Source organism: Pimephales promelas, chromosome 4, assembly GCF_988280905.1.
Source record: "Pimephales promelas chromosome 4, fPimPro1.hap1.1, whole genome shotgun sequence".
In the NCBI taxonomy this organism is placed as follows: domain Eukaryota; kingdom Metazoa; phylum Chordata; class Actinopteri; order Cypriniformes; family Leuciscidae; genus Pimephales; species Pimephales promelas.
This window is the reverse complement of record NC_142772.1, coordinates 4,797,898-4,942,076: the sequence shown is the minus strand read 5'-3', so window position 1 is coordinate 4,942,076 and position 144,179 is coordinate 4,797,898. Positions and strand designations below refer to the sequence as shown.

At 36.7% G+C, this 144,179-nt stretch overlaps 5 protein-coding genes across 9 annotated transcripts; all 5 read right to left on the bottom strand.

Annotated features, from left to right (window-relative positions):
• Positions 1-39,113: 39,113 nt before the first annotated feature.
• On the bottom strand, positions 39,114-51,903 carry mn1b (MN1 proto-oncogene, transcriptional regulator b). Its single transcript, XM_039662273.2, has 2 exons — positions 48,257-51,903; positions 39,114-39,519 (listed from the first exon to the last, which is right to left on the bottom strand). Exons 1-2 carry the CDS (start codon positions 51,756-51,758, stop codon positions 39,311-39,313), a joined length of 3,711 nt encoding a protein of 1,236 aa, XP_039518207.2. The 5' UTR covers positions 51,759-51,903; the 3' UTR covers positions 39,114-39,310.
• An 8,472-nt stretch (positions 51,904-60,375) lies between these two features.
• Positions 60,376-86,657, bottom strand: LOC120471734 (phosphatidylinositol transfer protein beta isoform). The gene is made up of 11 exons (XM_039661632.2): positions 86,555-86,657; positions 85,993-86,023; positions 83,770-83,915; positions 83,545-83,636; positions 82,798-82,805; positions 81,750-81,824; positions 81,090-81,173; positions 76,965-77,042; positions 74,339-74,449; positions 73,508-73,630; positions 60,376-61,624 (listed from the first exon to the last, which is right to left on the bottom strand). Exons 1-11 carry the CDS (start codon positions 86,578-86,580, stop codon positions 61,577-61,579), a joined length of 822 nt encoding a protein of 273 aa, XP_039517566.2. The 5' UTR covers positions 86,581-86,657; the 3' UTR covers positions 60,376-61,576.
• Positions 86,658-88,343: 1,686 nt separating this feature from the next.
• Positions 88,344-102,375, bottom strand: kat5b (K(lysine) acetyltransferase 5b). Of its 2 annotated transcripts, XM_039662408.2 has the most exons (15): positions 102,309-102,375; positions 102,136-102,202; positions 101,507-101,575; positions 101,224-101,360; positions 100,999-101,067; positions 97,175-97,348; positions 96,409-96,480; positions 96,087-96,149; positions 95,530-95,778; positions 94,249-94,338; positions 92,747-92,887; positions 92,548-92,641; positions 92,244-92,403; positions 89,806-89,887; positions 88,344-89,698 (listed from the first exon to the last, which is right to left on the bottom strand). In XM_039662408.2, the coding sequence occupies exons 1-15, from the start codon at positions 102,321-102,323 to the stop codon at positions 89,564-89,566; spliced, it is 1,617 nt and encodes a 538-aa protein (XP_039518342.1). In that variant the 5' UTR covers positions 102,324-102,375; the 3' UTR covers positions 88,344-89,563. The 2 variants fall into 2 exon arrangements, with proteins under 2 accessions (XP_039518342.1, XP_039518343.1); XM_039662409.2 differs by lacking the exon at positions 100,999-101,067.
• Positions 102,376-108,321: 5,946 nt separating this feature from the next.
• On the bottom strand, positions 108,322-126,074 carry fermt3a (FERM domain containing kindlin 3a). Of its 4 annotated transcripts, none has more exons than XM_089129867.1 (16): positions 125,817-126,008; positions 125,566-125,607; positions 124,670-124,798; positions 122,362-122,595; positions 120,203-120,319; positions 118,883-119,051; positions 117,259-117,361; positions 116,649-116,756; positions 116,240-116,368; positions 115,203-115,249; positions 114,983-115,107; positions 114,799-114,905; positions 111,096-111,311; positions 110,854-110,978; positions 109,621-109,762; positions 108,322-108,740 (listed from the first exon to the last, which is right to left on the bottom strand). In XM_089129867.1, the coding sequence occupies exons 3-16, from the start codon at positions 124,791-124,793 to the stop codon at positions 108,561-108,563; spliced, it is 1,926 nt and encodes a 641-aa protein (XP_088985993.1). In that variant the 5' UTR covers positions 124,794-124,798; positions 125,566-125,607; positions 125,817-126,008; the 3' UTR covers positions 108,322-108,560. The 4 variants fall into 4 exon arrangements, with proteins under 4 accessions (XP_088985993.1, XP_088985994.1, XP_039518381.2 ...); XM_089129868.1 differs by having other exon boundaries at positions 124,670-124,794; XM_039662447.2 differs by lacking the exon at positions 125,566-125,607 and having other exon boundaries at positions 125,817-126,074.
• Positions 126,075-127,881: 1,807 nt separating this feature from the next.
• Positions 127,882-140,110, bottom strand: stip1 (stress-induced phosphoprotein 1). The gene is made up of 14 exons (XM_039662277.2): positions 139,800-140,110; positions 137,317-137,526; positions 136,599-136,740; positions 135,236-135,377; positions 134,167-134,332; positions 133,938-134,064; positions 132,525-132,627; positions 131,649-131,769; positions 131,443-131,539; positions 131,188-131,312; positions 130,414-130,450; positions 130,221-130,324; positions 129,956-130,128; positions 127,882-128,737 (listed from the first exon to the last, which is right to left on the bottom strand). The coding sequence occupies exons 1-14, from the start codon at positions 139,815-139,817 to the stop codon at positions 128,665-128,667; spliced, it is 1,638 nt and encodes a 545-aa protein (XP_039518211.1). The 5' UTR covers positions 139,818-140,110; the 3' UTR covers positions 127,882-128,664.
• Between the last annotated feature and the right edge of the window lie 4,069 nt (positions 140,111-144,179).

The window sequence follows — 144,179 nt, the reverse complement described above, 5'->3', positions numbered from 1 at the left end:
CACAAATCTGTCTAAATCTGTGTTAGTGAGCACTTCTCCTTTGCCGATAATAATATAAGGTGGATAATCCATCCACCTTACAGGTGTGGCATATCAAGATGCTGATTAGACAGCATGATTATTGCACAGGCTGGCCACAATAAAAGGCTTGACTCTTATAGTTACATCGTGCACTAAGACAGACGGAAAATGTAAAGTTGAGATTTTCTAGGCTGATCTGACTAGGAACTACTGTATACTCTCATTCCTGCGTAATAATCAGGAAACGTCACTGTCGTACTATGAGTGGAGCAGGCGTAATGATATGACGCAGCGCCTGAAAATAGTCCCCAGCTTCTAACGTGACCGGGACTAAGTTTGTGTAATCATCGCGCCTGCTACACTCATGGTACGGCAGTAAAGTGTCTTGATTATTACACAGGAATGAGAGTATAGTTCCCTGCATATCAGCCTAGAAAATCACAACTTTACATTTTCCGTCTGTCTAAGTGCACGATGTAACTATAGAAGAGTCAAGTTCGAAAATATCGAAACACTTTGGTAATTTTTTTTTGGAGAAAATTCGTGAGCTTAGAATTATAAGGTTCTATCTCCGTTTAGGGTAGTTCTGAGATATTGAGCATCAAAGTTTTTACATCCCACCTGGCAAAACTGTAATGTAGTAAAATTTTCTATTATAGCTTTATCTATTAATCTTTTTTTACAAAAATAACACCACACAGGCATTAATAAACACCTAATGGATCAGATTATGTCAAAAACTCAATTTCGACCAAAAGTGGAGATAGAACCTTATAATTCTAAGCTCACGAAATGCTAATGGTCTTGTGCACGTCAATGATGTATGCTAAGCTATGCTAAAAGTGGTGCCGCCAGAACCGGAGATCGGCTGAATGGATTCAAAAAAGGTAAAACTCAACAGTTTAACTCTGGGGGAGTTGTAAAATGAGCGTATTTCCAAAAAAAGTGGAGTATCCCTTTAAGGTAATGCACACATCTACTGTAGTGTGAATGCTATTTATTGGAGAATTCACATACTAAAAATAAATAGCCCATAAAACATCCACACACCCATAACCAAAGAGATTTTGATGGGGTAAATAATTGTATGTGGCCCATAGCATTTATAGATTTTTGCTCTTGGAGTTGTAGTCTCCAGATACCTGCAATGAAACAGGTTAATTAGTTTACAATCGTTACCTCTACTACAGTCAATGCATTTGAGTCACAAGTTGAGACACAAGCTGTCAGCTGTACATTTTGCAGTAAAATACAAACATGGGGTAGAACAATTTTAATATTGAAATCGCATTCTGACACAAATGGCATAGGAAACCATTTGAAGACAGTAAAAAGCCTAATCAGCCTTAATTAATATCTTTATTGATGGCACATCACATTCTTGATATATCTCAAATTCTCTAAACCAAACTTAATCTTCTTATATTTATGTCTAGCAGTTTTTCATATAATTATCATAAGGAATTATTTGCTTTGCAACCACCATAAATTATTTACAAAATTATTTTGATTGCTATGGCAGTTCTTACATGTATCTAATGCTAGAGTGGACTGCCCATCACATGCAAACACACATCCTTTGTTGCTTCCCCAGCTCTTACCCTTCTCCGACAGCCAAAAACACACAGATTTGTGTGTTGAGACGGCACATGTTGGGTCTGGTTTGTATGTGCTATAGCCAGCAGGCAAGCCCAGTATGCAGACAGGAGGTGACGTGTGTGTTCGAGAGCTGTGGGTCACTGTATCAATCAGCGACATACATTCTGACAGACATCCTGCAGTGGCCCTGGGGACACAGACCTTAGCACAAGTACAGACAATTGTATTTGTATGTCTGATTTATTGTGTGTCTAGTCAAAAGTTTGACCTATATCTTTACCTATATGAATGCATTTGCATATATTTACTGAACAAAACATACTTGCCAAACAAGCTGTAACACTGTTTGTGCTACAGACATGATGCCTCAACATTTGTGGGGAGAGGTGTGCTAATACTTTTCAAAGTGACCAGGTTTATGATTATTGGATGATGGATGATAAAACAAATTCCCACACACTCACAATCTTTGAGATACTTGAGTCCTATTTAGTATCATTGATACATCTACATTTGAAAACGCATCTTTTTCTCTATACGTTTGGCCTTCAGTCCACACTGAGACAATGCCTGTCCTGCGAAAAACGAAACTTTTTGAAGGCGATCTCCCAAGTGGATAAATTAGAAAATGCATTGAATGTACCCATAGGGTACATTCCCAACGGGTAATAACCCAATTACACTAATAAAATGATTGTGCCAGAAAAATAGCATGAGGGGTAAAAAAAAAAATATGAAGATTTTATGACGTTTTATAAATGTAAAGTAAGATGATTTAACCATTTTCCAATGTTTCAGTGTTGACGAGCAACTTTTGGAAAACGCTAGTGTGGACAGAGAAGATTTTGAAATGAAAACACCTTTTTTCAAATGTATCCACATTAATGTAGACATAGCCATTGGGTCTTAAGGTGGTTTCTTTAAACTTGAGCCAGTAAGCAACCACCCTAGAAACTGGATAGAGGCTGAAACCTTTTTTAGTTTTTCAGTTGTGTTTGAAGTAGAGCTGTAATTCTTGAAATATGATTTTGTTGTTGTTTCTTTCCTTTCCTATCTCCTTCTCTCTGTCTCTCTCGGTTTCTGTCAGTTCATGAACTGCTCATGCAGTCTTCCTGCCAAGACAAGCTGGCACATAAGAAATATTCTAGTCATACTGGTGGAAGTATTTTTATCTATATTTAACTAAACTTCAGATGGTATTGTGGTGTCTCTTTTTCTCACATCTCATGTGTCCTTGTCTTCCTTTGAGGGAAAAACAATGAGCTAAGAAAAGAGTCAGCCAAACCACTAAGGTTCCTTTATTTTACAGTACTTTGTAGAAAGTACAGAATGGGTTAAGTTTGGGTTTAGGTTCAGTTATTGTAATTAACAGTAACAAGACTGTAAAATAACTGTTACTGTTGTGGTACCAGTGGTGTTTTGAGTAATACCATGGTGCATTACTAAACGATTAACATAGTCAAATACCATTTTATTTCCAAGGTACTTCCAAGAATACCAGGATACATGTTCAAAAACATCTTACATGTCCACAAAACATGCTGTTTCGATGTCTTGAAATATGACATTTCAAGGACTAACAACTTCCGGTCTGTTCCTCACACAAAACTATCATATGACTTTAAAAGATTTGGAATAATAGTTCACGCTAAAATGAAATTTATATCACTATTTACCAACTTTTGACATTTTATGCCCATTATAACATCCCAAGTCGTCATATAACTGACGTCTTGGGACGTCTTTTGACCATACGTCAACATCCGCCTTTTTAGGGTACCCTTAAAAGTCGGTTGATTGACGATCCCGGGCCGTCATACAACTGACACTTTACCTTTAACGTCGGTTAGGTGACGGGGTAGGTTTAGGTCTGGGGTAGGGTTAGGATCCAATAACGTCATCTAACCGACGTTTAAGGGTACCCTAAAAAGGCGGATGTTGACGTATGGTCAAAAGACGTCCCAAGACGTCAGTTATATGACATCTTGGGATGAGAATGCGCATATGAGAGCTCAAAATATGTTCTCATTGAATTAAAAAAAAAAAGCAGCTTCAAAATATCTAAACATCTTATTTTGTTTTCCACTATTTTGAGTGTAGGACAATTTGAGGATTTGTTTTACACTATTCCTTTAGCAGTCCATTGCAAAATACGAGTCAATTTGATTTAAATAGCACATATAAAATAATGACTGTAAAAAAGAATTATTTTCCAAAACTTTTAAAAAAGTCTAAAAATATCTAAACACCTATGAGACACACAAAAAACAAATTAGCTCAAACCTGAATAGATATCAAACTTCTACACTATAAAAAAATTATTTTCATGATTAGTAATCAATACATTTTTTTCTTTTGTCAAATCAACTTAAATAATTTATTTAGTTCAGATAACATATAATTTTGAGTTTCTGATGATTAAATCATTCTCCTTCATTGAATTAACTCACTTTTTCCATTTCAATGAACTTAAAATTTTAAGGCAACCAGGTTACTTTACTTTTTAGACAATTTCCTCATTTTTTTATTACGTTCTAGCTACCATGTCTTCAGTGATGAAATTATAATTCTACCAGTATCGTGCAACATGTTTTCTTGGTCTGATTTGATCCTTTCTGTCTCAGATTCCACATCTCTTTCCTTCAGTGGAATGCAGTAGTTCTGCTCTGCTCTCTCTCTCTCTCTCTCTCTCTCTCTCTCTCCCGGGCTCGTCCCCAGTGGGCTTTGTGACGGGTGACCGGGGTCTCAACGCCTGACAGTAGACTCAGCAGGATCTCAACGGCCCTGATGGAAGACACAGATGGTCCATTCCCTTACAAGCGCACACACACACACACACACGCGCACATGTCGAGAGTTTAACACACATATATTTTCAGCACTTTGACAGTAGCTCAGCTGTTTAAAAAAAAAAAAGCCTGGCTTTCAAAGTTACAAGTTACTTGCATTACATGGCTATTGTTATGTGTTCCTGGAGCTCCCTCTGTGGCATTTTATGGCTTCTTTTTGTAACAATATTTAGTTAAATACTGCTTGTATTTTAATTCAGTTATAGAAACGGTTATTTTCTATTTAGTTTTATTACATTAATATTTATTTGCACTCAAACTGAGTTATCCTCTCTAGTTAGGGTGAGATAATATGATAAATACTTCTTCTGGTAGTTCTGTTACTGTAACTTCCCCAAAACATCTAGACATTTATAGCAGCAAGCATATTTGATATAAATCTGCTTGCACGTTTGAACTTGCATGCACTCACGAATGTGCGCGCACACACATCGTAATGCAATGAGAAGCGTTTCCCTCTGACTCCCTACAGTTTCACACAATCTGAAGGGGTCAGAAGCCGGGTCTCCTGATGAAGCTTGTGTTGTGACAGAAAACAAAGGCAAACAGTCCCTCTCTCCACCCTCCTTCTCTCCTTCTTTCCCTCCCTTGTCAGAAAGAGCCAGACATGAACAGACAGAGGCTGGACTGAGGATTTGGGGGGCCCTAGCACAAGGTGGATTGTGAATCAGGGGCAGCGAGGGCTCACAAAGTGGAGGATGGGCTGAAGAGAAATGCTGGAATACATAAGGGCAGAGGGGAAAAGTCACGAAAAGCTAGAGCTTTGTGTGGGGTTTTGCTGTGTGTCTCTGTGTGTGCGTATGTGCATGTGTATACCATCGAAAAAATAGTCAATCTCGACAATGATAAATAAATAGATACAAAATCAACATTACACTGCGATGCTGGTTCTGCATTCTGTTGCATAATCAATTAAAACATGGTAATGTTACTGACAGTATTGTGGGAAGTTACTTTCAAAAGTAGTTACAATTGCGTTACTCCCTACCCTATCTCACGACCAATTCGTACGAATTCGTACGAGTGATTCAAAAGTGGCTAATTCGTACTAATTCATACGACCTCACTCGTATAAATTTGTACGATTTGTCTAAACCCACGTGACGGTTATGTTTAGGGGCGGGGTCAGGGGTGGGTCATTCGTACGAATTCATACGAATTGGCTAATTCGTAAAATATGTACGATTTAGCTAAATCGTACTAATTCGTACGAGTGAGGTCGTACAAATTGTTACGAATTAGCCACCTCGTAAAATTCGTACGAATTCCCGTGAGATCGGGTTGGAAAAAAAAGTAACTATTCGAAAGTAATTACGTTTTCTCATCTTTTTCATGTTTTTGACATGTAAAGTCCCTTTCGCAACAAACACAATGCGAAGAGCAAAACGAATTGCAGATGTATGGTCCTTTCACATCAAAAATGTAATATGCGTCAGGCTGAAGGAAATGCAAATTCACGCATACAGTAGAGGACGTAACACGAATGAACACAAGTGACATTTAGCTAGAGGAAAGTCATGTTTGGTTGAACTGGATACCCAAGTAGCAAAGACCTTGGTTATTAAAGCGAGATTAAATAGGTATTTAACTAATCATTGCATATTAGTGAAATATTTGTATTTTACTGTATTTTTACTCATTTTTTTGTTTTTGTTTTTTTACAACTGAGGTGAGTTATGAAGATTATTCTTGCCGAAATCATCTGCCTTGTGTGTAATTTAAAGAAGGCCTGCAACGAATATTCTGATATGTTTACTCTTTCATCATGAAGAGGGAAGAGCTCTCGTCTGCCTTTGATATGGCCAATATTACTAACAATGCATGCAAAGAGTGCCATATTAAGCTGAACTTGAGGATTGCACATCAAATTCTATGTGCCCTCTTGGATTTTGAGAGGAATTAGTGAAATAAAGTTAGTAGATGAAACCATACAAATATGAGTAGCCTAAATTTGTTGGTTGAAATATCTCCGTTGTAAAAGCTTTACAAAGCATAAAAAGTCCTCACTTTGATGAGCTCACAAAAAAAGTTAAATGGCTACTAAATGTTTTATAACTATCATGAATTACAGTAGAAATACACGTTAATAAAGCAGTTATTAACACACCGAGTAACTCTTATATGTCCAAATAATATGTATAAATGTACATTTAATCATTTACTTAAACTTTGTAAATGATGTAATGAACCACTGATAACTCCTAAGTAATTGGTTTGTAAATAACATAAGAATTTACAGATGATAAATTAATAATTAATAAAGTATGAAAATACAAATATTAAACACATTACAAATATGCTTATAAATCAATAACAAAGCATTTTTAGCTGCTTATTAATGTCTATTCATTCTTTATAAATTATTAACTATTTGCTAATGCTTAAGTTATGATTCATAGAATGCAGTTATTATAAAGTGTTGCCTAGCAACAACTTCTCTTTTAAATTACACATTACACACATCATTAGTTAATGCAGAGGAGGGTATGTTTTTTTAAAGTCTTTTTTGTTTTGTATTCAGAGAGACTAAAATTTAGAAATTTGGCATGTCAGTAGAGACTTTTTTTTATCTCAGTACTCACTCCATATATCGCTGAAATGAAACTGTCTCCAGGAAGAGGGCTGAAATGTGCTTGAATCCATTGTGTATTCAATTATAATTGATACTACCTCTACATTTATTGAGTGTTACGCTGTGAGCGCCTTACATACAAATAGCTAAAAGTCATGGCTGTTACTTTATAATCGTTCATTTTAAATTGTACATGATCTATGATATCTTGAACATTATATAATGTTTGTTAATGACTTGTTATTATAAAGTGTTACTGAAGTGTTACCTTATTGATGCAGTATTAAATGATTTGAGCATTATCCTGAAATCTCATCAAAGTTGCATCTAATTATACGTGATTGTTCCTTTTTACCATACCCTGTGTTAATAAGGTGTGTGTGTAACAGACTGTGTGTGTGCGCCCCTGGCTATCCAGTAAATTAAAAGGCTGATGATGTGTTACCCTCCTGCCAGTTGAATTAACAAATGAAATGAGAGAAGGAGAGGTGCTAATAAAGACACACACACACACACACACACACCTCTTTTTCTCTCTCTCTTTCTTTCTTTCTTTTTCAATTAATTTTTCAGATGACACATCCAGAAGAGACTCTATAATCCATGCATATATAAATCTGGTGTCATGAAAACAATGTATATCCGAATGAAATTGTATCTAGAATAAAGGTAAAATAATTGATTTCATCCTCAGGAATTTGTGTATGAAGTTGCCAGTTTGCAGTCGGTTGTGGAGGAAATGATGGGTGCTTCTAAAACAGAAGACTGCATCCTAGTGAGGCTGTGTCCAACATTAAATGCTAGAATGAGACGATCTAGTGCGCATGTTTATGTCGCATGTGTTCCCAGCCACAATGTTCAGCATTCTTTAAAAATTGTCAATTTTGATTTCATGGTGAAACTTTAATATTAATGTTATAGCCTATGCATATTAAAATAATCCTCTTTTAATTTATTGAACATTTCATATTTTCATAAATTGAACTTGTTAAATAAAATAAATTGTTAAAATAATCAGAATGTAAAGGTGCAGTAAGGTTTTTGGTAAATTACCTTCTCTTAACCCAGTTTATTGTTAATTGACCACTATTAGTATGCCATTTATGGGCTTATAAAACTGTAAACATTGAGCCTCACTGGTACCATCAAAACCACAGACATAATAAATACATAAATGCACTATTGGCCATACGGAGCACGTCAATAGTGATTTGGTTTATTTTATTGACTAAACTATATATTATTACTTCCCACTTTATCTTATATTTATATTTGCATTTTCCACAATAAGAAAACTTTATTTAATTTAATGTAAAAATTAAATGATATGTTCACAATTCTTATCCAAAAAAAAAGCCAGATAGCCTACATGACAAGCCTGAGCTGTGATATAAATAATTCCTTATTAAAAAAAAAAAGTTTTATAATTCTGAGATTTTAAATAACTAGATATGGAACTTTTTGTACACCACGTACAAACCACTGAAATCAGTTGATAAATGTTGTTTGTTTTTTGGGGGGTTTTTTTGTATCCAGAAAAAACGCAGCTCATAATTCATCTCAGCCTGTTCTCATCCCAAGGCGTCATCTAACTGACGCTTTTGACCATGCGTCATCTAACTGACGCTTTAGGCATCCTTTAGCGTCAGTTAGATGATGCTTTCCTAGTGATCTAACCCAACCCTACCCCATCAGTCATCTAACTGATGCTAAAGTTAAAATGACGCCCTCCACAAAATGGTGGACACGTTGACGTATTGCAGCAATGTTCCAAAGTGGCCATTAAGGCATCTATTTATTTATAATGTCTATGATCAAAACACCTGGTTGTCTCATCTGTTTCCAGCTCAACCAATAGTGTGAGTTTGGGGCGTGGCTACTGTAGTAGGCGGAGTCATAGGGTGTTTATCAGACTCAAACCGGTGCGCACCGGTTTGCTACGGGTTGAACGACATGTTTCCTGGAAATGGTGTGCAACAGGGTTTGAGATACATTTCGATGGGTGTGTCAAAAAAAAGTCAGCCCAATCAGCAGCAACATGTATATAAACCACGTGGCTTTAAAGAGACAGCTCGCACAATGGGTCCAAGTAAAGTCGTTACAAATGTGTCTGCTGCACCTCGGTATATGCAACAATTGAAGATATTAGAAGACATGTTTTATTGTAAAAATACAGCATAGGGCCTATCCACAGTGATCGGCAATATTGTTAAGCCTAATATTCATTATACAAATAATATGGTCATGTATGAGATCATATCTCAGTTGATTATCCTTCACCTGAAATGTTTGTCTTTTCATCCTGAAATGCGAGGCAAATGTTGGATCGCAATAATTAGGAACCAGTTTCCACAAATCCCTTCACTCGATTGGAAAGTTCTCTTTTATTCTGGACGGCAAGGGCAGTCGAACGTATTGTGCAGTCTTAAACACGTATTTATTCCGATTTCACCAGGCCCTGAAAATTCGTCAAAAACAACACAAAGAATGGCCTTCTCAGCTGCCATAGTTGCAACTATCATCAGAACAGGGTGTTCAGGTGTTCAACGCACCACCGTTTGCAAATTTCTGGCATGTTACATGGGAAAATCTTAGAGAATTGCAAGTCAAAATTCACTGCATTTAGATCCACATGTCAAAGCAAATGGGGCATTGCGATGCAACGCACTGAATGTTTTAATATCTTCATCATCCATCCTTTTAGTAAGACAAATGTACCAGTTTATAATGTTTATTTGTATGTGTAGACAGCCTTAAACAGCTGTAATGCAGCATGTAAAAAAGAAATGCCTACAGTGGATGGGTTTAGTGTGTGTTAGCAAAGTTGTTTAAAAAGATGCTTTATTTTTATAACTCTGCAAGGTGCCACTAGTGGCACTACATGCTTTGAGTAGTACTTCAAACAGTAACTTTTTATTTTACTGTGACCAGGAAAATATATATTTATATTTTGTCAAATAACCTATATTAACATGATTGCACTGAATATTTAGTGGACAAGTCAATTGCAATATTACATGTAATATTACATTCTGCTACATCTTTTCATTCTTACAGCTGACGTGATTAATTATACAAATTTCCCTTTAAGCTAATCGCTACAAACTTCTTTAATTTTAGTTCTTTAATCGACATTTTACCCTTATAAATATTTTCCATTGTTATTTTAAAAAAGTAATTTGAACATTTCTCCCTCACTTCCTCTTAAGGTACTCCCCCCTCCAATCTATCTATAATTCCACTCCTCCTCACCCCCGGCTCCATCCCATCCCTTCAAATTACAGGCATCCCACTGCCTTTGAATACGCTCAGGGCAGACGGGAGGAGTCACAGAGGTCAGGCCACAGATGGAGAAGAGGTGGGAGAGAGAGAGAGAGATTAGATTGTGATATCTAAAAAAGCATTATAGTGTAAAAACAAAAGACCACGGGTCTCCAATTGGCTCATGGAGGGTCATTGTCCTGCAGAGTTTGGTTGTAACCCCAATTAATTCCACCTGAACCAGGTGTGTTGGAGCTAAACTCAGGAAGGTAGCCACACGGGAGCAGAATTGGCCACACCTGACATAGATATTCTAATAAAACATCTGTTCCAACAATAAAGAAGAAAAAAAAACTGCACATAATGCATTTAAAAGGTGACAAGAAAAACGAAAAATAGATATAGATAGTTTGAGACTCAAAAAGGGGTGAAAAAATTGACAGGCTGTCAGTGCAGGTTGAAACAAACATGAAAATAAAAAAGCTGGATCTATTTGCAAGCAGTATATACATTTTAATCAGAATAAACTCATAATGACATTTCCTCAAGAAATCTAGGAACAAAAACACAGGAAACAAGCAATCTCATTATAGACGAGATCAGACAAAAAATAACTGAAAGTCAGGACTATATGCAAACTACAGTACATCTACTATGATCTCATCTATAATGTGGTTATACTCTATATATAGTAAATGGACTGCATATAGCACTTTCACAGACCCAATGGGCTCCAAAGAGCTTTACATTTTGCCTCACATTCACCCATTCATACACTCATTCATACACCAACGGCGGTGTCAGCCATACAAGGTGCCAACCAGCTCATGGACACCTCAACACTTGGTCAGGTGGAACCAGGATTGAACCACCAACCTTCCGGTTTGTAGACAACCTACACGAACCACTGAGCCACTGCCACCCCATATATTAAAAAAATAAATAAAAAAAATCCCATTTTGTTCAATTGCAAAATCGTATGAATTCGTACGAATGACCTACCCCTGACCCCGCCCCTAAACCTACCCATCACATGGGTTTAGACAATTCGTAAGAATTCGGTTTTTTTCTATAGGATTCAGGTATGGGCTCTCACTCTAAAACAATGATGTTTTTTTGGGGGGGTTCTTAAGATCATTCTTTTGTTGATTTAGATGTGCGTCTTAGATTGTCATGCTAAAAGTTGAAAGTTATCTTCATTTTTGTCTTTCTAGCAGATGCCAGAATGTTTGGTGCCAAAATCGACTGGTAACTATTCATGATTCCCTCCACCTTTACTAAAGCCCCAGTTCCAGCTGAAGGAAAGCAGCCCTGAAGCATGATGCTGCCACCTCCATGCTTAAAAAAAAAGGAACAGAACGGAACGGAAAATTCTCTACTACATAAAGGGGTTAATACCTTGAAGTCACAGAGAAGCAGATTCGCGACCAAATAAGAGGGCCCATTGCAAGAGAGGGCCCATTGCATGCTCACATGTCCGAGGTAAGTTTGTGGTGTGATGGATGACATAGGGCGCTAGGCACTATATGACTAGTAAGTCAAATTTCAAGCACCAATTACAGTTATGATGGCCTGTGATCAAACCACTTAAATGACACTGTGGAATGCAGTATGTAGTCCATTCCGTAGACTGCGTCTGTTCCCTGAATAGCGTGAATAAATAATAACATTACTACAGGTAAAATCTCGTTGTGATTAAATCGGATAGTGCAATTATCAATCAAAAGCAACTTTTTAAAGTTATCACTGTACAAACCTCAAACATGTCCCTACACTCTTAGAAGAAATGGTTTTATTTAGAACCAGAAATGGTTCCATCCCCCACTTCATATTTGGAACTCCAAAATGGTTCTACATAGAACCAATTTTGTTGGTAAAAGGTGCGGTTGGCCAAGTACGGAACCCCAGGGTTCTATATAGAACCCAGAACCCTTTTTTAAAGAGTGTATAGAACCTTTTAGGGGTTCCAAATACGTAGCGCTGATAGAACCTTTTAAGGTTCTATATAGAACCTTTTCTAGAGTGTATTGCTCTGACTGCACTGCTGACACTCCACTTCCCCAGAAGACTCAAATCCCCATGTGTGTGTATGTGCGTACACTACACTGTGCGTGTTGAGCCAGTAAAGACTTGCAAAGTGAAACATGAGCTGTTGATTCAGATGTAGACTGAATGATTTAACAGTCTTCCATGGGGCTAACAGAGAAATGCACATTACAGAGAACATACACTCTTAGAAGAAAAGGTTCTATATGGAACCTTAAAAGGTTCTATCAGCGTTACGTATTTGGAACCCTTAAAAGGTTCTATACACTCTTAAAAAAGGGTTCCTCTGGGTTCTAAATAGAACCCTGGGCTTCCATACTTGGCCAATAGAACCTTTTACCAAAAAAATGGTTCTATATATTCCATTTATGAAGCGGGGGATGGAACCATTTCTTCTAAGAGTGTACAAAACACATACATAACCCTGCTCTCGACATTCATAAATAGTAGCATGCATTCTGTGAATATGTGAGGCCAAGTTGTGCATGTGTGTTTGTCACAGTGAAGTGCGTAGAGCTTCTGTGGGTGTGTGATGATGTTGGGAGATGCAGTTTTGTCCAATTATAATAATTATAGGAGTGAGTGGGATAAGATGAGCCCGTTTTTTCAAAAGGAGCGGAGTAGAATTAACATGCATAACTATAATTCTGTCACCTTTGAACTGAAATGATAAGACATTTAAAAACAAATTGCACAGAATGTGATTACTCAAAAACAGGTGGTACAACAAGTTCAATGGTTACACATAGAACTCGAGTCTCATGAGCCCGGTTTTGGAGATTATCCAGAAAGACGCCTGACTTTCTATTATGCATAGAAATGTTGGAGAGAAAAAGTGACAATCCATAAATAGTTAATTTAGCTAAGCCAGAGCAGTTGTTGTGGGGGTCTTTAGTGACTGGCAAGTATACTGTTCTTCTTCATCATAGAGAATGAAGAGATCATCCTCCCACCTTTTTGGAACTACTGCAAAAAATATGAGAGGAAGAAGAGTCATCATCAGAATTGATTTACATGCCAGCACAGAAATCTTCTGAGAGTTAAAGGAAAATGTCCACATTCTAGAAATCTGAACATTATCTGGTTACCTAGATTGGTCAAGTGACCAGCAACCTTGTCATAAAATTGACTGGAAATTCACCCATTCATACACTCATTCATACACCAATGGCGTCAGCCATACAAGGATCCAACCAGCTCATAGACACCTCAACACTTGGTCAGGTGGAACCAGGATTGAACCACCAACATTCTGGTTTTGTAGACAACCTACACGAACCACTGCCGCCCCATATATTTAAAAAAAAAAAAAAAAACTTTCCCGATTTGTTCAATTGCAAGGGCATCTTTTTTTTTTTTTGCTAATTCGTACGTATTTTACGAGTTACCAAAATCGTATGAATTCGTACGAGTGACCTACCCCTGACCCCGCCCATAAACCTACCCATCACGTGGGTTTAGACAATTCGTACGAATTCGAGTGAGGTCGTAAGAATTTGTACGAATCAGGCGCCTTTTAATCACCCTGCCCTGCCACACTGCAAAATTTGTTCAGGAATGGTTTAAGGAATATGACAGAGTTCAAGATGTTGCCCAGTCCTCCAAATTCCCCAAATCCCAGTCCGATTGAGCATCTATGGGATGTGTTGGACCAACAAATCAGATTCATGGAAGCCCCACCTTACAACTTGCAGGACTTAACCTGCAGCTGATGTCTTGCTGCCGGATACCACAGAACATGTTCAGAGGTCTTGTGTAGCCCAACACCTCGAGTGCATCTCTTTCGATTGACAGAGACCGAATTTTAAAGATTTTCAGAAAATCAGTGTTGAATCTGTGAAATCAAACATCTGGACCTGCTCATGGGGCATGAGCCATATTGCAAGAAGGGGATGAAACCCCAGTATCAAGGTCCCGTACATCTTCATCCACAATTCTTATCTGTAGTTTCGGTTAGAGACAAGAGCATTGCTTATGACAGTTGAATAGGGGCTGTACCTCCCTCTCACCCTCCCTCCCTCTCTTCAAATCTCCCTGATCTTTACATGCTTCACAGTTTTCACATGCTTCCTCATGTTCACTAGCGGCAGAGAGCAGTCACTCTGATCTGCCTCTTTTTATGTTGGCTACCATTCAAAGAACAGTTGCTGCTGGGGTAAAACGTGTGAGGCCAATGCCCTTCGACGGGGTGGGGGATAGGGGTGTGCTTGACATTGCTTTGGGGGATTTGAGGAGACTGGGGGGGGGTGGGGGGTGTTGGGAATGGAGTGGTGGTGGGCAGGGTACTGGCCTTTCAAATTCATATTTCCTAACATAAAAGCTTTCTCACTTGAAGGAGGAGGATTCCTGGTTGTGGGATGGAAAGGTAACAGTTTACCACAGGCTCATGTGTTGCTAGGAGACTCAGGGAGCTACTCCTGAAACTGGTAATTCATCAAATATAAACCTCGCCATTAGCAAATGGTTTTCCTGGGATCTGAAAGATAGGGCTAGAAAACGTGATACCTACCACATGATCAAATCTTGAACAAATATATTCTCAGAATGTGAAGGTATCGTGAGGATTGAGCACAAAATAACGACATAATTCTTTTAATAATAAAAAAAGGTTTCTGTAGCAAGTTTCAGGGAAGAAGGAGGCAGGAACCGGAGAACAATCAAATAAAACTTTATTTAAATGAAATAAACAAACAAATACCTGCCAGCAGCCCCTCATGGACGACCGCTGGCGACCAATATAAAATATATTAAAATACAAACAAAAGTAGGCCTGTTCCTCGCTCGATCATCTACGTCGTCACTCCCCCTTTATGCTTCCGCTCCTCCGTTACCCATTTTCCACCAAAAAAAGAACTGGTTCGGAACTGGTGCTGGTTCAAAGTTGGTTCGGAGTTGGTTCAACTTGCGAACCGCTTCAGAACCTATTTGTTTTTCCACTGACTAGAGCGCCCAGGGAACGACGTCGTTACGTCACTGTGTACGTCTCCATACGTCTTAGAAACGCTTGCAAATGCAACATTACTTTCGGATTATCTCTAACTCGTGTACCAAGAAAGCTCTAAAAACAATTGAAATATGTAAGTCTTTTAATATTTTCGTTTGATTTGTAATCTTTTCTGATAAGTTATGTACCCCTGTCTTGTGTCTTTTTTTCTTTCCATTTATTTGTTCTATATTGTGACTTTTCTTCTTTGCTTATAATGTCTTCAATAAAAAAAATACAAAAATAGAAACGCTTGCGTTGACTTCAAGCATAACAATTACAAAGGCGGACTCCATCGTGTTTCTGCAAATGTTTCTCTTGGCTTTGTGATTCTTTATTATGGTCAGAAAAGATGTTTAGGACACATCTAAACCCGCCGCAGCCCCCGACGTAAGCATGACATGGTAAAAGAACGGTTCTAGTCCAGCAAAGAGTTGGTGCCGCTTTGGAACCAGTCCTCCGGGCCGAGAACCGGTTCTTTGGGTGTCGAAACATGACTTTTGCGGAAATATACACGCCACTTTCAAGTCAAGTGACGTGTTACCTATACGCATTTTGAGCTATCCGCGTGTATGCATGTATGTCTACGCCATTAAATGACCGAGTGATTACGCGTGTATACTCTAAAAATGCTGGGTTGTTTTAACCCAACTTTGGGTCAAATATGGACAAACCCAAACGTTGGGTTAAAAACGGAATTAAAAAATGTAACCCAATGGCTGGGTTTGTCCATATTTGACCCAAAGTTGGGTTAAAACAACCCAGCAATTTTTAGAGTGTATGTACTAGGGCTGGGTAATAAATATCGATTTCTCGATATTAATCGATTCTCATTTTTACGAACCGATATCGATTCTTAAATCTCAAGAATCGATTAGTCATCCTGTTTCATTCGAATGAATGTATCAGTGTATCGCGGCTGCGCGCATCCAAAAAAAAAATCGTAATAATCTTTGTCCTTTGTTACTATTGATATGAAACAAAGTCTCAGTTTTCAAATTACGTCCACTTTCTTTAGAAATTCAAAAACATAAATAGCGTTTTGGCGCTGTGGCGTGAGATCGCTCTGGAGAAGCAGCAGCGCTGATCTCTCTTCCGGGTTAATAATACCAGTTACAGCGCCAAATAAACATGAATGAGCATCTGAAAGTGTGTTAAAGATAGAGTACAACTTATCGAAATCCGGATCATGTCACATTGATTCGCTCAATCAGCGTTTCAACCGTGGAAAGACGTCAGTTAAACAGCTTGTAATCAATGTCATGTATCGTCATATTTACCTCAGAAAACCCACATAAACTCGTTAGTCCACACTCGTTAGTGTTCTTCAATATTTAATGCATATTTGAATAAATCTGGCAAGTTTTTATGACAGCCACCATTTAAATGTTTATCATATAATCTTCTCATTATAAAAATAAATAAAAGTGTAATTTAAGTGTTTGTATAGCTACAAAACAGTTCTACCTTCATATTAGGTTAATGAAGCCTAGTAGGCTACAACTAGACTCCCATAGTTTAAGAGATTTGATTCCCTTGAGAAAAATTGCCATATATTGTAACTGATATCCAAAATAATCGATATTGAATCGAATTGAAACATAATCGAAATTGAATCGAATTGCAAGCTTGTGAATCGAAATCGAATTGAATTGTGAAATTTGTCTCAATACCCAGCCCTAGTATGTACACGCCGTTAAATGTCCGAGCGAAACGAAGCAAAATGTAGATCAACATCTGGGGAGCGATATTTTTTTTCCTAGGATGGTAGGGGAAGACTCATAACTGCTATTAACCCCAGTGACGGGTAGGTTCAGGGACGGGGTTGGGGTAGGTCATATATTTATATATACAGTAATGTAACGTTAAGTCAACGGCGTTCATGTAAATGCTGAAAAGTGATTATCCGTGTTGATAGCGCACCAAAAATGGAAATACGAATTGGCGTGTCATACATACGCCATTTCATGAGATCAGTCTGGAAGTAATGAATGTTAAAAATCTGTCTTTTAACAACATATGAAAATAGCAAACATTTCAAAAAGTTATAATCATTTTAAATAATACTGACTGTATTTGAACGCAATTGAATATTTGATTTTGAAACTCAATTGAATGCTACAGTGGAGAAAAAGCAGCAATTTATTTCATGCAAATGCCTTTGTTTTCCAGACTTTTAAAAGGTAAAATATGTAACAGGCATGTAATTAAATCAATTTATATGTCTTGGGCACAATTTAAACAACTTTAATTTTACTTCCTCTTTTCTAAAATAAATCATTCACAATAGCCATAATGAGGTAATGCACAGTGACTGTGGATTAACATCTTTGTTATTAACCTTTCATTTTCCTCTGATTTTAGGGGTAACTTATGGGTGGGGTTAGTTTTAGGGATATTACATTTTTGGACAGGAATGCTGTTCTAGGATCAACAAAATATGTTGATCCAGAAATGTGTCTAACTCATCAAAATCAGAGCGTGTGTCTGCTAAGGGCTTGCAATTACTATTTTAACTAAATTACAGCCCAAATGGCCTTGTGTAACACAGTGGCTGGTATACTGATGCGCTCGATGAAGGAGATGATTAGAAATACACCGTCTTTAGCAAACTCAGGAGAATAACAACCACATTAAACACAAACAATAACACTGAACGGGGAGTATATATGTGCAGGGGATCAGGAACTGAATAAGATACAGTGGATGATAATCACATAAACAAACAGGAGGGAGAAAACATGAAATAAAGGGACCAGAACAGAATATAAAAATAAGAGCCCATAACCATGACGTATTTCAAGTGGGCAATCTTTTATGTTTGTATATCCATGTCTATTTTTTAAGATAATTGAACTATGAATGAATATCAGGGGCCTCTTTTCTACCTCTCAGACTTGTTTCTACTCTCTCATTCTCTGCTTGTGCTCTAGAAGATGGCAAACGACAGTTGAGGTCATTAACAGAAGAGGGATGAAGGTAAACTTGACTGCAGTTTCCCCTTATCTTAATTCTTTACACTCACGCTTTTGTTTCAAGGGCTTTGTTTACACCCGAGCCATTAATCAACTACTGGGTCCTATCTGTTTCTCTGCAGGCAACAATAAGGACAGACCAAACACCCCCCTTAAGCACTTTAAGGCAACCTATTTATGTTAAAACAATAATGCAGAAAAACTGCAGTGTAACTCTTTCCTTTGTTAGCTTTTGTTATATGACAGACAGTGGGGGGGTATTCAATGGGTCTTCTATTCATTGGATCTTGCTAGTCAAAGAAATACAGTAATTTTCAGTACTTTTGTTGCGGTTGTTGTTAGTAGTAGTATGGATACATACAACATGGAAACCTTTGCAAAGTACTCAGGTCACTGTTATTTAGTATGTGACGGAAAATCATTTGAAGTACTTTGAGAAGTTGGCAAAAGCTTGATTTTTAATTAGCTGCTGGCAGTTTTTCGTTTAGGTCTGGTGCAGCATTGAAAATGAACTGAATGATCTGTCAGGCAGAACAAAGAGTTGTGCTGTGAGTTTGTGTGCAATTTATCTCTACAGAACAGCAGTGGGTCTGGAATGTGTGTGTATGCGTGCCTCACAGTATTAAAGGAATAGTTTGGCCAAAAAAATCAAATTTTTTAAATGATTTACTCACCTTAAAAAAAAAATAAGAGTCCAAAAGCACCACAACAGTGTTATAAAGAAATCCATAGAAGTCATTCTGTACATTCCATGTTTTCTAAAGCCGTAAAATAGAAGAACAGGCCAATATTTGAGACATTAATCTGTATGATGTCTCAATACCACACATTGATTATCATTATGAATATGACATACAATCTATCATTATGTTCTTCAACATAAACAAGATTTGATTGGCTAAGCACTATTAGAATGTGAGAATGACATGTGAATAACATCGAGCTGCGTCGAAACGCTGTGGGAATGCCTCTGCGTGATTGCATCATGAAGTATGTATGAAAGCATGACGGAACGTCATGTGACTTCATCGACCAGAAAAACTATAAAGTACACCTGAACCAAACAGCGTCAGCTTCTGTGTCTTCAGCAAGCGCTCTATGTGAATCCACATTTTAATAGTGTGTCCATCTCTACCCAATCTAAATCCATCTCTACCTTCACCTGCCAGGTCCAGTGTATGATCTCAGGGTTCAGAAACACGTTTTGCGGTTACATCCACCCCAAATGAGACACCGATACTGCAATTGTCCAGTTCTGAGGAGCGAAATGTTGTAGTTAGCGAAACAGACTCTCCACTTCATGTGAAGCAAACAGCCTTTTAAATTGTGTCCCTCCCTGCCCTCACTACAGTACAAGCAGGTGGGGAGGGGGGGTGCATGCACGTCAGTATCAAGGAGGTAATCCATCAGTCGGAAGTTGAAGCTGCCTCCGGGGGCCACCATTTTAGCGGGCTATCACCTGCTGTTAGCATCGCATTGAATCCCATTCATTTTGGCGTCACTTTGACAGCAAATAACTTTACATCTGAGGCGTCCAAAGACTCCATTTATCCATTATTTATTTCTAAAGAAACACGACAATCTATTGTCGTGTTTCTTTAGATCGCTCCATTACTTTGTATGTATGTTATGGCCCCGTAGAAGCCGTTCTTGTAAAAATAGGCTAAAAATTGCGTCATAACCACTCGACTGTCCGTCGCACAGTAGAGAAGTTACCGTATAGACAGGAGGAGAAGCTTGCACAGCCTCGCAGGCAATCTTTTACTGTCTAAAGTCAGCCCATGGCATAGATAGAAGCAAAATGACAAAAAAAATTAATCAGAATACTTACCAAAAGTTGCTCCAGGTCGCACTTCGCCGTCTCTGTGCACGATTAAAATTTGTCTTGGCACAGCTACTAAAAGATTTACAACTGTCAGTCAGTTTGCTCACGTGACATCTACGTCGTCAAGCTCAGAATGAGCCTGCGCAGAACAGCACAGTCTCATCCCAAGACGTCATATAACTGACGTCTTGGGACGTCTTTTGACCATACGTAAACATCCGCCTTTTTAGGTTTACCCTTAAACATCGGTTAGATGACGTTATCGGATCCTAACGCTACCCCAGACCTAAACCTACCCCTAAACCTACAACGTCACCTAACCGACGTTAAAGGTAACGCGTCGGTTGTATGACGGCCCGGGATCGCCATATAACCGACGTTTAAGGGTACCCTAAAAAGGCGGATGTTGACGTAAGTTCAAAAGACGTCCCAAGACGTCATTTATATGACTTCTTGGGATGAGACTGTGTTACGCAGAACACTTGGCTATCAGGAAGTGAGTGCCCATGTTGAGCTTCAACTCTCTCCATTGAAATAAACAGGGTCGCTGTGTCCATTTCTTTTACTGTCTATGGTCAGTATGGGCTGACAGTTACATTCATAAAAATGTTCCCTATTTGTAGAAAAAACACACGTACTATCGTAAGTTTTAGCTGAGTCTTAACTAGCTCAGATTTTGCGCTTGCTGAGGCAATGCATAGATTACGGGTCAAAATAAAGAATCTACAGCTCGGAACGTAATTTATGGGTCCCTGAGCTCAAGGAGTTTTTACCCGAGGGTTGCTCGCACCTTCCGAGAAGGGCTCTGCACCATTCGGGCCAGTTGTTCCCTGCTGGATATACACCCCTCTGTGGGGAAGACGGTTTCCACCTCATTATATGTTGCCTGTCTCCCCTCGGTGTGCTCTCAGGGGGCCGGTCTGCCAACGCCGCCTTCATGCCGGGACGCAGAGGGTCCTAGCGAGTTTACCCAAAGCGTTTTGACACAGCTCGAGTTCTCTTGAAAGGGAACGTCTCAGTTACGTATGTAAACCTAGTTCCCTAAAAAGTGATCGAGACTCTGCGACACCCTGCCATACTCGCGGCATGCTTGTAATTGACTTGCTTCAGCCAGAAGCTGACGTTGTTTGGTTCAGGTGTGCTTTATAGTTTTCTGGTCGATGACGTCACATGAGATTCCATCACACCATTGGACTGGTTTCATATGTGCTTCGTGACGCAATCACGCAGAGGCATTCCCACAGCGTTTCAACGCAGCATCTTGTTCCCTCTTCAGGGAACTAGGGTTACATACGTAACGAGACATCATTGATCTATCTATCTATCTATCTATCTATCTATCTATCTATCTATCTATCTATCTATCTATCTATCTATCTATCTATCTATCTATCTATCTATCTATCTATCTATTAGGGACAATTAAGACAAAAACTGCCATAATCTTTTTTAGTTTACTACCATAAGTTTTTAACAACACATTGAGTACTATAACTATTTGTATCATAAATTGTATCACATGTACTTTTCATCTATACTTTCATAAACTTGTTCAACATGCTCCTTTAAGCAGTAATCAATCTTCAAACAAGACATGTCCCACAACTTTGGCGTTTGCTATTAATAAACCCAGACACACAAATAATCTCAGTCCAATATATAGCAAACATGACAGTTCACATGGGCCACAGCTGGCTTACAAAACAGTGTCTGAACAACTTGAGCCTGTGGCAAGACGGACCCCTTCAGATGACTAGACACTAAACTTTATGGGCTTTTTGAAGTTCATATTAAAAAGTTTTTGACATGCTGAAAACAACCCAATAAATTACAATAGATAAAATAAAATAATAAAAAAACTTATAAACAGAAACTAGATATGAAAAGACAGGTTTCAGTCACCATTCACTAAAGCAATGTGGTTAACAGTGAAATAAGAACAGCTAAGGGGTGTTGTTAGGCAAGATGCGGAGCAACAAAATATATATAATGATATTGATAACAAATGTATTCTTCTGCCACGCAATGTAGTTCTTCAAAAACAATTTTCAACAAAGCGGTTGCCAAGCAACAAAGATACAGTGTAAGGCATGCTTAAATATTGAGCATTTATCTGGATATCGCATTTAAATGTGCAATCGTTGAGGCATTGATCAAATAAGTTAGCACTTTTCTTTGCTGAATGAGGAGTCGTTTTAATCGTAATTGAATAATGTCAGCGTAATTGAATATGTAGCATTGCACGTACAGTAAATCTTTAGCATAGCACACGCATGTTCATGCACGCTTCGGTCCAGACATGAACTGTGATCCACTCTGTAAGTCTTGTTAAAGTCATCACAGTGTTCAGCACAGAAGACGCTCTCAGGCTCTTTCAGTGTGTACATGTTACATTTTTTCTGTCATATTTTACTTGTGTTGGTGTTTAGCCAAAATGCATGTGGTGGAATGTAAAGAACGCACTCTTACGACTATGTTTTTAATTTTTAGGTAAATGATTCCTTTAACTTTCTTCCTCCGTTTTTATCAAACCTGATAAGGGCATACGTAAAATAAAACGTTTGCCATTAATGAACCATGGTCTTTTCTGAAAGAAGTCACTCTGACTTTTCTTGTCCAAAACAAATGAAAAATGGATCACTGCATTGAGCCTGAGCATGTTAAATAGATTATAATGATTTTAAGGGAGACTTAAATTACACAAGTTACAAACAGCCCCAATAACAGATTAATTTACTTCTAACAATTTACTAATGAAAGTGTTATTACCACTGTTCATTATTGCCTAAATCCTGTTCATAGATTTTTATGGCACCACTTGTCTTTGCAAATATCATAGGAAGAAAAACACAATGAGATCTCTTATCTCAATTGTTTCTGCTTGACAGCAATGGAGAAGAAATCATCTCAGAATAGATGAAATCTGTGCTCCGATTTTCCAAGTTCTCTCTCTCTCTCTCTCTCTCACACACACACACACACACACATACAGAGTAAAAAGATTGAATACACTTTGAGTTTTGCCAAACAAGCCATTTGCACACCAATTGTTTGGGGTTTTTTTTGTTTTCTTTTCTGTGAAGGCAGAAAGACAGAAGGGATCCGCCTCATTCCCCTCCTTCTATGTCTCTCTCCCTCACCCATTCTGCATGGATCACTTCTTTACTCCTCCCACTCAAGAACATGTGAATAGGGAGTTGGAATGAATTAATGAAAGAGTGAATGGATGCGAGAATCACACATTTACATGCACACAGAGAGCTTAGGTAGATAAGCAAAAAATGTTACCACACTCTTCACTTAAGGGGAAATCTGACAAATTCAGTATACCGGTACTCACTATTTCAGTAAATTGCAGTTCAATATAAGATGTGAGTGGAGGGCAAGTGAAAAGTAAACTATTCATAGCGCTGTAAAAAAAAAAAAAAAAGGGCAAAACCATTACACTGGTCTGGTCCCGTTCTGCTTGTAATTGCCTATGTATCCTCTGTAATAAATTCCTCCACAATTTCCAAGTCCCGAAATCATCAGGCAACAGTAAAGGTAAGATGGAAAAACAAGAACAAAAATGTGGGGTGCTGGCCAAAGAAAATGCTGGCGCTGTCTTGGGATGTAGCAGGTTGACAAGAGCTTGGCTGGGCTGTTACAGTTAGTCCCCTTTTCCTCCTTGGGAGCATAGAGGAGCGTAGAAGGGTTAACACTTTACCAGCCGATGGTCTGAAATAACCAATGTACTGAAATTCTTGATGTCGTAGATAATTGGTGCATGCTTGCATGCTCAACCCTCAGTCAACATCTACTCTAGTCAGTCTTCAGATAAAGACATTGCAGAGTCCTCTACACTTACTTGCTGTTTTCCCTCATTGATCTTATTCACTGATTCTTTAACATTGATCTCCCTTGTTGTTCTCTGGTTGTGTTGTCCTACATGTTCTTCTCCTTGTCTTAAGATCTCATGCAATACAAACTGCTACTCTCAATTTAAGTTTCAACCTTTATGTACCTGATTCCATTGTAGCTTAAACTTGTGATAAATTCCTGCAATTTTTTTTGACTCATATCCAAGACGACACTACATCCTGAACTCATTGAGGACCTTGTCATCCAATTCTGATCCAATTGAGGAAATGATGGACCAGCTTCATCAGGCGCTCATTGCTCCACACAGCTCCGAAGCACATGTTTTCGGGTTCCTCCTCCACCTCTATGCTAACACCATGCACACTGGTAACCACCATCACCCATAATGCCAGCCTGTCCCATGGTGTCATCTTACACTGAGATATGCAGCCGAAGAGATGGTTCCAGCCTCTATCAGTAATTCATCAACACGTCCCATCCAAAACTAGAGTACAAAACGGATGTGCATAATGATGGTGACTGAGCTGTTCATTCATGGAAGTATCTCCAGCAGGATGACCAAATACCTCACAAAAGAGAGAGAGGGATGCATCCAAGGATTACGTGACTGAGCTGGCCTGCTCCCAGATGGTGTTAGACTGCAGTGCTCATCCCGAGAGCAGGGTGATGACCATAATCTTAATTATATCCATAGAAAACCCCTGCTGCTGCATCTCTTACATGAGTGAACATTGCAACAGGAAATCCAATGAGATATATCCAGCTGGAGACCCGCGGCACCACCAGATTCAGAACCCCAGCACCAGAACCGAAAGTGAAGGAGGGCCGGAATTATTATTATTGCATTATAGTTATTTTTGCAAGAATGTAAGGACAAAATGGGCCTGAGAGTGAGTTATTCAATTGATACATTGTAAGTTCAATGTATAAAAAAATATTTTCAAGATTTGCCATCACAACATATTTTCTTTTGTCAAATCAACTTTATAATAATTTATTTAGTTGAGATAACTTATTATTTTGAGTTTCTGATGATTAAATTAATCTCCTTCATTGTATTAACTCCCTTTTTCCAGTTCAATCAACTTAAAATTTTATGGCAACCCAGGTTACTTACTTTTTTAAGTTAAACCAACAATATTTTTTTACAGTGTAGTTATCACAACATTTTTTTTTTCTTTTGTCAAATCAACTTAAATAATTTATTTAGTTCAGATAACATATAATTTTGAGTTTCTGATGATTAAATCTTTCTCCTTCATTGTATTAACTAACATTTTCCAGTTCAATGAACTTAAAATTTTAAGGCAACCAGGTTACTTACTTTTTTAAGTTAAACCATCAATATTTTTTTTACAGTGCTAGATATGCGCGGTTGGCGGTTACAGCCGCGGACTCCGCGGATAAACCGCGGATCGGGTGTATGACGTGACTAAAAAAAATATTTTAATTAAATTTGGGCTGGTGGCGGGCGGTTGAACCAAATTATGTGCCAAAATGCGTTTTCTATTAGGCTACAATGAAAATATTGTACAGTAGCCTATCAGATAAGGTCAGTGTGAAGAGGTTCAGTGTGTGTGGAAGGAAGACGGCAGGATCGGCGTGACTGGGACTGGGAAAAGAAACGAGGCGCACAGTAGCGCATTTGCCACCAAAACACGCGATCCAACACCAGTTATATGCGGTCTCTCCACGCTAATTACTGCAATCAGACACAGGTGTTAATAGACATTTTTCACAAAAAACAGAAATACGTAATCGTTGTGGTAGCGGTGTTCCTGTCAACCGTCAACTCATAAGAAAAACATACCGGAAAGAGAAAATTGATCAGAGAGTCTTCAAAACTTCAAAACCTCAAAAAATGTAAACTTGTCATGGTCCAGTTGTTGATGACTTTGTAAAATGCTGTGGTGATGCTTGTCTGCAGCTAATGTATCTGACCAAAGATATGACTATTGATTTCAGAACTGAAGCTTATTCTTCCCAATATACTTCATTAAAGGTAAGAAGGTGGAGTGAGTGGAAAGTTATTAATATTTAGGGACTATTATTTACAATAAACTGCGTTTTGACGTGAATACCAAAAAAAAAGTCTGTCAGTTTTATTCAACAGTTATGCTCTTAGATTGTGACTTTTTTTTTTGCACTACTCTTGTTATAGAACGATCAAAGATGAAGAACAATTTATACAAATATTAATTTATCCCTTGTACACTCAGATTGTTAAATACTCAGAATGGTATTCACTGCTGATATTCTGAGAGCTTTCTAGTCTCATGGCTGTCATCAGCAGCGCCTTCGCCCAATCGGCGGATGGCGGGCGGGTGTGGTTTTGAAAATTGGTCAAAAACGTTGGTGTGGATGGATGGCGGACGGATTATGAGTTTTGTGATGCGGTTGCGGATGAAATAATAGCCCATCCGCGCATCTTTAGTGGTTACTCGGTCTAGAACGTAAGCTCTGCCCCTCATTTTCGGTCTTGGCGCTGGTGTTAGAACTTAAGCTCCGCCCATTACTTCTGGTTCTGCCGCTGGGGATCTGAAACTGGTGGTGCTGCGGGTTTGCAGCTGGATACTATTGAATTCAATGGGGCCATGGGTCTTGAACGATTCATACAAAAATTCATACGGGTTTCTCGTCACATGAAATCCTATAACCACACTGACTGGATGAACACTGGAAACTCTTTCCTTCTTGATTCTGGTGGACTCCATAGCAGACATCAATCACCCTAGGACATCCCTGGCTAGGACATACCTGGCATACATCATCCCAGGACACCCCTGAATAATCCCTGGAATTAACTGCTTCCAGGAATGTCTTCATTTACCACGCACAAGCTTCTTGGAAGCCCCACCAGGAGGACACTTCCTGCCGACATTCTGTCACAAACATCAGCACAGCTGGAGCCAATTCCTTCCCTGAGGTGAGAGTGCAAAGAGCTCCTTCCATCAACCAGACACCGTTCCAGGGTAAACTTGGTTTCCAGCTGCCCCTGTTTCCCAGGTCAGGACAGCCATTGAAAGTTCTTGAGTTTACCTCATATTCTTGAGTTTACCTCTTTTATCTCCCTTGTTGTTCTCTGGTTGTGTTCTTCTATGTTTAACTCCTTTGGAAAATATCATGTAAGACAAATTGTTACTCTCAAATTAAGTGTCCTCCTGTCTGTTGATCAGTTTGACTAATCTAATTCCATTGTATCGCAAACTTGTAATAAATTACACGTTTTTTGGACAGTTCCAGCATACAACGAAATTAAACTGAGATTGACATTGTAATCTATATGCGTATCAATTTATAGTTGCTGTGTGTTATGTTTGATATGATTACAGACATTGATTTGACAAAGGTATTGGTGATACGCTTCAAGTAAATAAGCAAACAACCATTCAATATTTAAGTTATATTAATTCTATTACCTTGGGCCTTCAAAACTGTGTCTGATAACTTTGCCTAAACGTATCTATGGTGACATAATGGAGAGAAAATGCAGCAGAAAAGGTTGTAAGGTTAGAAACAAAGAACAATACAAACTCTCATTGGGTGTAATGCGTTTGGACCACTTGAGCAGTCACCAACAGCAGAGACTGCCAAGTGATGGAAGCTTTGTTTTAAGTTCACTGCCAAAGTACTGGTAGTCAAATGAGTTGTAATGTGACTTGTTCAAATTTGTATGACCACTAGGGAACTGAGAGAAGATGTTTCCAAGGAACTGCCTTGCATTCAGGATTCAGCAATGCAACACAGACAAATACACACTGTCGACTTAGTGGCCAGACATGATAAATCATTGCCAGAGTAGTTGACGTGAAACAGTTTGTAAGCCTTAATGAGGCTCTTCCAATGGCCAGCATGCTGTCATTCACTAATTAGGTTTGTTTATGCATTTGTGTTTGAGAGGGACTCATAGAGATGGATGGAGGGAAAGTGCCGAGGGAGGGGGTTGCTTGTCTTCAGCAGCAGACTGAGATGTCGTGACTGTGCAGTGACATGCATGTCACCCAGGAGAGGGAGAAGTGAGAATAGGAGAAATAAATAATATTTTCCCAATACTATCACCTACCAGAGGCAAATAACGCACAGGAACACATTCACAATAACACATTTCTTTTTCTTTTTCTTTTAGAAAATCAACAGTAAATAGAAGTGGGTTCATTGATATTTATTTTATAGCATTTTTTCAATTGCGGGGACACATTACTTATTACTTTAAAAAAGATGGATTTTGTATATAACATGTTCAGGTTCGATTACCATGGTGAAAAAAACAAAAATTTTCTAAAGATGATGACACAAATGTTGGTAGTATTGAAAAATAGAACTAACACAATAGGCTTTAGGCTTCGAAGCACTTATTAATTGTTTTGGAGTTGTGATTTCCTGCAAAACAGTTGTGGTATACCATATTTGCTTTTGGCATTCAAACAAGAGTTGAGCAATGATTTAATTTCATCTGATTTGATATCATTTGCAGCATGGTCATTTCAGGACATTTTTAGCCTTTTCAATGAAAAATTATTCAATTTTTTATTTTATTTTTTAAATCCCCAAAATATTTTATATAGGCATACACAGACATCAAGAATTAATATACTAATCTAAGCAATGGTGACAAACAGATCACCTCTGAACATAAGATCATTACTTATTCAGGCAGCAATGCATGATAGGAGCCATGAATGAGTTTTGATTGGTGGCACCCAGAATACAGTGCAACATGCTTTATAACTGTTACCATTGTTGAGATTCACAGGCTAATTATTGATGTCTGTGTGTCTTAAAATTGAAGAGAAGTAAAAAAAATGTATAAGAAAAGGTTTTAAGAAATTATTTTGAATACATTGTAGAGATTGAGAATGTTGCACAAGGTCACTGCTGCTATAATTAATAAAGTAAACCTAACTCAGAAATTAGAATATGAATTCAGTGATTCAGGTTAAATGATTGTGAATTAATGATTATGTTAAAACAAAACCATCACCATCAGATCACCTTTTCTATTTGTTCATCTGGCTGTTATAACTCATGTACAGCAGCCAAACAAAATCTAAAGTTAAAGAATTAAGGGTCAAGAGCCCAACTAAAGCAAACACTGATCTCCATAATGGTGACTTAAAATTTCCGGTTTTCTCCTTCAGTGATTCTGCTTTTTAACATCAGGTGTCTTCAATAATGCTCAATCATCACTCAATTAACTTAATTATCTCATTAACTTTAACACTGCTTCAGTGTTCATTTAACACTCTGCTCAGAGTTTATATAATCCACACTCTCAGTGTTAATTTAACACTGGGGATTTTGCTGTGAAATCCCTTCATAATTCGAGGCGATTCAATCACCTCTGAAGACTTCGATTAAATCACTATAAAAATGTTATCCTCACACTTATAGGGATAGTTCATCCAAAAATGAAAATTCTGTCATTAATTACTCACCTTCATGTCATTCCCAACTCAATTGTTATGTGACTCATTACCTTCTCATCTATCCAATCGTGTTCTAATACTTGTGGTATAAAAGATAAATATAGATTTATATAGATAAATACAGAATTATTTTCCAGAGTCTTTCTGGTAGAATTACATATTTATAAAGAGTTATTCATTAATAATCTTCTCCTCTATCATTGCTCTCAAATCTATGGAAGGCTGTTAAAAAAGATATGATATGAAAAGATAGGCAATATGACTTTGGTTACAATGTGACTTAATACTGTATGTCACATCTTACTCACAATCAATATAAAACAGTTGGAAAATGCTTGTAATTTGCAACTATATAAAATTGTGAATTTACATCTTGCAATGTGACAATGTGACGATGGGTTCTGGCACTTGTGCAATATACACAATGACATACATCCGAGGGAACGAGATGGAGGGTACTAGTTAGCAAGGGAAGGGCATAAAAACAGTGGACTTAAACGCAGCCCTTGATGACACCTGTAGGATCCTGCTTAAAGGGGCATAGTAGCATATAATGACTTTTTTACCCAGTTTTAAACACATGGTATGTTGATGCCTTGTTAATTTATTGACCTCTTTTTTTGCCAATTACACTAAACTCATTTAGAATGGTGGCACATATGCCGGTCAAAGGAATTATACTTCTGTTGGGTGAAAATGAAGAAAATAATGATATTTATCAGAAAGCGTGTTGGCTGGTACAGATGGTGACCAATGAATTAAAATGGTTCTGAAAGCGTCACATAAATCCGTCTCAGACATCCCAGACAAACACACATAGAAACCCAGGGGGCGGCCAGTCATCTTTGCTCAGTCAGATGGGGATGGCAACATGCCATGGGGTAGAAAGAGCACAAACCACCCCCATCCCACCCTGAGCACTATTTTACAACCTGGGGCTCCTTCCTGAATTAGCCCCCCACAGGGTAGAGAGATTTAGACACACATTCAAGAACACCACACACACTCTATGTTTATTGAATGTCCCCATGCGTGTGTGCTTGCGTGTTTGTGTAAAAAAGCCAAATACTGTAGCTTTGGAAGACAGTCACAACTGATGGTAAATAATAATTTAACATGTTAGTTTTAAGAGTAACATACCATAAATACCCAACACATTCTCATCCTAGTGCGTCATATAGTGACGCTTTTGACAATGCATATACATCCAATGCAAATGGCACCCTTTAGCATCAATATAACACGCACAGAGCTTTGTTCGGTTATGGGTAGGTTTAGGTCTGGGGTAGGGTTAGGGTTAGACCACTAGGAGGCGCCTTCTGGCCCATATATATCTGCATCTGGGTGCCATGTGCATTGAATGTATACGCATTGTCAAAAGTGTCAGTATATGACGCCTTGGGATGAGAACAGGCGATGTAGAATGATATGGATTCTTATTATTAAACATATAGCTTACTTCTATATATTTCCTCTGAAATTGTCGTGGAAATCTTTTTTCCTTTTTCTTTCAGTTAGAGGATCTGTCCTTAGACAACGATTTTTACAAAGTAGATTACAAATGTTCGTATATAAAATTTCCATATATTAAATATTTTGTCATATGAAGTAAAAACATCTATGAAAGCTACAAGAAATTGAAAATGTTCATATATTTACATATCAAACATTTGTAGAATCGGCAAAATGGTAATTTAAAAAAAAGAGGGTCATGAAAATTGCATGTTGTGTTTTTTTTTATTTATTTAGTAATAATTCTTATTACTGTGTCTTTACCATTTTAATATTTTCATGTCACAGACTACATTTCCCATCATCCACCTGTGCCTCAACATTTCTGTAAGACAAATGCCGCGTTCCAGGCAACCTGTAACTCGTGTTTTTCCAACCTTATACCCGTGAAAATTCACTGGAACGGCAGTCAAACCCGTGACTTCCCACCCGTGAACTCGTACTAGACCGATGTACTCCCAGTTACGAGTTCTGACGTCACATAGCCCGCGAACATATACAAAACTACAATGACAGCCCCTACGGATGCAGTGTTTCAGCAGGCGGTACTCGGTGAGAATACACTTTAAGACAATATAACGTTAACTAGTTTTCAGTCCATTGAGTGCAAGGATAAATTAATACCAAATACATTTCCAAATATACAAATAAAGTAAAATAAAAGGTATAACAGCTGGCGCCTCATGCGCTATTTTTCCTCCTCAGTTTCCCACAAATAAACAAAGAGTAAGCACCTTTGGCGTTAGAAATTATTACAAATGTGCGTGAGCCCCGTAAGGTCCGCCATGCTGGTTTGTTTACATCTAGGTAGTTTGGCGTGAATGACCTGGAATGCTACAAAGTCGGAAGTCGTGGTTTGAAGTCGTGATTTACGTGCTCAAAAACCTGCCTGGAACGCAGCAAAAGACTCACAAAGTTAATATAATATCTTGCTATTGATCTCAAGTATCATCACATACCTGTTTATGCTGCCCTGTCTGCAAATGAAGCTACCTTTTTGAGTTTAACTTAAGTCGTGTTCCTTGTGTCCAAACCTGAATGTGACACTCAATGTATTCTATTTTTTTAAAAGCAGTCAGATATGCTGTTTTAAAAGCAGTGTGTTAGCATTTGAAAAATGCTCTGCAAATCTGGGCTGCGTCCGAAAGCTTAAAAATGTGCTCAGTGTGTGTGGGAATGTACGTTTTTGACCAAAGGTGTCCACTTCTTTTTACTTTTGTAGTTATTAAATGTTTGTTTAGTTTTAACCAAAGTTTTTCTGGGATCCTAAACCGTTACGCTGCTGCAGACGTCTGTCCGAAATCAAATTCGTGAGGTAAACTCTGCCTACAAAGTCATTGCCTGATAAGGCAACAAGGGACCAAGTCAGGTGCCTAAGTTTTCGGACACAGTCGTAAGGCCCTATTTTAACGATCTACGTGCAATGTAAGCAAGTGCACTCAGGGCGTGTCCGAATCCACTTTTGCTAGTTTAAAGAAAAAACGGTCAGCTTGAACTGTGCAACAAGGGTTGTCCCCATTCTCTTAATGAGTAATGAGTGCGTTTTGAGTGTAATGTGAAATATGCTAAAGAGTCTCATCTCCCATTCTCTTTAAAAGCCAGTTGCACTCGCGCCTTGGCGAATTGCTATTTGCAAGCGGAAAGACCGAACGCGTCTCCAGAGCGGAAACGAATCTGCTCGTGCGCGAGGTTAAGGCAGAACATCTACGGGGGAAACTTTTACAATGTAATCCTTTTATTTGAAATATATAGCTAGTTTTTGTGCTGCTGCATGTCCCTGTGTATAATAAGCAGAGTGTACGCACGTTGTGGAGCCGCCTATAGGCGCACATTACTAACGCGCTCTTTAAATTAAATTAAATTAACCATTGACACACCATTGACTTACTGTAAGACCAGGTTTTAGTTGGTCTGTGTAAACTCTACCGTCATGCACATGTGTATTATGCATTCACTCTGTAGGTCCAGTGCATCTTTATAAAGTGACATCGCCAACTACTGGCCTGGAGTGCGTTTCCCGTACAACGACGTCGTTTTCTGATTCACTACCATAGTTCGATGCATCGTTGGAAAAATCTACTAGCTAGTCACGACTGTTTCCCGAAACCCACTGTCGCAAAGTATCGTTCAACCACGTTGGTTTCGCACGTGGTGGAGTAATAATACTTTTAATGAAACTGTTTGAGATCCAATTAACGCTAGATTTGTTTTATATAAATTACAGACATTATTTCTACAGAGGAATATTTCTAATTGTTACCACACTCAATATTTGGCTCGTTCTTACATAGTAGAGCACGTTCGCACATGCGCACTCTATAAACACGTTACTTCCAATCTTTTGACAAACTGAAAGACGTAAATTCCATTTTTATGTATTCTAAATAAAAGACACCGGTTGTACTGAATGTCAGCTTGCTTATTTTGCTCAAGATCAGGATTTATTACCTCAAAATGTCATGCAATATAGTAACGATGCCTCTTTGTGATGTTGTTTGCGAATGTTCGTTTGGAACGATGGTTTCGGGAAACACGACTCGTTGAACTATGCTGATAACGACGGAACTTGCGACCATAGTTGGCTAACGATGCTTTTGGGAAACGCACCCCTGAACTACTAGCGTTTTAGTCATTTTTGTGGATCTGCGTCAACAGGGATCGTTTTGACAATGTTATCATCTCTATGTGGATAAACTTTTCTGTCATCATTGTAGTGTAAACGTACCCTTATACTCCCATGTGTGTAGAAGTTCTATGTGTGTGTGAATGAGTCATGAGGGAAAGAATTGTGTGAACAGAAGATTTGGTGGTGCTGCGGGTGTGGAGTTCTGGATGAGTCTCAGACTAGGGTTGGGTATCGAGAATCGAGTATCGATTGGAACCGAGACTAAGTTTTCGTTTTTCCCGGAATCGTTCAAAAGTTAAAATTTCGATTCCTAGTTTCGATATTCACAGTCCGCCGAGCGGAAGAAGAAACCGCTGAACAACACCAACGAAGAAGCGTCAACCGGAAGTGTTGCCATAACCGCGCGAGTCGAACATGAGTAGCTTACGTCGGCGATCCAAAGTGTGGCTTCACTTTTCTAAAAATAACGAAATCTCGGCAAAATGCAAAATTTGTGACAAAAGGAGTATTTTTACAGAAGGAGTATTTCCTTCAGAAAGGCCGTTGGTTAGCAAGGTTAGCTAAACTTTTTTGACCCTGCCTCTTAAAAGAATCGGAATCGAGAATCGTTAGGAACCGGAATCGAAACAAGGAATCGGAATCGGAATCAAAATCGTTCAAATTCAAACAATAGCCAACCCTATCTCAGACACATTGTTACATAAAAGAATTTAGGATTAGCACTTAAATATCTGTCTTGAACACTTGAACTGTTTAGATCTACATTTAGAAATACGGTGTGAGAGGAAACACTTTGAAGATCCACACTGAGAGACATCCTGTCAAATGATGCTTTAAGAGTGTATTTGGCACACATGTTTTTTAAAAAAAATGGGTAAAAGAATGCACTGGAGCAGAGGTGAGAGTTAAGAGCATGTGAAGGAATGTGTGTATGTGCGTGTGTGTTTTTTGGGGTAGAATGAATGAAAGACTACTGTGCTGTTGGCACACACACACCAGCTGTAGATCATTAGCAATACTTAATTTTTGATCCATCTTCCAATATGATTAAAAAAGTTAACTCAGTATTTGATTAATTACAAAGGCTAGGTGTTCTTGAACAGAAACGACAAGTCTCAAAAACTGGAGGAAGAAATGGAGAAAGAAATGCCGGACGAGTGGCCAAACTGAGGATAAATATTCTGCAGTATCTTTGGATCTCTACTAATCACTACAGTACCAAACAAAAATGTTTCTGGATCTTGGAACAACATTCCTTCCCATAAATTTAAAACCTATCCATAAGTAACCCCTAAAATCAGAGGGAAATGAACCCTAAACTTGACATAAACTTTAAACTTGTCGATCAAATCCGATTAGTTGAATGGAATGTTGTTCCAGGATCAACAAAGATGTTAATCCAGGAACATGTGATGAAATACATGAAATAAAGCGGAGTGGATACGTGGATTGAATTTATTAGAGTCTGAACTGCACACTTGAATTTCTGATCTAAGCAAAGTTTGAGACATTGTTAGACCTTTTGTGAAACTGTAGAGTCTGCTTACCATACTGCTCTCAAAAATGTGCTCTATATTGGGTGTTTATTGGTTATTGTTATGGTCTGGATGCTATTCATTATACATTGTTAGAATGATTTTGAAAAAAAAAAAGTGGTTATACAGTAACGTTTAATCCTTTAAGTATTTTGAAGTACTTTGTGATTGATCCGTTTGCCGAACATATGAAATGTAAAATGTATAAACTAACATGATGGTCTCTATTATTATATTGCCAATGATATTGCTTTTTGCCTTCATAAAACAGCACAAGACTAAGAATAGGCATTCTGTTTGTGCTGGGTGTTTTAGAGAAACGTGTGCACTTTGCTCATCACTCTCTGATGATATATAGCCTATAACGTAAGTATTGATAACTGTAGTCTGGTTTTGTTTGCTTATTTCTGATCAACAACTAATGTAGAAATTATTATAAAGCAAACACCGCTACAGAGGTGACCGGACGGACTGTTGACAGTTGAGAGAGAGACCACGATCAACCGCGGGATATTTAACAAAAAAAATATCGCGAAATTCAGTGCGGTCAATATGACCGTCTATGGCCGAAATAGGTAAATATGTTCATTTGTTTTGCCTTACGTTTATGTAACTTAATTTATATGAAAATCATTTTAAATGAAAATACAGACACTTTTAGGAAAAGTCAGGTACCAGCAGGATTTTATTATTTTTTTCAACAAAGTTATTGTAGATATAAAATTCAAAACGGTCAAAATGACCGTTGTGGCCGTTCTAGTGTTAATGTAGAAATTTATTATTCTAAAAATGTACATACATTTATTTCATAATTTAGACTATAACCAGTGAAAATTATAAATATATATATATATATATATATATATATATATATATATATATATTCAGAATGTAAAAAAAATAAGCAGGAACAAACTATGTCCTGTTGGATATTAACATCCATTAGTTTAAATCGCGACAGCAGATTCGGGTTGGTAGTCTAACACATTGTTGTCTATCTGTACTTACAGGATTCTTCCCACGGAGCCTCGCTTTTGATTTCAAAATGGCGGCTGCGTGAAATCAGCGTATAGGTTTCAAAGTGCAAGTTTTGGAAAACAAATACTGTTCTCCTTGTAAACTTAAAAAAACATGAATCTGTGAAGACGCAGCATCCGTTCTTTCGGTCATCCTTTAGCTAGGGTTGTGATGATGCTCTTATTCACGCAAATGCTTTAAATCACTCATGCGCGACAAGACAAAAGAGAATGCGCTGTCAGTAAACGTTCTCCTGACACACCCGCGTGCGCACAAGAAGCGCGCCAGTATCAAGTTCTCTTTCGCGCTTGAACAAACAATAACACAGTCTTAAATGAGTTAAATAAAATCTTAAATGGAAGTGTAGTTGTGAGAGAATGAGATGCGTGAGATCCAACGCTATCTCACAACCAATTCGTACGAGTGATTAAAAAGTGGCTAATTCGTACGATCTCACTCGTACGAATTCGTACGATTTTTCTAAACCCACGTGATGGGTAGGTTTAGGAGCGGGGTCAGGGATAGGTCTTTCGTACGAATTTATACGAATTGGCCAACTCGTAAAATATGTACGATTTAGCAAAAATCCATCTAATTCGTACGAGTGAGGTCGTACAAATTGTTACGAATTAGCCACCTTGTAAAATTTCTAGGAATTGCCGTGAGATCGGGTTGTGAGATCCTGACAGCTACAGATCTTAAAGTGACAGGAGCCATTAATTCTGTCTGTAAGTAAAGTTAACCTAAGAACAGAGTGAACAGAGAAAATTACTAACTGCTCTTGACTAAAGAACGCTTGTAGCTTTGATAAGGATTAATCTATATTTCATTTATAATTTATGCAGTGCGGACTGTTTTATAATCTTTTTCAATTTCTGTATGGCACAGGTATGACATTTATTATGGGTTTAAGTGAGGATGGTTTTAAGTTCACTTAAATTAAAGTTTTTTTATTTTTTTGAAGCCTAATGTTTAAAATTTGGGGGAAAATCATTTTCATAGAGACATCAGTATTGATAATGGCTTTCATTCATAAAATGTTTTTCACGTAAACCCCTGTCAAGGTACAGTATTATCAACTGGCCAGCATTTTGAGATCGCAATAGTAAGGATAATGCGTCAAAAGCTCGCTCAAGTATTGGGGAGCTAAAATAATAAATATGCTTAATTAGTAATATTTTCAAATGTAGGCTATATAATGTTTAATAGGGAGCCAATTAAATGTAAAATTCTGTAAAAAAAAAAATGGTAAAGCAAATTTAGCACCTACGTTACTGACGCACGTTCTCTTTTTCTCTTCTTTCTGAGACATTCACCTCTGGATCTTTGTAAAGGGGTGGAGGGGTGCCTTCATGAGCAGAGTGGTTTTTGGAGGGGGAGGAAGCAGACTTAGGTCAACATTGTGGTATTTTCTTAAAGATGCATATCTGCCCTGAACAAACATGCTGTGTATTTATAGGAATTTGGGATCCAGCTCAAGCAGCATGGGGCCAATTGGTCTTCAGTATTTGTGCTGCAAAGCTCAATGGGGTTTTTAATTAAATGGTTTACTCTTAGTTAGGCTTAATGGGAGATGTGCCAGTTGATAAAGAATAACACCAGCTTACAGCTAAAGCACATGGGAAACACTTTATAATAAACTTCTTTAATGAGAGATGAACAGACTAGTAATTGACAGTGAAGTAGTTAATTTATGAGTGTATATAAAAATATATTAAAGTTTAAAGACAATCATAACTATTAGAATTACATTGACAAATGAACTGTCAATAATTGTTTCATGTGAAACTGTTTGTTAATATTAATAATGAATGTTGTAATGATTTTTGTATCTGTTTGACCGAGGATGGCAAATTATAAGCATAAAAAACATGTAAATAGGTGTTAAACATCAAACCAAATGCCCTTTTACATTTGTTTTACATGTATATTGACACATTCAAGTAAAGATAATGCAAGATAAGAGTCCTATTATTTAATGTTTACCAAGGTTTGGGGAACAACAGCAACAGTTCATTGCAAGCGCAATCTAAAAAAGCCAGTATATTTCTCATTTTAAAACTTAAATAAAATTCAGTGTATAAGAGTAAAAATGTTTTATATAAATGTGACAAACAGAATTCTTCAAAGCGCAACCGTCACCATTAACATCATATTTATTGTTATTTAGTTACTCAATAAAACATATACATATATATACAATATGCAGGAAAACAGACAACTGCACTTAACATATTACTTTAAAAAAAAATGAAAAGAAACAAAGAAAAAGGACCTCTGTGAATCTCCACGTTGCCATCATGACCTTCCATCCAACCTTTTTCAGGTATTTAAGGTCAACTGTAACATTTTTCTAAAGAGTATAAGATTGCCTAAAAAAATTACATGTGCAATACCAATATTCTGGTTTCTATTTGATATCCATTTAACATCAAAAGGTTTCCTCTAGCTGTGCGGCGTACCAGTGTTGAAGCATCATGGGTGTTCAAGAAACAATCCGATGGGCTATTTAAAACAAAACATGGAGAATGCTGTAAACCTAACATACAAAGAGGGAATCCGACAGGTTAGAGTAACCAAACGCAGTGGAGAAATTCTAGGGGGAGGGCCAGTGATCCGCATTAAAGCATTTTAAGACAGCTTGAAAAGACATGGCACATCATTGAATTTCTATGAATCATGTTCTAATAGGATTCCCCTGACCACTCCCCTTTTGGTTCCAAAGAAGGCAGCGAGGACCAGATTTCAAAGCTCTCTTGTGTCCATTGATGACAATAGAATTACCTGCCCTAAGGGCAAGAGGGTCAGGAAAAGGCCTTAGATCTTATTCAGAATCTGTTTTTTTTTATATATAAGGAACAATAATTATTTCAAAGATTACCTCCAAAGAGGGCAACAAAAGTGGGTATGAGAGAAGCATAGAATACACAACAATGGCTGAACAGAAAAGCCATCAGAATGCATAGACATATAAAGAAATGTTGAGGTCTGGATCAATACTGGTACACCATCATCTTGTCTTTTAATATAATCCTACGGTAAGTTCAGTGTAACATGTTTTTTTCTTGGGGGGTTTTCTACAAAAATGGCACAAATTTTCCTGACAAAGAAACACTGATTTATCCTTCCTCCATATAAAAAAAAAAAGAAGTCTTGGTTTCTTATCCTCATCCTGGTGGTCAAAAGGTCTTCTTTTTTTTCTTCAAGTCAACGCAGCTACGAATGTTCCGAAACGGTTCGAGATGTCCGAGTGAAGGGAACGCCAGGAAGGGACTGGTCCCCCGCGGCCCTTTGACTCCCCAAGTTCATCTGTGCAGTGGACTGACAGGCACTGGAGATGAGAACCCATACCTCCAGCGGTCCCCGAGGAACCTGCTCCTCCTGTGCTCTTACTTTGAGAGAGGTCTACTTCTGAAAGAAAAACACAGAGGGAATAAATTCAATATGTTGATGTAACCATTACATTTTGGTTATTGCAATTTATACATTCATTTAGCTATACAGCACTTTTAAAGTGTCTTGTAGGATTAAGCGATTAATCAAGCGATTAATCAAGCTATTTTTGGCCACCACAATATTGTTTTTTATTGTTTTTAATAATGTTTTTTTATTATTATAAAAAAAAAGTACTTAAGAAAACAAACAAACATAACAGTAAGAAAAGAATTCCCCCAAATATAAACCAATGTATATGTGAAAAAAATCAAGTATCGGACAAAGAAAATCGTTTCAAATATTTCACATATTTAAAATATTTAAATGTTTGAAATCCATCCCAAAATATTTCAAGTACTCTCATTGGCCAATATTGGTAGATCACTGTCACAGATTTTGCAGATTAAGTGGTAATGTATCAATTTCAAAATGTCTGTCAACAAATAAAAAGCCTTTAATAAACTTAAAAAGTACTTAAAGAGTAAATATTGTGTACAGTAAGTGTTTCGAGATTGTGTGTGTGTAATGTTAAAATCCATCGAACCACATGCATTAGCATTGCCTTTAGGACCCATTCACCCCATTCCACTGCACAAAAACAAAGTGACCCTTCAGTCAAGGAGTCACAAAGCTCTGGGAAAACTGACCTTTGACTCTGTTTGACCTAATTTACCTGCATATTAGTGACACTTCCAAAGCATCGACACACAAGTCAACCCCCTGCCCGCATCTCATTTACCGCACAAAACAAAATTCATACAAAGGGTTGCATTTGAAATGTCAATACAAGGGAAGAAGTGATTGATAGACAGAAAATAGAGAAAATGGCATTTCAAAGAGTTTTGAACCCAATTCACGTCTTTATTCAGGTGTACATAAACATGGGTATAAAAAAGGCAAATAAAAAAATCTTTAGAAATGTTTGCTTTTTGGGTTTGTGTTGGTTTAAATTAAGTAACATGATTGCACTGGAAAAAGTGAGTTAATACAATGAAGGAGTTTGATTTAATCATCAGAAACTCAAAATAATAAGTTATCTGAACTAAATAAATTAAGTTGATTTGACAAAAGAAAAAATGTTGTGATAACAAATCTTGAAAATATATGTTTTACATTGTACAATCAAATGTTTGTGCAGATATGGACTAGGTCTTTTTCATTCACTGTAACAAAAGAAATAAAAATACGCTAGTGTTCGTAATGTAACCCCCCAGTTTAATGGTATATGAACCGATGTTATAAATTTAACTGACGTGAATAATGACTACTGACACGCCAAACACGACACGTTTAAGGTAAAATTTCTAATCTTTAGGCTTCTGAATAAATCTGCAAAAACTCATGTAAATGTGTTACAATTATCCCTGCTCTCCCCTACAGAGAAACACCTTTACACACACACACATGCTGTGCGTCAGCCATTTTGAGAGACGGGCGCCTGGTCTCGCCCTCGAGCCTGTCTGGACCAGTACTGCCGAAAAAAAATGGTAAGGTGTAGGGAAAGGTCAATAACCCGACCCCATCCCCCAACCCCCGAGGATAGAGGAACAAAAATAAAGGGAAAAGGAATCCAGAGAGGAGGGAAAGACATTAGTGGTAGAAAGTAAAGAAAAAAAGGTAGGACTGCATAAATGATGACAAACAAAAAGATCGTCGTATCTTTACATGGAGTCTTAATCTATAATATGGTGTGGAATATATACACATCTCCCCCACATCTTCACACGCCTAAGGCAATAACACATACACACACACTTATGCACGCACATAGTCTTATTCTCTTGTCATACGTCCTGCAGAGTCTGCCAATAGTGCGTGGTAGCTGGGCACAGCAGGCTGGGCTACGGCCTGGATAAGCAACCAACCATTCTCCACACACACACACACACAAACTGCTCAGCAGCCATCAAGCTTCCTGCTGCTACCCCCAACACACACACAGCAATGTGAGAACTTTGCAACCCCAAAACACAGTCACACACAAATGTATGCATTTAAGAGACCCAGAACACTGCAACATAACAAACACTGCACACACATCCACACATATCATAATCCTTAATAAAAAATGTATTTAATTTTTAAGTCTGTATGGCAAAAATGTATATTATCCTTTTTTTCGTTTCTTTTTTTTTTTCCATCACCGATATTTGCATGACATGTGATTGGTCTTACACTCTAAACAATGGGGTCAAATATGGACAAACCCAAATGTTGGGTTAAAAATGTCATTTAAAATGTTAACCCAACTTCAACTTTTACTTTCAACGGTACATTTTTTTGAATTAATTTTTATAAATTACATTCCATATTTGACCCAATTTTGGGTTGAAACAACCCAGGATTTTTTAGAGTGTATCTTCCTTCCTTACATCACTAGTCTCAAAAAAAAAAAATGCTTACCTAAAACTATAATACTTTTTACTTTTTTCTTTTGATATAGATTTCAAATATCACAATTATGAAAGATGCATTTTTAATTTTGTTCAATTTAAAAGGCAATGGAAGAAAATACAGCATCCAGTGTTGTAGTCACTCGAGTCTGAGTCGACACCGAGACCAGAGAGAGTCGAGTCCGAGTCGAGACCGAGACCAGTGAGGGTTGATTACCTAATTTACTTTTATTTACTTAGAGAAATCCTTTTTTTTTTTTTTTTAACTGAATTTACTTAGAGTTTAAAAAATATGATCAGTTTAGGGTAAAAAGGCCACATAGTAAGGTGGTGTTAAAAGTAATTTTATTACAATTTGTCATGCGCAGTTGCGCACTAGAAAATCACCAATCACTGGGCGTGTCAATCAATTTAAAGAAATATTTTATTAACATACATTAATAATCATGAAAAATATTTTTAATTGAACTCGAGTGGACTCGTGAATAAGTCCGAGTCCTAAAAAAAAAATGTTCGAGTACGAGTCAATTCCGAGTCCAAATGGACACGAGTCCATGACAAGACCAAGACCATTAAAATATGGTCTCGAGACTCGGTCCGAGTCTCGAGTACTACAACACTGACAGCATCTTATTGACACACACGTTTTATGCACCTAAATGTTTTCTCATAACTTCTATTCCTTTTTTGTTGTAGTAGTTGTTCATAATTACTCCAAATTGTGAGTTTACTTTTTTTTCTCCCCACACATGGTCATTTGTGATCAGGAAATACTAGCCTACTTCTGTTCACAGCGGACCTTGGGATTCCACTGAAAATATGCTAATTTTGATCTACATGCTCCATCTTTTAATTGCTATCCACAAGAGAATTGGCAAAAGACTTATATTTGAAGGTTTGAAAGCTTCAATTCCCCTTCCTGCAGGAGTCTGGTGGGAGGCTTGAGTTCAGGCAGGCACGGGCTCTCTCTCTCTCTCTCTCTACCACCCTCCCCCTCCACAGGAACACATAATACATGATTTACTGCTGCAATAATAAATCTTCAGCAAGTCCGGCTTCCTCTACTCCTCAGAGGAAATGACATAACTGTCTGGTCTTATGTTTATATTTTAAAACATTTGTAGTCACACATTTCAGTATATTAGGTGTCTTTAACAACGTATACATCAAAAAAAAAAAAAAAAATCAAAAATGTAAGGTACGATGTACTTAGCATGAACATAAATTCATAGACAGGTACGGAACACAATCTAGCTAACATTTATAGGTATATGTAATGACGTATTTTTCATAATATACTTAAAATTAACATAAAAAAATAAAGTTCTGCTTGTCTGTTGTCACCATCAGTGTCCCGATATATAGTGAGTGACCCTATGTGCTTACAGTGCGCAAATTTGTAAGATATATTAATTGATTGAGTTGCACACAATGAACCATCTAATGCCCATTTACTCTCACCTAAAAGTTAGCAGCATCAAACAACCCATTTGTTATTTTTCCCTAAAATTAAGTACGATTCCCAGACAACAACCTGCATCCCAAATGAGGAAACCCCCTCTAGCTGCCTGGTCACATCTTTAAAAACACACACACACACATGCAGTAACAGGGTTGAAGTTAGAGCATCGGATGGATACTTGAGATCCAAAAAGCTTTTAATAAATCTGTGTATATGTGTTCGTGCGCGCGTGTGTTAAAATACTCTCTCCTGTCCCATTTTCATTTTCTTAAGTTTGGTTTATTTGAGGCTTTCAACATTCCCAAAAACAGGAACAATGATTTACAAATAGTGCGAATTTGGGGATATGTACTATTGGGAGCAAACAGTTAAGGAAAACAGTTGTAATTTTGCAATTCAATTTGGTCACGCCGTTGGGGAACACAATACACACTTCTCCTTTAAAATCCTGCTAGATTTAATATTAATATTGCATTGCTTATAATTTCTTTATTGCAAATTTTATATATATATATATATATATATATATACACACACACATGGAAGCTAAATTAAATATATTTCTGAAATTGTACAATTTATGTACAATTTATGTACAAAAATCTACAATTTATTTCAGGGGCAAGATATTAAATTTTTTATTATATTTTCTAATCTTACACCCAGCATTTAGGCTGTATGCAAATGGGGATAGAATAGAATTTCAAACCTACTTTGTATCCACCAATTCAAATCACATTCTAGCATACACTGATCAGCCACACTGTAAAAAAACAATATTTTTATGATTTGTAATCACAACATTTTTTTCTTTTGTCAAATCAACTTAGATCATTTATGTAGTTCAGATAACATAATATTTTTGAGTTTCTGGTGATTAAATTAATCTCCTGCATTGTATTAACTCAATTTTTCCATTTCAATGAACTTAAAATTCGAAGGCAACCAGGTTACTTATTTAAGTTAAACCAACAATATTTTTGTACAGTGTACATTAAAACCTCCTGCCAACACCTTAAACTTTTTGTCATGTTCCTCAAACAATTCCGTATATGTTCATGTACTGTAGTTATAATAAATAAAGTTGTTTCTTTAAATGTGAAATATGTAAATGTATTTTCTTGGTTTGAAAAATATGGAGGGCAAATACATTTTTAAAAATATATATGTTTTTGATATATATATCATGTATTTATATGTATGTATGTGTGTATGCATATTGCCATATGGATTGTATTACTTTGATTGTAAGAGCATTTCCTATATTCAACCACTGATAAAATGATTGAAAAATTGGCGAATGAATAAGTTCTGGAAGAAGTCAATAAGAGGCAAGCTAGTGACAGAATGAGAGCATGGGTTGCCCTGAGCTGTTTTTTCCATTTTACACTAAATGTGAATCACAGCTTTGTTTTGGGTGTTAGGAATGGAACGAAAGAAACAAAAAAAGCAAGCCACAGAAAATAATTAAAATCATTCATGTTTTGCAACTTGTCACAAATGAAATAGTAAAGTGTTATGCTTATGCTGTCACGAGTTAGAAAAAGAAAATTCACTCTTTCCATTTGTCTAAGTGTACTTTGGGTGTTTGGTGACCACCAATATATTAAGCCATTTCCCACAAAAGCTCGTGGCCACACAAACACAGCCGATTTTACTTTAGAACTGATCCATTTAAATGCAGAATGCAGAAATATTGTCCGTATACACAGGGATAATAAAACCTTGCCTAACTTGCTCTGTCATTTATCATGTCCACAAAGAGTCCAGTGGGGGTCATTAGTACCATTTGCAGTAAACACTTCAGGGGGCCACAAGGAAATCCTCACCAGTAATGACTGATGACAACCAAAACCTCACACACAACATTAATGTACAATGTATTCATACTTGCTGCTGTCACAAAACAACTTAATATTAAAAAAATATATATTAGTTTACTTTTTTTTTTTTTGACTGAACCCCAAATTTCAATGACATTTTCTAATTATAAATATATATTTTAGATTTGTACATATCCAAGATATCCGATGGGCCCGGCATTTTCGATTCTCAGCTACATCTAACGATCAAAGGTCGCCTGCACAAAGGTTAGTCTGCACTAACAAGAAGGAGACCCGAGAGAGAAGCCCGAGAGACGGGGACAATCACACCAGCTGGGCCCCTAAATGACCCCAAAATAACTCCATCAAAGCACTTATGGAGTTTGTATACATAATAGTGACTAAGTTGAATTGTGATTTTGAGATCAGAGGACCCAACACTACTGGTGTTTGACAGCACAAAGAACAAATATGAATATCCTGCAACCCAGATGTCCAATTTTCAAAATCAAATCCAAAGAGTGTGCTGGTATGTGTTATGCATTAAAGGTGTGGTGAAATTTTAGTATGTGTGTGTTTGACGCCTGTACGAAGTATTTAAGAAAGGTTTTGTTTAGATAATTTTCTAACATAAAACAATATTACATGAAAATGACCCATGCAGGGCTTTTTTTTTTTTTAAAAAATCAAAAATTTTATGTAAATGTTTTTATTTTTGCACATTATCAAAAATGATGTAACCTGTTAAGCTTTTTAACTCAAATTTTAAATGTGTAAAATTACACTTTGATGCACAAAACATTGCCGCATTGCGCTGCCTAGAACTGACAGCTGAATCTGTGTATTCATAAGGTGATCTGTTATTATAAAGACCTAACAAAAAAGACAGACTATATATATAATCATATATATATATACATTAAGGATATATTTCTGATAAAATGTGAGTTAATACTAATTACTCACAGGAAATGTGTTTACTCTTATATAGAGATAAAAACACTGAAAATAAATTGGTTTTATCAAGTCAAAATCTTATCTAATAAGACTGTACATTAGCTTACACCAAGCAAAAACGGTATTGGTCATATATGCAAGAAGTAGCTCCTTTACTTCACTTCGTACAGCACAGTGCACCTTAAAATGATCTTGAGACTCGTAAAATAAATTACTGCTTCCTATAAATCCATATTAACAATGTCCCGTAAGCACCTTAGTCACCTAATTAAAATTACCAGAAGCATTCAAATGCTTTAAAAGTTAAGTGTTATAAAGGCCTATAAAACTGATGGTGTGAATGAACCTCTTATAGAATTTAACAGTCCCCTTGTGTGTTGGCGTGCAATGCATCCGATGCAATTTCACAAGCCGCAAACACTTTGTAACCCTTCTCTCATCTCTGCTGTCTACGCCACTCAAATGAAAATCTGTCAAGGCTGGTGATTTGTGCTAACTAGCTATCGATCGCACCAGCGCAACGTGCGTTTACAGCTCGGGGGGTTGAATGCAAGGAGGAGGGGAAAGAAAAAAAGGAGAGAAGGAGACTGCAAAATGAGGACAGCAATGCATAGTTGGTGGGGGGGGGGGAAGAAAGGTGGGAAATACTGAGAAGAAAATACAATGTTTTGCATTTGGTTTACACTGAGTGCATAGACAGATGCGCAACGAATCCATTTGGCCGTGTGGTGGTGGTGGATGCGTTTGCAGGAGATGGGGATGGTGCACTTGACAACACTGCATGTTAAACAATGGACCTTGACTTAAGGTTGCCTTCTCTGAAAGCTCCCCCCTGCACCCTCCCACCTGCAGTTAGCCCAAACAAAGGGGCACATAATGCACACCGGGGGCCAACTATTAACACGTGTGAAAGCGCACTCCGGCTGTGGCAATTCAATTATGCGTGTCCGTCCCGCTGCCTTTTCAGTAAAGACAATTACCGTTTTATATACTGATTAAACTAAAGGACAAGTGCCAAATGGAGGATGCACACATTAAATATATGAGCTTATGGTTTACATAATTATGCCGCTTAATGTCAATGTATACTAAATTATTATTAATAGTTACTATTATTATTATTGGTATTAGTATTGTTACACAGCTACAACCTTCGGTTTCACACACATGGAACATTTTTTAAAACATTTATGTTACTTTTGTTAAAAATATTGGCAATTTGAGTTTTTATTTTATTTTTATAAAATTTCACAAAATATTTGAAAAATTCTGACGTCCATCAAAGAGTGAATAGAACAGTGGCCTGAAAAAGCCATACTAAGAACTCAATTGAAGACTTTTGTTTAATTAATTTATTATTAATAATAAAGATTAAAACCAAGTGGCTAGAACATATCAAGATGATTAATAGAGTATTGTTATGAGTAAAGATCAACAGGATATACAGTATTTTTTTTGAGCCTCTGTTATTTAATGTAGCTTCTAATGTAACTCATGAAATCCTTAAATACATTCTTGTATTTTGCAAATGCAATTTTGATGTTTCTTAAAAAAATAGGTAGGTCGTTTATTAAATGAAATGCATTTAATACATAGAAATCATGACCTAATTTCTGTCTTCTTTTAATTAGTTGTAATTTCAGTTGAAACTTTCATATTTTTTTCTCACAAAGCCATTTTATATAATATATTCTATTTGTGACAAACTACTTGTGTGCTGTTAAATTTGGTTTTCTACATTTTTTGAAAGCCCTCAGTTAAAAAACATAATTGTGACCTTAGATCATATCCAAACGATCTAAAAACAAAAGTATAACTACATTGTGTAATTTTCCTTTTAATAAAAATGTAACGCAGAGAAAAACTCAAGAGTGTTATCATTGCTCTAGCTCAGAAACACTATAATGTAAAGGAGAGAATTTTTTGCATGTATGCCTACATTTGTGTGTGTGAGCAAGACAGATAAAGGGGGGAGGGGGGTGGGGGGAGTACAGATATTGCCACCTCATACATTTTATGGAGTGTTTTTACTTTCATAAATCCAGTAAAATCCAGTATAAAAAAGTATAAATATTTACCTTCTTTGATGGTTCCCTGGACTTTATTTTTTTCCCAAACAGACTTCTCCTCCTCTGAATCCTCAAGCAGAGACTTGTCACCGGGCACATACCAGGTGGCATGCTGCTCAGCCATGAGTGTGTCCAGATCAATGGTGTCCACGGAGCCCTTCCCAGCATCCGGGCTACAGCTAGAAAGCTCTCCGTCTTCATTTTGACCACTTTGGTCACTGCTTTTTTTCTTATTTTTTCCAGCTAAAGGCTGGTCTTCCGAAATGCTGAACTGCTGCCGCTGAAGCTGGATCTGAGCCTGCAAAATTTCTAGTGGGTGAATTTCATCTTGGCCGGAGGTGCTAGAGGGTGTACGGGCTTGCTCCATGCCTGGCGTACCCGGATGGCTCACTCCACCAAAGCCATCCAACGTTGAGGTAGTGTGATTGGAGAGGCCCATGCCTTGCCCTTTCTGCCCACCCATTAGTCCGTTGTCTCTCTGCAACTTGGGCGAGCCTAACAAAGTGCTGCGGCCAGCCTTCACGGTGGATGGGGCATCTGAGCTTGATGATACCTCATCCTCATTGCTATAACGTGTGCCCAAGTCATCTGTAAAATCCATGCGAGGGGAACAGACGTCAGACTTTGATACACTTTGAATGCCACTGTCAAGAGATGACATAAGGTCAGCCTGATCTGCCAGCAGCAGGTCACCCGCTTTCCCCCATGAGGGAGAGGTGTGGGACTTTTCTTGAGGTGTGCCTGTACATCTCTCCCCGGCACCAGCTGCTGAGGCCACCTGCTGGCCGGGACTTACAACAGGGTTACTGTTTTCAGAGGGGAAAAATATCCCAGGGCTCACATGGCCACTGTCTTTTTTTCTCCTCCCTCTCCCTCTCCCACTCCCTGTTGCCGCCTTACCCTCACTGCAAGGGGTAGTGTCCATGTTGTAATTTGGGGAGAGGGTGCTGGCTTCCCCCTGCACCATTTGATTTTGACCTGGTGGTTTAGTGTTGCTATTTCCAGCTGGAGGCATTTGCCCATTTTGGGGGGAAGTAATGCTTGGGAAATATTCAGTCCCAGCATTCCCAGTGCCATTAATTGCACCGTTATTTAGGTCCTGTTCTGTCTGACTCAGCTTTCGTTTCCCTTCTCCCTGAGTCTTCTTGTTGAATGTCACATTGAGGTTAGGGGCCCCCAGGCTGGCAATCATGTTCTGACAGGCAGTAGAGAGGGCTGCCAGGCAGCTCTGTCCAAAAACATTGTCCTTACCAGACGTTTTGCTAAAATTCCCTAAGGAGAGTCCACCAAGTTTGCTGACTGAGGAACGTTGGTTAGTGGGAAAGTCTGATTGGGATGTAAAACTCCCTGGTGAGGTGCTCACCCCTTGAGAGTTACTGAGAGAGGCTCCCGGTCGATTAGAGCCTCCATAGGGAAAAGAGGACGGACCACCCATGGGTGGTCCCGGAAAGTCATTAGGGCGCCTTTCTGATGGTGTATTGGGCAATCCAACACCTGTACTGGGCGACTGCATCTGTGAGAGGTTTCCCATGCCACTGTTGAATTGTGAGTGGACGTTGGGTGAGAGCAAGGGCTGCACGTGGCCCTCCCCCGGAATCCTCATAGGCTCCTGCATGCCCATTCCATTCACACCAGTTCTGAACATCATGCCAGGACCATTTTGCTGCATTTCATGAGCCCCCACCTCTCCACCTGGACCCATGCGATGGCCCAGCATTTCCCCAGGTGGATGGGGCCCGGGAAACCACCCACTCTCCAAAGTTAAGTGTGGGTTCCGTCCATCAAAGTTCACCATCCTCCCACCATTTTCTCTCTCGAAACCCGACTGAGGCATGCCTCCCACCGGGCCCCCATGCCCCAGGGGCCCTTGAGGAACATCACTATGGTGACCCAGCTGCTGTAGATTCGGTTGTCTCATCCTCTGCTGCTGACTCCGAGAGGCCATTTGCTTGATCATTGATGCTGCATTTTGTTGCTGCTGCATAGACTGCTGCTCCGGCCCTGTAAGCTGCAGCGATGGGCCTGTTGAAAAGCCATCCGTCACAGGGGGGGTGAACTCTCCGGGCAGGCCAGGGTAGGCTGCTGGAGAGAGATTATTCTCCATACCAGGCGGGTTATGCATACCACTGTTCCAACTGCCGCAACTCTCCCCACCATGAGTGGCATTTGGAAAATCAAACCTGGGCCTCTTTGCCATATTTAAATAAGGAGAATCAAAGTGTTGCAGCCTCTGATTGGAAGGCTGCTGAGGAGGGGGTGGCTGCTGTTGCATGTTGAACATGGGGTCGCCATAACTATGCATCCGTCTGTTCTCTGGTCTGTGAATAGGGTATTCAAACTGATTATGCTGGCCAGGCATCATGACGCCTCCCTCCTGCATGCTGGCATTTGCGGAACTCGTCTCTGATTGTGGGGGCTGTGGGAGAGATGGTGGGCAAGTGTTCTGTCTGCCAATCAAGCCTGGCTGCTGCTGCTGCAAGAGAGGATGCCTGGATCCAGGCTCTATCCCCACTGGTATTTTACGTCCACCCCCAAAACGTTCAAAGAACACATTGTGCTGGGCTGAGGGCGGCTGCTGTTGAGGGGGGGCATGGGGGTGTTCTTTAGAGATGCCCTGCATTCCAGGAGCACGAGACAACCTTGGGTTTCCAGGAAAACTGGGCCCTGGCACCTGACGCCCAGGCCCAAAATGAGAAAGCTGAGAATCAGATTCAGAGGGGGAGTACACAGACACTTCAAAATGTCCAGATGAGGGCTCATTGGAATAGTTGTAGTCCAGTCCATCAACACCACCTGGTGGGGGCATTCGTCTGGGCTCTAGATTGTGACTTTCTGAGGAAGAGGATGAAGAAGACAGGCCATGGAAGGAGGCAGCACGATTAGGTGATTGGTCCAATGGGAGACATGGGGCGGGTACAGGGTGATTTCCGCTGGGGGGTCCATGGTGCTGAAAATCAGGCATGGAGCCTGTCCTTTGCTGCTGCTGGGACTGCTGCTGAGAGAATCCATCTGCTGACTGCCCCTCAGAGAGCGGGTCAAAACCCTCCGTGAATCCTTGCTGGAGCCCCATACCGCTGTTGTAACCCATTATCCTTCCGCTGTGTAAGCAAGAGGACCCAGGTTCAGGTCCAAAATTTCCACCAAAGTGCTGATGGTGTTGGTGTGAATGTGTTTGATGTCCATGGGGATTATTATGAGGTCGTTGAGGGTTAAAAAATCCATGCATTGAGGCCTGTTGTTGCTGTTGAAGATTCCCCACATGCAATTCAGAATGTCCTCGCTGAAATCCAGCATACTGTTCACCTCCATTCATGTTAATGTTCATCTCAATCACAGGAGGCTCGTTAAGTGGGCCCATACCAGGCTCAACTGTCCCCTGTGGGCCTCCAGCATGAAAACCTGGGCTCTTGTAATGAGAGTTCATGCTTACTCTTGGCTGGTTAAAGTTTTTCTCAGTGGGGCCAAAATTTCTGTTATTAATCTGTGGACCAAACTGTTCCAGCCCAAACATACTTCCCACAATCAGTCCCGCATGACAACCAGCTTTCCTGGCTCCACTGCAGTGTCTACTGTCTCCTTTATTTTCTTTCTTTGGCAAACTCGAGTAATTTCAACAAGTTGTATAATACAGGGCTAACTTTCAAATGTGGTATTGCCATCAATAAAAAAAAAACTATGTTTGTAGTTGTAAACCACAGTAATGAATAATTAATTACTGAAAAGGTCTATGATATTGTAAATGAACTTGAAATTGTAATATGAAATGCTCTACAAAACTTTAAAGTTCAAGGTCTATTCCATAAACTGTTCTATGGTGTTTCTTCAGTGCTTTAAAAGTATTACATAAAATATAAAAGAAATACAATTATTTACTACGTGGAATTTTTGCACTGAACAAACCAAAAAACTTTTTTTTCCTTTTTTTTTTTTTGCCGAAATGTTCTCTACATCACGGCAAACCACGACTGCTATAAAAACAACTCTCTTACCACAAAAACACCCTCACCTGACGATCTGACGACAGCTACAACACATATAGAAAAATTATATAAAACATGTTCCGTCTAATTATCCTTCCGTCCAATCGGACAATTATTCCAATGTGCTGTCAAATGTCCAGAGTGAGGTGCATGTTCTACTTAAAAATCCATTTTGAACGCATATTACAACACTTTCCAGGGTACCACAAAAATATCCAAGTCCATATGAATCCAGAACGGCGTGTTTGGTATCCACTTTCTTTTAGAAATGGGTAAGATTCTTTCAAATTGCATAAGTTGTAAAGAAATAGTTCCCTTGTGCTGAGCTACACAAGCGATGACACAAAAGTAAAGGGCAGGAGAAAGTCCCGTGAATGAGGGGGTGAACCCCGAACTCCCGTCTTTGTGCGCCCGTCTTTTGGAGCTCCGAGGGATAGGCAGCACATGCGCTATCCAAAGCCCGCCACCACAGAGCTGCTGGGCAACACAGTCCCATCGGTCCTGCTCATTCTCCGCGCAATCGAACAGCTTGACTGCAATTTCAATTACAGTCAACACTTGCACATTCAGGGAGTCCTCCTCTAATTGCACCAGTTCTGAGATTTGCTCCACTCCAGCTGGAAAAGATTCACCGATAGATCACATACTGATGTCTGAGACGCTCAGCACTGCGCGCAACGACCGCAAGGACCAGCAACAAGTTTTGCATTTCAGCAAGGTCCTCTACTGCAAACATCAGCCAATGGCTTACGTGCCGAGGGAGGGACGATCTCTTAAGGTAGTCCAGGATTTGTCTGTGTTTGCATTACGAGAAAGGGTTTTCAGCCAGGTGCTTCAGAGAAAAAAATAGGCCTATTTGGTTTATTGGATCCAAATCCACTCACTGAGAAAGAAGGAAAAACAAAAACTCCTTAACAGAAAATAATGAAAAGTGCTACAATGCATTTAATGTTACTGTTATAATTATGTCGTTTTACTTCATAATGATATAGCCTAAGTATGATAATCATTTTTTGGAATTTTAACAAGACGATCAAATTGTTAAAAAAAAAAAAAAATGTTTCCATAAGTAAAAAGTGCTGGATTGCCTTATTTTCTTTTATGGAGAATGGAGCATTAATTTACACGAATAACATCCATTCAGTTTTTTGGGATTGTAGGTATAGCCTATACATATATTTTTCTTATGTTGTTTTAGTTATGTAAATTTGAGTGCTTTGCATTGGCTTTCATGTTGTTAGCAAAATAATGCATTACTTACACGCTTTACAGTCATTAAGCACATTCTATTTTATTAGCTTGGTATAGGCTATTGTCATTAGCCTATATATGATCTATAAACATACAGTTACAATAAAATGGCATCATTTTCAACCAGGCTAGGTTCTTTTGTATTTAATATCTTGATTTTGCCTTCGCCTGCTGATAGGCTAACTGAACAGAGAGTTTTGTGATGCTTTGACATTTATTGTAGAATTTCCGATAATATAGCGTAGTAAAAACCTGGATATTGTGGAATGGAAAAGCATGAAAAATCCATTTGTAGGGAGTCTTAGTCTATCCCATATGCAAATGCTTAACAAAAGCGCAAATGCGCGGCATGATTACCACCCGGAGTTTGCATTGTTAGTGCACTTCAAACTGCGAATTAACATTCCCATTCAGATTAATTGACCAATTAACATAATTGTGTTTACATTCTATCTATCTATCTATCTATCTATCTATCTATCTATCTATCTATCTATCTATCTATCTATCTATCTATCTATCTATCTATCTATCTATCTATCTATCTATCTATCTATCTATCTATCTATCTATCAGAAGATGAAGTAAAGCTTTGAATGTGCCTCATCATGAACTCTAAAGCATTGCTGCTGCCCACAGTAATAATGGATAAAGTGTGAAAACTGATTATTGTCTTTAGCTAGCTACTGTCACGCTTGTGTGTAAAACTGCATGCATTTCAGTTCCCCTAATAATATTATTCCAGAAGAGGAGAAACCCCGTCCGTGGATGGTGTGTGTTACATCAACTGATGTGCCTAATTTCACGATCACCGTTAAAGTAGCCTAAAGAAATGAACGTAGGCTACACGACTCCAATCACAGAATGTCTATTCAGACTATTGTCTATTTCTCTCGTTTTAATTACGAAATTAGTACACCAATAGGCTAAGCCTAAATCAGGAGCTTGTGAGCAACAGAGTTTTTTCATACCTAGAAGTGAACATGTTCGGTCTTATTATTATTTTTTTCTTTCTATGTCCCTGGACGCATGTTAAACACAGCTGCTTTATAATAATAATCATTATTATTATTATTAATTAATTAATTAAGAAACGATTTTCTGAGATGAGAAAACCACCCATTTACTAAGCATTTGTTATTCTACCCAAAGGAACTGTAGGCTACATTTAGGCTAACTCACAATGTAAATAGCCTACATTATTGATGGATGACATTTTAAAACATCGTCTGTCCCATTTAACATAATAATAATAACTCAAACAATCACAATCATAACCATATTAGCCTAATAATAATAGCTAGGCCTAATTAAAGCAAAGAATTGTGCCGAGAGACCTATCATTTAGGCTACTACAAGCATTGATTATTCTGCACATTTCTCTTAAATTAATATTGCATGAGGAAAAACACACAATGTAAATAAATGAGTGTTAAATGACAACAATGAAAAAATCCCCCATGAAAAAATCGCCTGTCCCCCAACACACATATGAAATCTCGATGTAATGCAATTTAAGCATAGGCGCCTCAGCAATATATACTTGGCTTGAACAGAGTGACTTTTCTAAAGAAATACATTTTTCTCCCAGGCTAGCAGGGGAGATAAAAAACCGAGAAACCATGGAAATTCATTTTTCTGTGAACTGCTTTCTCTGTGGAAATTCGGTGAAAAAGACACAGTGCCATCTAGCGATTACCAAACAACATGCAACTGTACAAAACAGTGTGTTCACAACAGTTTATGGTTGGCTACTTTTAAACCAGCTCGCATATCATTTCAACCCCCGAACACTCCGTTATTCTGTCGGTGAGACGAGTCTAATGGTTAATGGTTAAGGTAATCCTATTCTTTCTTTCATTCCTTCCTTCTATCCATCCTTCCACTCACTGTTAGTGTGGGTCGTGCAGTGAGCATCTTCGAGGACTGAGTAAAACTGCACACTGGGTTGTAACCATTCTTCTGTTAAACCTGATATCTTATTACACTGTGAAATACAAGTGAATGATCAAGTTTAGTGTATTGTTTATATTTCTGTTACTGTATTATATTTGAGTTTGGTCAGTGAGAATGTTGTCAATGACCGAATCAATCGCTTAAATGCTATTTGAGTATTAGAACCAGCAGCAAAACAGAGAGATAATAAATTATAAATAAATAAATCGGTAAATTAAATTAAATGATCACCACAAGTCTGCATTCGATGTCTGGAAGGGTACTTGGAATTGAGATTGTTGTTTTGTCCCAGAATTTAATTAGTGCCAAATGACAAGCCAGTCAAAGGCAATGTTACAAGCTGTTGAGAATATAAAGAGGAATGCAGGGGTGGGCGAGAGTGGGAGGAGAGTGGAAGGAAGACTTGAAGAGAACATCATGAAGTCGGAAACACTATAGGAACAACAGAACTATATATATATATATATAGGCCATATATCTTTTTTTCCACAGTTGACTGTAAAGAATTTGGCAAAAATGGGAAGCACAGAAAGAGTATGACAGTAGAATAAAGAATTTGCAGTGTTAAGAACTGAGATGTATTAGAATAGAATAGAATAGGATTCCCTAACAAATTAATCACCAGTTTATTTTAAATGTATTGAAAAATCGTGAGCTTAGAATTAAAAGGTTCTATCTCCACTTTTGGTCGAAATTGAGTTTGACATAATCTGATCCATTAGGTGTTTATTAATGCCTGTGTGGTGTTATTTTTGTAAAAAAAAAAGAGTAATAGATAAAGCTAAGATTATACTACATAACAGTTTTGCCAGCTGGGATGTAAAAACTTTGATGCTCAATATCTCAGAACTACCCTAAACGGAGATAGAACCTTATAATTCTAAGCTCACGAAATGTTACAATATAATTGTATTGCAATTGTTGAATGCAAAAGTATAAGAAAGGTTTTGAGTCTATAAAGATTACCATCAGTGATTATATTATCAGTGACTGAAACGTTTAAACAGTTTTTCACATGTGTTTGTTTTATGTTGAACGCCTTCATGCTTCTTCTATTCATTCTGAATTGCACTAAATAGTAATTTTGTATTATTATCATAATTTTTGGATAATACACATACATTGCAAAAAAAAAAAAAAAACTGGTTAAGAAAAAAAGTGTGTAGAGTAAATGGGCCATAACATGCTTACTTTAACAGATAATAAAACTGTGTTAAAAAAAACAGTAATTTCCTTAATATCGCAATTAAGTATAGTCATTTCCTTAATGTGTTTTTTGCAAAACTAACTTTTTTTAAAATAACAAGAATCAAATATAAGCTGGTGAAATAATTGATCTCTGTGGCAGATTATAGAAAAAACAACTCTGAATCAGCAATGACTCTAGAACAGAGAAGCTGGCTGTGATAAATCAGTGCTTAACACATTGTTTTGAGACTGCCTGTTTTTAAAACTGATGACATCCAAAGATTCTTTCAGTTTATTATTATTATTTTGCTCACAGTGGTACTTTCTTTGTGGAGGGGAAGTAGTGCAAGGCAACCCTTTCTCTGAAGAATATCCAGGCTGTCAGTCAGTACTGGTCCATCTAGAGCTGTAGGTCAAGAGTTTAAGTATCATCTGTCATCCAAAGGGAAAGCAATTGTTCAAAGAGGGAAAAGATGGAGCTGCAGCAAGAACACTTAGAATACTTGATATTTACTTGATAGGTCCTTTACATGCAATCTGCAAGCAATCACATCATTACCACATGGTACAAGCTGATTGGATCCTGCTGCAGCCAATGAGATTGCTAGTCCTGCTTTGTCTGAAACCCTCCACCTCCCCCAGCTCCACCTGCCTAGATCTGCTCGAGATTTGAAGCAGCATATCTTACATGATTACAGCAGTGTATGTGTGTGTGTGTAGTTACAAAAGGTCAAAACGATATAAATACTGTTCGTTTTCTTACACAAACCGCTTGTTTTGTGTCTTAGGCCATCAATGTGTACTTACATTTACGAGTCATTAAATCATGTTTAATTTGGACTTCTCTGTGCATGCTCTTTGAGGTGGTGACCATAGACCTGCATTATATGACTGACAGACAAGAACAGTTTGACCTAAAAATATCAAAATTGAAACTACTGCGGAAACAAAGACACCTACATCTTGGATGCCCTCGAGGTAAGATAAAACATACCAAAAAAAAAAAAAACATTTCAAAGTGAACTATCTATGCTTACACTTTATTTTGATGCTCCTCGACATTTTTCTGACTTTGCAAGTACATGTCAACGTATCAGCCCTACCGTCTACTAATACATTCAGTAGACATAGTTACTACTTTGTAGTCGCAAAGTTATTTATAATTAGTAAACTGTAACCAACATTTCTCCTTATAGAACCTAGAAGCTTCTTTTTGAGTCAAGAACCCCAAGGTTCTATATAGAACCACATTGAACCCTTTTTGTTCTAGTACTATTCAAAATGAAGACAAAGGTTGTTGTTTGACTCTTTATGGTATTTCCTCATCCCATGTCATGCAGGAAATGTTCTCTGTGACCTGGGTTCATCCTGTACGAGACCGCAGGAAGTAACACAGCTCTGATACAAGGCCAGAATTAGCACAGCGGATTTGCTCATGTAAAGGTCTCCACCTGTCAGAACAGCCAGAGGCTTTAGTCTAGAAGGTGATTTATATCTTTAAAATTCGTAACTTCAGAAAAACTGGAATGTGGAACATTCTGTCCAGAATAAATGGCAAGGAGACCCAAGCAAATGTTCCAGATATCCTCTAACCTTTGGCTGTGTGGTTTTTTTAAAGCTGCAGTCTGTAGCTTTTTTGGGTTAAAAATGATCCAAAATATATAATTGAGAAAATACATTACCAGCCAGTGTTCAAAACTATCTGCTTGCCATAGCTCGATTCAAAACGGTAAGCTTGTAATGATGTTTTTTAACTCCAGTGGTACTGATGGATTTCTGTGGGAGATTTGAGCATGTCTTTGTGTCGTTACGACACATCTGTACACATAAAGAAGAGTCTCAGCTACTCGGCTATATTGAGTCATTACGTCACATCTGTACACATAAAGAAGAGTCTCAGCTACTCGGCTATATTGAGTCATTACGTCACATCTGTACACATAAAGAAGAGTCTCAGCTACTCGGCTATATTGAGTCATTACGTCACATCTGTACACATAAAGAAGAGTCTCGGCTAGTCTGCTATATTGAGTCATTACGTCACATCTGTACACATAAAGAAGAGTCTCGGCTAGTCGGCTATATTGAGTCATTATGTCACATCTGTACACATAAAGAAGAGTCTCGGCTAGTCGGCTATATTGAGTCATTACGTCACATCTGTACACATAAAGAAGAGTCTCGGCTAGTCGGCTATATTGAGTCATTACGTCACATCTGTACTCATAAAGAAGAGTCTCGGCTAGTCGGCTATATTGAGTCATTACGTCACATCTGTACTCATAAAGAAGAGTCTCGGCTAGTCGGCTATATTGAGTCATTACGTCACATCTGTACTCATAAAGAAGAGTCTCGGCTAGTCTGCTATATTGAGTCATTACGTCACATCTGTACACATAAAGAAGAGTCTCGGCTAGTCGGCTATATTGAGTCATTATGTCACATCTGTACACATAAAGAAGAGTCTCGGCTAGTCGGCTATATTGAGTCATTACGTCACATCTGTACACATAAAGAAGAGTCTCGGCTAGTCGGCTATATTGAGTCATTACGTCACATCTGTACTCATAAAGAAGAGTCTCGGCTAGTCGGCTATATTGAGTCATTACGTCACATCTGTACTCATAAAGAAGAGTCTCGGCTAGTCGACTATATTGAGTCATTGTGTCACATCTGTACACATAAAGAAGAGTCTCGGCTAGTCGGCTATATTGAGTCATTACGTCACATCTGTACACATAAAGAAGAGTCTCGGCTAGTCGGCTATATTGAGTCATTACGTCACATCTGTACTCATAAAGAAGAGTCTCGGCTAGTCGGCTATATTGAGTTATTACGTCACATCTGCACACATAAAGAAGAGTCTCGGCTAGTCGACTATTTTGAGTCATTACGTCACATCTGCACACATAAAGAAGAGTCTCGGCTAGTCGACTATATTGAGTCATTACGTCACATCTGTACACATAAAGAAGAGTCTCGGCTAGTCGGCTATATTGAGTCATTACGTCACATCTGTACACATAAAGAAGAGTCTCGGCTAGTCGACTATATTGAGTCATTACGTCACATCTGTACACATAAAGAAGAGTCTCGGCTAGTCGACTATTTTGAGTCATTACGTCACATCTGCACACATAAAGAAGAGTCTCGGCTAGTCGGCTATATTGAGTCATTACGTCACATCTGTACACATAAAGAAGAGTCTCGGCTAGTCGACTATATTGAGTCATTACGTCACATCTGTACACATAAAGAAGAGTCTCAGCTAGAAGACTATATTGAGTCATTACGTCACATCTGTACACATAAAGAAGAGTCTCGGCTAGTCGACTATATTGAGTCATTACATCACATCTGTACACATAAAGAAGAGTCTCGGCTAGAAGACTATATTGAGTCATTACGTCACATCTGTACTCATAAAGAAGAGTCTCGGCTGGTCGGCTATATTCGTATCTAATCGAATATAGTCGGCTATATAGTCGTATCTAATAGTCGAATATAGTTGTATCTAATAGTCTTATCTATAGTCGGCTCTTGCCGAATATAGTCAGCTAGTCGCATCTAATTTCGCGAATAACTGCAATTGCAGACTTCGAACAGAGATGGCGACAAAGAGGAAAAACTGTGGACTGCAGCTTTAAAGTGTAACTATGTGTGGGCAATAATGTTTGACTTCACAAAAATGACTAATGAGATGACAAGGCAAAATTAGGTGGGAATTATATGTTCAAACACACAAAAGAAAAATATTCTCACTATTTTTAATTTCAGATGCATTTACATACATCAATAACTTTTTGTTTTATCCCTACAAGCATTAAAAGTAGATTTCCAAAATTCGAATTAAACACTTGATTTGATATTGTCTATAACCAGTCCCAATACACAGTGCCCTTGTGTCGATTAATCTTCATAACATAATTCAACTTCAATGCAGTTTGCAAACAGAAAAGCATTATAGGAAGTTAAACTCATTTTCATGGATTTCATGGTTTGATTCAACAGTCATTTATGCTGTTACACAAGCTTAAAAATGCTGCTTGTGTATTCTACAACATCAAATTTGCACCCATGCAGCACATTTCAGAATAATATATAAAATATAAAGAGCATTACATTACACAAACCGTATTTTTTTTTTTTTTTTTACTAGTTGAAAATTGACTAGTTTAAGGCAACAGTTTTCAATGAGGTAAAATGGACACATTAGAGCACATGGAAAAGTAAGGCAGGACAAGTCAGTGCAAGTGTGGAGGAACATATTCAAAGGTTAATATCCTGAAAACAGTGTGAGAGTACCTTGACAAATGTACTGTAACACTGGGTCTTTGATAACATTCATGTAATAGAGAAAAAAAAAGTATTTCCAATGACACAAATTTTTATTTTTGGTTGATCCTTTTCTTTAGCATAGCACATAATCTTCAAGCACTTAGAGACTTATTCTATAAAGGATATTGTTATAACAGATTTTGAAATTAAACGCACTGAAAGCAATCTTCACCCTTAAAGGCCTTGTGGGAAATCACCACACATGAATTCACACCTGGGAGTGTTTGTGCATCTGTGTGCATATATATGCTTGTACAATTGTGATTTTTGGAGCGAAAATTGTTTGTAAATGGCATGTTCCCAAAGTTTGTTCTTAATAAAGCCCAGGCAGGACCTGACAAGAGTGGAGGAAGTGAAATGTAAAGCCTGGCCCTGCCCTGAGGGAAACGTCTAGAAAACTGCTTTAAATGAGTAAGTGAATGAACAAGACAAAAAAAAGTTTTTCTTCAGTATTTGTGATAAAGGCACTGTGGGGAAGAGAGGTTTATATCTAAAATATCAGTAACGAATCTAAATGTAGAGCTCCTGACTGAGTAAATCTAATGGGATTGGCTCCACTGGTGTGATTTGGCCTGGCCGATCCTCTTCTTGAGGAAAGCGGTGGTCGTGGTTGGTCTCATTCATCAGCAGCACTGGTTCCTCGCACTTGACCTTGCTTGCGAAGCTAAAAAAGAAATTGCCGAAAGAGATGTTTGTGGACAGAGTCAAACAACTTCAAAGTATATTACACTCTAAAAAATATTGTTGGTTTAACATGAACAATAAGTATCCTGGTTGCCTTAACATTTTAAGTTCATTGAAATGGAAAAATTGAGTTGATACAATGATTGAGTTTAATATAATCACTAGAAAAAATGTTGTGATTACAAATCATGAAATTATTATTTTTTTACAGTGTACTTATCAAAATGTTGTGGAATAATTACGATTTTCAGTCGTATGCTCAGCAAGGCTGCATTTATTTGATCACTCCAAAAAATGCTGGGTTGTTTTAACCCATGTTTTGGTCAGATATGGACAAACACAACCTTTGGATTTGAAAATCTGACCTAAACATGGGTTGAAACCCAGCATTTAAAAACATCGTAAAATATTCCTGCAATTTAAAAGAATATATGGTAAAAACTTAAAGTAATTTATTCCAAAATTTTCAGCATTCTCCAGACTTCAATGTCACATGATCTTTCATAAATCATTCTAATATGATGATTTGGTGCTCAATCATTATCAATTATTATTGGTGCACAATTTTTAATAATTCTTATCATCAATGTTGAACAGATTTTGCTGCTTTATATTTTTGGAAACCTTGATGTATATATATTTTTAGTGCTGGGCAATGATTAATTGTGATTAATAGCACCCAAAATAAAAGTGTGTGTTTCCATAATATATGTGTGTGTGTACTGTGTATAATTATTTTGTATATATAAACACACATGTGCATATATATATATATATATATATATATATATATATATAAATCGTCTCAGGTTACGTATGTAACCCTGGTTCCCTGAGAGAGAACGAGAGCTGCGTTGTCAAACGCGATGGGAACGCTCTGCGTGATTGCGTCGTGAAGCGTCTGTACAATCAGTCCAATGAGAGAGTAGGACGTCAGGTGACGTCACTGACCAGGAAACTATAAAACACCCTTGAGATCAGACCGCGACAGCTTCTGTGAAAGGCCTGAAGCAAGTCGATCAGGGCATGCAGGAAGTATGGCAGGCGAATGCAGCTCTCGTTCCCTCTCAGGGAACCAGACATACGTTACCCGAGACGTTCCCTTTCAAGGGAACTTCGAGCTGCGTTGTCAAACGCGATGGGAACCCCATACCCACTATGCCATGCTGAGAAATGCCCGTTCTGTGTGAAGTCCAATGCGCACACTAAGAAGCGAGCAACCTAGCACCGGGAGTGGAAAGGTCTAGGTCATAAAACCTGACAAATGTATGCAGTGAGGACCACCCTGCCGCATTACAAACGTCATAAAGGGAAACACCCGAAATTAAAGCCTTAGAGGCAGCCATACTCCTAGTAGAATGGGCGCGGTGCATTATTGCATTATAAGCAATAGAGATAGCCTCAATCCACTTGCTCATACTAGTCTCGATGCCGGGCAACCTTTCTTAGTCGAACCCAAGCAGACGAATAATTGCTCTGACTTACGCCACAGGGTTGTGAACATAAGCATCCAATGCCCGAATTGGACATAACAGATTGAGACTATCCTGATCTGGGGTATTGAAGGGTGGAGGACAGAAGGCCTGCAGCACAATAGGACCCATCAACACATAAAATATAAACCCCGACGAGGAGGCTGAGATACAGAGTTTCCTAGTTTTTAAGATAGATTTAATCTAAAAACTCTTATTTATTTTTCAATCTCATAATATTCAGCTAGCCAGTAAAATTTTAACTGGCAAAAGCTTAAATAAAACCTCCTTTTAAAAGCTCCTCTTTATTCAGCAGATATGAGCTGACTTATTTATTCATTCATTTAAAAGTCAAACATCTGTCTTTCTTTCAACATTTTTATTTGTTTTGTACTGTTTCTTTTTAAAAACAAAACACTAACGATACCAATTCCTCGGAACTGGAAATCGCAGCAGTCCACTAGATCTGGCATGTGAAAGCTGGGATAGAGCTGAGCTCGTCCCAACCCCCGCTGTCAGATCCATTTGCGAACCCCGAAATGCGAGTCGTCTCCGTGCCTCGGCAACAGAGAGACCCGCGCGGGGACCGCGAACCGAACCGTCCTCCTCGGAGAACGCCCGGCGGGAGTGGAGCGTCCTCGCGGACAGCTTCTCGCAATGCCCACAGTCAGCTCCCTCGAGAACTGACTGCTGGCATGCTCCACTCCCAAACAAATAGCTGATGTGTGTCCCCACCCGTGATGTAACGAGGGCAGGGAACCACACAGCGTCTATAATCTTGCTTTCCATAAATATAGATAGTGATATATATTTCTTTTCTTGGCTTTGACAAACAACAATAAATAGACAAGGACAGAGTACAGAGATCGCTTGCTGTAGGCTACAGAAGCTGTCGCGGTCTGATCTCAAGGGTGCTTTATAGTTTCCTGGTCAGTGACGTCACCAGACGTCCTACTCTCTCATTGGACTGATTGTACAGACGCTTCACGACGCAATCACGCAGAGCGTTCCCATCGCGTTTGACAACGCAGCTCGAAGTTCCCTTGAAAGGGAACTTAAATTTATACATGCATGTGTGCGTACAAATAATTATACACAGTACACACACACAAATATTATGTAAACACAAACTTTTATTTGGGATGTAATTAATCGTCCAGCACTAATTGTTAGCGAAAACAGCATTTATTTGAAATGAAAATCATTTGTAACATAATAAATCTCTTTACTTTGTGTCAATTCAATGCATCCTTGATTAATAAAAGTATTAATTTCTTTCTTATTTATTTATTTATTTATTTATTTATTTTTTTCAATTATAGGCTACTTAGCCCAAACTTTTGAATAGTATATCACAGATTCCCCAAAAGAAAAAAGAAAAAAGAAAGAAAAATATCAGCATAACTGTTTTCAACATTGATATTAATCAGAAATGTTTCTTGAGCACCACATCAGCATATTAGAATGATTTCTGATGGACCATGTGACTGAAGACTGAAAAAATGATGCTGAAAATTCAGCTTTGATCACATTACATTTTAAACATATTAAAATACAAAGCAGTTCCCTGCAGTAAATTGTAATAATATTTCACAATATTATTGTTTTACTGTTTTCTGATCAAATGCATGCAGCTTTAATGAGCATAAGATACTTTTTCGCCCTGTGTATTTCTGTGTTTGAGACTCGAGTTCAGGTCTCAGGACATTGAGCTCAAGTCGTGACAAAGCCAATTAGTGGCTGAAATTGGTGGAGCTCGGTAAGAATTCTTAAACAGACAAACGATAATATCACTTTATAATAAAGCAGTGGGAACTAAACCGTCCATTCCTCATTTGGAATCATGGCACAGGTGCTTTTCAAGCGCAGAAATCCATTTGTATGTTAATGAGCCCTCAAGGAAGTTGAAGCATGCACACATCAAGCGCAAAGAGACGGTTCGAGCCCCACACTACAGTCAGAGAGTTTTGTCAGAGGTTGGACAGAGTCACTGTTAGTCAATAACAGACATTTCTTTCCCAGATATTCTACCTTTTATCCATTTACATTCTCCAGATGACAAAAATGCTCTCTGAAGAAATTCTGTTATTTGATATGGGTGAGATTCTTCTTGTTAAAAGCTGGCTGCAGCTACATTTCCACTGAGATATAAACGATTAAACATATTATATAGAAATTGTATTTAATTATTGCCAATGCAGATTGAATTGGAAAAATTTACCGGGCAACAATATGTCTTGCTGGCCATACTTTGCAGTTATTGTTTTGATTAAAAATATATTTTTGTCTGAAGGACAGTTGCATCATTTAATCATTTTCTTTGACTTGCATATTAGTGACAATGAGCCATTGTGATTTTGTTCCTCATTAATCTGTTTTGGTGAATTCTTGAACATTTGTCAAAAAAATCCTTTACGCATCCTAGATTAATTTCTGATTAATCTATAGGAAATGTCCCACTGTGCTCACAACACAACACATGTTTTCTTTTACACAGCTTGATTTGACTGACTGAATAAATATTCTTTGGCAACCCCTCTGCCAAAAACCATGCTTAGATGTAACATAGAATAATATTTGAATGTCTACATTATTATCAGACATGTTTTACATCAAACTAGCATTTGTTTATATAGAAATTCCTTCTCACCAAAATACTGCGTACTGCGTGTTCGTGGGTGGATTGCTTTGAACTTGAAAAGGGACAAAATCACAAAACTATTACACCATGTTTTAGTTCCCCTTGTAAAAGTATCGAGTTTGGGGGCTGGTCTCCCCCAGGGGTCTAAATCATGACGGTAGTTGAACTCATGAAAAAGGGTTATGGATTAGTTTCAAGTTTACGAAACCAAACCAATTCAATCCAATCAGGCTTTGTTTGTACCATGACGCTGATCATCAACTTTCTCTGTCAACTCAAGCTTTAATCCTCAGTTCATAGAGCATGTGCACATAAAAAAGTGTGACATCCAGTGTTGTAGTACTCGAGACTCGGACTCGGTCTCGAGACCATATTTTAATGGTCTTGGTTTTGTCATGGACTCGTGTGCATTTGGACTCGGAATTGACTCGTACTCGAACATTTTTTTTTTTAGGACTCGAAATTATTCCCGAGTCCACTCGTGTTCAATTCAAAATATTTTTCATGATTATTAATGTATGTTAATAAAATATTTCTTTGAATTGATTGACACGCCCAGTGATTGGTGATTTTCTAGTGCGCAACTGCGCATGACAAATTGTAATAAAATTACTTTTAACACCACCTACTACGTGGCCTTTTTACCCTAAACTGATCATATTTTTTAAACTCTAAGTAAATTCAGGAAAAAAAAAAAAAGGATTTCTCTAAGTAAATAAAAGTAAATTAGGTAATCAACCCTCACTGGTCTCGGTCTCGACTTGGACTCGACTCGGACTCGACTCTCTATGGACTCGGTCTTGACTCGGACTCGACTCTCTCTGGTCTCGGTCTAGACTCGGACTCGAGTGAGGTGGTCTTGACTACAACACTGGTGACATCAGTTGCGCAATTGAATGCAGATCTTACTGTCGTAGGGCCGTAAGATCTGTGCATGTAAACCTCACTCCCCTGAACTCAAGAGGCGCACTAACGACTGACGCTAGCGGCTGCGCCTGCTCCCACACCATTCAAATCCAGCTCGGAGCTGGGTAGGACTGGTTCAATTTGGTGCCGTGACCCGGGTGGCAGTGAGGTTTAGGGGGGTGAGTGTAACTGTCTAGGCCAGTAAGAAATGTGTGTGTAAACCTCACTCCCCTGATCTCAAGACCACAGTTTGAATCCCGCTAGGAGCGGGTCAATAGGACCGGTTACACTTTGAAACATAAAGAAACTGCAATTCGATTCTCGCGAGAGAATCAGCAACATTCATTTCTATCTTCTGCCAAAGTTTAACGCTTTCCTCCAAAATTTCCGGAAATTTTCGGCTTTCCCTGTTTTCACTGTTATACGGTAGGGGACGCTATTATGCATCTTCTGAAAGAGTACTGAATCTCCTGATCAAAACACGGACAAAAAAGAAGCAGAAACAAACAATATCTCATGTAAGCAGATGCATATGTAAAATAACGGGTTCATCAATATTAATTTATTGGGTTCATCATGGTTTTATTTTTTTTATTATTGCTTGGCCCTAATCCTCTATGATTAGGGCCAAGCAATAATAACAAAATAAAACCATCTCGAGATTAAAGTCATTAAAATGTTAGATTAAACTCATTAAATTTCGAGAAAAAAGTCTAAATACAATCTTGAGAATAAACTCGTTCAATTTCGAGAATAAACTCGTGTTTTGAGAAAAAAAGTTGAAATGAAATGTAGAGAATAACGCATTCGATCAATGTTCATTGCATAGCCTACTGATAGTTGACATGGCAGACATGGATCACTAGTAAATACTGTATTTTAGACTTTATTTCAGCAATAAAGAAATACTATAAACTTTAGCAGTAATATAATGCATTAAAAGTGTCACTGAATTTGCTCGTGCAGAACTTTACTGATAAAAGAAGTTTGAGCCGTCACTTGAACAACGAACAGCACTGGCCCAAATGCACTCTGGAATATGGACTTTGATCAATTAAAACCATATGTACTGCATTGCCATTAATGGTTACAGTCGATACATTCTGTAGATGGAGGCGTACACAACCAATAACAACACTAAAGTAATAGCCAGTTAGCTAATTCATAAAAACAGTTGGCCTACTGGCATAGGAGGGTGTCCTGAGAGCTCCGCGCCGATATGGGGACCGTTTTTTCTCGAAACACAATGACTTTATTCACGATAAATTCTGCCAAGGGTTACAGTTTGCAAATGTGTTTAAAAGACTAACTAATACACTAATAGTTACAGGGTTTTTTTTTTTTTTGACATGCTGGAGTGAATTTAAAAATCTTTAGATGAAATTAGTTTTTCAGAAAAACCGTTTACATACATTAGAAAAATGAAGACTATTTTGACTATTTTAAGTTTATTATCAAGATTGTATTTTGACTTTTTTTCTTGAAATTTAACGATTTTTTTTCTTGAAACACAACGACTTTATTCTCGATATTTAATGAGTTTATTGTTTATTCTCAAGATTGTATTATGACTTTTTTCCTCAATATTTAACTATTTTTTTCTCGAAACACAATAACTTTATTCTCGAAATTGAATTAATTTATTCAAGATTGTTTTTTGACTTTTTTTTCCTCGAAATTTAACAAGCTTTTTCTCAAAACACAACAACTTTATTCTCGATAAATTCTGCCAAGGGTTACAGTTTGCAAATGTGTTCAAAAGACTAACTAATGCACTAATAGTTACAGGTTTTTTTTTTTTGACATGCTGGAGTGAATTTAAAAATCTTTAGATGAAATTAGTTTTTCAGAAAAACTGTTTACATACATTAGAAAAATTAAGACTATTTTGTCAACTATTTTGACTATTTTAAGTTTATTCTCAAGATTGTATTTTGACTTTTTTTCTGGAAATTTAACGATTTTTTTCTTGAAACACAACAACTTTATTCACGATATTTAATGAGTTTATTCTCAAGATTGTATTTCGACATTTGTTCTTGAAATTTAATGATTTTTTTTCTCGAAACACAATGACTTTATTCTCGATATTTAATGAGTTTATGGTTTATTCTCAAGATTGTATTGTGACTTTTTGCCTCAATATTTAACTGTTTTTTTCTCGAAACACAATAACTTTATTCTCGAAATTGAATTAATTTATTCTCAAGATTGTTTTTTGACTTTTTTTCCTTGAAATTTAACAAGCTTTTTCTCAAAACACAACAACTTTATTCTCGATAAATTCTGCCAAGGGTTACAGTTTACAAATGTGTTCAAAAGACTAACTAATGCACTAATAGTTACAGGTTTTTTTTTTTTTGACATGCTGGAGTGAATTTAAAAATCTTTAGATGAAATTAGTTTTTCAGAAAAACTGTTTACATACATTAGAAAAATTAAGACTATTTTGTGAACTATTTTGACTATTTTAAGTTTATTCTCAAGATTGTATTTTGACTTTTTTTCTTGAAATTTAACGATTTTTTTTCTTGAAACACGACTTTATTCTCGATATTTAATGAGTTTATTCTCAAGATTGTATTTCGACATTTGTTCTTGAAATTTAATGATTTTTTTCTTGAAACACAACAACTTTATTCTCGATATTTAATGAGTTTATTCTAAAGATTGTATTTCGACATTTGTTCTTGAAATTTACTGATTTTTTTTCTCGAAACACAACGACTTTATTCTCGATATTTAATGAGTTTATTGTTTATTCTCAAGATTGTATTATGACTTTTTTCCTCAATATTTAACTATTTTTTTCTCGAAACACAATAACTTTATTCTCGAAATTGAATTAATTTATTCAAGATTGTTTTTTGACTTTTTTTTCCTCGAAATTTAACAAGCTTTTTCTCAAATCACAACAACTTTATTCTCGATAAATTCTGCCAAGGGTTACAGTTTGCAAATGTGTTCAAAAGACTAACTAATACACTAATAGTTACAGTTTGTTTTTTTGTTTTTTTGACATGCTGGAGTGAATTTAAAAATCTTTAGATGAAATTAGTTTTTCAGAAAAACTGTTTACATACATTAGAAAAATTAAGACTATTTTGTCAACTATTTTGACTATTTTAAGTTTATTCTCAAGATTGTATTTTGACTTTTTTTCTTGAAATTTAACGATTTTTTTTTCTTGAAACACAACGACTTTATTCTCGATATTTAATGAGTTTATTCTCAAGATTGTATTTCGACATTTGTTCTTGAAATTTAATGATTTTTTTTCTCGAAACACAATGACTTTATTCTCGATATTTAATGAGTTTATGGTTTATTCTCAAGATTGTATTGTGACTTTTTTCCTCAATATTTAACGATTTTTTTCTCGAAACACAATAACTTTATTCTCGAAATTGAATTAATTTATTCTCAAGATTGTTTTTTGACTTTTTTTTTCCTCGAAATTTAACAAGCTTTTTCTCAAAACACAACAACTTTATTCTCGATAAATTCTGCCAAGGGTTACAGTTTGCAAATGTGTTCAAAAGACTAACTAATGCACTAATAGTTACAGGGTCTTTTTGATATGCTGGAGTGAATTTAAAAATCTTTAGATGAAATTAGATTTTTAGAAAAACTGTTTACATATACTTTAGAAAAATTAAGACTATTTTGTCAACTATTTTGACTATTTTGTGTTTATTCTCAAGATTGTATTTCGACTTTTTTTTCTTGAAATTCAACGATTTTTTCTCGAAACAACGACTTCATTCTCAATATTTAATGAGTTTATTCTCAAGATTGTATTTCGACATTTTTTCTTGAAATTTAATGATTTTTTTCTCGAAACACGACTTTATTCTCGATATTTAATGAGTTTATGGTTTATTCTCAAGATTGTATTTCGATTTTTTTCTTGAAATTCAACGATTTTTTTCTCGAAACAACGACTTCATTCTCAATATTTAATGAGTTTATTTTCAAGATTGTATTTCGACTTTTTTCTCAAAATGTAACAATTTTTTTCTCTAAACACAACCTTTTTCTCGATATTTAATGAGTTTATTCTCAAGATTTTATTTCGACTTTCTATTTCAAGATTGTATTTCGAAATTTAACAAGTTTTTTTCTCAAACACGACTTTATTCTCGATATTTAATGAGTTTATTCTTAAGATTGTATTTCGACTTTTTTCTCGAAATTTAACGAGTTTAATCTCGCATTATAATGACTTTAATCTCGAGATGGTTTTATTTTTTTTATTATTGCTTGGCCCAAATCCTCTTTCGTACAAATGAACTTAAATGAATAGTTGGCTAACGATGCCTTTGGGAAGTGCAACCCAGATCTACATCTGACAGTAGATGACATAATCTAACATCATTGAAAGATATGCAGAGTTTAGGCCACTTTGAAGTAAATAATCTGAAATACGTAATTGTGCTTATATATGAATATTAAATGCTGATCAATGTCTAAACACACACCTCTTACAACCTTATTTTATAGACTTCTTCATTATGTGGAATAGCTAGGAGACTTTCGAGGTATAATTGTACATTTTAATAAGATCATATATAGTTTTCCTACATAGTTTTAAAACAAACAGTTTCTAAAGGAATTGTGCACATTGTTTAACTTGTTGCCATTTTTAAAGCGAGTGACAGCATGTGCCATCAATTTTAGAATGACCCAACAATAGATTGTTCTGAATACATTTATAAACACTGCATACATAAATTTGAATAAATAAATGAATTTGCAATATATATCAGAATATTAACTAATCTGAAATTCAAAACAGAGTCGGTCAATTATTTGGACATCTCCAAATGCCTCCATCTGCTCAATTTCATCGCATCCTTTGTTTCCAAATTCTTTTCTATCCCCCTCCCCTCTGCTTTCTTCTAGCCATTATTCGTCAGTGGATGCATGGCAGAAGAACAGTATTTGGACTGCACTCCAAAGAAAATCTGCAAGCACTCTAGGACTGGAAGTACTATGAGACAATGATATTTTTGTTCTGTCTGGATTCATACTGAAGGGTGGGTGGTCTCTAGGCAAACGATTACAGGCCAGTGCACAAAATCTGGCTTTTTAATAGCGTCATACGCAGTGTTGGGGAAAACTCATTACAAGTAACTTGAGTTACGTAATCAGATTACTTTTTAAACTAACTAGTAAAGCAAGCATTACTTTTTCAATTTACAACAAAATATCTGTTACTTTTTCACATTTATTGACTTGACCTCATGTTGAGAGAATTAAAGTTAGGAGGTGTGTGTCTGTATGTAAACATGATTATGCTTAGGCTATTTTAGTTCAAAACTAAACATGAACATGCATTTATTCATCTCTCTGGCACGAAAACATTCAGTATTCCTCAAAAATGACTAAAATGAGTAAAATGTTTTTATGCAAAACTTATATAATTAACTATATTAAATTGCACAAATATACTTTATGTATTTAATCTCACTTTTTTAACCAGTGCCTTTGCTGCTGACCTTCAATGATCTAATTCAACAATACTAATAAGCAAAAGTGACTTTAGATTAGATTTAGAAATCAGAGTGTTGAACTTTCTTCGCCTGTATCTTATTGTTCTTTAATCCAGAATGGCTGTTTGTTTGAGCGGCGCCCTCTACTGTACTGGAGTAAATATTCATTAATGCAATATTGTAATGCATTACTTTTACAAGTAACTTTCCTCAACACTGCGGATTCAAAGCCATGGGTTACAGTTTGCAAATGTGTTCAAAAAACTAACTAATAGACTAGTTACAATTTGTTTTGTTGTTTTTTTGACATTCTGGAGTGAATTTAAAAACCTTTAGATGAAATTAGGTTTTCAGAATTACTGTTTACATATACATAAAAAAAGACAATTTTGTCAAGTTGATAATCCATGTCATGACCCCTTTAATATTATGTTTAATAATATTAAATTATTATCTTTGTTTAAAAAAATGGAATAGCTAAGTATGGCATGAATTGTACAGTATATCCCTACAAAAGTTATAAACCATGAAAGAAAATACAGTATCCCCTAAAACAGGGGGTTAGTTAGTTCACACTAACAAGTGCTTTTCTTCCTGACAGCTAAGTTGGGGTTTGACTACAGATTCAGCACAATCTGTGTAATGTGTATTAGAGCCCGACCGATAAAGGATTTTGAAGGCCGATACCGATACAAATATTTTTGGGTTTTAAAATCCGATATGCCGATATATCGGCCGATTTTTTTATTTTTATTTTTTTCAGAAAGGCACAACAAAACATTAACAGATTTCCCTAACATTAGCTATTTGTAGTTATTTATGCGTTTTAACCAAAATAATATGATAATGCATTTTAAAAAGAAACTTTCTTTTATTGTCACAACAGAACAGACTGATGATAGTGGCATTAGCTAGCTTTATGGTTAGCTAGTCTATGATGAACCATAATTTAGCAATGGATTACGTCATACTGCAAATTGTAAAACATACATTTTCAATATAACTGGCCAATGAAACTTCCGCCGGCCACAAATTTTGTCATGCTTATTTGAGTTAAGAGAACTGAAGGGGATGTTCTTTTAATTGTTATTCAAGCAATGTATGTATCATGACCAACTCAACGAGTGTTGCCAACAGGAACGGTTTAGAGTGCCCTCTGGTGGACAAACTACACAACACTCATGACATGGTTCAAGTGTGTTTCATCCGTTTATATTTTATTTTTGAAATATTCATTTATCGTCCATTATAACTGCCGATACCGATATTTTGGAAAATGCCTAATATCGGCCGATAATATCGGCCTGCCGATATATCAGTCTGGCTCTAATGTGTATGAGTGTACGCACCTCCTCCAGCTCTTTCTGTGTCTCCTCTTCCATCCGTCTGATGTCCTCCATGTTGAGCTCTACCCACTTATCAATCCAGCAGAACAGCTGCCGGTGGAAGTTGGTGAAGATTCTCTTCTCTTGCTTAGTAAATGACCCCAAAACAAAGCACATAAATCACAAACCATTCCACAGAATTATAACCCTATCCAGACACACAGTACATTTATTACATAGCAAAATATAAAGTAGGAATCTCAACATTAAAATGTTAAAATTATTGGTAACATTTTATTTTAAGGTGACGTGTACTTACATGTACTAGTAATAACAGTAAATAATGCAACATTACCAAGTGACTAACCCTAAACCAAACCCTAACCATAACTCAATAGTAAGTCCATGTAGTTAAGTTATTTGATATATTAATATTACTCAGAGTAATGTAATGACGTCACCTTAAAATAAAATGTAACCAAATCACTTAACACATACGTATCTCAGTAGGTGAAAGGCGAAATTCAGCAGTTTTATTACTAATAAACTATAAAAATTCACTTTAGATGGAGTTAAATTAAAACCACTTCTAATATATATATATATATGAAGAGTTCAAATGCAAAAGCCTCTAAGTGCCATTTGAAATTTTCTTCTAGAATGATCATTTTTATCAAGCTTGTATATTTAAGTTCAGTGATTTCACTTAAATGGCAATGCTAATTACCTATTAATTGTTATTTAAGTGAAATTACTGAACTTAAATATACAAGTTTGATAAAAATCATCATTAAAGAAGAAAATTTCAAATGGCATTTAGAAGCTTTTGCATCTGAACTCTTCATATACCCTTACCTTGTGAAGGAAGCTTTCTATCCTGTTCTGCAGGCCCCACCACTTAAACTTGACCGTGACCAGCTTGTAAGCACACATTCGTGGGCAGTCAGGGTTATTAACCAGTTCGTTCTGTGAGACATAAATGAATGAAGCTATGTCGACCATGCATAAATTAAATCTAATACAGTACAGAGGTCCTTAAAATCAAATAATTACAGTATGGCTACATTATGCAGATGTTTTCTTAGAAGATCTCCAGAATAATCAGCAAAAACACATTTCAGGAGCGCCATAATCTAACAAGCCTTATAGGAAGGTTAATCTAGTCTTCAATACACACGAATGAAGACATCTCTAATTCATATTCATGTGGACACACACATGTCTTAGTTTGTGCCAATCACTGTGATGCCTTTTACGGTCCATCAAAGCGGAGTGATTCATCTTCATTAGCTCTTAACTGCAAAACACTTCCACTAATACACTGTCAGAGGTAACTTATCCAGAGGTCATCGTAGAAATAGTACTGTAGATTTTTACTGAACTTTTATTTTGACATTGTGCTGATGTTTAAATTCAAGTACATGTAATAAGGACACTGTTACCCTGTTACCCATAATCTTAATTCAAGTGATAAATGATTTTGAAAGTCTGACAGTAATCAGTGTTGAGAGCTACTGTAAGGTTAACCCTGCCTGGTTTAACCACTTAACTGTCCCCGTCCCACAGGGATGTTTTAAATATTACGAAAAAAAAAAATAGATTCACCATTTGTGTTATGGCAATAAGCTATAACGCGCATGCGTGTGCTTTGTATGTGATTCCTAGAGGTTGAATTCATATCAAAATCTGCCAAACCACCCATACTACTTTTGAATAGGATTTCTACTTCATAAATTGTGTGAAATTTGTGAAAATAATGGTTCAGATCACTCAAAACACATATGGAAATGGAGACACCCTTATATGGGCAGTAATGGAGTCTGGTTGTGCCCTAGTGAAAAAGTTTGGTACTGCGCCCAAACAAAATCTCACTGAAAGCTCATTTTTTCAGATATCAACCTAAAATTTGAAACACAACTTGTTCTGATTTTTGGCTTTGATTTTTCTGCAGTTTTAGAGTAGCCCAGGTTTTGAAAATATATATTTTATATAAAATATGAATAATATTTTTTTTTACATTGTACATTTCTATAAACTCAAACTTCTATAACTTTTTTTCTGTTTCACTTTCCTAATTTATTTCACTTTGAGAAAAATCTGCCAAATGTCTTCTTTAAAACGAGACCAATCTTACGTCTATATTCCAAAGCATTCTTGAATTACAACCATTTAAGTTTGAAATGAGCATTTCCATGTCTATTCAAAAAAGGGGGGGTGACAGTTAAGAGGTTAAATGTTTGCAGTTAGATATTAGTTAGTTCTTTATTGGCATTGACAGTTCCACATAGAACTTTAAATAGCCCAAAAAAAAGGCTCTTTATATTAGTATTATGCTCTTCAAACCAAAAACAACATGATTCTTTTAAGAACTGTTCACTAAAAGGATTTTACGGGAAGCCAAAAGGGTTCTTCTATAGCATTCTGAAAAACCTTTATTTTAAAGGAGTAGTTCACTTTTAAAAAAAGTGAACTTTTGCTGATAATTTACTCACCGCCATGTCATCCAAGATATCCATATCATTCTGTCTTCAGTCGAAAAGAAATTAAGATTTTTGATGAAAACATTCCATGATTTTCTCCATATAATGGACTTCATTGGAAACCAAACGGTTCAAGCTCCAAATGAGTTTCAGAGCAGCTTCAAAGGACTTTAAACGACACCAGACGATGAATAAGGGTCTTATCTAGCGAAACGATCAGTCATTTCAAAAATAAATAAAAATTTTAGTTTTATAAGCACAAATGCTCGCCTTGCTCTTTTCTGTGATGCGCATTCGTGACTCTCCTGTTCGAACTCTTTCAAATCTTTTTTTCAAGTCATGACTCGGAGTGTCCTAAATAAGACACTTATTCATCGTCTGACGTCGTTTAAAGCGCTTTGAAACTCTCATTTGGACCTTGAACCGTTTGGTTCCCAATGAAGTCCATTATATGGAGAAAATGCTGGAATGTTTTCATCAAAAACCTTAATTTCTTTTCGACTGAAGAAAGAAAGACATGGACATCTTGGATGACATGGAGGTGAGTAAATTAAACAGCAAAAGTTTTTTTTTTTTTTTTAAAGTGAAATACACTTTTAAGAGTGCAGACTCTTTTCCTAAAATCACTGTAAGCCTATACAAGTAAGCATCATAGAACCATCTCCACCAATGGTCTCTATGATCAACTTAGCTCATGATGATTTGGGGAAACGCAGCCCTGGTTGTTGAGTTTAGTTTGCTAAATCCATCCAGATGCAGAGATTACCAGGCCACAAGAAGGGAAAATTATCAGTAAATAACAACATAACCTTCAGTCCTCACACTAAAATATGGAATGACTTTAGAAGACTTTTAGTATATAGTACATGAGAGCATATGATGGTTTAAAGTAAAAGTTCAATGTAACTGCTTGGGGGAAAAAAATCTTCAAAATGTTTAATTCCATTGATGAAAAAAGTAATATGGGTTTATAGAATGAAGGGTGAGAAAAGGGTCCCTACCATCCAATTGGGTCCCAGTGGTCCTCTGTCGGTCTTGACTGACTTAAAAATAGCTGGATCCTCATCTACCTTGTAGTCCTGCATATTAACAGAAAAAAAAATACTTTGAAATGTATACTTAAATGTTGTGAATTAGACTTGCTTCATTTTGTGGATACTCACATTCTTAAGCAATATAACATTTTGGAAAGCTGCTGCACTGCTTATTTACACTTCGAAACTGCCAAATTTAAACCATTACTATGCAGATCATCAGGGTATACGTCAAAACTTGAGATACACCCTTATAGACTTCGGTTATGCCTAATAGAGCCCAAGTCATTAAAAAGTTTTCAAGGAGAGATGCAGTGAGGTATGGAGAGGTTAAGAAAAAAAAAAAAAACACGGAACAAAAAAATAATAGACTTAATAAACCAGAGAGGGTGGAAACTGGGAGAGATGGTGAGAAAAACAGCTGCTGGTAAAAAATAAATGGACGAAAAGCATTTAATTTTAACTGGACCTCCAGGGCCTCGCAATTGTAAATAAATCATGATACGCCTCCGGCAAAATAACAACCTCTCAGTTTCTGTACAGTTAGAGAGGCAAACAAGCATTGAGGGCTTGTGTGTGTGTGTGCGCACACACACCACTGTCACGCTGAGAACAAACCGACCTGTTTAATACCAAGTGTGCTGTCTGGAGGCCAAAGTGTGATGATACGGTAACAATGCTTGGTGTGAATTCATGTAAAGCAGAGGTTTGTTTGTGTGCCAGGCTATACAAGCCCTTAATTACTCGAACCCAAGTCACGGTTCTCAGCACAACGCCTGCAGCCATGCCTGAGGCCAGAGTCTGATAGGGCCCAAAGACACGGACAGCCAGGACACCAGAGAAAACTGCTTCATTAGACCATAATCCCTCCTTCCCCTCACACAAACACTCTTAACTAGCTAATCAATGCCAGAGGAGGATTACGTTACAGTTATTTTCCATCCTATACGCATGATTTTTGAAACCGCAGACCTTGTTAAATTGGTCTTGCTTTCTCATATACATCATTAATTTTGCTTAATGAAATTAGTTAGAAGCTAAATCTAAAGTAATAAAATGGCATACAATATATACAGATATAGATATATATTCTCTCTTTTATGTCATTTTCTTTAGATTTGGCTTCTACTGTATATAGGCTATGTGTATGTGTATATTTACATACATGTATATATATATATATATATGTGTGTGTATATATATACTGTGTATAAATATATATGAAGAGTTCAGATGCAAAAGCCTCTAAATGCCATTTGAAATTTTCTTCTAAAATGATAATTTTTATCAAGCTTGTATATTTAAGTTCAGTAATACTGAACTTAAATATACAAGCTTGATAAAAATGATCATTTTAGAAGAAAATTTCAAATGGCACATGGCTTTGCATCTGAACTCTTCATATATATATATATATATATATATATTCTTTTATGTCATGTTCTTACCTTAGATTTAGCTTCTACTGTATATATATATAAATTTGGGCTGTCAAACACATAATATATGTGGGAGCACTGTGTATAATTATTTTGTATATATATATATATATATATATACATATAAATACACACACATGCATGTATGTTTAAGAAAAAAAATGTTATTTATATAAAGTATTTATATTTATATATATATATATATATATATACACACATTAAAATATTTCTTAAATATATACAAGCATGTGTGTGTATTTATATAAATAAAATAATTACACACAGTGCACCCACATATATTATGTAAACACAAACTTTTATTTTGGATGTTTGTCCGTTTTTTGGGGGGTTTTTTTAATCGTTTGACATTCCTAGTGTGTGTATATATATATATATATATATATATATATATATATATATATATATATATATATATATATATATATATTGTAATATAATATAATCTAATAGAATATTGTACAATATTGATATAATCTAAAGAATATCGACTATAAATATAAATATATATATATATATATATATATATATATATATATATATATATAAATAATAAATGACTATAAATACATATATATATATATATTCTTTTATGTCATTTTTCTTTAGATTTAGCTTCTGCTGTTTATATATGTATATATACACACACAGAAATATACATTTTTTATCAGTTTTAAAATGTGGCTTTACAGTTGGTAAATAAGATGTTTGGAAAAACTCACCTCTAATTTGTTTATAAACACATTCAATATACCTATACAATATCAACAACAACAACAATACTATTAATAATTGACAAATCTGAAATGATGGTTGGTGTGCACTTGCAGAGATGGAGTTTGCGTGGAGCACCACTAAAGCAGACTGAGCTGTTCCTAGACACTGAAAACACAAGATCAGAAGCTTCTCGTGTGTAAAAAGAAAAAAAGTGTCTGGCTTCAAGCACAAGCATTTTTGACAGCTTTTGGCATGGTTTGCATTTTTAATTCCCTGTGGCTCTTTGCGGGATTCTGCAAGACATTTGCATGCAGTAAAATGATGTCAGATTATCTGGCACTTACGTGTGCTAGTTTTTGAGCATGTTAAAGGCTTCCAAAGCCTCTGAAACCTTAAAACAAGTATAATAAATATAGTTGCAAGCAGTGATGATGGACCCAATCACTACAGCACCACCAAGTGGCTTTTTGGAGCACAATAGACACATGGATTTAACCTCAGGTATTTTTTTTGGTTCCTAGCGACCAAACAAAAAGTAATGAAAGGGTAATAAATAAATTAAAAAAATACAAAATAAAATTGTATACATTTTTTTTTTTACTTCATCAGAATGGTGCAAAACTTGGTGATTAATTTAGTTGCACTTGACTATGTGAATGTGCAAAAAATATTAGGAAAAACAAAATAGAAAGAGGCTAAATCTTCCTTTAAAAGGTCATACACGGTAAAAAAAAAAATCCTGTAAAAAAAAAAATGGTAAACTACTGGCAGCTGTGGTTGCCAGAATCACTGTAAAAATACAGTGTGTGACTGTTTTTGAAATTAAAAGCTAAATACCGTTTTGTCAGCTACAACTATATGCTGATAATTTACTGTTATATACTGTAATTTAACAGCATATAGCTGTAGCGGACAAAACAGTATTTAGCAGTTAATTTTTAAAACGGTAACACACCATATTTTTATGATATGATGCTGGCAACCACAGCTGCCAGTAGTTTACCGTTTTTTTACAGGATTATTTTTTACGGTGGTAATAGGTATTGCTGCATAGTAAACGAATGAGACATATGAAAAAAAAAGAACATTTTTGGGGGGTACAATCTACAAATCAGCCCGCTAGCAACGTCAGTGTTATGAGTTTGTTTCCGAATACATGAACTGAAAAATCAATGCAATAAGCTGTTTTGAATAAAAAGTAGGGCTGTTAAACAATCGCGATTAATCGCATCCAAAATAAAAGTTTGTGATTACATAATATATGTGGGTGCACTGTGCACTTATATACTATAAATACACATAGATTTATATATAATTTATATTATATATAAATATATTTTTTTTATATAAATAATTTTTTTTCTTAAATATACATGCATGTGTGTGTATTTATGTATATACAAAATAATTAAACACAGTGCAACCACATATATTATGTAATCACAAACTTTTTTTTTGATGCCCTTATAAAAAGATCTGCCAAATGAATACATGTAAATAATACACTATAGTACTTTATCTATCAGACTAATTAAAAACATTTGAACACTAATAAAAAAAAAAAACATCTTGACATCTGAATGTGACTCAGTGAAGAATATGTGTCCCACTGGAAACCGTTCTGACAACATTTGATATGTATTTTACACTCAACAGACCGACTGATGTTATCACGCTGGCTGGCTTGCAACAAGTTTCATTGTAGTCTACAATATTTCATCATCTACATTTATACAGAATGTATTAGTTTTGACAACCTTTCATGGAAAATACACCTGTGAAACTCCTTGTTAATCCTAGGTTTTCTTGGCTCATGGGGACCCTGGTGATTAAATATGTAATAGGTGTTCAAAGAGGAAGATTCATTTGAGTTTGTAACTGTATTGAATGCAGCAGCTCAGCAGAACAGGGTACTTACACCAGGGGACACTTGTTCTTTGTCTGCAATGTCAATAGGTGTGACCTCCACAGACTTCCACTTAGAGCTGTCCAGTTTGTGAACCTGTTATTCATAATTTAGAGGATTTATAATCACAAAAAAATAAGTACAACAATGCTCACAACAAATATTCCAAAGCTATACTGTTTGTGCTCTTTAACCATTCAATAAAAAAGTGTGGTTGATCCGTCCAGGGATGTAATTATCTTTATTGTAACACTGAGAGTTTATCTAATCAAAATGTTCCTAATAATCCTTTAGGTGAGCATATTTTAAAATATAGCAGTTCACGTTGCTTTTAGTTCAAACATGCATTTTAATCTGGGACTAGCTTAAAGTTTGTCTGTGAATCCGGGAGTTAATCTGGCAAGGCTTCAAAATGCATTCTTTGTAACACTTTGGGAAAACGTGACAATTTTTTTTTTTTTAAAGATTTCTAACAGTTTAACTTGTCTACTGTTATATCATTCACCTTAATAGTAAAGTTAAAATAGAATTTGATCTGATTTCATAATTTTACACTGACTCTCAACCTCTGGATTTAACCAGTTTAATAGGTATTCCCTCTCATGAGCCCATTCAATTCACAGATAGCATGTTTTTTTAATGAAAACACAGAATACATACAAATGCACTCACATTTTCTAGTGTTCCAAGATCAGGTTTGTGCCATGTTTCAATCTTGATGAAAAAATCATCCTTCATGTACTCATTCTGGGAGAACAAAAATCAGAGCATTGTATTGTCTTCACAGTAAATGAACATGTGGTAGATCTATGTGCATACAATATGAAATAATGTAGATGCTAATATTTGAAAACAGATTAAACACCTCAAAGATCTCTTAAATAGATTAAATTGCAAAGCATCTCAAAAAGCTTCATATTTGCAGGTTCAATATCAAATGTGGTGAATTAATGAGATCTGTATCAGCTATCATTCAAAAGGTTAGGGTGAGTGAGAATTGATTTATTCCTAATCAGTGTACAGTAATATCACAGGATCATGTGACACTAAAGACTGGAAATTCAGCTTTGAAAAAAAAAACCATTTAAGTTATTTTAAATCATATTTTATAATGTTACATTTTTTTCTGTATTTTCTGTAAATCAAATAAATGCATAACTGTTGAGCACAGGAAACTTGTTTCAAAATTTTTTTTTAATAATCTTACAGATTAGTGAACATGACTACTATCCAAAAAATATCTTGTATAAAGCAGAGAGAGATTATTATGCAATTGTGACTGATTAATCAACATTTCATTTGATTTAGTTGGCAACCATATACCATTGACAGCATGAAAGACCCAGTGAAATGAAGATCAGGAACAGGTTTTGTGACTTTTAGTCAATATCTATTAGCTATTCTAAATGGTAAAAGTTGACTAAAAAAAACTTGTAGCGAATGTAAAACAAAGTCTTTCCGAAAAATTGCCAAATAATCTTGTATGCATTTTTGTCTAATAAAATGCCTTTTAGAATGACCAGTCATTGACTAGCAGTAGCAAACAGCAAATTATGGTTATGTCGGGCTATGACATTTACATAAGCATTTGAAGAAATTAAAAAAAAAAAAAATTGTCATATTACTTCACAGGGTCTTGAAAACTGGCATTCCTTACATGTGATTAACAAAAATAGGCATTTAAATTTAATAGAACCAACAAAGTTTTCAGTGCACTTACCGTTACAACTGTGGCAAACATGTATATCAAACAATAGAAAAACACAGACACGAATAGAGGTTACACCATGAATTACAACCGGTTATCCCAATTAAGTTTCTATATATTAAAAGTAAACTTCACATTCATTTAAATTCTTAAAACATGAAAAATGTAAACTTGATTAATCAACATAATGAAAGTGCAACTAACTTAGGTTGAATTTTTAGAATCATTTTAAGGCATTTATTGACTGGTTGGCGCATGTGTTTACTGTGATGCATAACCGATAAGTAGGGTTGGGTATCGAGAATCGAGTATCGATTGGAACCGGGACTAAGTTTTCGTTTTTCCCGGAATCGTTCAAAAGTTAAAATTTCGATTCCTAGTTTCGATATTCACAGTCTGCCGAGCGGAAAAAGAAACCGCTGAACAACACCAACGAAGAAGCGTCAACCGGAAGTGTTGGCATAACCGCGCGAGTTGAACATGAGTAGCTTACGTCGGCGGTCCAAAGTGTGGCTTCACTTTTCTAAAAAAACAACGAAATCTCGGCAAAATGCAAAATTTGTGACAGAAGGAGTATTTCCTTCAGAAAGACCGTTGGTTAGCAAGGTTAGCTAAACTTTTTTGACCCTGCCTCTTAAAAGAATCGGAATCGAGAATCGTTAGGAACCGGAATCGAAACAAGGAATCGGAATCAGAATCGTTCAAATTCAAACGATACCCAACCCTACTAATAAGCTTGTTTCAAAGTTTTCCACCCACTTGTTCGGCAGTAAGGGTAGGCATTCCAGGCCTTTTCGTGGAACACAAGCGAACCTTCGGGAGCGATCACCTTTACAAAGCCTGGTACTTTGCTGGGCGGCAGAACATATAAAACGAAAAACACAAACGATGTTTGAATTACTTCCTAAAACGTGTTATATTCTATATTCTATTGAAAGCCAGGCTTCTCACACATGACTGGTGTCTAAATCCACATCTGCATACCTTTTGAGATGGTAGATTTTGTGCGTGTACTGTCCTTTCTCGCCATCCTTTTCATAGGGCTCGTTCTTCAATATCTCAATGCCCTCTCCTCCGCCGGTCTCGTTCTTGCTGGCTTCTGCCACAGAGTACAGCTGCCCTACTTGATACTGAAACAAGGCTATGTTCACAATGGATTCTACCACACTGCTTCATGCATCTGGAGACTGTGGAGGCCATTTGAGGATAGTCAACTCATTGCGATGGTCAAACAACCAGTTTGTGATGATTTGAGCTTTGTGACATGGCCGGAAGATAGTACACTGTGGTCATAAAGGGATGGAGGTGTAGCCCATCTGCTTTAAAGGCACACTATGCAGGAATTCCGTTTTTGTCAAACAGCGACCTCTAGAGTCGCCGTGGAGTACTTGCATTTAATGTTACTGTCGAAATACCACCCACGCAGAGCGTCTCTGCCGTAATTTGAAGCTGTTATATTAAGGTACAAATCTTGCATAGTGTGCATTTTTTGCATTAAAGCTACACTGTGTGATTTTTACCCCCATCTAGAGGTGAAAAGGTATATGAACATCCAGGGAATATTAGTTTCTGGTCCTCTCAATTCCAATTTCGTTTTAACTCCTACGGTGGCCAATGTAGTCCAAGATTAACATGGCTTCCAGTTTGACCTCGTCCATGACTGTTAACTCAAACGTAAACGCGAAAGGCAAAGCTTGAATTAACGGGTATGTCCCTCTTTAGCTAATGTACTTTCAAGATGGAGGGGCAACATGGCGACCGACACCCGTTTGTATTTTCAGTGGCATATTATACACTCACGAGAATACTTTATTACTTGAACGAAGTAAATATACATTAATGAGCACATATATTTTTGAAAGACCAAAGTGTTTTTAGCTAAGAATAAACTAAAAGAGTTACACAGTGTAGCTTTAAATAAGAGATCAAGCGCTAAAATGTGTTTTTGAACTCAAGCTGAGCGCTCGTGTCCGCTGCTATCAGTGTCATGGATACATTGTCTCTTGTGACGACGCGCGCGCTCAATATATCGCAGTTGTGGAGACTCTTTTTTCATTTCGGTGAAATCACTAAATAAAATGCACAAAAACGTGTCCCTGCTTGATATAAACTGTGACCACTGATGAATATATTCAGTTTTGAGAAAAAACTTTGAACCTGTAACCCCTGACACGCTTCATAAAAGATCTCCCACAAGACCATTGAAGAACTCAAACAAAACTTGCGTTTTTCGATGCATTTATTTACGGGTTGAGCAGAGAGGCTTGTTCTCTTTTCCTAGTCTCTTCCAACCACGTTTTCTTTTCCATCGTCATAGTATCACTTCTGAAAGTGTATCACGTCTTGCGCGCAAGTGTCTTCGTGCTTCATGTTGTGGTTGATGTGTGTGACTTTGTTGCCGTAAAGCATGTCGTGATTCTCACGAGATATGTCGGGGGCGCTCCTCTCAAACTTGCATTGCTGGTTTTACCCCAAGCTTTACTACCAGGATGATTCGCCCTACTATGAGTTTGTTTAGCACCGAAATTACTTTGAAGCTGTTATATTAAGGTACAATTCTTGCATAGTGTGCCTTTGAGGCGCGTTCAGAGATGCTCTTCTGTAGACCTCAGTTGTAACAAGTGCTTATTTGAGTTATTGTTGCCTTTCTATCAGCTCAATCCTGGTCATTCTCCTCTGAACTCTGGCATCAACAAGACATTTTCACTCACTGGATATGTTCTCTTTTTCAGACCATTCTCTGTAAAACCTAGAGATGACTATGCCTGACAATCCCAGTAGATCAGCAGTTTCTGAAATATTCCAACCAGCCCGTCTCGCTCCAACAACCATGCAACATGGAAGTTTGCTGAGGCCCCCTTGTGGGGTTGAGAACCACTGAAATATACCTTCTTATTTTGTTTTTAAATATAAGATTGCTTTTGTTTGTTTAGCATTTGTTGGTCACTGCATAATTCCCATAGTTCAATTTGTGTTATGTCTTAGATTTGACAACTTTACTATGAATCTAAAATATGAAAAATTGTGCAAATAAAAGAGTAGGTGTCCAAACTTTTGCCTGTATGCTACTGTAAACATGTCCATATGCTTCTTACCACAACCTATGTTCACAGTCTTTCACAGAGGCATTAAATGTATAAATGAATGTGAGAGTATAGATTTATGTTCAGCTGCTTTAAAACAAATTAGAAACTATATTAAACTCACCTCTTCAACTGTGCATGGCAAAACAATGTGGCTGAAACACAACACATAATTTATACATAACGTTAATATTCTGAGGAAAAAAACATGACAGGCACAGGGGAGACTGTAGGTCGACAGTCTTTTCCAGAATTCATAAAAAAATCGAATTTTAGAGATTTTACACAAAACCACTGCTATAGAGAAAACAAGAATTTGACTATTGACTCAAACCATCATAGCAATAGCTTAGTTTAAAATCCTTGTGACTAGCCTCGGTCGACCTTAAAACAAAACTTCAAAGTATGAAAGGTATGGAAATGACTTCATGTGAAAGTTACGATAAATTATCAAAGAAATGTGTTTAGTTGCTGTCAGAGGCTGTAGGCCAGACCCGAGTTTACCAGCAACACACACATTAACGTTATCGTCATCATCGTCATGATCTCTGTTCACACAACATGTAAAAGTCACGAAAACTATGTAGAGATCTAGCAGCATAGGTAAATTGGAATACAAACTATTCAATATGAAATAAGGCAACATAAACATCTATAAAATAAACAGAAATGTAAGTAACACTCACTATTCTTTGATGAGAACCATCTTCATTCCCGAGGCTGAGCCACTCGACTGACGTCACATGCGTTTATAAAGGCGCTGTTAGTGTGTGTGTGTGTGTGTGTGTGAGAGAGAGAGAGAGAGAGAGAGAGAGAGAGAGAGAGAGAGAGAGAGAGAGAGAGAGAGAGAGAGAGAGAGAGAGAGAGAGAGAGAGAGAGAGAGAGAGGTGGGGGGGGGGGTGGACTGTACAAAAAAAAACATTAGGCTAAGTCAAGTTTTACACAAGATATGGCTCTCTCAAGTTTTATTCCAGTTTTTTAAAAAAATGTTGTTTTTTATTATTATTAACATTCAATATTGTCGTGTGTTGTGATAGACAACTAAGGAATATGGTTGTTATCAAAGATAACAGCTACTTGATTTTCTTTTTGTTGGATATGGGACTATGTCTGCTGTGTTTAAGACGATTATTGAGAGCATGAAACAGAAAAGCCTTTGTGAATGAACACGTCAGTGTGTGGCTTTGAAAAAGTGCTTTTATCCATTGTGTAATCTTTTTCTTGAAGGAAATATCTAATATATCTCTGTCTACAACTTAAAATGTAAAACCTTTGACTAGACAACATCCTGCACTGTTATAATGAAAAAGTTATGAATGTTATGATATTCAAATGAACTTATTTTAAGATGGAACAGAACAAACTAAATGTCCTCTTTTGTCGTTATGAAAACACGTGTGCTAAAAAGGTCTCATAACCCATGAGGCCATGTAAGGGCAGAGCTATTGAAACCTGGAATTAACAGAATTAACAGCTTTTCTGATTCTGTGCAACATTCACAGTAGGATTTACTGTTACTACGCAGGCAGTGAGACTTATGTAAGTTAAAGGAATAGCTCAAAGAATATAAAAATGCTCAGAGAATGATAATCCACTCTAATTTAAGAAGATATAATGTGTTTGTGTGTTATACAACATCATACTGTTAATATAACCATACATTGCTAAGTTTTATAATGTATTAAAACTGTTTTGACTGTTGTTTTGATGGGAAGGTTTTTACACTGTAAAAATGAATATGCTTAATCTAATCAATAAAATTGTGGCAGCAGATTACAACCAATAGTATTAAACAGGATGGGGATGTCCAAATATTTCTTGTGAATGTTTTTAGAATCAGTTTTTAATAGTTGTGTTTGAGTCCTTCAATTGTCCTCAGTGTGAAAAGATGGATCTCAAAATCATACTCACTGCTGGAAAGGGTTCAAATATGCAAAAGATAGTGGAAAACTGAACACTTTTTGGGACCTGGAGGTTTTTTCTGAAGAACATTCGGCAGTTTAACTGCTCAGGACAAACAAGGGACTCAAGAACAACCACGTGGATCACCCGGGTAAGGACATGCGGTATTAAGAATCAAGGGTACCGAAACTTTTGAATGGGGTCAATTTGAATTTTTTGTCATGTGAATTATATGTAAACATATTTTATGTAAAATATTTTATTTAACATTTTCAGATTGTGCAAGGGGTGTGGATCTCTTTTGTAGGTAAATTATATTATGTTTTTATTTTATACAGATTTATAATGTCAGCAGGTTCAAGCTAGCTAGTAGGCTAACAAACCCAAGGGTAAGACACATTTTAAAATGTCAGAAAATTACTTTAGCTAAATACTTTCAGCTACTATTTCTAACAATACACAATTTTGTGCAGTTTGCTGGTTTACATTCAGTAACAAAAATCAAAAAAAGTAATAAATGTGCAGGTATCCAAAATTAATACATCCATGCGCATTTGATCTAGACACATTCCATACCCATGTAGAAAAGACATTTATTTTAAGTGTAGTATATTATATAAAGACACAATGACATTGTAAAGCACCATTCCAGCCCAGTTCACTCCACCAATGACACGCAATAAAGTGTGACTGGATTCGTTTTCAATGAAGAGCTGCCGACCTCCAGCGACACAGTGGCCATTGGCGTCGGGATGTAGGCCTGTCCAGAATTGAACTTTATGCAAACAAGCAGTGAATTTCATGTGTCGGCAAGACAGATGTTGAGAGTAAGCAAATGTAGTAGTTTAAAGCTACTCGACACAACCAAATTGCCAGTTGTTTATAGGAAACATCTCTGTTTTGGCCACATATCCATAACCACAATGGCTAAGCCAGCAAATAGCTTCTCATTTTTATATCTTATGTATGTACAGATTCCATTTAAATAACCCGATCTTCTCCAAAATGTTTTTCTTTAGCATAAAAAAAAAACATTATTAGATGCCTAATCACATTTAAGCCATTAACAGATTTCCAAATCGAATTGGTTTTCTTTCTCCAAGAAGACTTTCTGGAGAAAAAGATTATTTAAAATGGAATCAGTGCATAAAACATAATACAAATAGAAACTGTGCAAGTCGAGGGCTATCTGGATCCAAAAGAGCATTCAGGCTGGAAGGATGTACTCTGATTAAAAACTCTTATTAAAAAAGGGAAAAAAAGAGGGAAGCCATTTCTTATACAAAAAAAGCTGGCAATTTTGTATATGTCGAGTATACTTGATTTAACATTAAATCAACTACATACACCAACTGATATACGATGAACTTCTCAGTCTTGACACGCAAGATGGATCACGTGTCTTCACTGCCATTTGTAGTTGCTCTTGAAAAATCGCTGCTTATTTACAGTTTCTTTTAACTGTGTCACATAGCTGGGAAAACCTACATCCCGTCAGCAATGGTTCCTGTCGCTCGTATCATGGAAGTCAATGAAAATAAACAAGGTCATATCACTTTACAGAGCACTGATAACTGTGTGTATATAGGCATCTAAGAGGTTCTAACGAATACAATTTTCCATTCTCACATACACGACAAATAACAGACTAACATGAAAGTATAAAAATGTGTAAACGTCAGTCATGCAGATGTGGACAGTGGAATCTTTAACTGGTTTTGTCAAGTCTGTTTGTGGACCAGCTACAGTCTCTTGAACGGAATTGGTGGGTGCTAGCAGTCCTCCTCCAGTCTTTACCACTTGCCCCTTTTACTCCAGTCTTTAGGAGTGAAATGCAAACATTTAGAGTCGATACGGAGGTGACGCTTCTGCATGGCCCGCTCATGACCTTCCACTATGTCCTCTGATAGGGTGAGGATATACTGACCCTGCAAGAAGATCAATCAAGCTCAATAAACTACAAAACTTAAGCAAAAATTTGAAAACCACCAAGGGTTGATGGGAAATCTGAAACACATCCCAAGCCATCGCGTACCTTATAATAATTGATGAGGTTAAGGTATTGAAGAGTTGAGATCACATCCTCTTTCTTGACACTGGTAATCTCACTGATTTCACTGCGAGAATCACAAACAACGTTAAAAACAACTACTAATAATGTAACCCTACTAGTAATGTAATTTAAACTGAGCCATCATAATGGATGTGATAAATCTCTGAAAGAAATTTCTGGGTCGTATCTGACCCCAAATCAAAGGAAAAGGTACACCATCATACATCAAAATGAGAAAAAATTACATTGAAGGATTTTTAAAGAATTTATTTGTAAATTATGGTGTAAAATAAGTATTTGGTCACCCACAAACCAGCAAGATTTCTGGCTCTCACAGATCTGTAACTTCTTTAAGAAGCTCTTCTGTCCTCCACACCTGTATTATTGGCACCTAAAAGACACCCGTCCACACCCTCAAACAGTCACACTCCAAACTCAACCAAAGAGCTGTCAAAGGACACCAGGAAGAAAATTGTAGACCTGCACCAGTCTGGGAAGTATGGAAGCTTGTTTCCACCACTGAATAAAAAAATGTAATAAATAATTGTGACTTTTTACTCACAATTGCGAGTTTATATCTCACAATTCTGACTTTATTTCTCAGAATTGTGTAATATAAAGTCGCAATTGCGAGTTGTAAAGTCAGAATTGTGTGTTATAAAGTCAGAATTGCGTGATATAAAGTCGCAATTCTGAGAAAAAAAGACAGAAGTGTGACTTTTTTTCTCACAATTGCGAGTTTACATCTCGCAATTCTGACTTTATAACACATAATTGCGAGTTTATATGTCGAAATTCTGACATCTTTCCTCAGAATTGTGAGATATAAACTCGCAATTGCGACTTATTAGGCCAATTCTAAGGGGGAAAAAAGACTAACTTTTTTTCCCATCAGAATAGTTTAAATCTCACAATTCTGACTTTATATCATGCATTTCTGACTTTATAACACGCAATTGCGACTTTATATTTCGCAATTCTGACTTTATAACTCACAATTTTGACTTTATATCTTGCAATTCTGACTTTATAACTCGCAATTCTGACTTCATATCTCGCAATTCTGACTTCATATCACGCAATTCTGACTTTATATCTCGCAATTCTGAGAAATAATGTCAGAATTGCGAGAAGTAAACTCACAATTGTGAGAAAAAAAGTCAGAATTGTGAGATAAAAAGTCGCAATTACCTTTTATATTTTTCATTCTATGGCGGAAACAAGCTTCCATAGGGAAGAGTGAATCTACAATAGGCAAGCAGCTTGTGTGAAAAAAAAAAAAAAAAATCAACTGTGGAAGCAATTGTAAGAAAATGGAGGACATACAAGACCACTGATAATCTCCCTCGATCTGGGGCTCCACGTAAGATCTCATCCCGTGGGGTCAAAAGGATCATGAGAACGATGAGCAAAAATCCCAGAACTACATGGAGGGACCTGATGAATGACCAGAAGAGAGCTGGGACCAAAGTAACAAAGGCTACCATAAGTAACACACTACACCGAGAGGGACTCTAATCCTGCAGTCCCAGGCGTGTCCCCCTGCTTAAGCCAGTACATGTCCAGGTCCGTCTGAAGTTTGCCAGAGAGCATATGGATGATCCAGAAGAGGTTTGGGAGAATATCATGTGGTCAAAATAGAACTTTTTGGTAAAAACTCAACTCGTCGTGTTTGAAGGAAGTCGAATGCAGAGTTGCATTACAAGAACACCATACCTACTGTGAAGCATGGGGGAGGAAACATGATGCTTTGGGGCTGTTTTTCTGCAAAGGAGACAGGACAACTGATCCGTGTTGAGGGAAGAATGAACAGGGCCATGTATCGTGAGATTTTAAGCCAAAACCTCCTTCCAATCAGTGAGAGCCTTGAAGATGAAACGTGGCTGGATCTTCCAGCATGACAATGATCCCAAACACACCGTCCGGGCAACGAAGGAGTGGCTCCGTAAAAAGCATTTCAAGGTCCTGGAGTGGCCTAGCCAGTCTCCAGACCTCAACCCCATAGCAAATTTGTGGAGTCTGTGTTGCCCAGCGACAGCCCCGAAACATCACTGCATCACTGCAATGGGCCAAAATAGCAGCTACAGTGTGTGCAAACCTGGTGAAGACTTACAGGAAACGTTTGACCTCTGTCATTGCCAACAAAGGTTATGTTAAAGTATTGAGTTGAACTTTTGTTATTGACCAAATACTTATTTTCCACCATAATTTACAAATAAATTCTTTAAAAACCCTACAAAGTGATTTCCTGGATTTTTTTCCTCATTTTGTCTCTCATAGTTGAAGTGTACCTATGGTGAAAATTACAAACCTCTCTTATCATTCAACTTGCACAATCAGTGGCTGACTAAATACTTTTAGGCCCCTACTGTACACTCTATGGTTCAGATTTTTGTGAAGTTCAAGAAGAGGATACTTACTTAATGGTGATCTGTGGCCGTTCTCCATTCTCTGATTTGAGGTTCATGAGGATCTCCAGAATAGTTTGAGACCAGTAAGAGCGATAGGAGAGCAGACCCAGATCAGAAAGAGGCTTCTCTGGAGTACCTGTCTTTCCTTCCACTTTTGAGAGCTCATAACCTGACAGATGTGAACAAAAACGATGTTTGTTTGCTTGCTTATACAACCTACACATTATTCTGAGATAGCAAGCTATAACTTTCAAATCCTTATGATCACATTCTATGTTGCCAAGTAAAAAGACATAACTGTATGATTACTCACTAAACTCGATTAGTAGTTTGCCATAGCCTCTTCTCTGGTAAGGTGGTAAAGTCAAAATGCAGGCTACATTATAGTCTTCTGTTGATTCCTTTTCCTTTAATGGAAAACACAGCCAATGAAAACACTAATCCAAGCAAGCCTATGATACAAAAAAGGGGACTAGCCAAAATTATAAAAATATCAGTAAGCTATATTATACCTTGGAGAAGTAGCCGACTATGTGGAAACCCTTAGAGTCATACTCGGTCATAACATAGAAGAGGAAAGGATCCGTGTCATAGTACAGGGTCTTGTGGTCCAAGAAGCATTTGGCCAATAAACACAAATTTTGGGAATATGTCTGTGCAATAGAAGAAAAAACAATAACAGGCCATCAAGAAATACATTTCCATCACAAACCAACATGTTAGTTTAAACACACTAGCTCCAGTAATTTAGGGCCGTAACCATATCTTGCTTTAATAGGATCAAACATGTTTTAGAAAGCATGAAGAAATAGAACAGTGAAGGAATTCTAATTGGGAATTTAATCATTTTGAACCATTTTGCAAATAACTTTTGCATTAAAATAAGGACAGGTACCTTTATTTGTATGCCTTACATGCCGGAAACTTAAAGCGTTTCTTGTCTCGTCATACTCAGTTAGGCAAATATGTTTTCAATTCAAAACGGCCATATTTGAGAAAAAAAGTCGAGTAATTTATATCACTTGATGTTACTATTGGTTGTTTAACATTTCTGTCGTAGAACGGTTGACATGTAGCCTGGGAAAACCCAGAAAACTTCCGGCAAATTTAGGTTTGCTCTGAAAGTTAGTCTGGCAAAGAGCTCATTCAAGCCCATTTCCAATCCATCCAAATCGTGGCACCAATCAGAAACGTTGGGGCGGGGTTTACACGATGACGACAGCGCTGGGATTTTGAAGCAGATTTTGTAGCCCAGCCTAGAGCCGTTAAATATTAATATGTTTTTCAACGGCTCTGGTGCAGCCGACGCACAGATTTATTTACCACACACACACACACATACACTGAAGACACACGTGTGGCGCTTGCGCTGTTTTTTTGCCTATATGAAGACAGAAATGATTGAACTTCCTCTCCAGGCTCCAGATCCACTCTGAAAGTCACTTCGTGATCATTTAACAACTTCATTTGTGAAACTATCATCATGACGATCATGACAAACACACAGAAACTCCAAAGAGATTCACGGCAACCCGTCAAAATAAAAGTTCGGTTTAACTTGACAGAAATATATTACTGTTGTACAGTAGAAATAGGAAATGTCCAGATGCAATAATACATTAACTATACACTAATACGCTAATACGATATTACGAATAAATTATGAATTTTTTAAACAAAACTGAATTTAACTAATCCATGTTTTAATTTTAACAGTAAAGCTCATTGTGCAGCACATTATTTGACAAAAAGTTTATGATAAAATTAGTGTTTTATGGCTTAATTTTATTACCAGCAAAAACACAGAATAGTGTGATTATTTTATCTACATATTTTAAAAAAATTAATAATACATGATTTGAATTATTATGCATTCTTTTTAATGTCTAATAATAAAAAAATGACATGCCCGCTTCGCTACAGTAGCAGGTAGTGTAGTGTACTTTCTCTCTCGCACACAAGCACTCACACACACTTCTGCAAAGCAAATTATAACAAACTTGAGGTTACCCACCTTGTTTTTCCTGCCATCTATTTCAAAAAATGATATAGTTCCTTTGCGATAGATCTCATTTCCTGGAGGGTGTCGAAGGTTGCATTTCGTCTGTAATAGTTATAGACAGGTGACGGTTATCTCTGGGCATGTTGCTTAACCCAAGAGCACACTAAAGCTTGTTGTTTTAAGTGTGTCTGTGCTCAGGTGCCTTTCAACCCAAAAAAATAAAGTTTAAGTGGCAAATCAGGTCAATTTAAAAAAAAAAAAAAAAAAAAACTGATTATGGTAAAATGATTTATATATATATATATATATATATATATGAAATATCGGGTTTTTATTAACTGTGAATGAAACATCTCATTAGACTGAATTCAATCGTTATACCTGAAATGTAATCAGCTAAATAATGTAAGAACATCACCAGATGCGAGTACAGCTTGACAAATTGACCTGTAAGAATAGTTTGACCTGCACAAATAAAGGACATAAGCAATTCAAATATAGAACAGTCTATAAAACATCTGTTGTGACTGTTATATCAACATTAATTTAGGACCAAATTAGGTGGACTATATGCCTTGTGTTTTTCCCCATCCAAATGTGCAATATCCCATTAAACCATCAAAACAAAAATATGATGGAAGGTTTTTTTGTTTTTTTTTTACAAAAGGTACACTCCAGTTCAAAAGATTTTTTTTTTTAACATTTTAAAGTCTCTTCTCACCAAGACTGCATTTATTTTATCAAAAATATAGTTTAAAAAATTATATTGAGAAATATTATACAAATTTAAAATAACAGTTTTCTTTTTGAATATATTTTCAAAATATCATTTATTCCTGTGATGTGAAGCTGGATTTTCAGCATCATTACTCCAGTCTTCAGTGTCATGTGATCCTTCAGAAATCATTCTAATTTGCTGATTTGGTACTCAAGAAACATGTATTATTATCAATGTTAAAAACAGTTTTACTGCATGTTTTTGTGAAAACTGGGATATATTTTCTCAGATTATTTGATGAACATAGTTTAAAATAGCAGCATTTATATGAAACAAATATCTTTTGTAACATAAATTATCACTTTTGTTTAATTTATAAATTATAAATTATGATAAATTATAAAATTTATAAATTGATAAATTATGTTCTTGCTGAATAAAAGTATTTTTTCAAAAACTTTTGAACAGTAGTGCATGTTTTTTTTTTTTTTTTGGTGCAGTTTTACTGAGATTGAAACAGACTATGTAAGAGTCATGTTTATCTAAAGCAGTCTAACTAGTCCTTGAGCTCTTACCAGATGCCTCTGAAGACACTTGAGGCTCTTGAGGTACTTCAGACAAAATTCACAAAGGTAGAGGATGGGGAGGGTGGTGAGCTCCTGCGGGTATGGAGAAAAGTACCACGGCTTTAGCCTGTGCCGGCCCAGCTCAATACAGTCTATGTTCTTCATTCGCGTGACGATGTCATCATGTGAGCGGTCTGACACCAAACTGCCAGTCATGCGAGGGGCAGAGGGGATACCATCAGAACTGTCCTGCGAATCCTGAGAGCAGAGAGCAGAGTTAGAGAGATCTAACAGCAGTCACTGACAAAAGCAGATGTCCTGTGTATTAAAAACAAATCCATGAACTTTATCATCTTGCTATCACTGTAAATAGCAGGAATTACTCATTTATTATTACTCAATTCACTGAAAAAGGAAAATAAACAGTATTATCTTCCACACGACACCTGCATTTATGAGATCCAATGGCTTTTTAGCTAAATTTCTATAGTTTTGAGTTTCATACTTTTCTCTAAAAAGCCTTAACAGACACACAATCAAGGCAATGGGAAGTAAAGGAGCCGGACCTCTCCTGGTGGCAAATAGACGGTGGAGCAGCGAGGGTTGTTATTCTGGAACACCTTTACTATCTAACAGAAAAACACAAGTGGAGAAAAAACATGTTTTTTAGATCACTTTATATGTACTTTATGTATACATTCTTTTGAAGATACACACATCCAAAAAGGATGTGATGCTAACCAACAAGATATAAGATAAATAACAATAAAATGAGTGATAATCAAAACCTGGGATTCAGCCATTTTAAGATTTGATAGGGATTATAAATAACCGTGCCTCATGTAGTGCTAAAAAAAACATCTGTAAATCGAGTTGCCATTACACTACCTCATCCGTTCCTCCACAACTTTTCCTTTTTCTCCCAGGCTGAGAAGGAATAAGACGACGTGTTGTTCCATTCTTCAAGAATAAAAAAGCAAAATCAAAATAAATAAGCTCTCAAAATTTTCTTTGTATTCTGATAATTATAGCAGATATTTAAAGGAGTAGTTCACTTTTAAAAAAAAACGTTTAAAACCCCCATGTCATCCAAGATGTCCTTCTTTCTTCAGTCGAAAAGAAATTAAGGTTTTTAAAGAAAACATTTCAGGATTTTTCTCCATATAATAGACTTCACTGGGAACCAAACGGTTCAAGGTCCAAAAGGCAGTTTCAGTGCAAACTGTTCAAAGGGCTTTAAATGATTTCAGACGATAAATAAGGTTCTTATCAAGCGAAATGATCACTCATTAAAAAAAACGAACTAAGTTTGTTTTATGAGCTCAAATGATCGTTTCGCTTGATGAGACCCTTATTTATCGTCTGAAATTGTTTAAAGCCCTTTGAACAGTGTGCAGTTTGCACTGAAACTGTCTTTTGGACCTTGAACCGTTTGGTTCCCATTGAAGTCCATTATATGGAGAATAATGCTGGAATGTTTTCATCAAAAACCTTAATTTCTTTTCGACTGAAGAAAGGATGACATGGATATCTTGGATGACATGGGGGTGACTAAATTATCAGCAAAAGTTTTTTTTTTAAAGTGAACTACTCCTTTAACTCCTGTAACAGATTAAGCTAACATGATTTATGATTGAAAGGTCTTTTTTTTTACCGTGGAGAGAGAGGTGAGCGGCTCATGTTCTTCTCTGGATTTAATGCTGAAGGACGAGTCCCTCATGGCTGGATAGACCGAGGCCTGACTTGCCTCTGCAGAACTAGGAAGTGAAGGCACTGGAATCGCTGCTGTAACTTGTGTTGCCAAAGACACGGATTCTGCTTTTCTCTTCTGAAAGAGCAATCAGAAAGACAAATCACTTTTTCTCTGCAAGGACAGTAAAACACAAAATTCTTAAATAACACCATAATAATTAAAAAACGAAGTATTTCTATACGTTAAGATGCGCTAAGTCGCTCTAGATCAGTGGTTTTCAACAGTTGTCAACTGTTCCTGGAAACACACCACTCTGCCCATGTGTACGTCCCTCTTATCTGACACATGTATGCTGCCTTCATGTGCCATCGGAATTATCATAAATACAAGTTTCCTATTCAGAATTTGAACATAAATGCCATCAAGCCATATTTACAATGGTAAACTGGAAAAAAAAAAAAAAAAAAAAAAAAATCGGACAATTTTGAGTTTCCAAGTTGGCCATAAATTTTAAACATAGTGAGAACGATTGCTGACTGGTATTCTTTATTTGTTTTTTCCACAACAGCTACATCACCTTGTCGTTGCCGTATATTGTTGAAGCGTATTGTTTAATACACAGCAAAAATAGCATGAACTTGACAGAAAATCCAGAATTGTCAGCAGGCTAACTCTCTAGATAGCACAGTCAATGTATACATGTTTGTCAAAGAAAGGGACTCTAGATTTTATTTAATTAAATATCTTCAATTAATTTCGGCTTAAATAAGATTTCCCCAAGAAATAGGAAATAATAACCCCAAGACTATACCTAGTGTGTCCTCCATGATTTATTTCCAACAACATAGCACTTGAACGCGACAAGCTCGCAATCACGACTTCAGAAGTGGGAAGTAGGAAATTTCCAACAGCACGTGAAGGCAGAATTTTGGTGCATTCGAGACGTATTTACAAGTTGAACGCACATAAACGCCACCACAAAGTCGTAAATAGCAGCGGGAAGCTCTGGGTTTTCTTTAAGCCCCGATCTTTATGAGTTGGAGGCGTGTCAGTGAGAAACATTGCCAGGCTGTTTGATTTACAACAAAATAAGCTAAATGCCTGCACAAAATATAATAGCATTGTAACATAAAACACACTTGATGCACACTATTTGTTCCTCAAGAACTTTTCTAGAAGTAGAGCTTTAAATTAGGGCTGTGCAAAAATTAATTGCGATTAATCGCATCCAAAATAAAAGTCTGTGTTTACATAATATATTTGTGTGTGCTGTATATAATTATTTTGTATATATAAATACCTATGCATACATGTATATATTTAAGAATTAATTGAACTTAAATTCTGTTTATACATATATATAAATACATAAACTATATTATATAAATATAAATATTTTATATGTGAATAACACATTTTCTTAAATATATACATGCATGTGTGTGTTTTTATATAAACAAAATAAATATATACAGCACACACAAATATATTATGTAAACATAAAATGTAGACTTTTATTTTGGATGCGATTAATCGCAATTAACTTTTGCACAGCCCTACTTCAAACCCTTTATTTCAGCGTAGTTAAATAAGAGAAGGTACACCACCAAAAGTGACTTGACATCATAAACAACTTCCCAATTCGTAAAGATGAACTTCCTAGGACTTGAACGCAGCATTAAGCTGGGTTCACACGGTACGATTTTGACCACGATTTGGCCGTCTCAGACTAATTTATGAATCAAATGTGTCACTGAATCAAATTGATCACATTTTACTTCCGACAAGATTCTGTCAGTGTTACAATATTTGATGCACAGTCCTGTAGTGTGTCCTCTCCTACAACAACAGTCTAACCAAAAACCAATAGGAGCACCGAACCTGATATTATATTCTGGTCTCTGGATATGGCTTGGGTCTCTCCTTTAGTGTAAATCTATGGGATTTTTTTCACCAACTGTTATTTATACTAGGGCTATGAAACGATTAATCACGATTAATCGCATCCAAAATAAAAGTTTGTGTTTAAATAATATATGTGTGTAGTGTGTTTAATTATTTTGTATATATAAATACACACATAATGCATGTATAATATTTTTAAGAAAAATGTGTTATTAATATCAAATATTTTTATTTATGTATAATATAAATTTTGTATAAATGTATATGAAGTATATACGTGCAAATATTTCTTCAATATATACATGGCATGCATGTGTGTGTGTATTTATATATACAAAATAATTATACACACTACACACACATATATTATGTAAACACAAACTTTTATTTTGGATGCGATTTATCGCAATTAATCGTTTCACAGCCCTAATTTATACTTAAGTTTATGGACTTGAATAAACCTTTAAAACCAAGTATGAATAACAATAAATCACAACTAACAGCTGATGCAAGTAAATTCCAGTCACTTACCTTATGTCCTAATTAATTACAAGAAGTAATGAGTATGCTGGTAATGAGTGATGAGAATATATGATAAATATGGAAAATGCTTTCATATACAAGTTTTCGCAAAAAAAATTCTCGCCAAAACTGCAAGAATTTGATCCAATGTTGTATAAACAGTAACATAGTTAAATATCATGACAATTTAAAACAACAATTTTCTTTTGAAATTTATTATAAAATGTTACTCATGTGATGGCAAAGCACATTTTTCCAGCATCATTACTCCAGTCTTTAGTCTCACATTATATTTCGTAAGATACATATATATTTATTTTTTTGCTGCTTCATATTTTTAAACAAAGAAAAAAGAAAAGAAAACACTTATTCAGTAAGGAAGGACACATAAAATGGATCAAAACTTACGGTAAATCATTTTTAAATATATAAATACTTTTATAATAAATGTCAAATATACAAATACATAATATATAAAGACATATATTATTAATCATTGAGCACCAAATCAGCATATTAGAATGATTTCTGAAGGATCATGCGATTAATGATGCTGAAAAATCAGCTTTTCATCACTGGAATGAATTACATTTGAAATTACATTAAATTAGAAAAGTCATTTTAAATTGTATTCACAATATTACATTTTTTACTGTATTTTTTGTTTAAACAAATGCAGCCTTGGAGACCTTGTCGTCACCCTTAGTGTATATTCATTTTGGAAAACAACACTGAATAGATTTCTTTAGGAGGGGAAAAACAACAACAACTCTACAAAAGATACCGGTACTACATCTTACATATAGAACTGTATGGGGTGGAAACTGTTTAAAATATTATCTTATTAAAATGACAGATCACCCAAAAATGAAAATTCTGTCATCATTTACTCTCATGTTGTTTGAAACCTATAATACTTTCATCTGTGGAAGATATTTTGAAAAAAAAAAAAAAAAAAAAAAAAACAATTTGAAGAGTTTTATCCTTATAGAAAAAAAAGTCATTAATATCCAAAACAATGAACATCACTGACTTTCAATGTATGGTTGGACACACACACACACACACAAAACCTTCTATTGTGTTCCACAGAAGAAAGTTCGGAAGAACATGAGGGTAACTAATGACAGAAATGTTTGTGAAAGAAAAACTTGTAATAGTGGTAACATTATCATTACATAAAATGTTCAAGCTGCATAATAATCGGCAATGTAAATTGAGTCGAGGCAAAATTGCATCCCTCTCACTTGTTGGAAAATGTGAAATGAGCTTTTTCAAACTAAATTCAGCCCATTGATTAAAAGCTCTTGCTTGACAGATTGAGTTTTATTAGTGTAAATGGGCGGGTTTGTCTGTACCGGTGTGGGGAGGGTTTTGCCTCTTGATGGAGCTGAAGCAGACTGAACGTTGAGATCTAGACTCTTCCTCTGAATTTGAACAGAAAGGAAGAGGATTACATGGCACGTAAACAACCGCTTGTGACACAATGTTTCAAAATGAAGGTCAATCACTGAGGTGGGGGCGTGTCACATTTCATCTCAGAAATCCTAACGTCACAGGCAGATTTGAAATGACGTTCTTACCACTTCTCTCTCTGGAGAACTGGGGCGAGACCCCGGCAGGCCGTTCTTCGTAGGGGTCTTTGCCTCCTTTTTGGGAAACTGGAGCTTCTTCAAGTCCAACCGGTCTGGAGTCACCCATTCATCCAGTCGCTTGTTGACTTGCCCCCAAAAAATTTATATTTTCTTTGCAGTTAGCAAAAAGGCTGAACAAATCTTGCATCAAATAGAATCATAATATGAAAATATAACTGTAAGGCAGGTAAAACTGATTTATCTAATTGTCAGGTAAATGTTTGATACTCACAGTCAATATAGTGGACATAGTAGAGCTTTCTCCCAGGAATGTCTTTGACACTGAGAATTTCAGCCAACGCTTTGAAGGAATAAAAGGATAAAGAAGCATTCACACAGCTGAAATCTTAAGACCCACTCATATCAAACCAGGAAAATTGTATTTCAGATGAATCCCGTTTGAAATGTTCTTTTCGGCTAGATGTCAACTACCTGTCCCCACCAGGTGATAGTCGAGCTACAAACACATCCAGACCAGCTTAAACTCATGAAAAACCAGCTACAACCAAAGGGTGTTTTTTGCTGGATTAAGATTTTAACTTATTAATAAGGAATTAAACAATGTCATGTGTTCATATAACAAGCAGACCACAAAATAATAATAATAATAAAACACGTTTACCCTCTCTAACAAAACATACTATAGAGCACAACAATGTGAATCTATGTGAATAAGTAAATCACACACCATTCAGTTGCATATCACATAGTTACAGTAAACAGCATCACTGATACCATCTCCACATTGCGTTTTATAACAAATGGTTAACGTTCAGTAAGAAGAACAGTCCCTAATTAAATAAACCGACAGAACAGTTTAATATGCTGGACTGCGAGTCTTTTGTTTACATTCTTACTTACGCCACTCGTCTTCATTTTCTTGATTTTTTCGCAGCACGGGAAGGCGGCACCCTTCTACGATTTCCACCTATTGGGATATAACGCCATTATAAACGACAGCGGTCAATTGGAACATAGAAATATTTTAAAACATCACTAAATACATCAAACCACACAGACTGGGAGATGCTTACTGAGGAGTCCGCCATGTTCTTTAATCATGGAACACCACACCTCCGGCGCACAGAGTTGTGGGTAAAAGGAGAACGCAGGATTGAAACTCCAGGGGGCGCATTTCTTACTGAGCTGAGCTGCTCTGGCTGCAAATATTTTACAGTGTGTATGATTCATATCTGAGGACATTTTTATTGTCTAAACATCTGTCTGCTGAAATTAATCATATTTTAAACGTATTTTCTAAAATGATTTTAAAATGACAATAAAGTAAAAAAAATAAATGGATCTACAATTTTTACAAAAGGACTTTCAATAAAGTGATCACAAACAAGACCTCTGATTGGTCCATTTTAGCTAGCGCGGAGAAAAGTAGCAAGTATCACGTACGTAATGGATGTACGGTTGGGGTTAATAGGACTAAATTAGTTTTAATATTATAAGGATAGCTGTTTATTATTGTGTATTAGTATTATTATTTTATTAATACATATTATTAGGATATTGGCTGTATATTATAAATCACATAATGCCCTTCTTCCCCATACCTAAACTAACAACTACTTTACTATTAAAAACCAGTGAACTTTTAGTTTAATAAAGCTAAAGTCGTTTAGTTAATAGTGCGAATTGTACCATAATCTAAAGTGTGATGATCGTTTTAATAATATTCCTCAGTAAATGACAGCCAAAGCATGTTGAAAAATAATAAGCATTTTATTTGAGATAATTTGACAAGGCATGTCAATAATTGTGCAACCTGAACAAGTTTAATGCACGATTTAAAAACAGGTTGTGTAGCAAAAAAAAAAAATTGTTATATCTCCTGACCAGTTGGTGGTACTGTGCAGAAACTTCAAGTGATGATTGTGATTATTGAACAGGTTTGCTACCAAATTTAGTCACAATGGGCTCTATGCACGGCGGTATTTCCGGTGAAGGTCTAAGGATGCTCGATAACTTCCGCCGATCGTAGACTCCAATACAATACAGAGAATTCATATTGAATTGTATACTCCATGGTTATACTAAATAAAAGTTAGTCAAAACAGACAAAACAGACACCCCTCGTTGTGTTTATGCTTCTTTTTAAAATTATATTAAATAAACATAACTATAAAATGACATCTAAACGTATATGAAAGTTTCGTTTCAAAGACGGAAGGACAGTAAATTTTGAAGACTCTGCCAAAATCCTGTTGTCCTCGGTTTTCCTCCACTTTAATCTCCCCAACCGGAAACTGATGAGCATCCTTGAGTCAAATGTGGAACTAATGCGTGCATATAGCCCATATGACAGAGCTTCAAGTATACAAGTATGGTTTGGTCAATTACCAACTTCCTGCCAGCATGGTCTGATCACAGGCAATGCTGACCAAATGTTTAGCGCAAGTGTGAAACTCCTACCACCTTACATACACCTAAACCTACCCAACTCCACCCCCTGATCCCTAAACCCAACCCTAATCCTACCCAGCTCCACCCCTTGGATCTTGATCCGACTCCTCCCCGTGGATCTCATGTACTGCATTGAGGTGTTACTGAGTGAGGAGGAGAATTTTAAATTAAATTCGGAATTTAATAGGAAGCCAATGAAGCTGTTGAATAGATGGAGTCCTGGTTATGATACAAGCTGGAGAGTTGGGAATCTGCTGAATCAGTTTACACCCCTCTCCAGCTCAACGTCATCCCCATGTCTGAATTCACAGTTCTCATAAAAGAGTAGGCAAAAAGTACACAGATGACCTACTTATTCTTCAGATTCTGAAGTGTACATACGATGGACACTTTACCCCATGAGGCCACGGGAGAGGATTTGCGAATGGCAGTGTAACGACAAAACTGACACTGATGGGTAACACGTAATGACAACGTGGCAACTGTAGTACATTCAGATTACATTCATACTAAAGACATTCGTACTATATAGAACATACTTTCTGAACACTCGCAATAAAAACCTACTCAAGACTGCAATTTCAGTCACAGCCTTGGTTTTTCCCATCACTACTGGGATTTAGGTGTGTGTGGAGTCCATTACCTCTCCAGTTCTCTCTAAACGTTTGAGAACAGGCCTACCATGAAATATGTGGTTGTGATTAAATTTTATTTAATTCATTCAATCATGTTTAAATGCTAAATTCCTAATGCAGAAACAGGCAATTCTTTGCCCATAATTCTGATGAAAGACGTAACAATTTAATTTCAGTAAAGTGGTGTATACTGTAAAATATATTAAACAGAAAATTGATACATCTTTTATATTTTTATGTGTTATTTATACACAATATAATGTTAGCATAATATAATCTCCATTTTAGAATAATATCTATATAATTCCAATTCAAGTCTCCATCCTTTAAGCATACTTGATTTAAAATTCATTTTAGTACACAGGATGCCCTTTTTCATCGTCTTATATGCAATGCTTGTGAAACTAGCATTGTGGTTTCCTGCACCAAATGATGTCACCACAATATATCCTTTTTAACACTTGAGCTGCAAAGCTGATCATTGTATCCAAGCCTGGCAACGCTGTACACCTTGGTGTTTCATTGATATTTAAAGCTGCAGTCTGTAGCATTTTTGGGTTAAAAATTATCCAAAATAAAATTTCATTATCATCATTACGTCACATCTGTACACATAAAGAAGAGTCTCGGCTAGTCGGCTATATTGAGTCATTATGTCACATCTGTGAACATAAAGAAGAGTCTCGGTTAGTCGGCTATATTGAGTCATTACGTCACATCTGTGAAAATAAAGAAGAGTCTCGGTTAGTCGGCTATATTGAGTCATTACGTCACATCTGCACACATAAAGAAGAGTCTCGGCTGGTCGGCTATATTGAGTCATTAAGTCACATCTGTACACATAAAGAAGAGTCTCGGCTGGTCGGCTATATTGAGTCATTAAGTCACATCTGCACACATAAAGAAGAGTCTCGGCTGGTCGGCTATATTGAGTCATTAAGTCACATCTGTACACATAAAGAAGAGTCTCGGTTAGTCGGCTATATTGAGTCATTACGTCACATCTGCACACATAAAGAAGAGTCTCGGCTAGTCGACTATATTGAGTCATTATGTCACATCTGTGAACATAAAGAAGAGTCTCGGTTAGTCGGCTATATTGAGTCATTACGTCACATCTGCACACATAAAGAAGAGTCTCGGCTGGTCGGCTATTTTGAGTCATTACGTCACATCTGTACACATAAAGAAGAGTCTCGGCTAGTCGGCTATATTGAGTCATTACGTCACATCTGTACACATAAAGAAGAGTCTCGGCTAGTAGACTATATTGAGTCATTACGTCACATCTGCACACATAAAGAAGAGTCTCGGCTGGTCGGCTATTTTGAGTCATTACGTCACATCTGTACACATAAAGAAGAGTCTCGGCTAGAAGACTATATTGAGTCATTACGTCACATCTGTACAAATAAAGAAGAGTCTCGGCTAGTCGACTATATTGAGTCATTACGTCACATCTGTACACATAAAGAAGAGTCTCGGCTGGTCGGCTATATTGAGTCATTAAGTCACATTTGTACTCATAAAGAAGAGTCTCGGCTAGAAGACTATATTGAGTCATTACGTCACATCTGTACACATAAAGAAGAGTCTCGTTTAGTCGGCTATATTGAGTCATTACGTCACATCTGCACACATAAAGAAGAGTCTCGGCTGGTCGGCTATATTGAGTCATTAAGTCACATTTGTACTCATAAAGAAGAGTCTCGTTTAGTCGGCTATATTGAGTCATTACGTCACATCTGCACACATAAAGAAGAGTCTCGGCTGGTCGGCTATATTGAGTCATTAAGTCACATTTGTACTCATAAAGAAGAGTCTCGGCTAGAAGACTATATTGAGTCATTACGTCACATCTGTACACATAAAGAAGAGTCTCGTTTAGTCGGCTATATTGAGTCATTACGTCACATCTGCACACATAAAGAAGAGTCTCGGCTGGTCGGCTATATTGAGTCATTAAGTCACATTTGTACTCATAAAGAAGAGTCTCAGCTAGTCGACTATATTGAGTCATCACGTCACATCTGTGCTCATAAAGAAGAGTCTCGGTTAGTCAGCTATATTGAGTCATTACGTCACATCTGTGCACATAAAGAAGAGTCTCGGCTAGAAGACTATATTGAGTCATCACGTCACATCTGTGCACATAAAGAAGAGTCTCGGCTAGTCGGCTATATTGAGTCATCACGTCACATCTGTGCACATAAAGAAGAGTCTCGGCTAGAAGACTATTGAGTCATCACGTCACATCTGTGCACATAAAGAAGAGTCTCGGCTAGAAGACTATATTGAGTCATTACGTCACATCTGTGCACATAAAGAAGAGTCTCGGCTAGTCGGCTATATTGAGTCATCACGTCACATCTGTGCACATAAAGAAGAGTCTCGGCTAGAAGACTATATTGAGTCATTACGTCACATCTGTGCACATAAAGAAGAGTCTCGGCTAGTCGGCTATATTGAGTCATCGCGTCACATCTGTGCACATAAAGAAGAGTCTCGGCTAGAAGACTATTGAGTCATCACGTCACATCTGTGCACATAAAGAAGAGTCTCGGCTAGAAGACTATATTGAGTCATTACGTCACATCTGTGCACATAAAGAAGAGTCTCGGCCAGTCGGCTATATTGAGTCATCACGTCACATATGTACTCATAAAGAAGAGTCTCGGCTAGTCGACTATATTGAGTCATTACATCACATCTGTACACATAAAGAAGAGTCTCGGCTAGTCGGCTATATTGAGTCATTACGTCACATCTGTACACATAAAGAAGAGTCTCGGCTAGTCGGCTATATTGAGTCATTACGTCACATCTGTACACATAAAGAAGAGTCTCGGCTAGTCGGCTATATTGAGTCATTACGTCACATCTGTACACATAAAGAAGAGTCTCGGCTGGAAGACTATATTGAGTCAAATGTTACGTCACATCTGTGCACATAAAGAAGAGTCTCGGCTAGAAGACTATATTGAGTCATTACGTCACATCTGTACACATAAAGAAGAGTCTCGGCTAGTCGGCTATATTGAGTCATTACGTCACATCTGTACACATAAAGAAGAGTCTCGGCTAGTCTGCTATATTGCGTGTGAGGATGTTGGAGGTGGAGATTTATATCCTTTTCTCACAGCACTTGATATAATTAAACTTATCAATTTGATGGCAGATCCAGAAAGTTTCAAACGTAAATCAGTGACAACAGATTCTCCCGCTGTAAAAAGCTAAAGACTTCGTTCAGACTTCGGAGTGGCTACAGATAAAAAGAGACTGCAACCGACCCATGCGAAAACAAGGATAATATCGGAAGGACATTACATGTACGGTAGTCACGCAATGCTGATCTTGAACATTAACAATTTGAGAAAAAAGTATAATTTTCACGGTTTTAGGTGATATGATAAGCGATTGATAGATTTAATCAGCGCAATTTACCGCAATGATTTTTTTTTCCCTTAGTTGGTCAGAACCAGAACAAAAGTGGTCTTCTCCCTTACTTTGTCAGATGACATTTTCCTGAGAAAATTACTATGTTGGTCAATTATATGAATGACAGTATCCACACCGGCGCATGGTGACTGACAACAGCACACTCTCCTCAAACATTGTGTTCATCCACGCTGTGCATTGCCGAGGCACAACTCACGTAAAGTTGATGATTCCGTGAATTTCTGGCGCATTATGTGATGTTTGAGAACCTAAAACCCTGTTTCTCACAGTTTCTCCCAGGAGTTATCAGAAATCTCCACTTTGGCTGGAGTTTTTAGAAATAATCATTTTCTGTGATAAAGCAGGGTTTTCGTGTGAATGAGAGGCCAAACCGCAGGGTAATATCTGCGTCTTCCCTTCTTGTAAATGGGGCATGAGAGAGATATACACACACACACACACACACACACTCTCCCTCTCTCTCTCTCTCAATTAAATATAACGAAAAGACAACAATAAGAAACAGATGCATTAGAAACTAAACTTAAAGTAAATACCTGACAAGTTTTGACATTGAAATTTAATAGCTACAAGATACGGTGTTGTCATTGGCAAAAATATACAGTAAGAATGATCAAAGCCAAATAAGACAAAAACAGAAATCCCACATTGCTACCTCAATACTCATGAATGGCCATAGTTGTGTGTGTTTTTTGTATTTGGGGTTATCAGAAAACATTTCTCAGATGTTTTTTTTGTCTTCATATTTTGGCAGTCCATAGGTGCACAGACTTTTTTCCCTCATAGAGCTTCATGGCCGCCTGTCAGTTTGTGAAACAGCTCCTCGTTCAGGGTGTCACTCTGCTCTCGTCCTCGTGTAGACATGAAGATGTAGCCGCCGATGTACTCATGGACAATCTTACAATCTGCAGTTACACAGCTAAATGCGATGTTCACATTGCCATCAAACTCAATGGCCACCTGGTACAGATAGGGAAGGGATTTATTATTTGACAGTGATATTTGATATCAATCCGAGAGCTTGGGAGAAGCTTTTGCACTACAAAAATCGGCAACACTTTACAATACGGGTGCACTAACATGCATTAATTCATACTTAACTAATGCACAGATAATCATGAGTTAATATTTAACTCATGAAGAACTAAAACATTAATTAATGATTACTGCATCAGCAACTAATAAAGAGTCTATATGATTAATAGATTAAGTAATACATGAATTGCCATTAATTCAATGTGTCATTGCTTATTAATTCCTTAATAACATATTTTATTAACTAATAGTGTAAATTAATGTGTTAATTACCACAATTAGTCAAAGCTATGCACTTCAATTTCCAGTTGTCTGCTTTAATTAATCATTAGCTAATGATTTGCAAAGGTATCATTATGTTATGACTTTACTTGTTGGGGCACATCATTATTAACTAGTCATTTAGTTATTGTAGTAATTTGCACATGAATTTGCACTAATAATGAATTAATTAATCACGTATTAATGCTTATTAGTGTACCTGTCATTATCTGGAAGTTGAAATAAGAGGCCTTGGCTCATTCTGGTAATTAACATATTAATTAACACTGTTAGTTAAAAAAAATGAGTTATTATGGAATTAATCGACAATTACATATTTAATTAATACAAATTCATGTATGAACAAATACATTAATCTTACAGACTCTTAATTAGTTCCTAATGTGGTAATCATTAATGAATAGCTTAAATAATCATTAGTTACACATTATTTCAGTATTATCTGTGCATTAGTTATTAGTGCACCCGTATTGTAAAGTGTTACCCAAAAATCTAATAATGTATATAATGTAAGACAGATTACCTGTTTGATGTCCCAGTTGACATTCCATTGCCTCATGGTGTTGTACCTCCAGGTTTTCACAACATCTCCAACACTCAGGTCAATACGGATTAAACGATTATTGGCAATGCCGAGCACCTCATCCTTGCGGCAACCCTTAAACCTGCATTTATGTGGACAGATATTGTACATGCTGTTTCTGATGACACTTACAATTTGTAATATGTAATCTTTTGTCATCCAATAATTCAAATTATATATATATATATATATATATTGTTTTCTAAATAGTTAAAGGTAAAGTGTTACATCAAACACAATGGAGCATAGTTGGGTTTAGGTTTCTTTCTTTTTCTTAAAATGCGAAATTAAATTTTAAAGGGTTATTTCACCCAGAAATTCTGTCATTAATTTCTCTCCCTCATGTCTTTCCAAACCCGAATGACTTGCACTCATCTTTGGAACACAAATGAAGATCTTTCAAATGAAATCTGAGAGTTATCTGTCCCTCCATTGACAGCTACGCAACTACCACTTTCAAGCCCCAGAAAGGTAGTAAAGACAATCCATGTGACTGCTTTGTTGGCGCAAAAAAACACAACTTACCACTTTATTTACAAAATATCAATCTCAAAACGCGTTCACGCGTTGAAGCGAGAGCAGACATTGTTGCGTGAATGTGGTAGTTGTGTAGCTGTCAATTGAGAGACAGAAATCTGTCTCTGTTTTAGCTTACGTCAAGGGCATCCAAGATGTAGGTGTCTTTGTTTCCATAAACCTCTGACCATAAACCCCCATTATATGACTGACAGACAAGAACGGTTTGATCTAAAAATGTAAAAATTGAAAATACTACGGAAACAAAGACACCTACATCTTGGATGCCCTCGAGGTAAGCTTAAACATATCAAAAATTAATAAAGTGAACTATCCTTTTAAAAGATCTTCACTTGTGTTCCGAAGATGAACAAAAGTCTTACGGGTTTGGAACAACAACAAGGCGAGGAATTAATGACATCATTTTCATTTTTAGGTGAACTAACCCTTTAAATGTTTCAAGATAGACCTACTTTAAGGTTATAAATGGATGGTACATATTTCTGTTGAAGCTTAATCAGCAGTTATATAAATGCCATATTATTTGTGTTAGGATCTGAACCTGGCCCTCATGCATTGCATACTATAAAATTACACCATTAGACTACTATGATTCCCAGACTTAGAAAGATCCCAGACAAGTTTTACTAAACTCACCTGACTACAATATAAGAGAGGCCAAAGTCAGGCAGAGCCTGCCAGATCTGAAGGAACTTCTGAATGGCATCTGTTAATGAGATCTGAGCTACATTCTGATAGGCCTCCAGGATTCTCGGTGTGAGCTGAACAAGAGAGAAAGGGAGAGAGAGATAAAGTTCAAGAGGAACAAAAAAGCAAGGATGAAGTGTCACCGTAATTAACCAGTTCAAGTGCATTCCAATGACCCATAAGCATCGTACCTGTTTGGGTTTGTACTTCTTCTGGTAGCGTGGAGAGACGAGGCTGTGTGTGTTAATACTCTCATCTGTCTGAGCTGTGTTATTATTAGGTGTGGTTTTCTGCATGGCCAAGAATGACTGGATGCTCTGCACCTCACTGGAGAAGGAGCTGTCAGCCAAAGTCTTGCCTTTCGAGGCCAAACGACACGCTGCCATCCATCGGCTGTACTGTTGCTCCTACAAACAAGACAGAGTTAAATTTGCATTGCTTTTTTAAAACCAAACATAAAGGATATCTTCTGATGGGATTTGGTAGAGAATGGATCCAATATTCTCGGCATGTCAGAAGGATCTAATAGTTTTAGCTAATATTTTAGCCCTGCAATCTACTTGGACATGTTCAACTGTATGGACAACCACAGAACTGCGGCTCACAGGAATTTATTTTTTTGTTTTTTGAGGTTTTCACGAGTTTTTCTATACACAATTCTTTGTAAACTCTAGAAAACCAGCAATATTAATGTTTGTTTAATTGTACATAATTGATTAATGGTATACAAAACCCAGCTTTGGGAACATATTTCACTGGAAACTAAGCAATTTAAAACATTATACATTTACAAATTAAATATTTTTAAGGGGTGGTTGATTATGATTTCACTTTTCTAACTTTAGTTAGCGTGTAATGTTGCTGTTTAAGCATAAAAAAGTAACAACGCTCAAAGTTCAAATTGCTTTTAAAGAAATAATTTTTTTAGGACTACAACAAACGGCTCGTCGGGACTACACAAGCTTCCTCCCGAGTTAGTGACATCACTAACCCTAAAATGTACTTAAACCCCTGGGAACACTTAGGGCCCCGTCCACACTACTGCGTTTTCGTTTAAAAACGGAACGGAATTAAAACGGAATTAAAACGAAAACGATCTCCGTCCACACCAGCGTTTTACCTGCGTATTAGAATTTATCTCCGTCCACATTAAAACGACTGAAAACGTGGATCACGTGACCATTCACCAACACTGGGCATGCGCGCGCCGTTGTAAACAGTGGTTGGCGAATCAGGGAAAGATACGTCATGACTGATGACACCCAATCATGGAGCCGAGCGTGAGCCTCTGCGTCATCGTTTGTAAACTTCTCCGTTTTGTCTCGTCCACACTAAAACGCCCTCCGGAGATTCAAAACGCAAAACGCAGCTGCAGCGTTTCTAAACTTCTCCGTTTTAGGTCTTCGTTTTTCCCGGTTTAGTGTGGACGGGAGGTGCAAACGTAGCAAAAGGTCTCCGTTTTTAAACGAAAACGCAGTAGTGTGGACGGGGCCTTAGTCCATGTTGAGAAGGGGAAGAGTGGTTGTATAAGAGCACATTTGTTTGTCAGCTCAAAGTGTCGTGTCTTTTCACATACAATAGAAAGACACTCTGTGTGTATCTCGCAACAGTTCCTAAAAAAAATAAAATGGTAAATGGACTGCATTTATATAGCGCTTTCATGGACCCAATGGCCACCAAAGCGCTTTAAAATTTGCCTCACATTCACCCATTCATACACAGACGACAGTGTCAGCCACACAAGGTGCCATCCGTGTCGTCAGGAGCATCTGGGGTTAGGTGTCTTGCTCATGGACACCTCGGCACTTGGTCAAGTGGAACCGGGGATTGAGCCACCAAACTTTCGGTTTGTAGACAACAGTGTTGTAGTACTCGAGACTCGGACTCGTCTCGGACTCGGTCTCGAGACCATATTTTAATGGTCTTGTCATGGACTCGTGTCCATTTGGACTCGGAATTGACTCGTACTCGAACATTTTTTTTTTAGGACTCGGACTTATTCCCGAGTCCACTCGAGTTCAATTTAAAATATTTTTCATGATTATTAATGAATGTTAATAAAATATTTCTTTTAATTGATTGACACGCCCAGTGATTGGTGATTTTTTAGTGCGCAACTGCGCATGACAAATTGTAATAAAATTACTTTTAACACCACCTACTGTGTGGCCTTTTTACCCTAAACTGATCATATTTTTTAAACTCTAAGTAAATTCAGTAAAAAAAAAAAGGATTTTTCTAAGTAAATAAAAGTAAATTAGGTAATCAACCCTCACTGGTCTCGGTCTCGACTCGGACTCGACCGTCTCTGGTCTCGGACTCGACTCGGACTCGACTCTCTATGGACTCGGTCTTGACTCGGACTCGACTCTCTCTGGTCTCAGTCTCGACTCGGACTCGAGTGAGGTGGTCTCGACTACAACACTGGTAGACAACCTACATGAACCACTGAGCCACTGCCACCCCCAATTTGCTCATTCCTATATGAGCGATATGAGCGAATATGCTAATTGAAGATAGTTAACTTCACATCAGCAACATAAATTCATCAACTAACCATTCAGAGATGTCCTGTTGCATTCTACATGTTGTCACTTCTACTTATGCTACGTTCACACCGGATGCGAATAGCGTGTCAAATTCGCGTCTAAAGCGTCTAGTTATACGCTTCACCACTTTGAGATGAGAAAATGCATGCTCACATTTAGTCTAACTATCCATCATGTTCCCACACAACACCTCAACATGGAAACAGATGTGTAAATCAATAAATGGGAAAACAAAGTAACTTGCGTTATTTATTTGAAAACGTTGTCCATTTAAAAGTAATCCATTACTTTACTGGTTACTTTAAAAAAAAAGTAATCTGATTACAATTGTAATGCACTAACCCTAACACTGCTAGTCAATTTTGAGATTTTGGGCGATTTTGCTTCCATAACTTCTTCTTTCTAACTTCTTCATCCTTCGGAATAGTGCTAAGAAAACCTCAAAAATTCACATTTCAGTGTTTGTTTTATTACACTATGCCTATGATGTTTTCAGTTATAATTAGGGTTGGGTATCGTTTGAATTTGAACGATTCTGATTCCGATTGCGATTCCTTGTTTCGATTCCGGTTCCTAACGATTCTCGATTCCGATTCTTTTAAGAGGCAGGGTCAAAAAAGTTTAGCTAACCTTGCTAACCAACGGCCTTTCTGAAAGAAATAATCCTTTCTGAAGGAAATAGTCCTTCTGTAAAAATACTCCTTTTGTCACAAATTTTGCATTTTGCCGAGATTTCGTTATTTTTAGAAAAGTGAAGCCACACTTTGGATCGACTGTGAATATCGAAACTAGGAATCGAAATTTTAACTTTTGAACGATTCCGGGAAAAACGAAAAGTTAGTCTCGGTTCCAATTGATACTCGATTCTCGATACCCAACCCTAGTTATAATACATATAATGGCAGTTTTCTCAAAAAAACCCCCCCAAAAAAGTACATACACTTTTAGAAAAGGTTTCAGTTGGGCTCTATATAGAACCCTAGGGTTCTTGACTTAATTTTAAAGAACAATTTATGAGAATGTTTCATGTTTAACAATTTCAATTTCTTCTAGTGTTAAAGTATGTTTGCAAGCTCCTTAATTCATCAAAAAAAAAAAAATTAACACAATTAATTAAATAAAACTAAATCCATAAAACCATCCGATGATGGGAACCCCTAAACGACTCTTGACAGAACACTTAAGGGCTCTATTTAAAACCTTTACATTATACTTTATGTGATCAGTCGCAGTAGATGTTTGCATTAACAAACAGGAATAAATTGGCCACTGCTCCAGCCATTGGCAAACCAACACATATGAGTATACATACTGATGTCATAGCTGAGCTGACTTATTGACTTACGTGCTCACAGCGCAAGTAGACCTCATTCATGCCCTCTGGCCCGGGTATCAGCAACCTGATACAAAACTTCTGCCCAGCAACACTTACATCAGGGGCCACCTCGCAACCTGTGTTGATGAGAAACTTGTTGTGCGACTGTGTGACAAGTACATAGATGTTTTAATAGATGAGTGTGTGTGATCACCTTTAAGGTTCATCTGTTGAAGTGGTTCCTTACAGCTTTCCTCTTTACTCTTGTAGTAGGAGATGGTCGTATCCTTAAATGTAAACCAGTATTGTTTATAACCTTTCAGTGTCAGCCTCTTCGGTCTGAGAGAAGGGAAAACCACAGGGATATTAGTCGTAAAACGCGAGGGTTGTTTTTATAGCACTTTTCACAATACACACTGGGATTTGAGTCTTACCTGAATATTTTCAAGTAGTCATGTAGTTCTGGCGCTGTCATTGTTTCCTGTATGGACATTTGAGATGTTAGAGATTTCAGATGACCCATACATGTTAAAGGGATAGTTCACTTTTTGATATGTTTTAGCTTACCTTGAGGGCATCCAAGATGTAGGTGTCTTATTTAAATTTTGATATATTTAGGTCAAACCGTTCTTGTCTGTCAGTCATAAAATGGAGGTATATGGGGTCCACCTCAAAGAGCATGCACAGAGAGTCCAAATTAAACATGATTTAATGACTCGTAAATGTAAGTACACATTGATGTCCTAAGACACGAAACGAGCGGTTTGTGTGAGAAAACGAACAGAAACACAAACCACTCGTTTTGTGTCTTAGGCCATCAATGTGTACTTACATTTACGAGTCATTAAATCATGTTTAATTTGGACTTCTCTGTGCATGCTCTTTGAGGTGGTGACCATAGACCTCCATTATATGACTGACAGACAAGAACGGTTTGACCTAAAAATATAAAAATTGAAACTACTGTGGAAACAAAGACACCTACATCTTGGATGCCCTTGAGGTAAGCTAAAACATACCAAAAATTAATTTCAAAGTGAACTATCCCTTTAAGTGACTTTGTGACTATCACCAAAATTATGATTTTGGGATGGTTTGAAACATCAAATTACAACTCCAATATCATCATATTTTTATCAAAAAAAAAAACAAAAAAAAACACTGTGAACTGTGACAAGAGTATTCATAAATATCAGTTTTGGGCACATTTTCACATCTGTTTTATGTTATTTAATACATGTATTTTCTAATGTTTGTTGTTTCATGGTTTTGTTTTCATAATGGTTGTATTGCTGCCTGAAAGCTTAAAGGTCATCTAAAAGTCAATATTTGACAATTAGGCCTGTCTTACAGTTTTGTCATATGCAATTGGTTTGGTGTAGTCTTGTCCTTGCATTCATTTTTTTGTGAGAATTTACATACGTGCCTGTTGTCTTCTGTTAAAGGCATGTGTATGTGTCATGAAACTTACTAGCATGTCATCTGCACTGCTTTCTCCTTCCATTTTCACCTCCAGGCACTGTAGAGCTGAATCTAGATCATCCATAGCCGGACTGGATGCCACAAACTGCTCTGTTAGAGACACTTTCCCAATGTGGTACTGATGTGATCACACACACACACACACACACAAAGATCACAAAAACATTCTGAATAAAGACACTGACAGGTTATGATGTATTGGTTTATGTCAAGATGTCATAACAAAGACATCTTAAACAATGTCATATTTGGATTCAAAATCTCATTATTGCGTGAAAGTCACTTAATAACAGTTGTCAGTATGTCATGTCATGGTTATGAAGGTCTTAATATGCACACCCCTTCAAATAAAGTGTTATCAATCATGGTTCATGATTTCTGCTCTCCATCACCGATACCTGTAAGGCAGCAAAGACCATCATCTCTTCTTCAGTGCATTCAATCTCTTCCAGCAGGAGGGCCCACCTCGCCTGTTCATACAGCTGGGTCAGGCGCACCGCATCAGTCTGACAGGTACATATTTTTCCACCATTTGTATGGGGGAGAAGAGGACAAAAGAAACATTTTTTAGATTTTACTGTTTATAAAAAAAAAAATAAGAATGGCTGTTTTTACTGTCTCCAGATTATGCATTTTATGAAAAATACTATTTAAACAAAACCTTCATATTTGAGGTAGTGACATCATCAAAGTCTGACCTCTTTAAGTAGAAACAGAAGTAAGTTTCTAATAAAATAAAGTGTTATTTTATATTTGCATAGTTCAATTCTGTTGTTGGTGACAAATCGCTGTTTTACAGATCATCGGACAAAAATATTTAACCTAAATAATGTGATGTGTTGTAATGATATTTACTGGTTAAAGCTGTTATCTGCTGATTTTGCACATATTTGATGCTTATTTGGCCAAACAACTATTAGACTAAACAATAAAATACAGTTTGTCAAGAAATACCGTTAATACTCCAAATTCAAATCTGTTTTCTGAGACTGATGGCGTCGTGCCTACCTGTGGTGTGATGTCGTGAAAGCTGTAGTATTTGAAACGCAGTTGGAGTTGATCATTTTCTTTGACTCCCTGTTGTAGGAGAGAACGGGACGAATCCAACCACCTGAGCAGAGATAATATCATTACCAGTGTTGTAGTACTCGGGACTCGGACTCGTCTCGGACTCGGTCTCGAGACCATATTTTAATGGTCTTGGTCTTGTCATGGACTCGTGTGCATTTGGACTCGGAATTGACTCGTACTCTAAAAAAATTTTTTTTTTTAGGACTCGGACTTATTCCCGAGTCCACTCGAGTTCAATTCAAAATATTTTTCATGATTATTAATGCATGTTAATAAAATATTTCTTTAAATTGATTGACACGCCCAATGATTGGTGATTTTCTAGTGCACAACTGCGCATGACAAATTGTAATAAAATTACTTTTAACACCACCTACTATGTGGCCTTTTTACCCTAAACTGATCATATTTTTTAAACTAAGTAAATTCAGTAAAAAAAAAAAAAAAAAAAAAAAAAGGATTTCTCTAAGTAAATAAAAGTAAATTAGGTAATCAACCCTCACTGGTCTCAGTCTCGACTCGGACTCGACCATCTCTGGTCTTGGACTCGACTTGGACTCGACTCTCTATGGACTCGGTCTTGACTCGGACTCGACCGTCTCTGGTCTCGGTCTCGACTCGGACTCGACTCTCTATTGACTCGGTCTTGACTCGGACTCGACTCTCTCTGGTCTCGGTCTCGACTCGGACTCGAGTGAGGTGGTCTCGACTACAACACTGATCATTACAGTATATTCTAATTTGTTTTGTTTTTTACAATGCGCATTTTATGCATGTGGATTTACCACCCAAAATGCTCGTCTAAATGAAGAACAAAAAGTGATAACGCAATGCCACTTTTGCGTTTTCTCTTCAGAATCGTTTCCGTGTAAACATAGCCTGAGGTCTTCGTTTTTTCCATTTTAGTCTGGACGGGAAGTGCAAACGTAGCAAAAGGTCTACATTTTTAAACGAAAACGCAGTAGTGTGGACAGGGCCTAAGGAGCTGGTCAGGCTAGAAGGAAAGCCTGGTCTAGAGCACTCAGGACCTCATACTGGGGCATTGGTTCAACTTCAAACAACCCTAACCACACAGCCAAGACAATGCAAGAGTGACTAAGGGGCAATGTATTGGCCCAAACAAAGCTTGGACTTGAACCCAATCAAACACCTTTGGAGAGACTGTCAAATGTGGGACCATATCCAACCTGACAGAACTCAAGGGGATCTGTGGAGAAGAATGGCAGAAAATCTCTAAAGCAAAGCTTCATCATCACACACTCTTAAAAATTGGCATTGGTGGTTCAGTGAAGCCACCAAACGTTCTTTATAGTCGGAAAAGATTTTATAGATTGTTCAATAAAGGTTAAGGTTCTTTGGGGAGCCAAAAATGCGCTAAAAGATTTTCTATCTTTTAAATAAATTTGCAGTTATCACAAATCTGTTTCTGTTTTGTGGTATGTGGTGTTTTGGCATTAGGCGGCACAAAGCAAAATGTGAATTTTCACACACGCAATATTCAGTGTTTTATTGAATATAGTGACCCTATATACTACATGTTGCCTTTAGCGTATTACTTTACCTGCTGTTAATTTGTGCTTTCTCCATTACATTAGTTGTCCGGTACATTTTAGCAATGGTTTCTGGGGCCGGGGGAGGCTGACTGACCGCCAGCATCTTGTACACAGCCTCAGTTTCAGGAGATTCAGCATAGAAAGCAGGCATGCCATTGGCAAGCTTCAGGATGGTGCCTGCAATTGCACAAATTAGGAATATTAATAATAACGAAACATACAAATTTAAAGTAGTATTTCACTTTTAAAAAAACTTTTGCTGATAATTTACTCACCCCCATGTCATCCAAGATGTCCATGTCCTTCTTTCTTCAGTCGAAAAGAAATTATGGTTTTTGATGAAAACATTCCAGGATTTTTCACCATATAATGCATTTCACTGGGAACCAAACGGTTTAAGGTCCAAAAGACAGATTCAGTGCAAACTGCAAACTGTTCAAAGGGGTTTAAACGATTCCAGACGATGAATAAGGGTCTTATCAAGCGAGACGATCGCTCATTTAAAAAAAAAAAAAAAAAAATTTAAGTTTTATAAGCTCAAATGCTCGCCTTGCTCTGTTCTGTGATGCACGTTTGTGACTCTCCTGTTCGAACTCGTTCATCAAAATCTTTTTCCGAGTCAATTTGTTCATTTAGTTTATTGAATGAACCAAATGACTACGAAAAAAAGATTCATTTATTTTGATAAATGAGTTCGAACAGGAGAGTCACGAACGCACATCACAGAACAGAGCAAGGCGACCATTTGAGCTTATAAAACTTAAAGTTTGTTAATTTATTTTTTTTAAATGAGCGATCGTTTCGCTTGATAAGACCCTTAATCATCGTCTGGAATCGTTTAAAGCCCTTTGAACAGTTTGCAGTTTGCACTGAAACTGTCTTTTGGACCTTGAACCGTTTGGTTCCCATTGAAGTCCATTATATGGAGAAAAATCCTGGAATGTTTTCATCAAAAACCCTAATTTCTTTTTGACTGAAGAAAGATAGACATGGACATCTTGGATGACGTGAACTACTCCTTTAAGAGCAGTTTAACATGAACTTTACTTGAGTTTATAAATAACTTTTGAAGGCGTTATAATAATGTACACATACAAGTGAATTATTTTCATTATCTTTGTCTTTTATCACTCCAAGCTCCTGCCACAGAGACAAAATCCTTGTGTGTGTGTGTGTGTTTGTGTAACCATAAATGGAAATAAAGGTCATTCTGTTTCCATTTCTGATTCTAGCAACAGTTAATTAAGTCCTAGCACATTGGGTCTTACGTTATGTGAACTGGTTTGGAATGGATATTTTCTGTACTGTATACTGTATGTATTGCTCACTTGAAGGAAGTGGTGAGCATGTGATGTCATACACCTCTGCCTCAACATCTTTATCTTTCTTTTTCTTTTTCCCTTCTACTGGCCAAAGTAGGGATAGTTCCTCTGGGTGGCGAATGTCTAAAAGAGAGAAAACAAATGTAATGTACAGGTGTAGCACAGTAGTTTTCAATCAGAAATGTTGAAGCATCCTTAAAACCATTCTTTAAATAGTTTGCAGCATCATGCGTGGGGTGGTGATGGCGCAGTGGATAAGACACATGCCTTTGGCGTGAGAGACCCGGGTTCGAATCCACTGTGAGACTGAGCAAGACACATAACCCCTAGTTGCTCCAGAGGCGTGCGACCTTTGACATATACAGTAAGTCGCTTTGGATAAAAGCATCAGCTAAACTAATAAATGAAATCCAGCAAGAAATACTCTCCACACTTGCCCAGATGTCAGTTGAACAAAACATCATGAGATCTCTGCATATGGATAAAGTTGACAGAGCTTTTGCAGCACTTTGTAATCAGAAAGTTAAGCTTTAAACATCAAACTGTTTGTTTGAAACGGGTCTCTGAATTGCAAAGGCCTTCTCGGATGACTGGTCATAAATTAACATAGATGAATGCCTATTTTTGTGTCCGTGTCATCAAAACACTTTCTCATGGAAGCTTGTTTCCGCCACCGAATAAAACATTTTAAAAGATAATTGTGACTTTTTATCTCACAATTGCGAGTTTACATCTTTTTATTTCTCAGAATTACGAGATATAAAGTCAGAATTGCGTGCTATAAAGTATATAACACGCATTTGTGAGTTTAAATCTCATAAGACTGGCTATTTTCCTCAGAATTGCGAGTTTATATCTCAGAATTCTGACTTTATAACACGCAATTGCGACTTTGTATCACACAATTCTGTACAAAGAAAGAAAAGTCTGAATTGTGAGATAAAAAGTCTCACTTACCTTTTTTATTTTTTACTCTTTGGTGGAAACAAGCTTTCATACTTTATCCAGCTAACAAAAAACATATCCCAAGAATCTTTTGCTAATGTTCCCATTAAGGTATGAACACATTACACTCTCAGAAAAAAAGGTACAAAAGCTGTCACTGGGGCTGTACCTTTTCAAAAGGTACACTTTTGTACCCAAAGGCTGCATATTGGTACCTTAGTGGTACATATTAGAACCTAAAATGTACATATTAGGACCTAAAATGGACATATCAGCTCCCGAAATGTACATATTAACACTTAAAATGTACATATTACCGCCTAAAATGTACATATTAACACCTTAAATGTACATATTAGCACTTACAATGTACATATTAGAACCTAAAATGTACATATTAGAACCTAAAATGTACATATTAGGACCTAAAATGGACATATTAGCTCCCAAAATGTACATACTAACACTTAAAATGTACATATTACCACCTAAAATGTACATATTAACACCTGAAATGTACATATTAGCACTTAAAATGTACATATTAGCACTTAAAATGTACATATTAACACCTAAAATGTACATATTAGCACTTAAAATGTACATACAATGTAAAATGGACAAGTTTACCTTTTGAAAAGGTACAGCCACAGTGACAGCTTTTGTACCTTTTTTTCTGAGAGTGTATTTCTAAAGGTTCCCTAAATGTCCAGTTTTTTTTTTAAATGATTTAAAATATTTTTTTCTTTAGTATATACATTTTTCCTTGGATCTTTCCATTTGATAATTTTTCAAACATTACGGGAATGCTTCCTCTGAACATTCTAAACCATTAAAAAAGCATTAGACGAACATCGAACTAAAATGTTTCAGAAAAGCCTTCCACAAATTGCATATAACTAATGGTTTTGTGCTAACATTTTGAGATCAGATAACTTTGAATGAGCAGAGGTTACCGGAAGAACGTTTGTTCATTACTTTGAAGGAACCTTGCCAGAACATTGGTCAAAGTTCTACATTACATTTACATTTATTCATTTAGCTGACGCTTTTATCCAAAGCGACTTCGAATCTGGGTCTCTCACACCAAAGGCATGTGTCTTATCCACTGCGCCATCTTGGTGAAGTGAAGTTCTGAGAAAGTTCCCTGTTGTAGAGGGGTAAATGATCTCAAAGCCAGAAGCTAGAAGACCTGAAACCAATCTCAACTCATCACTCACTCAGGAGTTTGCAAATGCCCATGACGGTGCGGAACACAGAGCTGGAGAAGCAGACTCTCAGGCGGACGCTGATGGCGTTGGGCAGTAGGAGCCGCAGGGGCTTGTGTTGGGGCGTGAGGCAGAGTCGGGCGTCTGCATGAATCCCACATTTGTCCAGCGTCCAGGACGGTTTCAGCAACCACTGCTGCTTCTGTTCCCACCACAGAGCATGATCGGACCAATCCCTCTTTATTTCTACAGAAGAGAAGAACATTCTGTCATCACCCTCATCTCGTTTCAAACACTTTAGAATACGGTTCCTTCGTTAATGAATAACTACACAAGAACCAATGAGTAACACAATATTAACAATCTAGTAACTATTATTAACTAACAAGAAACTCTGATTAACGGCCTAGTAAGTAATAGCGCACAGGCGAAAGTGGTAGTTCACTATTAACTAATCAATAACTACTATTTTTTTAATACTTCCCAGAGAACTACTGAAAAAGTTTATTAACAATCTAGTAACTACTATTAACTAAAAGAAACTCTTATTGACGAATTAGTAAGTAATAGCTCACAGATGAAAGTGTTACTACATACTTCTGTGGGAATTACTAATTATTTGGATTCGCATTATAAAGTGAAGATCATTGGAACTGACTAGTAATTACTCAAGTGTTACTAAAGACATTTTCTAAAAGTATACTAAAGTTCACCAAAAATCTCAAATGGTTGCACAAATCATGACTAGATCATGTAGTAACACTTCAGTCATTAATAGTTAGTTCCAATGATACGGATCCAAATAATTAGTAAGTAATAGCTCACAGATGAAAGCAGTGTTGTAGTCGAGACCACCTCACTCGAGTCCGAGTCTAGACCGAGACCTGAGAGAGTCGAGTCCGAGTCGAGTCCGAGACCATAGAGAGTCGAGTCCGAGTTGAGTCCGAGACCAGAGACGGTCGAGTCCGAGTCGACACCGAGACCAGAGAGAGTCGAGTCCGAGTCAAGACCGAGACCAGTGAGGGTTGATTACCTAATTTACTTTTATTTACTTAGAGAAATCCTTTTTTTTTTTTTTACTGAATTTACTTAGAGTTTAAATATGATCAGTTTAGGGTAAAAAGGCCACATAGTAGGTGGTGTTAAAAGTAATTTTATTACAATTGGTCATGCGCAGTTGCGCGCTAGAAAATCACCAATCACTGGGCGTGTCAATCAATTTAAAGAAATATTTTATTAACATACATTAATAATCATGAAAAATATTTTTAATTGAACTCGAGTGGACTCGGGAATAATTCCGAGTCCTAAAAAAAAAATGTTCGAGTACGAGTCAATTCCGAGTCCAAATGGACACGAGTCCATGACAAGACCAAGACCATTAAAATATGGTCTCGAGTCCGAGACGAGTCCGAGTCTCGAGTACTACAACACTGGATGAAAGTGTTACTAGATACTTCTGTAGGAATTACTAATTATTTGGATCCGTATTATAAAGTGAAGATCATTGGGACTAACTAGTAATGTCTTTAGTAACACTTGAGTTATTACTAGTTAGTTCCAACTATACTGACTGTATGTAACTTTGCAACATGTCAACTTATTCTAAACCCTACAACCCTACCAGAATACTCTACAAACACTCGAGTGAGAGTTAGTAGACATGCAGGTGCAACATTGCTATAGTCAACAGAATGTGTTAAAGGGACCATCAAAATAAAGTGAAACCCAGGATTTAAATGGGGGGTTAGCAAATAAAAACAATTTCTAGTGTTAATTTCATGGCTTGTCTTGGAAAAAATAATAATAATGTGTGGAGAAAGTGGTGGTTTGTTGTTGTCTTACTAATTGAGTCATCATCAGCATGCGCTAAAGGTTAACAAATAGAGGAAGATGCATCGCAATTGTGTTTTTTTATGTGCAATGAAGAATGAATGAAGGGAAAGTGGAGAATATGGACGCGGTCATGGCTAGAGAAAAGCGGGAAATCTTGACATAGCTTGAGGCAAGTAGTTTTATGTTTTAGCACCATGTTGAGTTCAATATGCCATTTCATGTTGCATATTTATTGGCTAGTCGGTGGATGTAGACCACAGCAGCAAACACACTGGGACATGATCATTATACATTTCTGAAACTGTCAGAAAATGATCATAGGCTCTCTCTGGCCGTAGGATCCACAGCCAAAACAATTGGTCATCTTTCGTCAGGGACAGCCCGAAATCATGCACTCTATTAGACTAGTGTCTGAAATCAACAATCCTATAATGCCCTTAGCATTCATAAACATCTACCAATAAATCAAACTTCAAAAACTCACGTGACTTTTCCACAACTTTCAGGATGACTCCACCAATATGTAGTTCCGAGGTGACACTGATTTTAAGAGGTGGTGCCTCCGATCCCAGTTCCTCCACACTGACGGACAGGTCCCACGATGCCATTCTGACTTGAAAAGAAATGCCATTAGATATTATGCTTCCACAATCTCACTTATTTCCCTTTTCTGTAGTTTTGCTATAGCTTTCAGTTTAGGCTAGCTTTAATCAGTACATCATCATCATTCATTTCCAGCAGGATAATGCACAAAGCTTGAATCATTTCAAATTGGTTTCTTGAACTTGACAATGAGTTCACTGTACTAAAACAACCCCACAGTCACCAGATCTCAACCCAATAGAGCATCTTTGGGATGTGGTGGAACGGGAGCTTCGTGCCCTGGATGTTCATCCCACAAATATCCACCAACTGCAAGATGCTATCCTATCAATATGGGCCAACATTTCTAAAGAATGCTTTCAGCACCTTGTTGAATCAATGCCACGTAGAATTAAGGCAGTTCTGAAGGCGAAAGGGGGTCAAACACAGTATTAATATGGTGTATATATATACACACATATATAGTATAGTATATATATATATATATATAAACAATTTAATCAAATTTTAGTTTTGACTTGTGGGAATACTTTGCATAAATACTTTTTTTAACCTTTAGTTCTCTTGTTCTCTAAAATTTGCCAAATAGTTTTATGTGTTGAGTGTGCAAAAAGCTTAAGTCTTTACAACATATACAGTTTTCAAAAACATTAATTAGTGAAAAAGAAAAATTAAATAAACATACTTTGTGGATTTAATGTGATCAGTGAACTTTGCTATTCCATTCAATACACACACACACAAGATCCACACAAAAATCAAACCTTGGTTAATTACCTTTGGTTAATGTATCAGGGTGCACCACTTGACACTTAGATACTTAAAAAAAAAAAAAAAAAACAAAACAAACTTAAGAAATCCTCGTGCCAAAACAAAGTTAGCATGTCTACAGAACCCGTCTAGGCCTGAAGGCCCATGCGTGCCCACCCCTCTCTTCATTTCTAAACCTCCCATTTCTAAAACACCCATCAGACTAAACATCCCACCCTTCCTTTCTGTTCAGTTTCATTTTTTCCTCTGTTTCTTACCTCGTATAGTTGTGGTTTCAAAAATGTTAAGCGATGGTACAGGCTACGCCCTTGGTCTCTTGCACTCTCTCTGTATCTCAAGAACTTGTGATACATGTGCTGTCACTTCCTCCCTCTTCTCCTTCTGTCTTTTTCTGCTGAGGTCTCACCCCGTCTCTGCGAGTGAATAGCTGTTCTCTTTTTTAGACTCATTTCTTAAGGGTTCAGCTGACAATAAACAGGTTTCTCTTCCTCTTCCTGTGATGAAGACAGGAGATGCTGCTCTAAAATGAAACAAAGCCAGTTATTAGAGTCCTTTCTGCAACTCATATTCATATCAATATTAATGTTGCGTTAACACTTTACAATAAGGTTTCATTATCTGCAACTCATATTCATATCAATATTAATGTTGCGTTAACACTTTACAATAAGGTTTCATTTGTCAACATTAGTTAACATGAACTAACAATGAACAGTTTTACAATATTTATTAATGCTAATCTTAACATACTTATACATTTTTAAGTTGTATTACAATAGTTAATGCACTGTGAACTAGCATGAGCATTTTTATCAACTAAAATTAACAAAGATTAATATATACTGCAAACATATATAGTTCTTGTTAGTTAATGTATTAACTAAAGTTGACAAATGAGACCTTATTGTAAAGTGTCACAGACATAATCGATAGTTGAGCTCATTACATGGAAGGGATCTTGAAAACTTCTGCTCCCTCATGGTTTAATAAATTAGATTTTTCTTAAAATTACTGGATTTTTACATGAACAGCACTATAGTGCTCTCTGCTGGGTAGATTTTGAAGCACTGCAATAAAAATAGATAACCAGACTAATGCTGGCTTCACTTTGAATGTGCACTATTTTTTTCTATTTCTAAGGTGAGATGGCATGACTGTTTTGCAATCTCAGTAAATAAATATTAATGCAGCCATGTCAAGCCAATGTTGAATGAATGGTTTAAAGACGTACGACAAAAAATATATATCTAATATCTTTGCATATATAGGCATGATTTTAAAGCTTTTGGCCTTCTATCGGTTAAAAAAAAAAGTAAAACTACATGCGTCCTCAAAACGAACATTGTTTAGATTGTCCAGCCAGCTATTTATCACAGCGGATGGACAAATAAATTACGTATTTTTGTTTTGTTTATCACTCCCGGTGATTCACTGAGACTTGCCATGACTGAGTGATTTGTTTTCTAAGTAACGTTAGTTAACTTATGACAACAAACCTTCTTTCTCTTTGTCGCACAAGTGGCTGACATTTGCGTTTTCCCGCCAAATCCGTCCCCGGCAACTGTAATGTTGAGTGTCATTATACACAGATTGCCTGCGATATGTTGACCTGTTTTGCTGGTTATAAACTGGTCAAAAGTTAGCAATCATTTCGTTTTTTGTTTGTTTGGTATTGAAAGAGGCTTCATTTTCTTTCTGTCTGAATTTTTTTTTTTTATTCAGTAATGAATGGAGTGATGAGTAATGACTGGAGTAATTCAGGAATTAATTGCATTTTAAAATATTCAAGCAAAAAAAAAAGCTAACAGTTAAAAGCTATATTTTAAGTCTTTTTTGGGAAATATGTAAAAATCTTTACTTTTCAAAAAAAAAATTGACCAGTAGTCTGGTCAAGGTTGACCTAGCTTGTATACCATGATGGTAACACTCAACGAAAAGAAAGAAACGTACATACCTGTTGTGGTGAACAGTTTACAGTCTTGCAATTTAGTACCATCACACCAAAACACCTACAAGTGAATCTCTCCCAGTCCCAGCCGATTGTGTATTATGTGTATCGAATGGTGGAATCAAACATGCACAAATTGAAGTCACAAGCAGCGAAATACTGTTTGATACTGCATAATGTGTACTATTTCTATAATTTTAAAATTGAAGGCAGTGCTCCATTATAAACACAGCCAATGCATCAAGGAAATGGCAGTTGGTTATTGCTTCTTGTTCAGTATCACATGAATGATGTACAAATCAGTACGCATGAATACTACAAAAGAGCAAGTAGTCACATCGAATGCATGTTGAGTTACACAAACATCACACAACTTCATAGATCCAGAACTTTATTAAACTTATGTTGCATTTCAATATGGTGATGCTGAAATCACAGTCAGTTAATCGATCGCAAAGAATGAATTGAAGCGTTAATCGATCGCAAAGTATGAACTGAAGCGAAACAGGCGGGAGGTGATTTAGCTTGAACAAGCCCTCTGAGCTGTGAACCTCTCCCACACACATAGAAGTGCATTATCTAGTACAATAATAGCGAAGCATTCAGATTCAGTGACAGGCAGGTTTCTAACAGGCCGACTATGTGAAAATTAATCACTGATGGCAAGCTAATGTCATATCGCTCTCCTCCCCTCTTCTCCTCCAAAGCAGTGGGAAAACACAAGTACGAAAATCATAAAGATGACAGATTCAGAATGACGCATCAGCATTTAAGCATTACGAGATTATACAAAAAAACAATGGCAAATATTGAGATGTAAAAAAATGAATAGAAAAAAATGCTTTTAATATGAAGGCTCAAAACTACTCGTAACACTCTGGCGAGATCTTTTCGTTCTGTAACACTGTAATGCCTGAAAACCACGACTTTTACAACTGACACTAGTGAATGTAGTGCAGAGGAAAGACCGTTGCATTTTCAATCCAATTAAGGCTTAAAAAAAAATACATTCCTATTGGGACGATTGGGAGGAGAAGGGCAAGGGTGCCGGTTAAATTTGGAAGTAAATAATTTGGAATGCTGCCATCCTTCGTATTCTTCTGTTGTTGTTGTTCTGGAGATGAAAAATGTCCTGGTTTTCTTCTGGTTTCCTTGGATCACCGAATAGCTATTAGCCCAACATCTATCAGTTTCTGAATTTTCTGAGCAATGACAGGGTTCTTTAGATGACTGGATGGACAGAAGAAATTGCAGAAGAAACAGAATTTAACATTTTTGTAAAAAATCCCATTTAAATTATATTTGTGCAAATTTAAGAACATTTTTGTACCATTACGATTTTTTTGCGTATGAAATTCTCGTGACAATTAAGTTTTCCCCCTAATTCTCAGAGTACTTCGGTAAATAATTCCAAATTATGGTTGTTTGGCATTGTTACAGTTCTACATTTAAAGGAGTAGTTCACTTTAAAAAAAAACTTTTGCTGATAATTTACTCACCCCCATGTCATCCAAGATATCCATGTCATTCTTTCTTCAGTCGAAAAGAAATTAAGGTTTTTGATGAAAACATTCCAGGATTTTCTCCATATAATGGACTTCAATGGGAACCAAATGGTTCAAGGTCCAAAAGACGGAATTCATTCATACTATCCGTATTCATACTATATAACATACTTTTTTAACGGTCTCGAAGTACATTCTTATTTAAATGTAGTACCTACTCACATAGTACACGATTTCGGACGCAGCGTTTCACTGCAAACTGTTCAAAGGGCTTTAAATGATTTCAGGCGATGAATAAGGGTCTTATCAAGTGAAACGATCACTCACTTAATAAATAACAAAGTTTAAGTTTTATAAGCTCAAATGCTCGCCTTGCTCTGTTCTGTGATGAACAGGAGTCACGAACGCACATCAAAATGAACGAATCTTTTAAAGAGTCAACTTGTTCATTTCGTTCGTTGAATGAACCAAATGACACGAAAAATTATTAATTCATTTTGATGAACAGGTTCGAAGAGAGGAGAGTCATGAACACACATCACAGAAAAGAGCAAGGCGACCATTTGAGCTTATAAAATATATATATATTTTTTTAATGAGTGATCGTTTCGCTTGATAAGACCGTTATTCATTGTCTGGAATCGTTTAAAGCCCTTTGAAGCTGCACTGAATCTGTCTTTTGGACCTTGAACCGTTTGGTCCCCATTGAAATGCATTATATGGAGGAAAATCCTGGAATGTTTTCATCAAAAACCTTAATTTCTTTTCAACTGAAGAAAGATTGACATGGATATCTTGGATGACATGGGGGTGAGTAAATAATCAGCAAAAGTTTTTTTAAAAGTGAAATCCTTTTTTAAATTTACAGCCTCCTCTTAAAAAAAAATCTAAATCAGTAACAAGCAAAGTTTCCTAGATTCAGGGAAATAAAATATGTGCTTACTCGCTGAGGGCCTGTGGGTCTTTCTGCATCTGCTCTAAGATCATGCGCATGGCAGGATCACTCATGATCTGCTGCACCTCTGGGTCGGACATGGCCCTCCGCTTCACATCCTCTGGACTGTCGTTACGTGTTGCGTGGCTCATCATACAGCGTTGCAGACCCTCTGTGGCCTCCTGTAGTGACGGAGAAATAGAGAAATGTGATGTTAGCAGTGTACCAGCACAATACTCCTAAAAATCTCAGGGATGCATTAGTTTTGCCATACCTTCGAGTTGGAATCGAGATCTAGAGCTTTCTGGTACACGTCCATTGCTTTAGAGAAGTCCTTCATAGCCTCTAGTGCTGCTCCCTTGCGTGTGTAACCCTTAACTAAAGTGAAAGTGGACAGTGTAAGGTTTTTGCAGAAAGCAATAACTTAGTCACAGGGAAGTTTAGCAAACAAAATGCATAGCACTTACTGAAGCTAGGGTCCAGTTTGATGCACTCCTCACAGTCCTAATAAACAGACCAAGAGTCAAAAAAAAAAACCATATCTCATCTAGAAAACTAAACATAAAATTTCTTCTTTTTTTCCCTCTTTTTTTAATTGTGGTTTACTCAACAAATTGTGTCTCAGTTTCTTAAGGTTATATATATATATATATATATATATACTGTATATATATATATATATATCTGCTAATGCTGTTAACTATATAGGGAGCCCTTACTTCCACATTACTATATTGTTTTAGGTTAGCCTAAATTCAGTTGCTATTTATGATTTAACTAGAAATTTTTATTGAAATATAACAATAAATATATATATATATATATATATATATATATATAAATAAATGTATATATATATATATATATATAGTGATATGTACCATGTGTGGTCTATCGCGGTTTTTCTGTTCAGTTTAAATAGTTACACTGTATGAGATTCAACCAGGCGCTCAGGTGAGGTATATCCGTGATAGGTGCTCTTAGGGTAGGGAAAGGATCCAAGGAAACAACATGCAGATCCCAGACACTCAATACATGGATAATGAGAAGGCGAAGGTTAAAAAGCCTTTATTGAATATGGCTTATTTCATTATAAAAAGTTACGACACGTTTCGAGTTACACTGTAGATCCGCATTCCAACTAGCTCAAGCTACAGTCAAAGGTGTTTTCTAAGAGACAAAACATGTAATATTATTGATATTATATGTGTGGTGCTACTAAACCTGAGGTGTGATTGTACCTTAAGGGCCAGCTGGAACTCCAGTAGTTTGGTGTAGCAGGCAGCTCTGTTGCTGAACAGTTTTGCATCATAAGGGTTTCTCTTGATGGCCTCGGAGTAATGTTTCATGGCCAAAGGATAGTCACCTTCAAAAAAATACACATAAACAGAACAATTCGAATCGCAATCTTAAAAATTCCTATAAATATCTTATTTTTAAAATCCGAATCCCTGTGTGAGGTTGCAGCAATGAGGATTGGGTTCATATACACACACCTTTCTGGAAGGCATCATTGCCCTTGTTTTTCTCTTCCAGAGCCAAATCTGTATTGATGTAGGCCTGCTTCTCCAGATCCTTCAAAAACTTCTCAGCCTGCAAGATTTCATCACTTTAATTTGGAGGTGAATTATGACCAGGACACCACAGTCTTATAGCAAAGATATTTTAGGATATCTGGATTTTTCCAACAAATCTCAATGACCTGTTGGCATTTCTTGAGGACGTCAGGTGTGCGATGCTCCGTCAGACTCTTGTTAAAGAACTGGACCGCCTCTTTGTACTTCTCCTGCTTAAAATAGGAGTTCCCAATCCTGGCATACGCCCTGCAAAAGGACAGAAAGAGATGTACATACTGTAAAACAACTAAAGGTGAAAGTTTAAATTTGACGTGTAAAATGTTAACATTTCTAATGGAAATCTAAAAAAACTACTGCATTAGACCATTAATTTCACAATTAAATTAAAGGAGAACTCCGGCGCAAAATGAACCTTTGGTCTAATAAAACATCGGTACTCTCTGAGATTTGTTTTCATGATAATCGTATGTAAAGAGTTTTATCTCTAGAAACTGTTTAGTGTATAACGCTAGTATATGGGGGCATACAATAAGTAAAAAGAAATCACTAATTAATACCACTAACAAGGCTCAAAATAGCCCCACACTAACACATGGTGTTATGCCTGTAACACGATGGCTCCTGCCTGTATACACAAAGTGGACTGTCTTTATAAAGTATCTTCTTATTAAACGGTCTGTACACTTACAAAGTTCTCAATGCTTCGTTTTGCATGTGGGGACCCTCATTATGTTACTGTGTTAGTGTGGGGCTATTTTGAGCCTTGTTAGTGGTATTAACTAGCGATTTTAATTTTCATTACTCTATGCCCTATATACTAGCGTTATATGCTTAACAGTTTTTAGAGATTAAACTCTTTACATTTGATTATCATGAAAACAAATCTCAGATAACGATTGATTAGGTGCCAATGTGTTATTAGACCAAAGGTTCGTTTTGTGCCGGAGCTCTCCTTTAACATTTATTTTTCAGTTTTGTTATAGTACAGAAAACTAACTTACTTGGCAATCTGTCTGTAGTCTTCTCGGTTCTCTCTGCCCACGTCAATGGCCTTCTCACAAACCTCTCTGCACTTCTCAAAATCCCCCTTTTCAAAATGTACAGCTGAGAGAGTGGAAACAGATCATTTGAATCAGAAGCAGTTGTGTGATTTAGAAGAGTAGTTAAGGTGGCTTCATCCCATTTAAAGGGATACTCCACTTTTTTTGGAAATAGGCTCATTTTACAACTCCCTCAGAGTTAAACAGTTGGGTTTTACCAATTTTTGAATCCATTCAGACGATTTTCTGATATTTAGAAGAATATCAGTAACCAGACAGTTTCTGGTCTCATTGACTTCCATAGTATATTTTTTTTCCCTACTATGGAAGTCAATAAGACCAGATACTGTCTGGTTACTGATATTCTTGCATTTGAAAATGATGAAACTCAAATGTTTAACTCTGGGGGAGTTGTAAAACGAGCCTATTTCCCCCAAAAAAGTGGAGTATCCCTTTAAGACTTAAAAATAAACTCACCACCAAACCATTAATTTGCACACTTGAACCAAAGTGAAGTAGCTAACTAACACAATAATGAGCATTTACAAAAAATATGCATTCTTGTTTTGGTGCTATGCATCTCACTGTTGATTTTAAGTGGTTAAATGGTTATACGGAGAAATATAAAGATTATATTACAGATGCCAGATCTTCTAATCATTATAACTGATCTCTGGCTAATTTGGTTCTTCAAATTAATTTGCAGATTTGATTAAAATATTCATTTACTTTGTCTGAGATTACTGTGTGTTCATTGGAAAGGGCAGATATACCGATAACCCGAAAACACGACGATCGGCTGATGGCAAGACAGCAATGTAAACACACCGATAAACTTGAATTTGAAAAAAACTTGGACCGTTTTAAGGAAACAGCCAAGCGACCAAAACATAACATATCAATAAAATGTACTGTTGGTTACACGATTCTCGCATATTTACATTATTTCACAAAAGTACAGAGAATTTACAGATTTAACTACATTTAAATTTAGTTTCAGTTCACTGAAAAAAATAATATGGTTTATCTAATCAATAAAATTGTGGCAACATATTACAAGCAATATTATTAATTAAATTGTACAAATTAGAATGTTAATTTGAATAACTATTACTCTATTCTAATTTGTTCAATTTAATAAATAATATTGCTTGTAATCTGTTGCCACAATTTTATTGATTAGATAAAGCATATTCATTTTTACAGTGTTGCAGGGTTGTTTGTTCCACCAAAGATTTTTTTTATTACTATTACAAAAAAAAAAAAAAAAAAAGATTTACTTGATCAAAGCTAGCTTGCTATTGCTAGACTCTCCTTAACGGCACACCGTAGCTTTAACCGCTTCACCACATATCTAATATGCAGAATTCTTACCTGCTTGGTTTGAAAGATAGGTCATGTTGGTGGGATCGTGCTTTAGAGCTTCTTCATAGTGCTTCAGTGCAGTATCAAACTCTTTCTTCTTATATGCAGTGTTTCCCAGCTCCTTCTCCTTCAAAGCCTGCTCAGAGTTAAGGTCAGACACACGCATTAAGCGTCATTCAGTCAGAGCCCGACATGTACAGTGATGCTACACCAAACCATGTGCTTCGGCAAAGCGTACCATTCTCTTGTTCTCTGGCAGGTCTTCCTCTTTAGGAGGGGGCGGAGCTGTCTCTTTGGGTTTAGGAGGAGGGGGCGGAGTCGGTTCGTCATCTTCATCCATGCCAGACAGATCCAGCCCCAGCAGCACTGAGAGAGTGGTCATCACACGAGGGTCCTGCAGTTTACTACAGTAAAAAAAACAACTAGATTACAACTAATTCTTAGAATTGCTAGAAAAGGCATACTTCTCACACTCATTGGCAAACACACGCATGTAAAATGTATGACGATTTACTATATACCCAGATAACCTAATATTTGCCAAAATGTGCAGTAAACGGGGTCAGCGTGTGGGATATTGTATCCAATAATGCAATATATGGTCAACCACTATACAAGAGACCTTTGTTTTGTGATAATGACCAGATAATGCAGGGGTCACAGCCACACCACAAGATATTCGGGCAAATTTCTCTCCTTCCAACAATCCTAAATAAAGTCCTGATTATCTTGATGGTTCTACAGATTATCTTATCAGACGTTCCTGTGGTGTGAGGTGTGTCAAGAGTAAGTGAGCCTGCTCGGAAGACCTTCGGAGCCGCCCCGATCTCGAATCGTAAGTATTCAACATGTTGAATATTTGCGATCAGAAATCCTGATGTGGGGGGAACCCCGAGGACAAAGGCTACCCAATCAGAAAGCGAGCTGTGTGTGTGAAATGGATATGGACATCAGAGATGGAGGACCAGCTAGTCGATTTGATTTGTGTCGAACAGCAATCAAAGCAATTTCTTCCTGCCTACCATGCGAAATGTTTATTCTGAAGTCTCGAGAGATTTGCGAGATTTTCACAGTCGGGACTCTGATTGAAAATCTGTTCACGTGTGGCGTGCTGTCTCCTTCGCATCTCGGCACACCACACACTCCTGGAGCAAAACTGTTAAATCTAGGATTATTTGTCCTCATGTTTGTGGTCACTCACATTATGAGATTTTAAATATGTTTTGGTGTGGCCCCAGTATAACTGGACATTTTGCCAAGACAGACGCAGAGAAAGCGAGCGGCGGAAAGGTACAGAGAGCACCTACGTGCCAAGCTCTGAGGGCTTGTTTCTGAGCTGCTCCAGCAACTCCCTGTAGCTGGGGTCCGACAGCAGCGCTCGGGTTCGAGAGTCACCCTCCAGCTTTTCATACAAGTTGGGAATGGAAAATGGGTTCATCATCTTCCTCTCTGAAAAGTACATGACAACATTAGTCATCACAGTAAATAGGAGGATTTATCTATCGGTTTCATGCCATGATCCACCACACACTACAAATAACCATTTAAAAAAAAAAATTTATTAAAAAAAAAAAAAACACCTAGTGGAAATGAGCTGAAAACCTACTAGGCTTTTTGTTTTTTACCCAAACAAGCTTAAAGTACACCAGTTTCAAAGATATGTGCTTTAAGGGTTATTCACACAGAGAGTGAATATTTTGACTTGAACAAGACATAAAAAAAATAAAAAAAAATCAGTTGGCAGGGCTGTGAATCTTTGGGTAGGTAGCGAAATGATTTGATTCATCGATTCGATTTGATTCAAGAACAATTTGTTTCAAAGTGATTTACCTTAAAATTCAATGCAATTCTGGATTTTTTTTATATGCATTCATAGGATTATTTATTATATAATTTTATTTTATATTATTTACTCACCCCCATGTCACCCAAGATGTCAATGTGTTTCTTTCTTCAGTCGAACAGAAATTACGGTTTTTGATGAAAACATTCCAGGATTTTTCCTGGATATAATGGACTTCAATGGGAACCAAACGATTCAAGGTCCAAAAGACAGTTTCAGTGCAGCTTCAAAGGGCTTTAAACGACACCAGACGATGAATAAGGGTCTTATCAAGCGAAACGATCGCTCATTTTATAAATAAATAACAAAGTTTAAGTTTTATAAGCTCAAATGGTCTCCTTGCTCTGTTCTGTGATGCGCGTTCGTGACTCTTCTGTTCGAACTCGAATCTTTTTCCTGAGTCAATTTGTTCGTTTTGTTTGTTGAATGAACCAAATGACTCGGAAAAAGATTAGTTCATTTTCAGTTTGCACTGAAACTGTCTTTTGGACCTTGAACCTTTTGGCTCCAATTGAAGTCCATTATATTCAGAAAAATGCTGGAATGTTTATCAAAAACCTTAATTTCTTTTTCGACTGAAGAAAGAATGACATGGAAATCTTGGCAGACATGGGGGTGAGTAAATTATCAGCAAAAGTATTTTGAAAAGTGAACTACTCCTTTAAACGTGCTGCCCTAGGTACCTGTACTGCAGAACATGAGGGAACGTCAAGGTAAATGTTCAAATAAATGTTGGGCAGCCGGCAAACTATTTTCAATGCAGGAAAAACCCTGGCTTTGTGGTAGTTCTTCCAAAACTATGGCAAACGAATAAAAACATTCTTTACCTGCTAACCGTGCTTCCATGTTCTGAAGTCCCTCCTTGAGTTGCTGATTGGACGGCTCTTGACGTAACCCCTCCTGATAGGTCGCTTTGGCATCCTCTAGTCGCCCAAGAAACTCCAAAGCAGCAGCTTTTCTCGAGTAACCCTAAAAAAAAAAAAAAGATAACACAACATATGGAAAAGAAGTAATGGCTCTGGAAGAAAGAGAGAGCTAGGCTGTCACGATTCCTCGATTAAAAAAAAATCCTCGATAGCAATTTAGTCGTGTCGAGTAACCGGCAAAATAACGGAAGTGGAGCGTTCTACGGACGAGAATCCAAGAACCGCATTATTACACCGTTTTCTAAGGCTATGCGTTATGTTTAAAACCATTTACAATCATAATATAGCATAGTGCTATTGTGAAATCACAAAGGCTGAGATTAAGTGAAATAAATATATGCAGTTTTTTCTCCAAAATTGATTTACATGCGTGCCATGCAGATTCGTTCACAGTAAATGCTGCTCCACTTAGTCTCTGAATGTGTTTTTTGTTTAGATTTCCAATAACGTAAGGCTGTTGTTCACTTGAATCTATTTTTTTATTACCACAATTTGTTAATCTGATTACTCGATTAATCGGTAGAATACTCGATTAATAAAATAATCGATAGCTGCAGCCCTAAAAATGTTAATCAGGGAAAAAGATTAAAAAAAATAAATAAATAAATCAACAACTCACCTTGCCCCAGTCCGGCTTGATCTTGATTGTTTGGCAGGCATCTTTCAGGGCATTGTCATAATCGCCCTTCTTGGCATAGGCGGCAGAGCGGTTGCTAAAGAGGACATGATTAGAAGGGTCTAACGCCAAGGCCTCTGTGTAACACTTAACCGCCTCCTCAACATTTCCCGCGCTCAGCGCTTTGTTACCTTGATCTTTCAGTTGTGATACCTAAAGACAAGGACAGAGAAAAAAGTATTTTTTTTAAACGCCAGGATAAGAACAGCAGCAACATTTAGCATTTAATTTTACATTTACAAATAATTTTAATTCATTTTACACGCTCAGAAAAGCGCAACGTTTTATTTTGTGTTACAGTCCTAGGTCAACTCGTGTAACTGTATTTAAATAGGGAAAACGGGTATGTGTTTGGTCGTTTCTCTGCTTGGCCCATATTGAATGAACTGGGATAGTTAAGTGCGATTAAAGTGTCTTGTGCGCCAGAACGATTGAGACGACAGAGGTATGCATCAACTCGTCTTAGTTAAGGGAATAACAGTTTAATATGAAAAAAAACGGTGGAGTATCGCTTTAAGAGAGCATTGTGAATAAATTACTTTTACGTTTTAAGTTCAATGTAAAAAAAACATAATCAATCATCAATGTCACTTGTTTTATTTTGTATCAGTATTTCTGTACTAATCCTTGTTCACTTCAAGTACAGTTTCTGAATGTTATTTACATAAAATACTGTAGTACAATTGAACATATAATACTTTAGAGCAATGGAAAAAGTTTTACTAATAAATATTTGAGGTAAAAGGATCAAAGACAAACTAAAAACACTTCTGGGGTAATTCATTGAACAAATGACAAACATGTTATGCCACTATTACTTTACAGAGAGCTCACGACCTTCTAGCTATGCTCTGTCTTAGAGTCAGCATGAAACAGAAGTTTTGTATTCACTATTATAATGTTTAGACCTTGTGTAGCCCCGCCCCTTTTCAGCACTGTCTTTGGGGTTTGTATTTTCCGAGCATGAAGGTAAGATTTTACATATTTATGAATGAACCGGCTCGTTTTAAAATCTTCCAAGTCTACTGACATTTGTCATGACATCAGCTTCAAACATTACACTGTTCATGATAACTTTTGCAAACTCTTCAATAGGTAAATCCACTTCACAAGCTAATTACTTTTCCGACAGCAATGCCATAGAAATATATAGAGCTACCACAAAAACTTAAGATAACTGCATTCTTGTTTCTCTGGTGCATAAAGTCTGTATATGAGTGAAATTGGTGGGACTTGATTTTGTCAATCGGGAATTGATTTGATTGTGGCAATTTGCCAACTTTTAAAACAAATGGTGTAACCAAATAAAGCAAACCGTGAACTGTGTGAGATGACGCATGTTCAGGAGTGCAAAATCTGTTCTTTCAAGCATCAGTAACAGCTGACGTCCCAGAGTTACAATTACATTCAGGCCAATCTCCCACTTTGCAACACTTCTCTCTTTTTAGCTTAAATTATGTAATAAAGACCAATACGAATTACATAATACCAAGTGAATGAAAAAAGACCCTGTGTATAAACATGACTATTTTTTAATTAAAGTGATAGTTCACCCAAAAATGAAAATTGTCATCAGATTCACCCTCAAGTTGTTACATACCTGTTACTTTTTGTTCTGCTGAACACAAAATATAGTTTAAAGAATGTTAATAACCAGATAGTTACCATTGACTTCAATAGTAACATATTTATTTTTCTGTTTTACCAACATTCTTCAAAATATCTTCTTTTGTGTTCAGCAGAAGAAATAATTCATACAGGTTTGGAACAACTTGAGGGTGAGTAAATGATGACAGAATTTTCATCTTGAGGTGAACTATAACGTTACTTATAAACACAATAAAATCAACTCGTTGTAATAAATGTTAAGAAATAATTATATTTGAAATGTCCTATTACTCTAACTTCGCAATGCTCTACATAATTCTAACTTTGATTGGAATGTCATGTAATAGAATTTAAAAGAAAAGATCAGAAACGCAATTAGTTTAGTCGAAGCACGAGTAACGTTATCTGAATGAAATGACGGTCCGCCCTTCACACACACAAACAGAAGTCTCTAGATGTGACATGAGCTTATGCTAACTTGCTAACTGATGGAGAAGATGGACCAAATGAATAAACCTGCATAAACAGAACCGATATGTATTTATAAATGATCGACTTCTTTAAGATAACCATTGCAGAAGAATCGTTCGCACAGGTCGCAGGTTAAAGCACAGCGTGACATATCCAGTTGCTAACGCGTTGTTAGCTAACTAGCCATTACTATCATTGATGCGGTGTATATTGAGCTACACTGAGTACGTCTTTAAAATAAGCAAAACACTTGTACAAATGTTAACAGTTTATTTTGCACAAAGATTTAAAAAGTCACCATATTCTTCATAATATATAATACAGCCTGTTCAATATAAGTTACTTACTTTCTCCATAGTGGGCATGAGGTTCCAGAATCTACCAAGACACTAGAGTCGCTCCGCCTCTCTGCCTATTATCAATGTAGCCGGGAGATGGGTTGCCAGGTGTTGTAGTGAACCCCATCAGTTTTTTAGGTTTTTATGTAACGTCATGACGCAGATATAACTGAAAGTAAATTACATTATACAAACTATTCGCAGGCATACATTCTTACTTGTTGTGATTTGTGAATCAATTCAATTTTTGTATCACATAAAAGATGACATTTGTAATTATGAAGCAAAATCAGTCTCTAGAAAATTCTGGCACAAATATACGAATCGAGGCTGAATGCTTGGCAACCGAATAAAAGAGACGTTTGAGAAGTAGAAATTGAGAGTGTTACTTTTCTAACCGCTGTAGCAGCGCTGCTGTCTGTGATTGGATTAACGGTTGATTATTGAACAATCGAGCACTGAGGTTGATGAGAAAAGCAACGCTGAATGTTCCCGAGCTGTTCTAGAATTCTCTTCGTTTCTATATCCTCCTGAGACCCAGAAAAAGTTTTTTTTTTTCATTTAGTATTTTTTCCACGTGTTTTTCATACATTGTTAAGAGCATTAGAAACAAATAGAGAAACAAAAATGTTTTGTTTTTAAATGTTTTATTCTATGTTATGTCCTCTAAAGGGGCCGTATTTATAAAGCCGCTCAAAGTAAGATTTTTGTCTCAAGTGTGTTAATATACTAAGATTGACGCAATTTTACTCTTATTCCTGAACTGAAGAATAAATGTGATTCATAAAGGTTCAAGTGTTCAGAGGTCTCAGCTCCTAAATTATTTAACCCTCAGGTGCTCTTCGTTTCGGAGTCACACTTGTTATCTTCCCGGTCAAAAGTGACCGGACACCTAAAAATGAAACTTTCTCCATCCCAGTAAAACCAATGCAATTTGTTTTTGTTCTATAATATTTATTCTTTTTAATTTAGTATTTTGAGACAATTTAATTGAATTTATCAATATTTATGCAATATTTATGGTTTATTTTTGCCAAGGAAAAAAATAATATATATATATATTCTTTTTTTCAAAAAAATATTAATTCAGTATTTTAGTTTAATATCTAGGCCTTCAGAAAAAAAAAATGAAGAAAATTAGCACCATCTGGTTACAGTATAGAGAAAAAGCGTAGAATCATGGTGTAACCACTAGATAGCATGTAGAGGCATTTGAATTCCCCAGCTGTTTATGAACACGTTTTTGTTGTTGGTGGTGGTGGTGGTGGTGGTGGTGGATTTGAATATATAGTTGAAACAATCTCAAAAACTATTTCTTATAAAAAAAAATTGACAAAAAACAAAAATTCACAATTTTCTTTTTTTTTTTTACAATCTCCCATTCATTTCCTATGGGGGTCATTTTTTTCCTATGGGGGTCATTTTACAAACATATCTATTGGAGTTAAGTAAATGTATATGATGGATATTATGGTATATTGACAGACAGTTAAATAAACAATTCAGGCTTGATCGTAAAGGTATTCTTTGTATAACTGACCTTGTAAGAAATGTAATAACTTTTAACTTGTAATTAATTCTACAAATTAGTGCCCTGACTGCAGTAATGAAAAGTAATAATGACATTTTTGGCAAGTGGAAAAATGTGGTGATGACTTGAGCCCATCAGTCCACACTAAGCAGGGTCTGAAATAGTATTGTGGCACTAACCTCACCAAACATAGTAGTGGCCCAAAGTGATGAAAGTGCAAAGGTTTTTGTTTTGTTTTTAATGACCTTACAAGTTCATCCAAATGTGAGGATATATATATATATGAATTTTTATTAATTAAATATGTAATTGTGGATTAATTCCCTGATAACTCATTTTTTAACTAATAGTGTGAATTAATATGTTAATTACCAGAATGAGCCAAAGCCTTTGTATTTCAACTTCCAGATAATATGACAGATACACTAATAAGCATTAATACATGATAAATTCCTTCATTTTTAGTGCAAATTCATGTGCAAATTACTACAATTACTAAATGACTAGTTAATAATGATGTGCCCCAACAAGTAAAGTCATAACATAATGATACCTTTGCAAATCATTAGCTAATGATTAATTAAAGCAGACAACTGGAAGTTGAAGTGCATAGCTTTGACTAATTATATAATTGTGGTAATTAACACATTCATTTACACTATACAATCAGTAAATACAATATGTTATTAAGGAATTAATACACAATGACACATTGAATTAATAGCAATTCATGCTTTACTTAATCTATTAATCATATAGACTCTTTATTAGTTGCTGATGCAGTAATCGTTATGTATTTAATGGTTTAGTTCTTCATTAGTTATACATTAACTCAGTATTATCTTTGCATTAGTCAACCATGAATTAATGCATATTAGTGCACCCGTATTGTAAAGTGTTACCAGTAATTTACATACAAATTTAGATCCGTTAAATTCGAATTGGAAAAGCAAGATTGCCCTTTTATTAACTCATAGTCAAACTAGTTCTTGCTACTATGTAACAATGGCAGAATTTCTTTCTTTCTTTCATCTTTCTTTCTTTCTTTCTTTCTTTCTTTCTTTCTTTCTTTCTTTCTTTCTTTCTTTCACACTCATCATCACCACTTCTTTTCATAAATGGACAATTATCATTTCGTAAAGCCTAATATCTGCAGGTCCATGTAACTGTAGTTACAAGTATCTTACAGCAGATGGCAATCACAGCATTTATAAATAATTATAATATCATAATAATAATAATAATAATAATAATGCAAGTCTGGATTTTCCCCAGTTCCCCTATTTATGAGGTTGTATCTGTGTGTGTGCCACATAGTACCGTATTTAATTATTCAACTTATATTTAATTATATAATTGTCATGTGTATACACACACAAATTGCTTAAGCCAGGACACAAACAACATAATGACATGCTACTGCATAACATAGTACTAGTGTTTTATTATTATTATTATTATTTATTTATTTTTACATTTTGTCATTTGTAAACACAATGATATATGAATATAGCAATCATGGCATCGTTGCACCATTGTTTTATACATTGTAATAACATGAATGGAAATTCAAGTGCCATTGTGTGTTTTTTTATCTTAATGTTTTCTTAATTCTTGTTTGTTCCTACACTGTAACAATAGATGAAATCTTGGGATTGCATTTTGACATGAACCTTGTGTTATTTTTAAAAAATATATATATTTTTTTTATATATATATATTTATAATATACACAACACATTATAAACCTGATTTGGTTATTTAACATCTCCAAATCAAATGCTATTTTGAAATGCATTCAAAGCCATAATTATTCAATCAGTGTATGTTTTTTAGATTTCAAGAGTCGCTTGGCAGGAAATCCAGCTTTCACCATATCAGAGTTATAAATGCTGACATGGGGATGTTTGCCAAGTGAAGTGTCACAAGTAAATCTGCCATTTAGTCTTGGCCTAGTGGTTAGCAAATGTGCTTTGACAGTGAGCTGAGAGGAGAACCCACCTCAAACTCTCGTTATCCTTATTTTACAACACAGAAATATGCTTCAGATTCATCAGCTGCTGTAAATAACCAGAATAAACAAAAAAAAAAGTTGCACTGCAGTGTGTTCATAATAACTTGATATCATCAAGCAGCATAACAGACAGTTTGTCTATTTATCATCCACCAGGCAACATTTTTGCTCGCCTTCCCTCAACAAGTGCGGTATCATTCACGGCTTCAGCCTCAAACACTGCAGGACGAGTCACGCATTGAAGTTTAATACCTAGAATAGGGGCTGTCTTAGCAAACACCACTAAAAACCTGCCACTCAGATGTTTCCATTCACAGTCCTTACCGCACCGCTTTTCTCTCTAAAGATTCTGTCCGCAGAAACGTCTCTCTCAGTGTGTGTGTGTGTGTGTCCTGTGCACATTGAAGTGATTGGGAGTGACAGGCTGAGGAGAGAAGAGACTGTTAACAGCAGAGGAGCTGTGAAATCAGAGCTGGGAGGTAAACCCACTGCACCAGGATCATCAAAACTACACAAACCTGCTCCAGTGTAGTCATGCTTAAAGTCTTTGTGGAAATATGCCAGAAGGATTAGGGTCATTTTTTTACATGATGCTTGCTAAGACTCGTAATTAGCGTAAAGGTGCAGTCACATTAAAGTCCATTGTCTATGTCAATACTAGAGCTGTATGAAGCACAGCGTACTTTGTGTGTGTGTGTGTGTGTGTCAGAAATTCAGACTGAAATGACTAGATTTTAATGGTAAATATGATCGTACATGAAGGTCCTTAAATCATGCTACTTTTTCAGAAAGTGCTTCTTCTTAGCCTTTAAAGGAGTAGTTTACTTTAAAAAAAAAAAAAAGC

What these genes read in the sequence shown, in the direction of transcription:
- mn1b (XM_039662273.2), bottom strand. Translation starts at nt 51,758, where the DNA reads ATGTTTGGGCTGGAACAGTTTGGTCCACAGATTAATAACAGAAATTTT. An exon ending in CCAGGGAACCATCAAAGAAG is followed by an intron (nt 39,520 to 48,256) that starts GTAAATATTTAT and finishes TTTTTCTTTCAG; the next exon opens with AAGTAGACCTCTCTCAAAGT.
- LOC120471734 (XM_039661632.2), bottom strand. Translation starts at nt 86,580, where the DNA reads ATGAAGATGGTTCTCATCAAAGAATA. An exon ending in ATGGTTCTCATCAAAGAATA is followed by an intron (nt 86,024 to 86,554) that starts GTGAGTGTTACT and finishes GTTGTGTTTCAG; the next exon opens with CCACATTGTTTTGCCATGCA. An exon ending in CACAGAAAGAGCTGGAGGAG is followed by an intron (nt 61,625 to 73,507) that starts GTGCGTACACTC and finishes TTTCTTTTTTAG; the next exon opens with CTTCGCAAGCAAGGTCAAGT.
- kat5b (XM_039662408.2), bottom strand. An exon ending in AGAAAATGAAGACGAGTGGC is followed by an intron (nt 101,576 to 102,135) that starts GTAAGTAAGAAT and finishes ATTCCTTCAAAG; the next exon opens with CGTTGGCTGAAATTCTCAGT. An exon ending in CTATGTCCACTATATTGACT is followed by an intron (nt 101,361 to 101,506) that starts GTGAGTATCAAA and finishes TTTGGGGGCAAG; the next exon opens with TCAACAAGCGACTGGATGAA.
- fermt3a (XM_039662447.2), bottom strand. Translation starts at nt 124,793, where the DNA reads ATGGCATCGTGGGACCTGTCCGTCAGTGTGGAGGAACTGGGATCGGAG. An exon ending in GACTACTTGAAAATATTCAG is followed by an intron (nt 115,108 to 115,202) that starts GTAAGACTCAAA and finishes CCCTTCTCTCAG; the next exon opens with ACCGAAGAGGCTGACACTGA. An exon ending in TCAACAGATGAACCTTAAAG is followed by an intron (nt 114,906 to 114,982) that starts GTGATCACACAC and finishes TCATCAACACAG; the next exon opens with GTTGCGAGGTGGCCCCTGAT.
- stip1 (XM_039662277.2), bottom strand. An exon ending in CTATCTTTCAAACCAAGCAG is followed by an intron (nt 132,628 to 133,937) that starts GTAAGAATTCTG and finishes CCACTCTCTCAG; the next exon opens with CTGTACATTTTGAAAAGGGG. An exon ending in CAAACTGGACCCTAGCTTCA is followed by an intron (nt 130,325 to 130,413) that starts GTAAGTGCTATG and finishes CTTTCACTTTAG; the next exon opens with TTAAGGGTTACACACGCAAG.